Below are 105393 nucleotides of genomic sequence, written 5' to 3'. Positions count from 1 at the left end.
GAAACAGGTTTGGGTGCACCAGAGAGGTGGTTTAAGATTTTACCACCTTTCAGTGCTTGTCTTCTCACAGGCTATCAGATGTTCACCCCGTGTCATAACTGTAGCTGTTTCCTAACCTACCCTTATCAAAACGTTCTTTATACTTCAAGTAAGTTTCCCTTGAGTCTAATAATTTTGACAGAAGCTAATTTAAGGAGCAGTTAGATGAATAGTAAAACTAAAAGAGGTGGTAACTCCTGAAAGGAAACGTATGGCAGAGATAGCAGCTGAATGCAACAACCACATAAACAAGGTGTGCTGTTGACTGAATAGTTACACAGGCAGTACACTGATTCTTTTTTTTTGTTAGGTTTTTTTTGAGGGTTGTTTGTTATTTTTTCTTAGAACTGGCTCTTCGGGGTAAGGGTATGAGAAATTAACTAGATGTATGAACTACAGCCTTACTTTCACAGAACAGGAATTAACAAAGTGTGTGATGTACAGATGTGTTTGCAATACATAAATAAAGGAAAATGTTTCAAAAATGTCTTGGGTGTTCACTACTGTAATGTTAAATACGTGAAGAATTTTCAAACTCTCAAAATATGGACATGCACATAGCTTTAGAAGCAGACTTTTTTTTAAACTTCATAAAATAGTCTATAAAAGAGAGTGAATGAAAGGAAAAATGGAAAACGCTAAAGCCAAATATGAATGGCCTCAGTGTTTCCTGATGGGTAAGTTGAGGAAAGGTTTAGAAGGCAGGAGCTTTTGTCTCCTCTTTCTTCCTTGTTTCTGCCACCCAGAGAAGGTTTTGCAGAAGTTTTACTCTGAGCTCTGGTGGAGAGCAATCATGCTTGCTGTACAGCTCCACCATGCACACTCAGGTTGAGGAAAGCCATATTAAGATGGTGACAAATTTCACTGCGGTTTTTGCAATAATTTCAATGAAATGTAGAACTACAGTGTATGCCCTGAACTTATTTAATAAGCAAGACTGTATTAGATAATGCTGAAATCTGCTAAATTTATATACAGAGACGTATAAAGGAGCCTTAGTAAAAAGTGCTTTTTGGCCTTACCTATGACTGGAGAGAAATTAATAGAAGATGCCGGAGGTGAAAAAGATCAAAGAGAACTGAGATTACTTTACAAGTAAAGGTTAATAACTAGACTGGCAGCAAAGAAAATAATTATATCTATTTACCACACTGTGGTGAGCTGACCATGGATTGCAGCCAGATGATAAGCCAGTCACTCACTTTGCCCTCTTCCTCTATAGCAGGATGGGGAGAAAATGACATGAAAAAGCTCATAGGTCAAGATAAAGACAGAGAGATCACTTAACAATTACTGTCGTGGGCAAAACAGGGAAAATTTATCTAACTGCCAGTTAAAGTAGATGTGGATGGCGAGAAAGCCAAAAATTAAAATACCACCTTCTCTAGCTACCGCTTTCTGCCAAGTGTAGTTTTCACTCCCTCTCCCATCCAGCCCTCAGAGGATGGGGGGTTCCAAACGGCACACATCAGCTCCTGCTTGCCCTTCTGCTCCTCACGCCTGAGCTCTGCTCAGAGGGCTCCTCGCCTCATCGCGCAGTTCCTGCCGGGAGCGCGAGCTGCACCCAGGGCTCCTTTCCTCTCCCCATGGAGCGCGGCCTGCTCTCCTCAGGGCTCCTTTCCTCTCCCCATGGAGCGCGGCCTGCTTTCCTCAGGGCTTCTTTCCTCTCCCCATGGAGCGCGGCCTGCTTTCCTCAGGGCTTCTTTCCTCTCCCCATGGAGCGCGGCCTGCTTTCCTCAGGGCTCCTTTCCTCTCCCCATGGAGCGCGGCCTGCTTTCCTCAGGGCTCCTTTCCTCTCCCCATGGAGCGCGGCCTGCTCTCCTCAGGGCTCCTTTCCTCTCCCCATGGAGCGTGGGGTGGCCCGAGGGCGCCTCTCCTCAGGCCGCAGTTCCTCCCCGGAAAGACTGAACCGCTCCCAGCCTTAGCTGAGAAAGGAGTTTAGTGGCGGTCAGTTTCAAACGGGCCTTGGTAACAAGGTCGTTTTAGCTCCTCCCACGAAGTGGGATAGTTGCCTCAGAAGAAAAAATGTGCTACGGAGCTGCTATGCGAGAAGTGAAGAGACCCTGTGGAAATTATTCCCTTCCCAGGAGAACAGACTGAATTCCCGACAGAACAGAGGTGAGATGTGCCTACTTGCAGGGAGGGAAGGAGGCTCTAGGTGTGGAAAGAGAGAACCTCTATAATGAACGTGTGGGCTTCAAGAGGCCAAAGCTCTCTCTCTTGCCATGGTGGTGGCAGTAAAAGTACATAATGGACTAAGAGGGGGTCAAAACTCAGGGCATGCCAAGTAGTATAAAATACAAATAGGATTTGAGGTTATTCATGTGTTTTGAATGTTTGGGATAGACGGTATTGTAGAGCTCAGTTGTTTGGGGGTTTTTAAATTCTCATTTCAGCCGCTTAAAATTTTCTGGGAACTTTCAAGGTAAATTTTCAGAGCAGAGCCAATACCTAGTATGAAAGAAATCAACAATTACAAGTGACTGACAAGGTTTTAATAGAGCTGTTTGGTCTTGTTAAAGACACATTCAATTTATATCTCTCTTTTAAGTATTAGTAGATGATTTTTAAAGTATGAGTCCTCATGCCTTTCACTCGGGTTTGTACGTGGCTGGGCAGTGCTGAGGGAAGCTGCTGACCTCCATCAGGTGGGGGAGTTTGCCCTCATTTCTCCATGTTTGTCTCTCAGTAAAAATGAGTTTGCTGTCTGCTGTAGGTTTTGTAGACTGCAGAAAAATATCACTACATAAAATCAATAAGGTTGGGAAAGACCTCCAAGATTATCAAGTTCTACCTTTGACCTCATACCACAATGCCCTGTAGTGTAGAAACCTTCTTGTCAAAACTTGATCAAAAGTGGTCACAGTGTTACCCAGGCTGAAGAATTACGTTGCTTTTAATTCACACAAGTTCATATGTTATGTTCCTAAGTAACTTGTGGAGTTAGACTAGTGTTTTTTCCCTTAGTATTTAAAGGAATACCTTTTCCCCTCACTGAATATTGTCTCTTTCTTTTACCTTTACAAGCAGTGATATTCACCAAACGTGGCTACAGCCAACATAGTTTTTACTGCTTTTGTGTTAAAGTAGCATGCAAACAGGAAAGCCTGGTTGGTATTCATAGCTGCGTGGTAGAAGCAGCAGAGAAGCAGCTCAGGAACAGCAGCAGTCCCAGGTGTTGACCAGCAGTGCTTGTGTAAGTGGTATAGGATCTTGTCGTACAGGTTGTATTCTCCATCTCCTAATGAGTTGTACTTTGATTAGGAAGAAAAATTTAATAATGGTTTTAAAACCAGGTTTTAACTAGGCATATACCATAAAATAGGTCTAAATATTATTTGCAGATAATAACTAATAACCTTAATGCTTTTCAATAAATAGATAAATAAACAGAAAAACTCTGAAACAACAAATGGGAACAGCTTGAATCTCAGGTATTGGCTGAGCAGCTAGTACATTGTGACTTACTCTAAATTTTTTTTCATATAATTTGTGAAGACGTGGAGCAAAATTTTTGTTTTGAAGGAGTAGTCCTAGCTATAGATTAGTAAGAAAAAGCTGTGTAAGTAAATTTCAAATAGTAAACTGAGTATATACCTCTGTTTTAAGAGGTTAGCATTTTATAAGAGGTGATTACTGGGCTAACTCTGAAAATTTCTGTCTCTGGTGTTTAGCTTTGCTCAAATTCAGTTAACAGTAGGATTGAAATTGTGAGGACATTTTCATTTTTTGCTCTTTCTTTATGCTGCATTGAGACCATTTGTATCTGTAACTGAAACCAAGATGAAGTAAAGTAGGTGGGCTTTACAGAAGATGAATGCAGTGTGACTGAAACACATTGTCATACCAATTAGGTCTAAATCCTGTTTCTACCAGAAGGCCTCCAGTACCATCTTCTGATTTAATGCTCTTCCTTAGTTTGTCAGAGAACTGTTTAATAGGCAAGTGTCTGTTAAACAGTAACTAGAACTGCAAAGCTGGAATTAAAGAAGGTAAAAATTGTGTAAAGGAAAAGCCTGTAGAACTGCAGTTATGTTTTGCTCTTTTATTTTTCTACATTACTTAAACTAAAGTTTAATAGCACTGTATCCTATTTTTTACAACAAAGTATTTTCATGTAGTCATTTCCTGCTTCTAACTGAAAGCTTCATACAACAGTCACTAAATGTCAGCACCTAAATCTTCATAATACTGTCGTTCTGTAGTGCAGTTTTGTTTTGTTTCAGACCATGGCTAGAGATCTTGCTCTGTATTCAATGTTGTCTTATTTTTCTTGTCAGTGCAAAATGTTTTCAAGGGGGGGGTAAACATTTACAGTGTATTTGTAGCAAGGCCATGGCTCATACATGAAACAAAGAGTTAACATTGCTGTTCATCCATTAACTAAAGAATACAAAAGTTTTGTTTTTCTCATTCTTGGTTTCTGTTGGCACATGATAATATATTCTTAATGGAATGGTCAGACTCAGATGTATCAAAAAAACAAAAACAATGACATTTTTCATTTAGTGGTAGGTGTGTATTTTTTAAGCTTGTTTATCCAGGTGATAAACTGATCTACCTTACCATTTGGATATATATTATAGACCTTTAAAAATATGGACAATTCTAAAAAAGTTTGTTAGGGTCAAAAATTCAGATATCCATTAAGTTTCTTGAAGAAAGGGAAAAATGAAAGTAATAAAAATTCCCACCAATATAATCTAATGTAAGTAAATTCTTGAACATGTTTTTTTTATACAGAGATATATTTTAATCATAGATGTCATTCTATTCCTCAGTTAAATATTATGACTGAGGACAAAACCATTGTATTGCAATGATTAGAACATCACTTCTCAACTTTCTTTATAAAACCCCCCACCAAAAACACTAAAAAGCCCCACCCCAACAAAAAAACATCCCAAACCAAACAAACCTCCCCCCCCCCCCCCAACTCCAGAGATCTATATCCTCAGCTGGTGTAAAGCACCACAGCATCTTTGAAGTCATACAGACACAGCTGGCTGCTGAGAATCCAGCCCTGGAGATCGTAGTGCATGGCAGCAGTCTGACATAAGACAGGTGTAGCTACAGGAGTTCCAAACGACTCCAGCAGAACAGGTTCAGACAAGTGCATTTCAGCCCACCCAGCATATTTCAAATGCTGTGCTGGCTATATGGATTAAACTTTTGATGACATTTTTCATAACAAGAACAGCAGAAACAACAGGAATTTTGAAAATAAAGATACAGTATTTAAATAGATGATAAAAATCTTAACACTACTAGGGAGACAACTGTCTGTAGGTTTATAATAAATTAAAAATAACCTTTGGGTTTGAGTCTGAAATATTTAGAGAGAAGCATCTAGATCGGTAGAGCTACTGGAGTGCATTTCAAAGTACTGCAGTGATATGAAACTAAAACTTTAACATAAATTATACAGTGATTTGTGTAAAATTATAAATGGATAGTAAGTAATTATGTTGGATCATAGTCAGTGAAGTGTTGGTAGACCAGGTAAATTGAATGTATTGTTCATTCATTTTCTGTGGAAGCAATTTAGCATACGCAGGGCATAATTTCATGCTGGCACCTGTTAATGGATGAGTAATACATCAGGCCACAGAACTCCTTAGAAACATGAAGAAAATGAAGCTGTAGTTCAATAAAAATGATAAAGTGCTTTAAATGATCATTTGTTGTTTACTACATTGTTTCTCATGTCATGGTAGACATCAAAACCAATCCAATGAAATACAATAGTGCTCTAGAGTAAGTAAAACTGAGCCTGTTACTTACTGTTGTCAATATTTCCATGTATTTTCTGGTCTTGATGTAGGCTTAGTTTATTGTGGGATCAGAAGAGCAGCTTATAGTACAGGCTGAACTTGCACAGACATAAAGATCACCATAAATAATCTCTATCTTGAAATTTTCATTTGCAACAATGTGGATGTAAGAAGAATGAAGAAAAAGAGCAAGCTGGAAACAGTTCCAGTGAATCCAGTGTGTGTGGCCAGTGGGCCTGAAATACACTGTTCAGTTTTGTAAGTCAGAAGAGGGTTGCTGGAAATGTATAGAAATCTGAGAATTTATTCCAAGTTCATTGAGTGAAAGCTGCTATAATATGGATGCTTCTTCCATGGCTTCAATCCACCTAAAAAGTAGAGGAAAGAAAAATGGTACGTGTAAATTTTTTTTGCATTTTAAGAAAATAAGTATTTTAAGAACATAAAGCCTGAAGAACACTGTATTTTCCACCCCAGCTCTAATGAGGAACTATAGTTCTGTGATTAAAGCAGGGAGATGAGTACTGGGACTCTTGCTTTCTAGTGCAATCTTGACAGTAATTTATTGTAAAATCTCAAAGATAGTACAAGTGCTTTCTTAGAATAGGAAAGATGAATCTGGTGAAGTATGATTTAAAGCAACAAAACCTCCTATAAACACCCATTTCCTTTTCTGTGTGTCTTGGGGTGCTGGCATTTTTATTACAAATTTTGTGAGTATCTTATTATGTGAAAGCAGTAACATTAGAATGGGAAGTCAAAAAAATCATTTGTTGATGAGAAAACTAAGAAATGAGTAAATTGAACATATAAATTAGAAGTTTCTATACACTAATCACCTTTGATAGACTTTTAGCTATGACTCTTGAGGCTCAGTCTCTTCTTTACGTACAGAAGGGAGCAAATTCTCCTTCCTGAAGGAACTGAAAAGCACCAGCTAGATTTTTAATGTCAATCAGGCCAGTCACATGCAATCTGGCTTAATCAAAATTCTGAAAGTTGTTTGTTTCATCTGTTACAAAGGCATTCTGAAGTGAAGGAGGGGAAAATCCCTACATAAGTGCACTGACTAATGTGGAAGTGTATCCCCATACCTGTGTGCTGAATTGTTATCCTCTGCTCGGAAGCTATAAAAGAGAGTCTGTTTGTGGTAGAGATGAAAAACTGTATCCATACTTCCTTCCTCCTTTTCTGGGGCAATGGTGAAACCCAACAAAGGCAAACTTTCTGTAGCAACTTTGTCCTGAAAGCAAAGAAGAAGTGAATCAAAATTTAGAGAGAAGGCTTGTAACAGTTTGAGGGCCCTTTCTGAAAAGCAAAAATACAACCCTTCTGTGACAGTTCTGCAAAAGCAGTAGTGTGAATGTTCTGCTGGACTCATGGCTCTTAACCTAAACAGGAGCAGTGCCTGTGTACTGCACATTTTTTATCTAATCTGAGTCCTGAACACCACTTCTCAAAGTCCAGTTCTTCATGATCATCCACATGGCCATGAAGGTCAAATTAGCCGTTACTTTGATGGCTGTCTTTGACATTATGGTCCAGGAGGCAAACCTGAGATTACTGAGAGTACAGTAGCAATTCTGAAAGCCTGAGACTCACTTCCAGTCACGTTCCTTTTGATCATTTTTACTTGCTGGCTGCAAGCAGTAGTCCTTTTGGTGCCTTGTCATTGCCTTTGACAGCACTAGTGATTTTTTAGAAATCTGCTCTTTCTCAAGCAGCACACATGCTTTCCAAAAGGCTGCTTGGAAATTTCCTAGTTCGTAATGCAATTAATCATTCATTTACTCCCAAGAAACTTCCATGAGTTTAGTTTGGCAGACACAGCTCTGTACAAGTTAAAGAAAACAATAAGCCTTAATGAAGTTGCAGTTTAGCTGTTACTGATAGCTGTAGTTTTGGTCACTGTATTTAGGTAGATTATATGTGTATATTGCTTTTGCCTCTGCTTTTAGAAGGTAAATTGCAGACTAGGAATGTAAAGTAAACCATTTTTGCTTTTCCCCTATTGTTGAACCAGAAATGATCACTTTTAAGGTTAAAAGAGATAAGGTAAATGTGTTGCATACAGAATTTGATGCTAAAGGTCTGAACTGCTGGCCAAAACATGAATCCTTTTGTGACTCAACCTCCTCATCTCTTTAAAGGGGATAACGTTGCTTCATATAACCATCACAGGGGTGATGGTGATGCAATTTTAAATATCTGATGTTTGCAAAGTATTTTAAAGACTTAAAGTACCAAGTATTGCTTTGACAGGTTCTTGCATTCTATATTCTTTATTTGAGCAAAATGAATTTTTATGTTTTTGCTTATGAAATCTATCCTTTATAACCAAACTTTGTATCACACTTCAAGTTTATTTGTATTGCAGCTATTATAAAATAAGAAAAGGGACTGGGAAAAGACAAAATACATAAAAGTGATCTAGTTAATACTCAGCCTCCTTGGCTGTAAGGAAGAACTTACAGGCCAACACAGCTGGCATTATTTTCACTTCTGCAGACTGCCTCCTGTCTTTCCCTGTCAGTGCTAGTAGGACAAGCATGTCCTATTTACACTTGCCAAACTACAAGATTCTCCTCCCCACTAGGAATGGATCACTGTACTCTCTATCTACAAAAATACCTGGCAGTTACTAAGTGCACCAGAGAACACCAAAAGATCTTGAAATCTTTAGGTGTAAATATGTATGTTAAGGGTCACGGTGGTTGACAATTTATAACAGCATGAATAGTAAGAAATCAAATAATGAAGGGCAGCATGTGAGGGCTGCCAAGGTCCAGCTAGAACTGTGGCTGAGCCAGTCTGTTAGGGCCAGGTCTCAGAAGCAGGTAGTTGTAAGAACTACCATTTATACTTTTCCCATTTACTGGTCTCCTGCCTGTAGGGAGTAAAGAAGGGGTCTCAGATAGAAAACTATTTCAAGTCAGATTGCACAGTACCTCGTTTGCTATGTAGGTGTAGAGGACTTTGCCTTTGATAACAAACCAGCGTTTCTTCCAGTGTCTTTTGCCTCCCTTACATCTGCTGAGGTAACCACTGATGGTAGCTCCCTCTCCTGAGGCTGCCACCTGGAGCAGGGTAGGAGAAATCAGGATTTTTAACAGTAAAGGCTTTTCCCCTCCTGATTATGCATGTTTGCATTGCACCAACCACTAAGTGAAACCATAAAAATATTGATACAGAAAAAATATAAGCATGGTATTATGGTTCTTTTTATCTGTTTGAATATTTACAGTTAAACTTACTTCTCAGTAACTCTAATGGTAAATATGCAGTCGAGTTATTATTGAGGTCAGTAAGTTTACAGTTGTGTTCTGAAAAGCCAAACTTGTCCCTTTTCCCACATCTGGTGTTTTTTGGTGCTTTTTGTATTTTAAAAGTACATGCTTCCAGAAGTGAATTACAGTTTTGTGGTTGAACACTTTTGAGATGTGGGTATATTTAGGGCCTTGCTATGGTTTTACATTAATTTAGGTTAATCACTTGATAATGACTTGGTTTTATTTTTGAAATAATATTTCTGAGAAGACTTGCTCCTCTCATAGAAATATTTTGAGGTCTAAGTGCTTAATGTTCTTAAAAATCCAGATTTTGAGTAGATGGGGCTATACACATGCACACATGGAATAGAGTGTACATCATTAGTTACAGCAGTAAACTGTAATGGTATTGAATTTAGAAACAAAGGGCAGAGAGTCAAAATCAGCTTTTGTAACACTGACAGAAGAGATGACCGAGAATTAATATAGCAGTGTTTTGCAGCAGAACAGAAATGTTCCAGGACCAGGAGTAATGCTATTGAGAGATAGTTCATGTTAATAAAGATGTGCTGCTTCCCTGTGAATAGAAAGGTGATGGGTTTTTTTTCCTTATGGGGTTGAAATTCTGCCTGCTAGCTCTTTTAGTACTCAGTTTGTGTGTTTGTATTACATGCTTGTATCTTTGGCACAGTTTCACAAACAAACCTCAAGAAATTCCAGTGTCTCGACTGTAAAATGAGTTCAGCAAGATTTTTGCACCCTAGTCTCTTTAATACAATGATAAATGCCTGCAGGAAATGGGAGTACTTTACTGTGCTCAAGTTCAATGGGCAGCTTAGCTACCTAGAATCAATCATCAACATGATTGGCACCTTGTTCCTGGAAAGAAAACTAATATAATTGGAGAAATCATGGCCCCATTAAAATCGGTGGGAATTTTGTTTACATTGGTAGAATCAAGATTTTACCCATTTGATTTGAAATGGTTTTGTTTGAGCTGGAGGGAAAGTGCCTGATTAAACATGTATGCTCTTGAATTGATTGCCAAGGACTATTCACTAAGTAAGTCTATTTCCTAAGGCAGTGTCATTTTATTTCTCTTGAAATCAAAGTAAGATTCCGGAAGTAAGAGTCTTGTTAAGAAAGGTAACTGATGAACAGTGTATCATGCTCTGTTGATCTGCCCTCTTGTTCTATCTAGTACCTTAAAGGCGCTTTAGTTTTTTCAAGACTTCATAGACTGATGAGCAAATTAAAGTACCGTACTCTAACTGAGTTTCTCAGTGGGCTCAAGACACTTCTGTGATATCTTTAGAGCTCAGAGTATTTTTGTATTTTAAACACTACTGTGAAAAACAAAAAAAAAAAATTGCATGATGAAAGTAAACCAAGGCACGTGCTGAGCCCACTGCACACAGTATAAATTAAAAACAGAGCTGCTGAAATATGAGTACACAGTTTTCTATAGTTCCTTGCCTTTCTCAGGCAGCTTGGTCCTACCTCCATGAGAGCTGAAGGGATTCTCTTCTGTTTCTTAAAAGATGAATAATGAATATTGTGGAACACAGAGGAGAAGGCACTGCTTGAACACCTGGATGAAGTTGGAGGGAAGCTCACACTTAGTGGCCGCTCTGCAAGATGAAGAAAATTCAGATAGGGAAGGGGAAAATAGGTAAGTTGGTACATATCAGGCTAGGGGAGACACATGACACACTAATACAAATGACTAAGGAAAATGCAATGCCTCCTCTATACACAGCTTTTATTTTAGTCTTTCTTTCAAATCACCCCTCTAAGTCTGATGAGTGGATTCCATGGCACCCTTAGTAAATGGTAGTAACCTAAAGTTTCTTGAAAAGGCCTGCAAGAAAGCTGACAAAGCACAAAACACAGCTTGTTTTCTTCTTATTCAAAATGAGCGTTAAGCAAATGGCTTTGACATCTTTCTCCTCTATGTTCTGTAACACCTTTGCAGGATAGATTCACTAATGCAACTTTCTTTCTGTATGAACCATTAATTCTCTTTGAATTGTGCATGGGAGACCGTTATTCTGTTTCTGAAAATTTCCATTAAGCCCATGTCTGAGTTCATATCTTCATGATTTCACTTCTGGCAACACATTATTTGATAGCTCTTAGTAAAGCACAGCATTAGTTTAGCACAAAGCTGAGTTACTGCTTCTGGACACACAGTGGCTTGGGGATGCTTTTCTGGCTGCTGTGGCAACATCTGTTTATGTGTTTTCTTGACTAGTGTGAATTCCCTTAATCAGGATGGAAAAACTAAATCTCATCTGTCCACACCTTTTTTTTCTTGGCAATATAATAAACTTACTTTTAGAGACTGTCTACATGAGTAGTTGTGCAAGAAAATGATTTCCTGTTCACTTTCTGTTCATACATTTGTAACCCCTCTCCCCCTTTTGTCTTTGATTTGGATGTGTACTTAAATCAGAAAAGAGACTTATATAGTAGGATAATAATACAAAATTCTAGATAGGCAGTAGCTCTTCTGCTTTGAATTCACGTTTTCATCTGTAACTAGATTAACTTGCCCTGTAGAAAAGTTCTTAGTGACTCTGCGTTTAGCCTCAGTATTTATTTTTGTAAAAGCTACAACATGGATGAGGACAGTGAAGAACCATAAAGACATTGTTTTATTTTAATGTATAATTAATTAGAAATGACAGGGAAGAGTTATCACCTATAATTAATTAAAGAATAAAATAGTTGAGCTAGAAAGAACCTACAACAATCTAGTCCCACTGCTTCACCAATTAAGGGTTGCCCAAACATTAAAACATGCTATTAAGGACATTGTTTAAATGTCTCTTAAAAACTGAGAGGCATGGGCTATAGACCACCTCTCTAGAAAGCTTGTTCCAATGTTTGTCCACCCTCTTGGAAAAGAAGTGTTTCCTCATGTCAAGTCAGAATCTTCCCTGCTGAAGTGCTGAACCTTTCTCATGTTTCTTGTCTCTGGATCAGAGGGAGAAGAGATCAGCACCACTGTTTCCATGTCCCCTCCTCAGGAAACTGCAGAGAGCAATGAGGTCACCTCTCAGTCTCCTTATCTTCAAAGGAGATGAGCTCAGAGTCCTCAGCTGCTCCTTGTAGGACACAGTTTTAATCATTATTCTGGTTTATCAGAAAGCCAGGGGAGCTCTCAGAGAACCTGGCTCATAATTATAGAATCCCAGAATGGCTTGAGTTGGAAGAGACCTTAAACCTCATCTCGTTCCATCCCCCTGCCATAGGCGGGGACACCTTTCACTAGACTAGGTGGCTCCAAGTCCCATCCAACCTGGCCTGGAACACTTCCAGGGATGGGGCAGCTGCAGCTTCTCTGGGAAACCCATGCCAGGGCCTCATCACCCTCTGAGCAAAGAATTTCTTCTGTATATCTAACCTAAGTTTTCCTTCTTTCAGTTTGAAAAAACAGTTCGCTAAACTTGATTTTATGGCTCGGTAAGCAGTTTTAGCTGCCATACAGCCTGGCCCTCCTGGAACCTCAATACACATGCCTCAGGCTTGAAATGAGGAATACTATTTAACAAAACACTATATAGTAGGCAGGTTCTAAAGCCTCCCCATTATACAAGCAGGAAATCGATTTGTCAGTTATGCCAAGAGTGAAGGAATCTTACCTCTTTTCTTAAGTTCTGCATAGCAGCTATCACAGACTTTGGCTGCTTGATCTTTGAGGTACTTCATGGGGTACTTGTTTCTTGAACAATTTCGACATACAATCTGTTCCAGCAAGAAGAGATGCCCATAAATATGATTTAAATTTATAGATATGCATATACAAAACAAATCCCCTGAGCTGGCTGGGAGAGGAAGTTGGATAGTGGACCACGCACGACTCCCAAATCTGTGGCAGTCAGGAAAAGCCTGCTGATTGAAATGCGATTGCTGTAGGTTTACACTGTTGTAAGCCAAGCAGAATTGGTCACTGTATTTGGCTGCACACCACTGCTGTGTCCTTCTCCCCAGAAATTTACACCTTCCCTATCAATGAATCATAGAAAGACCACTTTAATACTACTGCAGTTTTTGTAGCTTTGTTAGTACCCTTGTTTTCTTAAACAAGCTTGCATGTTCCTCCAAACCCTGTGTAGGTACAGACTGATTTTCTCTGGGGAATTAGAAAAAAAGATTAAGTTAAATGCTTTTTTATCCTGTCAAAAATCTCTGATAGTTTTATTAAATTTTTTTTTTAAATCAGTTTAAAAGACATCCGTGGTTTAAAACAGGACTGCAGGTTTATGTATACAAGCAAATCTCTAGAGTAAGAGGTTAAGGGACAAAACCAAGAAAGCTTATAGATTGCCTGAACTTTAGGGCCAGAGGCAACAGCTCTTCAATGGAGTACAAAGGAAGCTTTCCCTTCAGTCACTGATCAAACAATGCTCTACTGCTCAGTTTCTTCACTTTCCTTGGAAGATAATTTTACCAGCTGTTATTAGGGACAGGACATGGAGTAGTTGTGCTACTGCTCTGGTCCAGAACAGAGCCTGTATTTTTAGTGTATTGCTTCATTGTCTCTAGAGCTAGCTGTGTGTCAGATATAAATAACAGCTGCACTCAACAACAATTACCCTGTCAGCCTTTAGCTACTAGCCTTTGGGAGCTAATTTGACCTTAAGGCAAGGTTACTGTTATGCCTTCTAGCGACATTAGAAACCTAAGCGCTCACTGGTTCTGTGAGAAGTCAAATTCTGTTCTTGATATTGCTACAAATTTTCAGGTTACAGCAGTGCCTGCCAGTGTCCTGGAGGTGTGAATAAAATTCCCCTGAGAAGCTTGCACAGCTCTTACCTTCCCGCAGGCATGGCAGTGATGTCGCCTCAAAGTGAGGGTAAAGTCACAGCCACAGTTCATGCACATCATGACATGGGACACAGGCACCAGCATAGGAGGCCTCTCACCCAAGGGTATTCCAAGCCTTTCCCTTAGCTTAAAATGAAAGAAGAATAAATGAAGAAGCATCCACACTTCCAAAGTTCACTGTCAGCCCTGTTCCATTACATACAATTCTCTCATTTCAGTCTACCTTCACCTGCTAAGATCCCCAATTTTTCTCATTTCTAATGCACTTATCTAAGTGACATACAGCTGCTTCAGCATTGAAAGACAGTACACACTGGTGTTAAAGCCAGAGCACAAAAAGTAAAAATCCACATAAATCTATTTTGGGTCAGGCTCTGACACTCTTGCACATCAGACCAGTATCTGACTAATTGCACATGAAAATTGCAGGCAGGAACATGAGTTAAAAGCATTTTTTTATTAGCAGCTTTTGAAATAATATCCATAAAAAGCTCTACAACCTTCAATCAAAAAAGCACCTGAGTTCTTTGTCATTACACGTTGGGATGGTTGTGTGATAAGGGAACAGAGAGTAAAGAAAACAGTAAAACCAAAGTGAATTTACTCCACTCCAGATCTGATCCGTGCTTTATGGTTGATCTCAGTATATGTAAGAAGCTTTAGAAAATGTTATCTGCTGTTCCTAGTTCTTGGAATGCACCACATGGCAGTGATGTTCAGGTGCCTTTGGTCCAAGCCCAGGGAGCCACGACCAGTGTGGAACTGAATGCAATCTAATAAGCCGTGCTGAGCCGTGCTACTTCAGGTTCAGCACCAAAGTATTATGGGTACCTCACTGTCAGTTCACAACAGCTCAGCATTTGGCACAAGCAGGACAAACTTTTTTGCTTTTGAAGGATTGTTTCCTATGTGGAAATTAGACTTCTGCAGACACATAGGATCTAAACACAGACAAATCAAATTCCTCTAAATTTCTCCACGTGTACATTCAAGCTTACACCAGAAGCAGAGCTGCAAGAGAAATTTTTTTTCATTTGTTGAAAAAGGATTTGGTTTAGATTACTAAGTTGATTAATTTCTAATTTTTTTCTGTTAAATATTTGAAAGTAGATTAGATACAGGCTAGAAAAAAAATCCTGTTTTGTTTTTGAGTTAATTTTTTACTTTCTGAGGTCTTCAAAAATTGATGTATAGAATGGTTGAGTCTGGAAAGGAACTCTGAAGGTCACCTGGTCCAACCACTCAGCTCAGGCAGAGCCACATAGCAGCAGTTGGCAAGAACTGTGTCCAGGTGTCTTCTGAACCTCTCCAAGGATGGTGGCTCCACAACCTCCTCGGGCAACCCTGGGTGCTAGTGTTCAGTCACCCTCAGAGTGAAAAAGTATTTGCTGCTGTTTGAAGGAATCTCCTGTGTTTCAGTTTGTGGCCACTGCCTCTGGTCCTGTCACTGGACACCACTGAGAAGAGCCTGGCTCCTTCTTCTTTGTACCCTCCAGGTATTCGTACAATAGATCCTCCCTGAGCCTTCTCTTCTCCTGGCTGAACAGTGCCAGCTTTCTCAGCCTTTCCTCCTATCTGAGGTGCTCCAGTCCCTTATCAGCTTTGCTGCCCTTTGTTGGACTCTTTCCAAGGTTTCCATGTGTCATACTGAGGAGACCAGCATTGGACACAGCACTCCAGGTGTGGCCTCACCAGCACTCTTTCTTATTTAGTAAAACTGGGGTTCTACATAATCTAAAATAGCATTTTTACTTTTTATCAGATGTGGGTTTTGCCTCCTTAACTGGGAGTAGTAGAACTGAAAATAATGAGATAATAATATACATAATTGCACTGGTGCAATTTCAATATTGCTGGTGGGGTTTGCACGGGTAGTGACTTTATTGTGTATATTAGTGTAACTAATGGGCAGCTTGGGGTTTTTTTTTAATCTATGAAGTTTGTAGCTATTTTTAATTAACCCAAAATAGCTACTAGTTTGTCCTTTAGGACAAAACAATCTTCCTCCAGAAGAACTAAGCAAAGGCCACAGAGTATGGAGTGTGATTAACATTTCAGAGGTAGCCCGTGAGCTGTGATGAGTTCCATCGTTCAAGCTTGGCATACTTGTTTAAATGAAAATAGAGTATCTGGCTACTAGGAACTCTGCATTGTATAACCTTCCTCCTTTCTCTCTCTTTCTCTCCCTTCCCTTTTCAAGCATTGAAACATTTGGCCTCCTTTTACCTCCACGCTGCTGTGGAAAGTCGAAGTCTTGTGAGCTTTGTAGTCATCTGGGATGTGTTTGCTGATGCAGCTGTACCAGTCATCCCTTTCTGAACAAGAGCTGGGGAATGAAATACAGCGGAGCAATTAATGGCATGCGCAGCAGGGACTGAAACAAGCTGATCAGAGGAGAAAAGTTTCACTTCATGAATGTTTGCTTTTCCCCTCTACTACACTACACTGAATAATTATCTGACCAGGAACAAAATTGACTGTTGGATGTATTCAGAGTGATGGTTAGTGTAGCTGCATGCTTAGGACTGTGACTGAGAAGGAACTAAATGTCCAGAAAAATTTTCAAAGTAGTCTCTGGCTTTGCTATAAGCTGCTCAATCCTAGATCACACAGGACAATATGAAGTGTCTCTTTTTGTCCCGTCTGCCCTATCTTTCAGGCACTCTAGTGCATAGAGTGTTGGCAGATATGGGTTGCTCAAAGTAAGTGTGTTTATGCTCATCTCTACAGTGGGATGCTTAGATGAATTGCGTGTTGGGAAATGCAGAAGTGTGTCACCCACGATAGAGATGTGAATGATTCATTTTTCCTTTAGCTTCTTCACAGACAACCTCCAGTCTCCTGGAACAGAAGAAGCCAGGACAGCAATTTGTGAAGGAAGCTGGGCGTTCCGTGGAGTTGCAGTTATGCGTGGAGGCCAGTAATTCTCCAGACTGGCCCCTAGGTGCCCCCTGTGCACAAGGCAAACCAGCGAGCACTTTGCACTTCCCTGCCAGTCCAGCTATCCCCAAAAAGCAGCAGGGTGCCTGTTATTTCACAGATGCATTTGCTCTGTTACACCCATGAGGTATCCTGCCTATTTTAGCTGTTTCTTCTGCTGTGACTTCAAACTGTGCACTTCCTGTTCATCTGAAACTCTGCACAGCTCTAGCGGTTTCTAGCCTCAGTCACAGGAGGGAATGCAACTCAGTGTGGTCTCCCCTCTCCAAATCATACCAGCCACTCACATTAAAGCTACCCACTAGACTTTGTTGTAAAAACTAGCAGTAGCATCATTGCCAGCTGCTGTTCAGCTGTGATTTCCTCACACTGTCCTCATGAAGACCACCAAACAAGACATCTGAGAACAATTTGTGTTTTGTGGTCTTAAAAAAATAAGAGCACAAAAAGAGAGGAAATGCCAGATTTTCTTGATGATCTTTGACTTGGCATCCCTCTGCACTGTGAGCATAAGCCCTTGTCTGAAAAACATGAGCCTGTGCAAAATTCAACAAGCCTGGAGCAGAAACTCTGAGCTAGTGTATGTACTACAAATTGGCTAGCCTCTGGAAGCCAAGGAGCTATGTGACAGGAGATCATCTCTGTCAAGAGCCACACTACTAGTCATAGAATCCCAGAATGGTTTGGGTTGAAAGGGACCTTAAAGATCGTCTCATTCCAACCCACTGCCATGGGCAGGGACACCTTTCACTAAACCAGGTTGCTCAGAGCTCTATTCAGCCTAGTCACTCCTTATAACTACCAAAGTTACCACGTGTCTAATTATGCTTTCTAAGAAATCTGGAGATGTCTGCATCTTCCAGACAAATCGTGTCCACTGCCTAGAAAACACTAAGGCCTGACTTTCCTGATTGAAATATTTCTCTTGCTAATTCTTTCATGGCAATTCTCTGCACTTGAGAATTAAGATATGATTAAAAATCACAAAGGAAATTATGGCCCATATAGTGATGGAAATTAAAGCCACTTTAGGGAAGACAGGTAAGAAGGACAACATGCTGTCAAAAGTCTCATATCTAACTGGCCCCTTTAGCCTCTTCTCCACTCAATTAAAGATCTCTAGGAAGTAATTGCAGGTTATTAGTGACTAAATGTGGGAATAACACCTGTCTGCTGATGAGTAAGATCAATTATGTCAATTTTCATAGGTCTGTTCTTAATTAGCTATTTGACTGGTTGCATAAAGGCTCAGAGGAGTTTCTGCTGAACCTCTGAGACTCAGAGAACCTCAGCCCTTGATTCACTATTGCCACATTTGGTCCTTGTGGGATTTTTGGGATGCATCTTCTGTGCTATCAGTTATTCACATTGGTTGATATAGTCATCATTAAGCAGAAAAAGGGGGTCAAGTTGTCACTGTATTTCACTAGACAGCAGGGGACCTTCACAGATCATAGAAATTGGACCAGGATAGGATTTTGTCACAGTGCTACCACTATCACTCTAAATTAGCCTTTTAGGAGGTAATATTGACTGTGTTCTTCTAGTATTTTCTCTGGTATTTTATATAAGCACCACAGAGTTATCCCTATGTACAAGACTAATATTTTTGAAATGCAAATAAAGATATAAGAGCATAAGAGCCTTCTCCATAAAGGTGCTGTGCTCCCTACAAAAACCAATAACATGGCTCTTCAGGTCAACAAGCCATTTTCAGCAGGAAATGGAAAGACTTTACAGTGCCATCTGCTCATATAGCCATGCTGACTTCTGAGCTTTGGTCATCCTTAGTCCACTGCCTTTAGTTCCTGGCACTCATGCTGTATTTCCTCAGTGCATTCACCTTGTCTCATACAAGTATAAAGGCTTTGAGGTTTGCCTTGTGGTTGTTAACAACTGGCCTTTAGTGCAGGCTTGCAGCACCTCAGTGTGAGCAGTAAAATATACAGTATTTAGGGACACTTGAGGCCTTTTCTGCACTTTTCTGTCTTTGGTGCTTCTTTTGGTGAGTGTAACAGGCCAAGGATGTTGTGCAGTGGAGTTAGGAGGGCATGCTGGCTTGCTGGCTCACTGGTATCTCATCAGCTCTGTCAGCCAGTGCAAAAAGGAGGAGGAAGAACTGTTCTTGGGTGACTTATGGCAGATTGTTCACTGAATGAGCAGCACAAGGAAAGGGAAGGGGCTCTATCCAGTCTCTGTCTGTCTGTTATCAGAAGGGTAACCTTAGTCTCAGGCCCTGGTTCTATCTACTACCAAATAAACACAGCTCACAGTGGCCTCACATACTTTGTTTATGCTAATTAAGCATGGACTTGATATGAGTACAGAAGGCAAAGAAACATCCTAATAATGCAAGCAGTGCATCCCAAGCTGCTCACTAGGGATGACAACTTCAGTTCCCCTAGGGAAAGGGGACGTGCAGCAGAATTTCCCCTCTACAATAGAGGAGGACTGTACACATCCTGCTTTTATAACTGGCAGGTAATTCAGAATTACTGTGAGTATATTTTGAGGATTGTGATGAGCGTGCAGGTCTAAGAAAATCTCAGATATGGTTATGGTTATAAAAGGAAATGGACCAAAAGGCTTTGACAGGTAGCTGAGCATTCCTCACAGATGCTAAGTGCTCTGGGAAGGATGAGAGCTCCAAATTCTGATTCTGAATAAGAAAGTGCCATCCCTGTCTTTCTCTTGCACTGTGTAATTTAGGAAGTCGGCTGTGTTTCTAGGCATTCTGTTGCACACTGTAGTTGCAGACTGATGGTGGGAAAGTCAGTACTTAAAAGCATTGAAGACCTTGCTATTTGGAAGACTTAATTTTAATACCACTGCTAGTGTGCTCTGTCTTTTGTAATAAACTACATGTGGAAAACAAGCCACCTACCTTTCTGCTATAGCTGTAGGTAAATTAGCGGGATAGTTTTGGGATAGAAGCATGAAAAATACAGTACATAGCTATCTTCTGATCAGAAACTGACCTACAATGTCTTTTTGGCACTAGCTTGGGATGCTAGAACAGAGATCTTGACTCTCAGTTGCTATAAATACTAGTCATACACAAACTCATTAGTGAAATTCCTTTTATTAGAAAAACCCATAAGGTTGCCAGTAAGGTTTAATTTTGACTTTGTCACTTAAGCACTATTAAATACTTTTATATCTGTTGTATGGTATTACCTAATTACTATTTTCTCCAGCAGCTTCACAGCCCTAGAGGTGTGAGGTAACAAGGGAACTTATAAAAGGGAGATATAACAGACTCCTAGTGTCACAGGGAAAGAATGTGAAAGATAACGGAAGGTACCCAGGCCGCTTCTTTCCTTTCTCTTTAAGATGTTATTAAGAGCCAACTTCTAGTCTTTAGGGAGTACATTAATTGAATTAGTTACAGTTTATAAGCCTTGCATTTATAATGAATGTTGATTGTGTAATCAAGTACTCAGCCATTGTCTGTCACCAGTAGCAAAAAAGAATGAGACACCATTTCAGTCTTGGGTATTGGTTGGACTAATCTAGAGGTACAGCTCTAGAATGTAACACCCTTTGCCATGGACATTTGGGACCAGTACCTTGCTGACAGAGTCAGGCAATGTTCATCGTATTCAATCTTCAGGATGTTTTGGGCTTTCTCTATCACTGGGCGACTGACCTAGAAACAAATACCATGAACATGAGTGTGGACATGAGTTAAACTGTCTATAACCAGTACACCATACGTGTCTCAATGCATATGATCTTTGATATCCCAACCATCTGTTTCATATTTCAATACAAAGAGATGGGCATTAGGGTTTTTTGTATTGCTGTTGTAATGAGAAATGATCTCTATTTCAATATGATGGTGTGCTGAAGGAAAAAAAAAATCACTTAATCCAGCCTATAAGGATAAAGTATCTATGAGGGTTTAATTTTTAATATGACAAGCTTAGGAGATGTTTAGTCTGACAAGCATCAGAGCATTTTGGTCTTTGCTTGTAATGAATAGAAATCACATTTTTTCTGACATGCAGGCATTATACAGTGAAACACTTCAGTTCAGTGAATGCCTGTCTGCAGCGAGGCTCTTTAAGAGCAAAAAAAAAAAAAACCAACTTAAAAGCTACAGCTTAGCTAAAATCTTTTCCCTACCATGGAGTATATTAGTAGCCTGCTAATAGCAACAGCCAGTGAGGAGAAACATATCTTCATAGTTTCATTTTTATTAGCAAGCATCATTACACTAGTGATTCAGTGTTTCAAATGTACTTCAGTAAGTACTTGCTCCTCAACTCCTTTTCGCTTAACAGCAGAATATTTTGGCAATTCCTAGGAATTTCTGGGATCCCTGAGTTAGTTTTAAACTCTCAGGTCCCTGGGATGATCAGCACCCCCACCTTTTCGCAACACCTTAACCTTCCTGTGTCATTCCACTGAAATTAATGATTAGTTATTCTCATCTTGTATGTTTTCTAGATCGTCAGACTCCTGACTTGTCACTTCAAATCCTCTTTCACATAAATTCAACTTGGATTATTAGCTATAGAACAGTTATGAAGGTCCAATAGAACTCTTTGGTCCAATATCTCCTGTTCCACAGGTGCTGGTTCCAATGAGTACATAGGGAAAGAGTGTAAGGACAGATTAATTGTGTTTGCAATTTATAAATTTATTGAAGAAACTGGTTTTGTATCACTGCATGAAATTACTCCCAATACACCTTTCCCCCATAAAGTTGGCTAATTGCTTTTTTAACCATTAATGCTTTTGATGAAAACAGTTAAAAGGCACATGAAAACCAGGCTTGTGTAAATTTTGAGTAGCAGGAGTTTTAAACCAGGCAGACTAAGCCCTAGTGAATACGTTGAAGGGAACAATAATGCATTGGCTGGAGACAAAATGGTATAATATATCTTTTCTGTTTCCTGTTTCATGATCAGAGGGTAACTGATTTTGGCTTGTATTACTTATGCAGCCTGAATAAGGCTGCCATACTAAGTCACAGACTTAGAGACAATATTTTTGTTTGTTTTATACCATTTTTCCTTCTGTCTCCTGTAAGAGACAAAGGAATACCCTGAGAACAGGTTCATCCCCTTTTTCCCCTTGCTGGATATGAGACATAAACCAGCAAAGCACCAGCAGCTCACTATAAAACTTTAATTCAAACTTTTAATACAGATGAAGCATTACCTTCATGCCTGACACAGCCAAGGTGTTTTTCAGTCGGTATTTGCCATCCTTCTGGGGATATGTGTACAGCAGAACATCATTCATCTATATGAAAAGAAAGACAAAATCAATGATTTGCAATATGGTTTGCAGGCCTGCCTGCCCATTCTCCTGGGGGGGATACACAGAACAAGCTGTAACTTGATGAACTGCTGGGACTGTTACTAAAGACAGGCCCAAGCAACACAGCTTGGATCAAAACATGCATTTCCACAAAACTCCAGGGAGTCTGCATGCAGAACTTTATTTCTTACCATTTCTGACTGTTGCTAATGCCTAAGCAAGTTAGTTAATCAGCTCTTTTTTATCCAGCACAGGTGAAACAGCTACTTGTTTTAAAGGCAATGACATGTTCAAGTTGGCAAGGCAGGTTCTGCATTTACTAGCTGGCAATACCTACTAACTGCGTGGTGCTGCAGGTCTGACTCCCTTGGGGATCCCTTAACAATGAAGCTGCAGTAAGGCTACACACAGGGCTGGCATTCACAGACTTCCATCTTCTGGGCAAGAAAAAGAGGTGGAGGTGAGGAGAGGTGCCACAGTCTGAAGGAATGATTCAGGGAGGAATGGTTTGGCTATTGGAGAGTAGTAACTGTACTTCACTACTAGTGAAATTCACCCAGACATCTCACAGCTTTGCTGGGTCTGTGGGCCACAGCAGAGATAATGGAAGGGCAAAAATGAGAAACTTCATTTTATGAGGAAAAGGAATCTGTACCTTAACACCCCAAATATTTCCATGGTTCTCATAGTTCCTTGTAGAATGCATGTTTTTCAAACAGCCTCATACTAAATGGGACCAGATCTTCCTCGCAGTGTGCATAACTTAATTCTAGGCATTATCACAGCCTTTTACCTTGATGCCAACAAACAAATTAATGAAGCAGTAGAACTGGACCTTGTGGGTCTTTCCGGACCTCTCCTGCCCTTACTACTAGAAGAAGTAGCAGTATTGGTGGCTCTAACACTGCCAAAGTAGCGTCTGCCTGCATGCATTCCTTGCTTTATTTGAGTGACCAGGTCATGCTCTCCTGCTGTCTTTCCCAGACCTCTCACATCAGTACCTATTTGCATACACTCAGTCAGACCCTTGACTACTGTACTGGGACACTATGAACAAAGATTGCAAGGCAATGTAAAACCAAGGAAACTGAAGAATGATTTGGCACTAAAATACTGTGTCCTGTGTATAGGATATACATCCTGTAGTGAATTACTGGGGTCTTGATAGTACTGCCTGACCACCTGAAAGTGCTGGTATAAAAGTTTCACTAATTTGCCTGAAAAAGAAAATGGAGAGTGGAGCCTTTTGGATGTTTTCTTAAAAGGTCATAGTTCAGCTTTCTTACAGAACAGGAACAATGGTTAAAGAAAAATTACATGGAATCAATAGGCATGGGATTAAATCCTTATCACCTCGGACTTAACAGCAAAACAGTTGTTGCCTTTATTAAGACATGAATTCACTCATGCACCAGTTCATTAAGTAGCTGTCTGAGTCACAGCAAAACAGGCTTATATGCTTTAGCTGTATGTCTTTAAAATGCATATTCTGGTTAAAATGAGGCAAAACATACTGAAGAGTGACTTCCCAAAACTTTTGCCTGAAATTTTATGACTTTTAAAAATCAAATTGAGTTTATTGAGTAGGACCAGACAATATTTTTATAGACATTACTGGAACAGTTCATTCTAGTATTTTAACAAAAAAACCCCTCCCATCCTTTCTTGCACTGGACACTCTACTGTGTATTTTTCCTTGTCCTTCTAATAAGTCTTAACTCCTTTAAATGTCTTTTAAGAAAGTTAAAGGGAGTCTTTTATGTAAGTTTCAAACTCTTGTCAGCTGAGGATATAAAGCCTACTATCAAGTCAGAATAGTAGTCTTATGTTCTCTTCTCTGTAGTCCAAAGTTGGAGCAACAACACAATAGAATTTCCTTAGAATAAGGTGACAGATTGCTTGTAACAGTTTTTCTGTGATGTACTTACTGTTCCATAAATTACTCTCCACTAATATTAATCTGATCAGCACAGTAGCACCTGCACAATACTGACCACATGACGATTCACACTTTAACCAGGACTATGCATAGCCAGTAAATTCCTCACAACCCACTGCATACTATCTAGGAGGCTAAGAGACAAAACTGAGAACGTTTTCAGTGGAAAGCAGATGACAGCTATTTTCACTTTCTATTACTAGTGGTAACTAGGATTCCACCAGCCAGGTGGGAAAAGGGTAAAAAAGGCAGGCAGAGTTTATTGCTAATATTAAGAAAATGTGAAATAAGAGAATACTACTGAAATCTTCTATTTGCCTGGTGATCCTGCTATCTCCTGCATGTTCAAAGGATTGTGTGGGAAAACTGGACTTCCTCTGCCGCTCATCAGTGCCAGTACTTAAGGCATTTCAAACTGCAAGAAAAGGTAACTATTTAGAATCATAGAATTGGAATATTCTGTGTTGGAAGGGACTCTCAAGGATCACTGATTCCACCTCCTGACCCTGCACAGGACACCCCATCATTCCCACCCTGTGCCTCAGAGCATTGTCCAAATACTCCTGGGAGCTCTGGCAGCCTTTGGGCCATAACCCCTGGGAGCCTGTTCAGTGCCCCACCACCCTCTGGGTGAAGAACCCTTTCCTAATATCCAGCCTAACCCTCTCTTGACAGCTTCATGCTGTTCCCTTGGATCCTGTCACAGAGAGCAGAGATTGGTGCTGCTTCTCTACTGCCCCTTGTGAGGGAGCTGCAGACCGTGATCAGGTCTAACCTCAGTCTCCTCCAGGCTGAACAATTCAAGAGGCCTCAGCCACTCATTGTATGGCTTCTCCTCCAGATCCTTCACCATCTCTGTGTTCCTCCTTTGGATGCTCTCTAACAGTTTTAGCTCCTTCTTACACTGTCATGCCCAAAACTGCACACAGTACTCAAGGTGAGGCTGCCCCAGTGCAGAGCAGAGCAGGACAACCCCCTCTGTCACCCAGACCGTGATGCTGACCCTGATGCCCTCCTGGGCACAGCTGGCCCTCTTGGCTGCCAGGGCACAGCTGACTCATATTCAATTTTTTGCAGACCAGGACCCCCAGGTCTCTTTTCATGGTGCTGCTCTCCAGCCCCTTGTTCCCTAGTCTACACACACAACCAGGGTTGCCCTATCCCAGCACTAGTCCTTGTTAAACTTCATATGATTGGTGATTGCTCATCTCTCTAATTTGTCGAGGTTTCTCTGCAAGGCCTCTCTGCCCTCGAGGAAGGTGACAGCTCCTCCCAGTTTAGCATGTTCGGCAAACTTACTTAGTATCCCTTCGAGTCCTGCGTCCCTGTCATTCATGATGTTAAAGAGCACTGGCCCTAAAATGGAGCACCATTTAGGGCACTAAGCCCAAGGAAGTGAACTCCTGAGAGAGATTTTCAGGATTCTGACATAATCTGCTATGAGGCTTCTTGAGTAGTAAACTCAATTTATTTTATGTATTTTAAAAGTTATATATTTCTTTTAAAAGCTGCTTATACTTTTATTACCGTTGATAAAGGATGACACCATGGTGCATACCATTATCATGACAACTCTGATTAATATCCTAAGATTTTACTAAACATGACTTTGCTTTATAATTGCCCACTGCCATTTTTTTCCTCCTTCTTTTTTTCTCCCCTACAGTATTTAGCAGTAGGCTGTGATTTGGAGGTCCCACTAGCCACAACTTGACACAGTGAAATTATGACAAATATTTCAAAGCTTGCGAAGCAAGGCACACATATTCATGAAGAAAGAAAGGGTTTGCACTCACTGCTGTCTCTTTTGCCACATGCACAGTAGAGACCTGAGTGCTGGCCATATGAATGGTATGGACAGAACTACCATCAGTACCAGTGGTTTCATGCATCATCCTGCTTCAACTGCCCACTGTTCCCTGAAGCAGTGAGGACTGACTGATGATAAAAGCTGGTCTTTAAGCCTCTCAGAAATCTGCAGTAGAAGAGATGAACTGCAAGAACCCTCAGGGAAGTTCCCACAAGTCCTTGGGCTTCAGACACACTTCTTGTTTGCCAGAATACTTTTGAATAATTGGGATTCCCAGACAGCTCAGAATTTGATATTGGAGCACATATCCTTATTCTTCATTGCTCCATGGATACACATGTTCCCCAAAACAACAGTTGGCAAAACAGAGAAAGAAGGATATGTCTCCTCTTTAATTCTTTTCTTCTCTGTTACTACTTTTCTTTCCCCTCCTTCTTTTTATAATTCCCTGTGTTGTGACAGGTACGCAGTGACATTAGAGTCAGTGCAAGTTTTCTAACGTATAGTGTTCAAACTGAGTGATCCAGACAAGTTTATGACCTGCTGAACTGCTGGCATCCATATGTAATATACTCTCTGTCTAAAAGTTTCTACCACATGTTTGGTTTTTTTTAATGTTTTAAAGGCTAGTTAATTATGAACCCTGTCTTCTTCTATTCAAGTCTGAGTTAAACATCCCCTGAGTGTCAGTGGAGCAGTCTGAATGTGTGCTGGAGCTGTGTTTTCCAAGCTGTGACTCTAAAAATCTATACTCCAATCCTGCCAGATAGAGCATTAAACAGTCTCCCGTTTGGTAGTAGCTTCCTGCAACCCATTTTCAACACAAGTGGCCTTTGTAAAGAAATTCTTAGAAGCGTGAGATAAGAGAGAGGCTCTGAGTTGCAAAGTCTCGTAGTTGGGGGGCAGTTAGGGGACCTGCCAGTTTCAGCAGCCCATACTGTGCTGCACAGAGGCCACAACATCCTTGTAAACAGAGACTGGACTCAGGAAACAGACACACAGCAAAAGTCACAAAACATCCTGCCAGGAAACACCAGATTCAACAATACCATCAGCCTGCACAAAACAGCCAGCTCAAGTAACATGATGATACACACAACATACACCTGCAGAAACATTTGAAATTTGTCTTTACACTGGCATGCCTATATGGGCTCTGCACAGATATACAGTGCTCCTTATAGGCAGATATATTTTCAGAGCACAAGCATGCACACCACTAAAGCATACCTCGAAAGCACAGGCCAAGCAGGAATCTGGCACACACTCAAGTTTTACAGCATATTCTAACTACAACTTTAGTTTGATTGGCTCATCTCCTGGGATGTATAGGGATTAAATTCTCAGGGTTATCCTCCAGTGTGTAGTCTTGCTCTGAAATTCTTTCCAGGTCCTGGTCTTGATTTAGCCTTCCATCAGAGTAAGTTCACTACTAAGAACTTCAGAAAATGCTGTTCATGTAAAAATCTGTTTTGGATAGTGAAGGTAAATAGACTTATTTCATCAAAGCTAAGCCAATACACCTATACATGCTGGGTTCTGGTGACCTTTTTGAGTTGCTACTGACATGTGAAGCATTAAAAAAAAAGTTCTGAAAGGTTTGGGTTTTTATTAATACACAAACCTGGGTTTTGCAAGTGGCTTCAAAGGATTATAATATGATCTTTAGAAGATAAATACTTTAAATAAATGTTGGTTTTAAGAGAAAATGCTTAGGAAATTATTCTAATCTTGGGGTTTGGGCATGGGTTTTTCTTCCACAGTGTCCCCAGGTATCAGAATCAAGACAGCACTGACAGTGGGAAGAATATTTTCATGCAGGCATGGCCTGTTAGTGAAAGGTGTTGGCAGTGATGGTTGGTAGGGCCTTAAGACCAATGCAATAAACGTGCTATATGCCAAGATAAAAATATGCTGATGTAGCTATGCAGTAGTTGTGTCTTGCTGTATCCACAGGCTAAATAGTCCTTTAAGCAATGCAGGAGTGGTAGTGGCATGTGCAGTGGTGGCACCACTGAGAATCCGTAGCAATAGTAGTGACAAGCAGATAATGCAAGACCATTCAGGTGTTAACGCAGGAGTTACCATATTCCACAGTAATTTTCCTGCAGTTTCACCGTACATGGAATTGCTTTGCAACCTGAGGAGCATTCATGTGGAGGAGACTGGAGTAAAAAAAAAAAATCGCTGAACCCAAAGGTAGATGTGTGCCAATAAGTTTCAAATAGTTTCAAAGACCCAATCACCCTCTCCCTGCCCCTACTGGATATCTAATACAGGAAGCCTGAAGTGATTGCAACTTCAGTGTGTTAGACCAGGAAAGAAGCCAGGTTTATGTGTCTCTTTGTTCTTGAAAGTGACCGTTATGACTAGCTCCACCCCATTCTTTGCATGACAGCACATTTGGTCACAATTTGCCTTGCTGACTGAAAGGAAGAAAAAACCACTTTTTCTGCAATACTGAGAGCATCTATTAACAAGACATTGGCTACTGTAATGTCTCCAGCTGTTGAGACATTTTTCTCTTTGCAGTTAACATCTGACTTTGAGCATCTGAACTTTCCCTAGGAATAGGGAAATGGTTCCTAAACTAGAGAGTGCCGGAAACTAATTTCTGTGCTTGCTTTGTTCCAGTAATGCTTTTGGCCTCTTGTGACCTGTGACCTTCAAGCTGATACAACCATTTCGGATGACTTGAAATTTATATAAGTTTATCCCAAGTTTAAATTACTTTCCTCTCAACATTTATTACTAACCTGATTTATGATCTTCCTTTAAAATTCTCTATATCAGTTACACTAGCTAAGTTTGTAACACTTCAGCATTTGCCATAGTAATGGGTTTATGATGGCAGTTTCAACAAAGACACTGGAAGACAAAAGGGTAGCAATGTCTTGGAATTTTGTCCCAGCTTTAGACACAATTCCAGAATAATTTTGAATACTAGCAAAGGCAAGTGTTTCAGAAGAGAGATCAGTAGGGATTTAATTATCATCTGTTATCAAGTGGTCATCAGTAGACTTCAGAGTTACTACTGCTGAGAACATTGTTTCTTAAGACCAGGTCCTAGAGTTTCTGGCTTAACCTTTTTCCCTTGAGTGCAACAAAGTAATGATTTTCACATTTATTGCAGTTGTTACAGTCCATTGATGCTGACTCAGTAAAACAGAACTGCAGCTATATCATATTTGAAGATTTGGGTGAAATCCATCTGATCTTTGATTATGACTGCAATATGTGATTGAGGAGGGAAAGAAGCTTGTGCATATGCTCATGCACAAATAGGAGTTAAAACTAAGAGGGAGAAATAAGAAGGATTAATGCAAAATATATGGCTTCTGTAATAAGCCATCTCTCCTCCTTACAATGATCCCATGGTGAAAAGCTGTCAGCACTTAAAGGTGACAGCAAATACGTATTCCAGGCATATAAGCCGTTTATTTAAAAATGAATTCTGCAAGCAATATTTTAATGTTAATAGCAGCAGTAATGCTCAGTTCTTTATGGCTTTTTTCTGGGAAGGAGCTCTAAAGAATTTTTCAAACATTAACAGGTAAGCAGGTGATAAAGTCCTAAGACACAGGCAAGTATCACATTCCCCTTCATATTGATAAGTGCATAAAAATATGTGTGGTTAAACAATAAGCTACCTGAAAAGTTGAGAACAGAGCTCAGGAGCCTGGAGTCTCAGATACTCTAACTACTTAATAGAGTGTGTAATGCAAAACCGAAAGCATGTGTGTTCATAATATGTCTCCAAAACAGTGGTGTTTCATCTGTTTTGTTTTGCAAATACTTGCAGTAGGGTTGTGGACCCTTGTAAAGGGTATTCCAGCCAAATGATGAAAGGTCCATTCTTCCTAATTATCCTAGAAGAATGTTGCAAACTGTCACTGAAAACTCTTGTTCTAATCCACAGTAAGCTGGAGGTGTGTGTTTAGAGGAACTAAACTGAGGCAATGCACAAAGTTATCAGGTAATTTACATATATGTGGACAGCAGGGGCTAAAACCCAGTCCTTCAGCTTCACATCCCTCCCAAGTGTGACCAAAGAAAGTGTTCAGCTACTTTAGCAGTAGGGTATTCTCTCTTGCTTCTGATTAAATATTCTAAGGTCTTAGGATTTTCAAGTGTGCAGCTTAATTCCTGAAGGTATTCAGGAGTTCTTGTCTTCCTGATTCCCTTGAAAACTTGCACTTCTTTGCAAAATTATGTCCTGGTGAAGGCTGTATGTAACTGTGGCACAACTAGACGGTTGCACAGCATGTGTTCCTGTATGTGGGGCCAGTGGGATGTAGGAAAGGACTACAGCCCTGTTAGCAACAGGAACTAACTCACCACATCACTGTTGATGGTTAAATGACTTGCAGCCTAAAATCCGCCAGGCTTAAGGGTTGCATAAATTCATGGAAAGATATGAGACAGACAGTAAAAATATTTAAAAAATCTTACCAAGAACAAATGCCGAGGATGCCTGTTTTTGCCAGAGACTTTCATCAGCGTTCCCTCTTTAACAAAGATCTGAAGGAGAAAACAGCAGATTTTAATTCTAAGACTTCATTCTGAATCTTACTGAGAAAAGAGAGTATTTCTCCTGGGGAGAGAGCTACTCCAATGCCATTCATCAGCACAAGAAGAGGTAGAGAACCTCAACACTTGTTTCTAGCCTTACTCCTTATGATCTGGCTTAGTCTTTGCCTGGGTTAGCTCTGCTGCCCTTTGTGGCTTGCATTTGTGTCAGTACAAAATGGGTTGGAAATGCACTTGTCCTCAGCCCACTGTTTCTGCACGGTGGACTATGCTCAGAGGTAACTGTTGCAGATTGCAAAGCTAACATGTAATGGGCTTTAGAAAAGAATTCTTGTCTTTAAAAGTCCTCTAAAATAGACCAAAAAAAAAAAAAAGCTGAAACCTTGGGCTTTAGTATGCTATGCTACACGAACTTAACTATACCCGCATATATAATTTGTATAATTTTGCAAGCACAGTACTTTTTCAGTCCATCTTGTTACTATGTATGTAGGTAGGAGTGCATATGTAAGCAGCTAAACCAGCACACTAGAACTTCATTGCACTAATGTTTGAAAAAGTCTGCCATAACTAAACTTCATCAGTGGATTAGCAATCATCTGCTCTTTTCAGATGGAGAACAAATCTGGTGTACTTTTCCACTCTAGAACAGTTTATCATCAAAGAGACAAATCCTGCATATTCTGTATGCTGGGCTTTGCAGAATTTGTTAAAGCATTACCTGGTAAGGGCAAGTGAAAATACTGATGTTAGAGAGAAAAACAAAAGTTGACTGCAGTATTTGGCTGATGAGTATTCTTATGTATGAGTATGCATGCTTTGAAAATTGCTTCATGAATTTTGTTAAAGATATTGGTGGACTGAAGGGAAATTCAGAGTTGCAGAACTCAAGAAAGAAATCTTTTGAAACGTAGAAGCAGGTTGGAGCTGAGGAGCCTGGACAGGTTTGAAATCCAGAAGTAGAAATTTGCTTTTGATATGGATAGCAAGACAGAGCTGTACAATCTTTCATGTTTCTGTTGATGTGTTGCTTAAAAACAGTGCCTTGTATAAAAAGCACCACGGGGGAATGGTGAAAATATAAATTTGAAAACAAATTAATTGTCCTGATTTAAGATTCTTACCCAGCTATATAAAGTGCAGAGCCTTTTCAGGCTGCAATCAATTCCTGCTAGAGTTGCAGCCTTTTGACAGGAGTATATAAGGAGGAAAGCAGTAGCTTCATCAAAATACACTATACTTGGGGTGGCTGAGGACAGCTGAAGTGAAAAGCCAAATGGCTGCTCTGTAAAAGCAGAGAAAATGCATGTCTTTCTCAGCATGACCTTCTTTTTGTGCACTGCCAGAGTGATGTTTTTTTACACAAACCAGTGCTCCAACTCGTATCACAATAGCTCAGTAAACATCATCTGTAGACGTCTGAAATGTGGCCATCCACACAGAGATATTGCTGGCCGGAAACAATGCCCTTACCAGCATAGGTCTGCCTGCAGCACTCACCCTTCCTGGCTGGAGGAGGCCGCTCTGCCCTCTCACACTGTGCTCAATGTGTACTAGCTTCTGCAAGTTTTCCTGGGAGAGAAAAACAGCATTTAGAAGACTGCATGGAAACTGGTTTTATACAAGCAAGCAAATCTTCCCTCACCCCTCCTCACCATTTTATTTCTTTAGAACTGATATTACAGAATGAGGTTTCAGAGAGAACTGGGACCAAGGATTTTACACCCAGAAAGTCTTCTTCCTGCCTTACAGATTTTACAGAACCTCATAATCTGCATTCACATCTATGACCTTCTACAGTTCTTTTACCTGTGATTCCCCAGTTCACCTTCCAAAGGACCTGCTAATTCCATATGTATTTATACATTGTCTTCTTTGCCGACTTTCTGGCTCTGGGAACTCATAAAACAGGGACAAAGTACAGTACCTGCTCCAAAGGCCTGTGCATTAGTGGCATGACACAAATAATCCAAAGCAGGCTTTGATACTTTAAGACTGTTGCTAGCATTATCTGAAGATTTACATTCTGTGATAATGGATAAATGCCTTTGCAATAGGGGATTTAAAAGGTGTACTAGTAAGCAGGCAATGAAGCTGCATTTCTTTTTTGATGCTTTGCAAAAACCAGGAAATTTATGATCAAACTCTGATACTATTAACTGTCTACCTGGCCTTAAAGCACAGTCAGTCAGTGAGTACTGGCACCAGGCATGAACTTATCTATGAAAATGGTAAATAAGATTAACCTAGATAAGCCTGTGCTCCCATAAAAAAAAAAAAATCAGGTGAGTAAGAAGGAAGAAGGGATGTCTGTACCTCTGCAATACTGCTAGTCTTTTCAAATCTCCTTCCATTTAGCAGGTGAGGCTGTTAAAACAGAGGCTTGTGCATAGAATTCAGCTGTGGTTTTTATCTGGTCAGAACAGTAGAATGAGCTGCCCAGCAGCAGTGAGTCATCGCTGGAATATGCCTAAAAATTAGGAGTCTCCTATCTAAGTTAGCCACTGTATCCTATATCCTCAGTTACACACTCAAATAAACTACAGACTAAGGACCATATTTGATACAGCTTCATGACCTAGCAGCCTTTGAGTACAGTTTTCTGCTACAACAGGCAATGGTCTGTTTACCTTTGCTCCATTGACTGGCATTAAGATACCCCTGGGATTAGTGAGACTTGATCAGATCATACATTGTATCTGCCTGATACAAATCAGTGATGTCTACAGAATCAGCTAATTAAGAAAGTTATCACAGATACCGGAAAGAGCACATCCAAGTCAACATGATGGTATGTCAAGGCTAATTTACCCTGGATTTCAGCTAACACAATTAATGTACCTATCTAGGCTTGCTTTTTGAGATAAACCTGAAATACCTCCTATCTTACTGCCCTAGTGAAATATTGCACTTGTTAGCATGACACTAAGTTTAGTTCTTAATCAGTAACTGCGTGTCAAATACATGGAAATACCTACAAGGCTTGACCAGCACAGGGCTGCACCGTGCCCATGCGATGTAATTGACAGTTGGCACATTTTCAAGAATTTGAGCTGTCAAATATCTCTTTTGCAATGCAGGAAGTAACAAATGGAATTTTATAGGTCACTTCTAAAATACTGTAGGCCAATAAAATGGAAAAAACATATCAAGCAATAGCACAGGAAATATGAGGGATCATGGGACAGCTGACTTTTGCAAAAGATATTTGCAAAGGACTTTCCCATCACTGAAGGGTATTTTAGCCTGGCAAGACTTGTCCAATTGACAGCTTCCACCATGAAAATGTGTTTTTCTTCTGCAGAAAAAGCAGTGTTCTCCTGTGAGTACATTCATGCCAGTGCTAGTACTACTCATCTGGGTTTCTACAACAGTGAGGGGAGAAGTTGCAGCAGCCCAGCTTTTCTCAGGACTGCTGGCAGAGGCGCCTGTTGAAATGCTGATGTTTGCAATATGGGCACATGTTCACCAGGAAACAGACAGAGAAGTATTGAACTCATTTCCTGAAGGAAGTCACATGTGAACAGCCATCACATGTGAAGGATAGTGGTTTATCTGGGAATGTGAGCAAATGAGGGGGAGTATAGTTTCCTTACAGTTCCCCAAGATTCCCTGTTTATTTAGCTTTCTTCATTGGTTTTAAAACTATCATCGTTTTTCTTTCAAAGATCCTTCACAATCCTACAATTAAGGAATAAAAGCAAAACTCCACCCAGATAGTACTGCAGATGTGGGTGTTAGAAATTCTGCTGTGGCCTTTTTAGCAGTGAACTGCAGTTTCCATAATTTTATAATGATGTCTATGCAGCAGGAACGCCTCCCCAAGGAATTCACCAGCTGTTAATAGCAACAGTGATTTATAGCTCTTAGCACCTCAGGGCCTCTAACAGATTGTAGACATTCAGAGAGCGATACAAACCCTGCTTAGTTCATCTCCTGGAATTACAGATAGACATAATACTCTGAGGTGATGGTGTGCCTTGTACTTCTTTTTGTACATCTGTAAATTGAAAGTAATATTTTCCTACCTGGTGAAAATGCTGTAGAGATAGTTATGGTCATAATATGCTTGAAAATCCAGGGTTAATAGTTCCCAGGAAAAACTGCTAGAGTCTTATTATCATAAAACAACAACAAAAAAAAAAGCTAATAATGGGTCACTGATAGTCTGTAGAAAATGTAGATCATAATTCAGTGCTCCTATGAGATTTTTGGAGTGTCGTTTGATGAGCTGGTATGTGGCAACAGAAATCTTCCTCCTTCCAGGTATATTATTTCTTAGAAATTCAGCCAGGTACATGACAATTTATTAACTCTCTAAAATAAGTGGCATTGTTCAGTTTCTTCTGTAATTAGAGTAATTATTTGCTTTTATGTTTTCTTTTTTTATAAACCGAGAGAAAGAAAAGAAGTGCTGGTCGTGGCTTTTGTGTCTGGGATATTAATTCAGGAGGATAACCTCTGATTTAGCAGAAAATTGAACTTTGTTTCTCATGAACCTGCACCTTCACAAAACCCCCTGCATTCACACAGAAGGGAAAGAAGGAAATTTTGTTTCATCTCTTCCATGCCACAGTTTTGAAAAAGAGCAGATGTGCTCTGATGATATGATAAAAAATAAGTGTAAAAATCTATTTGGAATTTGTGATTAAATTATTCCAAAACAGACACTATTAATAGCAGTTATTATACAGTCTGTGACATCTGTAAGACTCAGATGATACGATGATGTTCTTCATATTAAAGCATGGCTTAGTAGAGAGAAAATGATTTCATGGCAATGCAACACAGTGGATTTTGGGCACTTACATATACTTCTAACTTCAGAAAAGTATTCATAGAAATCTGCCATATATCTGAGTGAAAACTAAGGAAGCAGAGGTGCTAGAAAAAGAGTGTGACCTTGATCTGTTAGGAACTGAGCTCTTAAAGTTCTCAACCTCTAACACAGACATCCCTAAAGCTCTGAGCTTTTTCTGGAAGCTTTTCACAAGATCTCAGGTTTTTGATGAAATATTTATTTTGGTACAAAGACTGCTTAATAATGGAAAAATAAGATTATAAATTCTTTTTCTGAGGAGAAGAAAAATCAGAATCACACCAGTTGAAAACCTTGCTTAGTAAGTCTGTACTGTCAGACTCTAGTTTATAGAGGGGTCAGATTACATTCCTTTTTATGATAAAACTCTAGGCTTGTTAGACATCCACCCTGCAGTCTGCATCTATTCTTTCATCTTCATAACCGATTAGTGTGTTCTTCCCTAACAACGTGTATGTTCATTTCTTCAACCTTAAAATCCTACCTGAAAACAAGCTCTTACTAAGAAGATTGATATTTCATTCCTTCCCCTCATATGCATTGATGCGATGTTGCTACATGTGATGTTTTTCTCTTTGTCTCTTGAACTTCATGTTTTGATGCCTGAATGATTATTAACAACCCTCTCTCTGCTCAGGAAATAAAATAATAAAGAAGTGAGTTGAATGCCATCTGTAATTAACCAGGGGGGATGATGTTTGCAATGTCAGAGTTCTTTAATAGAGTAAAGGCACAGCAAAATTCTGATGCAGGATGTTAAATTCAGCAATATTCAAATGAGAAGTAAAATGTGAAAAGTACCCCAACATATGATACATTCCCAATAACTTGAAAAATCTGTGACCAAGTGTAATGATAAAATACTTTGCTTTGGAAAACTATATAACTTATTTAGATACATAAATCTGAATTCAGAAATGAGTTCTAACCTATGAAAGGTTTGGCCAGTCTGGTTGCGTGATCATTTGCAAGATTATAAACCATGACCTACTCTTCTGAAGTAAAATGGAATCCCAGAATTGTGGAAGAATTATGTAAATGAGCTCAGAATCTATCTTTGATATATTTGATAGTACCTTTGAATGTTTTGTATCTAAAAACATCCCAGTCTAGAAGTAGAACCATGAAAATTCCCACCTCTTCCTTCATTGCTCCACACAGCATTTCAGCAGCCCCAAGAGGGGAAAAAAACCTTTGTGCTACTGGCTATGGTGTCTTACATCTTGCACAGCTGCACTAAAGGGCATAGACCAACTCCATATCTGCAGTACTGTAAAGCAGATCTGTACAAGCCCTTGAGTCTCACCTTGGAGGAGGCTTCAGAATTTAGTAGACATATGTATTCACTTGAACAGATGTGCAGAAAACACACTATTGACCAGGAGAGCATGTGTCATGGTAGGACTCACCGCTTGGAGCATGCTGTCATTGGCTTGGTCTGTGATTTCAGAAATGATGAATAAGGCAGCTGAGGGATGAAGGAAAACAAACACCATATATCACACAAAGGAGTAGGAAAATAACTCAAATCACTCCTGTTTCCAAGGGCATCCTTTGGCTTCTTTGTCACTTTCATAATGCAACTGCCTAGCAACTGACATGTCACACAGTGCTGTCCCCCTTCCTCCCTTCATCATTCTCTTGTGTGAAACTGCATCATGCTTCTGCTGACCCAGAGAGCTTATGAGGTCCCTTTTAAGTACCTAGCATGGCACTAAATCTTTTGGTAATGTTTTCTAGTTGCAGACTTTCGTCAATGTCTTGTGTTATAGAGAGATGAATGTAACCCAACATTAGCCACCAAACAGCACGGCAGTCTAAGATGTACCTCTTACTGCTGAGGGAGAGGACATGTCATCCCTTTCCGACAGAAATGTGTATGAAGTGGTGACATGAATTAACTCCTGGATTCTCCTCTGGCAAATAACCTAGGCTAGGACATGTTTGCTGGTGCTGAGAGCCGTGGCATAACATGGCTTAGGTCCCTATTTCACATCCCTTCCCCTGTGGCACAGGGCTTCCTATCAGTTTCTGGCCATAACCTGGGAGCATGCTAGCCATCGCTGGCCAGGAATGGGACAAGCATCTGCTAACCACAAATGAGATAGGCAATTGTGGTCAGAGGGCTTGAGTGTCTGCCCTGCTATTGTTTAAATTACTCATATAGCTGTAGTTATACTGTCAGTGACTAGGGTCAGTGACTAGGGTCCAAAATTTGCATGAGTCTCTGCTCTTGGGCAGAACAGACTAACTTTCAGTCAACCACTGACTTTATTGCTATGAGTTGGTTTGGATTTGCAATCAGTGTAAGAGGGGTGAACTGATTTCTTTAATACAATGTTACTGCTGCTTACTCCAGCCTGGAAACTACTCCCACAAGATACCGCAACTAAACCTTGCTTTGATTTCAGTGGGAGTAAAAGACTTCTGCTTTATCTCATGTGTTGGAAAGGATGGTGTTAGCAGTGGATTTGTTCTTGATTTTGCAGAACTGCTTTTTATGCAATGTCTTTCAACTTTAGGTAGCCTTAAGGAATCCAGAATACAGATATGCAAGTCAAATCTCCTGGGTTTCTCCCAAGTTCACAGAGCACAGTAGGCATACCATAGATAATGGTACACAATCAGTCAGGGGGAGCCACCCGAACTGACTTTACAATGACCAGGCCAAATATTCACAAAGCCAAAGAGGACTAGGATTTCCTCCATGGCTGGGGCAAAACTACAGTGTCTGCACTATGCCTGTATAGATGATATTTTCTTCTTCTGTAAGTTTCATCACATCAAAACTATAGGAAGCCCATATGTTTCAATTTAAAAAAAAAAAGGATTCTCGTCCTAAATAATTTGTCTAAATTAGTAATCAGTTCTTATAGATTTTACATCTAGCCTATTAATGCAAAATCTTGAAAATAATCATCTTCCATATACTACCAGTATAGAGATCTTGCACCTCTTTAGAAGCAATGTTAGCAGAGCAGAATTTTTCTTCTACCAGTTTCATTTTACCTTGTGTGGCTTCATACTCTGTAGAATCAGGACAAAGATTATTCAAGTAATCTGTAGTAAATGACCAAACAAACACAGACATCCAACAATCAGAATACAGGTCGACATAATTTGTAGTATTGTTAGCTAAAACATTAAATCCTAATCACAAAATCAGACGCTGGTTAGGATTGGAAAGGCCATTAAGTATCATCTTGTTCAAATCCCTCTGCCATGGGCAGGAACACCTTCCAGCAGACCAGGTTGCTCAAAGCCCCATCCAACCTGGGCTTGAACACTTCCAGGAATGGGCCATCCACAGTAATGTCCCACAGCATTTTACTCCCAAATAGTTAAGTGTATATATAGCCACTTTCCAAAGCAAAACTCATCTTTGATGGTATTTTACTTTGAGAATCAATGCAAGAGCACTGATACAGATTTGAGCTCCTCACATAACTTGGCAGGTATAAATAAATAAACAGTGACAAAATTGTTTCTTGGTCAATTGTTTCTTGGTGCTGAGTAGCACCACTTTACAAATAACTGTTCTTCTGATGAATTCTGTTTTCCCATCTGAACAAACGTTGTTGGCTACATTTATAGTTAGTGTAAATGAATCATATGCTTTTTATGGGCATAGGAAGGAGACACGAGTTCTGTACAAGCAAGGTTCAAATAATTACTGCTGAACTTAATCATATTCTGAAAATAGGTTCTGTAAGATACCTACAATAGTGCTTAGTGTGACAGCGATTATACTTGCATTATATACAAACCTTTAACTAGTGTTTTTTCGGACTACTTTTCTTGGATCATCTGCTTATTCTTTGGGTCTTTATGCTTTTAAAGACTGTAGTACGTAAGTGCTACAGTTTTAAGAGCCTAGCCTGGAAATACTTCATTCTTATCTTGCTGGTTAGTCCAGGCTCCTAAATTCTGCATCCAAGAACTAGAGACCTCTGTGCTGAGATTGGTGCTGTGCATGGATGTCCGTTCCCTTGAATATTTTATCCATACACATTTCTCTTTCTAGTGCTGTGCCTTCTCTGGCATCCTGAATGCTACCTGGCTTTTACCTACATTCTGGGAAGCATCTGCCTGTACTCAGGCAGGCAGGAAGGGGTTGTGTGATGCCATCAGGCAATATTCAGTGTTCTTTTTCACTGCTGCAAGCTCTGTCCTGAGCTATGGACTGAGTGGACAAATCTTTTTGGTTGTGGTGCAGTAAGTGGTAACCAATATCCTCATAAATACCCTTCCTTATCTGGTAGAATCTGCCAGTTATCACACAAGTACGCCTGAGAATCTGAAAGACTGCACTGTTCCAGACTCATCCTGTCCTAGCAGGCAAAGAGGGGCTTGGTTTCTTGAGGTTAAGAACTAAAGTAGTAAACCTATTTTCTGTAATATCTTAATCCAGCAGACCTTATCTCACTGGACACAAAAGCTGTTGTTTTCCCAGTTTTCAGTACCTGGGACAAGGAGGAGCTCAAGTTGTTTCAAGCATAGATGGAATCCAGTCACTGGAGCTTCACTGAAGCCCTTCCAGCTTTGTCACAAAATACCATGATGCATGTTTGCAATTTATCTTGTGGACCACAGAAATGGGAAAACAGAGAACAGAAGGGCTATTTCTGACAGGGATATGCCAATTCCCTTTACATAAATGCAGTATTTGCGTGCATGCACCACAAACACTCTATGGATCATGTGAGACTGCTAAGTACTGCAAGCCACAAGTCTGGGAAGTTGCCCTTAATGTAGACACACCCAGAGAGGGAAGAAAGAAAGAAAGTCCTAGTATTGGCATCCAGTGTTCATTTCTATTGCTTGTACTGAAAAAGCAAATCCAGCTGTGAATAATGAGTTGCATCCTTGATCAAAACGTCTGGAGCAAGATGAAACTGCTGGTAATCTGTGCTGTTAATAAATTTTCCATATGGTCACTTTGTTCTGCTGCTTTTATAGAAGCCCCTTCTAGTACGCTGTGCCCTTCATCAGCTGTATGGGCAGGGTTTATGGCTATCTTGTTACTGTACCATGCATAACTAATCTTGCATCCCTGTCCACCCACACATATACATATGCCCAAAATATTTCTCTGTCTTTATGTGTATGGATCCTTGCTTTTTTGTGTTCTGGCTAAATTATTTGACAACACTGAGTTTCATTGTTACATTTCACCATTTCCTTCCCTAGCCAGTTCTAAACTTCCCAATTCTTTCTAGGGGCCACATCCTGCTTCAGAAAGCCTTCTCTCCTCACAGGCTCAGACTTGCTATATTTGGGGTGGCTTGCAGAGAAGGAACATAACACCCCCTCTGGAGAGACTCAGGTGGTAGTTATACATGTGGTCCTGAATGTAAAGGGAAGGTATAACTGTAAATGTAAAATCTGTAAGTGTACCATTAATTTAAATTTATATTGCTGCCTCCTATAATGCAGCAAGATTGGACTGGGTTTTTGACTAATCACTAGCTTTAGATGTACTGTGCATAGGACTTATGGTGCAGTACTGGGTACAACTGCTTTGTTGATAAGGATACAGGATGCAGTGCAAAGTCTCCTCTCTGAGGCCACCTGTCTTCTACTGTCTCTGGTAACTGCACTTGATATAATAAAAAATCAAACCTGTTTGTTGGCAGTGAGGCTGAACTCTGCCTCTCCTGATTCACAGAAGGAAAAAGCCAAGAAGGAATGGCTAAAAGGACCTGACTACACTTTTTTGTGACCTTTCAACGTGGCTGTCCTGTAGAAGTGCCTGCCTCTTCCCAGGCTGCCTGATGCTTCCTGAATCCTGTACTAAGCATATTGAAGTTCCCAGGAAATCCCATACTGCTTTAGCCCTATTTTAGCTGTTTTGGCATCAATATGTAGCAAAGTGGAGGCACAGAACATCATGGGAGTGTTTTTATTGGGTACTTTTGAGAGTGATTTTACTGACCTGTGAGCATCACACGATATTGGAAAACACGCTGCACCACTTTCAAAAGCTGGTGTTTCACACTGTAAGGGCTGTCACCAGAGCTCTGCTGTCCTCAGTGGAAGGGAAGAAACACAAAGATCAGGGGGGATGCGAGCTCAGCAACAAACTGCCATCTTAGTTATAATCTTAGTTGTTAACTCTAGCACATCCTCAAAGAGCTTGATAAGTCAATAAGTTACTGAGAACCACTCCACTATATTTCAGCAAAATATACTCACGGATCTGTAGATTCACCAACATACATTGTGTATGCACACAGGAGTGTGTGGGCAACAGAGATAGAAACAAACACATCATGCACAAGTGAATTTCTCACTTCAATTTTAGCACCAGGGCTATGAAGGCTATTCTTCCATTCTACCCTATGTATGAACACTGGTGGAGTTCCAGAAAAAAAAAAAAATCTTTGAGTAATCCCCATGGCAAAGCCATGCATCAGTGCACGTAAAAAACCATGTGAGCCTTACCTCAAACTCCTGAATCATGGTAGCCAGTTGCGAATATTTAAGGCACTTTTCATCTAGCAAAGCCAAATTCCTGTCAAACTGCATAATGTATGCTGTATGGTGATTCAGCCTTGATTTTCTGGAGAGAAAAACATCAGCAACTTTCTGGTGTTCCTCCCTAAGGCCACAGAAAGAAAAGAACTAGCAAATAAACAAACAAATAAATAAAAGTGAAGAAGCAGAGCCATACTTCTTGCTCATTGTATTAGACCCACAGTGGCTCGGGACACTGAGCACCTAAAGCCTTGGCTAAACGGAAGGAAAGAGGGAATGCTTCAGTGACAGACTGGACAACACCACTGGCTGCTGTAGAATGGGCACCATGCAGGGCTGGTCCTTTGGCTGAGCCTCTGCCAGAGCAGCACTGTGAGGCTCCTTTCAGGACATGGCTCCTGCTTCTGTAAACAGACCTTCCAAATGCTGCAGTGCTTGGAGCACTGTTTGTGGGGGAGAATATAACATCTGTTGTAGTATCAGATCTTCAGCTCTCCTTCAGTGCCTGCTTCTCAGCACTGCCTCACTGTCATCTGTCCCAGTATTCAGATGCACAGTATTGAAATATTTACAAAGCATGTACAAGGAGAGAACAGAATAAAATCTGAGTTTGCAAAAGAGGAATCATACTTAACAGAGGAATGTGAGTTCCTGGGGATGTCCAGAGCAACAGAGTGTCTGGGGGGGTGCAGGCATAGGGAAGGGCTTGCTTGAAGCTTCAGGTGTGCTAATGACCTGTGTGAACCTGTGTGAGTGCAGGTCTATAACATACGTATTTCTGTTGTGTTGGCAGCATTTACCATACAGTCCTCTTTTATCCCCAGTGCCACAGAGTAGTTCTGGACAGAACTCTTAGGGCATTTATGGTTGTGTTCATTTTTTCTTAGGGAACTGGCAGCTGTTAGAGTAGGGTTCTGGCTTCTTTAGTACCCAAGTCATTTTAGATCCCAGCTGGAAACACTACTTCTGTTTGTGTTCTAAGTGTATAAATCATAAATCATCAATGACACTTTTTAAGTCTTTCTGCCAACAGTCCCTTGGTGGACACAAACCAAAACATAGTTCCCTTTAGTCTCTCCTTGCCTTGTTGTGTGTTTTCACTGGGAAGCACAGGGCTGCAAGGAGACCTGTGCCCTGCGTTTAGCATTGTTACTGAAAAAATTCTCCTCATCTAATTGACTTCCTTAATTTTTCAGTGCAGAAATAGGATCATGCATTCTCAGTGACCACTGCCTCCTGGAGTCCAGCAGGCTGGAGGTGTGGGGCTTCACAGTCCATCATTCAATAGAACCTGGCAGCCTGGCTTAAGTCAGGGGTCTCCTCAACGGAATGAATTTTGGAGCTTTGTCTGTCCTAGTCATGGTCTTACTCTCTCGTGGAAAGAATTTGCCCTGTAAGGATGTTTGATGGAGTCCACTAACAGGCTGCCAGTGTCTGTTTGGCTTGGAAGCATAGGATAGCAGATTCCTGCCTTGGTGCTGGGAGAAAGGGGCTGACCCTTAACTGAGAGCTACACAGCTGCTATGTACATTTCTGTAAGCAAGTGATCTTTAGGATTGGTTCTGATATAAGTTGTTCCTGCTTCCCACAGCATGAGTCTGTGACCTTCAGGCCATGAGTGTGAAGCCACTTGGTGATGACTGAGAACTGGCAGGGGATAATGTATATGAAGCTGGCTGTTCTCCCACTGACTGACAGGGCCATTTCAGAGTCATGGGCTGTTCACTGGACACATACTTCAGTATTTGATTTCTTAGCCTGATAGCCTCTACATTTACTTCCTTCCTGTCTGTATGCAAAATCTGCCAACGTAGTTCAGGTTCTACTCTTCATTTCTGCTGGGATGGTCAAGGGAACACCAATGAGTTCACCCACCTGCTGTGGAGGGTATGTTAAGGCCATCAAACTATGCCATTCTGTACTTGCCATTTAAGGACTCTCTCTTCCAGTTCTTCTAGGATGTCTTGGTGTAATTCATAAATTTCAGGGAGTTCACTTAAACCCTGCTTGAGTTTAACTTGTTCTTGTTCATTTTCATCATCATCTCCAAGCACTTTCAAGATACCTTCATAGAAATCCTGTGAACAACAGCATTGAAATGAGGCAAACAGACTTAAAATATCTTTTCTGAAATTATTATTACTATTTCTTGACTCCTAAACTATGCTCTCTAGGAATTAAAAGGTATGCTATCAACAGCAATAGTGTTCAGTATGGCAAGGAGATCACAGAATATTTTTTCTTCCATCCATTAGTTCATACACAGTTTCAGCTGAATCCTACAATGCTATCAACCTAAAATTGAACAGTTCACCAGATTGATCCGTAAGACCCTTATGCATACAATGAATTTGGTATCTTTTTATTCACTTTGCCTTTTCACCCTGTTTTTCTGGGTGTGGTTTGTCTCATTTTTACAGTGCTTCTTAACCCAAAACATAATTTTTAAAAATGAAGGATGAGATTCTCACCTCATTGGGTCCAACAGCTTGACATGAAAAACATCAACAACTACATGCCTTGTGCTAGAATTTGAACTACCTACACTTCTGAACTTAAATTTAAGCTATGAAACAAATAATTTTCCCTATGAAACCTGAGTCCTTTCTTCCTCATCTTAGAAATGGTTTTCATCATGAAGTGTTTTATAAATTATGTTGGCATAGGAGTAATTTCCTCTATATTAAAATATAGCCAGCTCTGGTACATAATAGGGCACCCATTTAAGAATGCATAGCAAAATGCTTTCCCAGGTTTGAGCTGGAAGTGAGGAATAAGACCTGCATCTGAAACTGCAGTGATAATTTGTCTTAGATCCCCAGAAGTTAGAAAATCATCCCAACAGCAGCGAACAAATATTTTGTGTGCAAGACATTGCTTAATGTTTGCTTCATCCAGAGCTCTCAATGCTGAAATGGTTTCAGGTCAAAGCCCCATTCCTACAGAGTCCTTCTCTGATTCAGACTTGTAAAAGAGCTTTTGTCAGGGCCTGGATACGCTTTAGTGACTTTGGTCACTGTGCTGCCCTGGCCCTTTCCAGGTGCCTACCAGCCACTGCTGTTTCCCCTGTCTGCTGCTGCCACTCATGTTCCCTCTTCACAGGCAGTGGCTAGAGAAACTCAGGCATTTAAAGCTGCATGGGCTTTGGGGAGGTCTGAATCAAATTGTGGCAATGTGTGCAAGGTGATGCACAACACAGGGCAGGGAGGCTGAGGGTGTGCACAGGTATAGCTAACACTTTGCTGCTGAGCGACGTGAGGCAGGTTCCTAACCCGGGGGCTCTGGTTGCCTGTGCCAGGAGCTCAGGCACTGTAACTAGGTGGTTCATCATCTTAGCAGTATCTGGTGTTCAAAAGCATCAGCTTTCATTCAATAAAATTCAATAAAATTTAAAGGGTCTGATTTCAGGACTCACTTCTTCCATATTACTACAAAGTACAAGTGATAGAAGAGCAGTAATGCAGTATTCAGTGTTTGCCTGAGGATGGTCCTCTAGCAGAACTGTTAAAAGGCTTAATCCTCCTCTGTATTCCCTGTAAGGAGATGAGCCTGTGTGTTCCTCCATCTTGGTCAACCTGGGCTCTTACTGTTGAATTATCTGTTCCTTCTAGTCAGGTCTACATGGTTAAAGTATCTAAATCTCAGTTTTTCTATGAAAATAAGTGAACAATTAGAAACCTAAGTGCATCACAGTTTGTGATGAGAGCAGAAACTTGGCATTTATGTACAATTCCTCAGAAACTGATTCTGTGAGTCCTTTTTCCAGTCTTTTTCTGCATCCCAGTAAGTCATGATGGGCTTGGAGATTTTATTGCGCAGGATGAAGAAAAAAGTGTGAAAGTGAAAACTAAAGTAAATACTCAAAACAGGTCAGTAGAGAGACCACATTAACTGTGAAGCCTGAAAGCTCCTGATGACTTGTTTTGGTGCAGCAGCTGCAGACTAAGAGGTTGTGAAGCTTCCTTTCTTATAAAAATATGATCTTTCCTTACCTGACCTTCCTTTCCTTTTTTTTTTTTTTTGCTGTGTGTGAAGGTAAGGCTAGGGCATTGCAGCATTCTCTCTTATTGCTAGGCACCCTACACATGCTGTTTTTTTCCAGTAAGTACCTCAAGTTGGGTATTGTTTTCAAATTCAGCATTAAAATAATTGAACTGAGGGTTTGCAGCTGAATATACTTAGATTCACTGACTTTGAAGCCAGGAGGGGACCATATTGATATGATATGATCTAGTGTAGTCTAGTCAGTAGTCCAGACCACAAGACTTACTGGAATATAGCATTACTAGGAAAACAACCAGCTTTGATTTAAGACAGAGTCTACCACCTGTTATGGTTAGGCTAACACTGCATCCTGAGGAAAAAAACCAAGTCCCAATAGGGACTCTTGGTGATCTCATGAAGGGTCAGGTAGTTTATAACCACATACAAAGCCCAAGCATCTAGTCACAGCAGAGCTGGTTTTAAAGCCCTAGCTGCATCCCACAAACTAAGACCATCACATCAGCAGTTGTTTTTCCACCAGGTTTGCACTGCACTCTGCTTTAACCTGATGCAGATCTAGTGAGAAGGAAACCTCTGGTGTCTGATCAATCTGGCCAGATCCATTCTGTGAATCTATTTTTTCACATGCAGCTCTGCAACAGTGAGTTATTAGTAAATCAGATGTTTTTTTCAAAAATACACTAAAAACATTCTCTGTCTGCCCACAGATTTTTATCCAGTTCATTGGATGAAAAAAATGCAGCTGCTTTCACAATTGCTGGGAAGGTTATTTTGCTGGATGAGTTAATAGAAATGGCAGCTAGATTTTTCCAGTCAGAGACCATTTCCTGGCCTCCTACTCCACTGTGTGTTCTGGCCGAATGTGCTGTGAAAGAAAGGAGGGCCTTGATAAAAAGGAACCTCTAAGGTTGCACAGTTCATTGAAAGATGCCAAACTGTTTCTGTCCAGCCCTGAACCAGGGGGGAATAGGCTGTGTGTCTTCATTTGTCATGGTCTAGTGATGAAGGAACCTATTGCTCAGAAATAAAATTCTGTTCCCTGAACTTTTAGGGAAAATCTTATGAACTTCCCTGGGCCATACTGGGATTTACCATGGCATTTCTCATGACTCTGGCTTCTGTCTAGTTAAATTTTTTAAGTAGATAGGGTTATTAAGGAGGAGTCTAAAAAGATCTGACTTCCATAAAACTTGCTAATGTCCAGGTATGAGAAACTCATCAGAGTATGCTTCACTGTGAATCTATACTTTACATTAGATTGCCCACTTTGGATTGATTAAATCAAGGTTGCTGTATTGATTTCAGCATGGTGGGATTGGATTGGTATGACTGTGATCCTGCTGAAAATTTCTGTAAGAAGCAGGAGAGACTCTAGTCAAAGAACTTCACAATTCCTCTCTCACCAATAGGGACTGCCTCCAGGCAAAATCAGGTTTTAGTCTCCTCAGATTCATTCGTGGCTTTTCTGTTGTTACTGTCAACTGCAGTGAACACACTGGCTCTCCATGAACAGGGATGAGTGGATTATCTAATGGATACTAGCCAAGAGTCAAACATACACAGTGTTGGGGGTTTTTAGCAACTATAAGAGCTAAAACATTTGTTTTCTGAAAAGCCACTAGAACTAGGTAAAAAAAAGATCATGATGACAATTTTCTTTTTGATTAACTATATCCTGGATAAAACAATATCATAAAGATTTCTGAAAAAGTATAATTATGTTTCCTAATTATCTGGGTCTGATTTCCACAATATGTTCTGCCCCAGTACCATAAATAATCTCAATGTTGTGTTAATAAATTTCCAATTTTTCTGATGTGAATTAGCCTATCTAAGTTCATGTTTCAGCCAGTGTATAATCCAGAAGTTTTTCATCCAACTAAGACAATCAAGCTGTCTTCTGGATGCTTTTATTAACTCAAAGGAATCTGCAACCTTTCAAAGTCCTCAGTCATCATAATTAATCCAGACCAGGGAAAGGGAAAGAATCTAAAGGGTTTTTTCAGCTTATTGTGCCTGGACAAGTGAATAGCTGTAGTAAATTCACTACTGATGTGCTTAAGTAATCTATTATGTTACAAAGATGTCATCTTTTCCAAATTAACATCAAACAGCTCTGTATCTGTCCACTTTCCACCACAAGTGAGCAACAGGATTAACACTCCTTTCCCACAGCATCTCAGTGGATTTAATTAGTTATTAATTGTCTGTCCCCTTGATTATAATGAATTCTCAGACAAATAATTAAATTCCAGTTGTCTAGATAGCCAGCTTTCTAATGATTAATAAAAACCCTGTAGCATAACAGTAATCACTATAAACATCCATTAAAAAATAATTATGTCACTGTTGAAAATGCTGAGTGCCTGTGAAGCCATTAATCCGATGCAAAGTGCTTTTCCAGTCTCACTAACTGTAATCAGTCATGGCACCTGAAGGTCTCCAAGTCTGTCACAAAAGCCCAATGTCTAAGTGCAGGAGGTATTAAACACTGAGTCCATATAATTCCCTGATGGATCAAAGCTTTCTTAGAACAGCTTCATGAACTGAAGTTGTTTGGTTCAAGGCTCTGGTGTGATAGCTACAAAGCTCAATCTCATCCAGGGGTGGATGAGCCTACAGATCTCACACCAGTCTTTTGCCTATACCTGCATGTGCATGGGAAAGCAACACCCAAGCTGGCTAGGTGACATAGAAGGTTAGCAACTCAGCTATAAAAATACATTTCTGAAACATAAACATTTTCATTACATTTTGGGCACCCATAAATAAGCCCTTTATATCCATCCAATGTCCATACCCTTAACATCCCTGATATAAACCCTACAAATAATGAAGTGAAACAAAGAGGATCAAACCCCACAACCACAAAGGTTGTTGGATTTGGGGTTTTTTTCTTCTCTTGTTTGTGCACATCACTAATACACACAAGTTACAGTTTTTTTCCCTCCAGGAATGCCTCTGAAGAATTCTGTTCTCTGCTGTAAATGGGGACTGTAACCTGGAGCTTGTTATAAGAGTATGAGACAAGGAGGAATGCAGGGTTTCAACAAGATCTTATGGTTTATGTGGAGCTCTGCCTAATTGTCACCTGTTTGGCTCTTGGAAGAGAATCTGACACCCTCTGTGAGGTTATGAGCCTCACAGCCCGATGCTGGGAATGCTTGCTGATGCTAAGAGGAAACAGTGATTACACGTGAGGTTTGGGGGGAAAAAAATTATGTACGTGGCTCCAGGCTACAGAAAGGTAGCCGAATTTACCTGGAATCACCAACCTTGATACTTTTGTAGCAGGTAGTTATCTCCAGGTACTCTTTCAAAGAAGTCAGCAATGCCAGTGACCAGAGGTTTTTGGTAGAGCAATTACCAAGAAAGTTCTGTACAGGATTCAGTATCTATAGGAAATGTGATATTCTAATAGAAGCGCAAGAGGTGTAGTTAATGGGACAAGAGTTAGTTCTGGGTTTAGCTTCCAGGATTTTGTGAACAGATGCAGAAACAGTTAGTTTGTGTATCTTATCTCTCCAACAATGGGAGTGAATGGGCTTTAGAGTCCAGCTGCAAATTTCAACTGTAGCAATCTTGGATATGTGTCAACAGACATTTCGCAAGATGGATACATCCCATACATACTGTTATCCTTTCTGCAGTTCAGCCCTGCTGCTAGTTAGCCTTTATTAGCTAAATGAGTCAAATGAGAACCTTTAACCTTGCAGGACCCTAGTGAAAGGAAGGAAAGCCAGTCTCTTGTCAGCTAAACCACTGCTTCAGGCAAGTAGTTCACCCAGGAGAAAAAACTGCCTCTCTGTACATATATACATACATATATATGCTATGTTGGGTGATTCCTGTTCTTCAACTTCTACTTGAAAATAACTTGGAATGCAGTAATTCATTCTGGAGTCAGAATGTCGGTTTCCTTTTTCTGTATATAACAGAATAGGCCAAATTAGATCAATTCATCAAATGGGGATGAATGAATCCCTGGGAACTGTGGACTACTGCAACCAGTCTAGTAGAGGTAGTCAGGAGGTGATAGGACTGAAGTTAATTTCTATCTTTACTGTAAAAAGCCGATGGATCTGCCACCTGCAGTGGGTTGAAAGCAACTATTAGTATTAGAAAGGTGAGTACTCTGGAGAAGAGAAAATCGGGATTTTGACTTAAAGGTGTAGTTAAACAGATAGCTCTATTTGAAAGAAAACCTCTTAAAATTGTCCAAGAAATGCTTATCAGTTGCTAGATTTCCTTGGGTTTCTTATTTTTCATCTTCTAAAGCAGTAGTATAGACAATTCTAATCCAGTCATAATGGAAATCCTAGTTTTTGCATATTGACCACAATGGCAGGAGAACAGAAGGAGAAGGGGATACATCACCATTAATATTGGTTTTACCAATAGTAATTTTTAGTCCTGTGGTTTGAGCAGCAGTTGCTCTGCAGGTGGGAATTGAGGTTCCTTCTCACTGGCTCGCAGCATTGTGTTCCTAGCATCAGGCCTGCATTTGAGCTAGAAACTGTGACATTCTAGTAGAAAATGGTGATTGTAGAGCAAAGCCACTCTTTTAACAGGCCAAGAGAAATATCTGAAACAAATAGTATTTCTGTGAACAAAAAGTGCACATTAGACTAGAACGACAAAATTGCTAGATTGTGGCTGAATTAGAAAAGCTCTGAATGCCTGCAGTCTAAGGAATATGGGTGATCTTGCTTCCAGATCTTGAAAACAAAGTCTCAACCTGCTCTTTATTGTATTATCTCATTGGGAGGAACAAAGCTTCTACAAAGCAGAATAGAACTGAACTGCTTCCCAGATTTTGAATTAGCTTCATGTTGTTGGTAACAAGGTAAAGAAGTCTTAGCTCAAAAGTACCCGATGCAATGCTTTGAAGAAGTTAATCATCTGCTGTTCTTGCAGTTCCTTGCCAGAGAAAAATGATGTAAATTTATACCAGGCAGAGGTCTGACCTCTATTGCTGTCATGGCTGAATCAGCTTCTCTGCATGTATCTCTAGTCTGTATTAAGAAAAAGGGAAAGGTCTGATGCGTGAATAAATTCCCCTGGGATATTTCTACAATTTTCAAAATAGATGTGTGAGTTTCCATTAGGGAACAACACTGAAAAAAATTTAAAAGGTAGTGAATGTACAGAGCAGATGCATTAGAGGAAAACCATGGCCATTTTTCTGCCTTGGTCTTCCTGTGGGGATTCTAGCACTTCAGCTACAGAAATCTTATCTGCACACAGCATGTTTACCTTGTTCACACTACAACACCCACCTGGCATCCAGACTTTTATGCTTTTCAGCAAGGTACATACATATATTAACATACATGCATACAAAATAATTTCACATGTATATCTAGAATTGCAATTGCTTCCCTAGTCAGGCTGGTATTTTAATGGACTGATACTAATGGGAAGTGATCATATTTGACACTGTGTGAGAGGGCCAGGGAGGACAACAGGAAATCTTGTTGCAGCCCAAATTATACAAGTCTACACTAATTGCATAAAATGATGCAGAATTTTATAACCACTCTCACTTTTAGAACGAAGGTAGATTCAATAGATTCTGCATATTGCAGAATCCAAAGCTCTTTTGGACACCCAGGCATTATACCTGAGGGGAGGGTGAAGAGTTCAAAGGGAGAGAAGAGAGCTTCTATATTAAAGCCAAGTGCAGACATGAGGTGCTGTACAGTATCCTGTGAACCAACTCTGACTCATGGTAGCCCTTGGAGATATCTACATCACAGTCAGCAGCCCCTCTCCTAATGATGAAAGTGAAAGTGGCACTCCTGAATTAAAAAGTAGCACATCTCCTACAGCAGACTGAATGACCCCTGATCTGTATGAAGCAGTGATCTCAAATTTCTCACTACTGGACTCAGCAGAAACAACGCCAGATGAACAGCAGAAAATGCTACCACAGCAGCCACGTTAGTGTCTTACCCTGCCATGCAGGGTACAATCTAGGTCAGGAACCCTGACCTCAGCACACGCTCACATGCAACCAAATACACACATTCATCCAAAACACTGCAAATGAATTTCAGAACCAGCAGACTTTACAGTATGCACTGAGAATACTGTATCAGTGTGGCTTGCTACCAGGGAATTGTCCTGATGCCAGATGTGCTGGTGTGGCTTCCTTCTCCTTTTAAGAGATATACAGATTATCTGAAAGCTATTTTGGCTCAACATTCCCACTGTGGAAGCTCCCTGGCCAATACATAGTTATTTTCCCACTGCCGATGAACACAACAATGAATAAATAAATGAGAAAAAATTCAGCCTAGTGTAAGTGAGGGCAGGCTATTCTTTTGTAACAGTGTGTCCTTAGGCTTTTATAAGAGCTTCAGAGGGCCTAACAGCAAGCTAGCTCTTCGTTTAGCCAGCACATTGCATTCACTAAAACATTTAATTAGGAAAGTAATTACTTGATTGGTCCAGCAGAACTTTGAACATCATCCAAGATATTCACAGTAGTAAAAAAGGCTCAGCAAATCATTCACTCGAAGTGTAAATAATTAGAAAGATGGAATTCTGTTTTGTCTAACATGTAACAGTGGTTCCTAAATTGGGCAGTTATTTTTTGTTCTTGAGAATGTGCCGCCAACAAGAATTTTGAAACTAGAGTTTAATCAATGAGGTTTAATCTCAAGTTAGAGGCTTGAGCACTAAGATGATTTTGTTCTTTTTTACTTCCTAAGATTTATTTTTCAGTCATAAGCATTGGGATGTCCAGTGCATGGTTGAATTCCAAACTGCTCTGAAGGCTGGAGAACCAGCACACATCTGTTCTTATCATATTCATATCCATATCTCCAAATGCTTAGGAAGCATAAATCTGGGTCTCTTTGTTTCTAAGAGTTGTGGTCCATTGTTACGAGGAAAATGCAAACCAGGAAACAGGATCAACTTTCTTTTTAGAAGGAGGTGTTGTGGCTGATGTCTTTTCAGTGCAGAGTTGTACTTAATTCAATAAATGTCTTGGAGGAAAGTAATAACTACTTCAAAGGGGTTTATACACACACAAAGAAGATGATTTTATGTACAAAAGCCAAAGGTCCACTATCAAAAAGGAAAGGCAAAATAAACATGACCATGATACACTATCAAGCAAATGCTTGATCCCATACAGACGGGGATCCTGAAGCAGTCTGAGTCACACTTAAGTTTGATTCGTGTATATTTTGTAAAGCCATTTGAAATAGACTGGCTGAAAGGAAGCAAATAAACCATCTTGGTGATGTGGGAAATTTTAGGCTGAGAAAACCACCTGCAGCATTTTGTTCAGGAACAAGCACTAAGAAAAGGATGTCAAGTGCAGCCTGCATTGCTGGGAAAGAAAAATAGGAGACAGAATGACAAAGCTTGAAGATTAAATGATCCTGAAGGAAATTCAAAGACTAATCAACTTCAGAAAAACTGTGAGTAGCAAGAGATCATGGACTGGGACTAAAAGGCCCTGCCAGTTCCATCTGCTCAGACCAGAATGAGTTCTTAACTCACTGCTCCAGAGAATTGCATTACCTTTGAGTAGGGCAAGTAACAGCTAACCTTTTAGATTATTATCCCTACTACCTCACCAACTGATACCAAGTTTGTGAGCTAACACAATGTTTCCAGTCTTTCAGTTCAATAGCAGAGTGGGTGTGTGGAAATGTCATCATTTTGGCAATCAATCAGTTTATTAAAGTCTCCACTGAAAGGCCAAACAGATTCTGTTATGCTGAATGAACAGCAGCACGAGCCAAGCCTGGAAATGAGATGGGAAATTGCTCTTGCTGCATGCCTAAGAAAAGCCTTTTTTTCCTTTCTGAAAGCAGCTAGGGTGTGGTTTAGTTCTTTGCCTTTCTTACCAATATGTGGGTTTACATGAGAAGATGAAACTTGAGACTTGATGATAAGCATTTAGAAACTGTTTTCTTGAGAAAGTTGGTGATGGGAAACAGAGAGAAACGTATGCCTGCGTTGAGGAATGCTGTCAAGGAAGCCTTTGGGCCTAACTGGCCATGAGTGGTGTGTTGTACCTTGAGAGCAATTTGGTGGCTGTGGTCACTCGTGGTTGTTTCTGAAATCTGCCAGTGAAACTTGTGTCAACAGCAAGTGCACAGCAAAGCGTGGTTTTTTGCTGATGTGAGTATTCCTAAAACTACTCAAATATGGAAAAAGGAGCAGTTAGATTATTGTAACTTTTAGTGTTATGTATTGAAAATACTGCCTTGGTTAGGCAATATTACCCCTACATTCTAAGGGACTTACATGTTGTAAAATTGGTAATGGTTTCTCTGGTTATTCTGAACAATGCACTGGACAACAGGTGAATATAAAGATCCAACAGCAGTTGGGGTGGGAAAAGTGACACTGTTGTGGCTGTGGCTTTCTAGATTGAACATGACTGCAACAGAGAAACCTGCAGATTATTTCTGAATGCCACTGCAGTAGGTAGGTATCATACAGATGTCAGCCTATAGAAGTAGAGATGGGGTATGCCAGGGCAAAAGGCAATCAATGAAACACAGAAACATACCCTCTGAGCCTGTTCCCATAAAGATTTTTGACCTCTTCTAAACCAAGGAGTGACTGAACTAGAGACAAGTGTGAAAACAGGCTGCCTGTTTCTCTTTTCTCCTTCATTCTCTAACCCAGGTTCCATTCATACATCCTCACCAGTGAGAAAACCAACTCATACAAATAACTAAATATTATTTGAGAAACTTGCTTGTTGGCTATGCTGAAGAAAAGCCTCCTGTAGCCCCTACAGGAGTGTATGGGTCAAGAAGCATAAGAACTTTTCCACTGTATAAGGAAATCATTAATCAAAATTGTGATTTTGCCCTTCTTAAACTTCATGCATCTGATAGCTCCTCCCAATTCTAAAATTGATGAGATTTTATTAAACTTTCTAACCCAGGACAATGGGAATTGGGACAGGGAAAGTCACAGTGCATGATTACAGTTATTCTGACGTTTCACAACCTGTAAGTGGCTTAACTTGCATGCCAGTGCATTCATTCAACGGTTTACTTTAGGCCCATTTCTTACTTTCATTTGACATCTTAACTTCTCTTTTTTTTTCTCTTTCTCTTTTCCTTAATTACTTTCATAATTAGGGAAATAATGAGAACATGCAAAATATTCGTAAGATCCCTTTACTGCAGTGGGATGGGCAGACAGGGAAACAAATTTCACTACATGGGGTTTTACCAGAGGAAGCAGAAAAGGGAAGGGACGGGGCAAGTCCTGAAGCATTTCTTTCCTAACCCAGTAACAGCATAGGCAAGGCAGCCGTTTTTCCTGCGGTCTGCCGAGGGTGCCGTCTTGGGAGAGGGGTTATTCTGCCCTTTTGAGTTTATCTTTGTTCCCGGGGAGTCCCTGAGATTTCAGCAACTTTGTAACTAGTGAGTATTACTGTTATTTTTTGCCTGTTGATGTTTCATTTTTTTATAGACTGGTTTTTTTTCCCCTCACATCTACTCTTGTTCCTTTCTCCTTATTGGTGGAAAGGGATTTGTTAAAACTAATGTGGAGGTAACTAATTTTAGAGTGTCCGCCTCTTAAATTGTCTTAAACCAAGACACTGTGACACAGCGTGGATCTCCAGAGCACAGTGGCTATTGCCAATATTGCATTATCAAAAAACAAGAAGCTTAAATGGAAGCAGAGTGAGTCCATTGAAACCAAATCCCCATGCTTCATAGCTCTGTTCCCATCTGTCTCACTCTGAAGAGAGAGAGTTCACCCGTTTATCACCATCTCCTTTTCTGCACTAGGCTTGGTCTGCATCTTACACCAGTCTCAGCCCCAACAAGCACTGTTGGCCAACGCTTTTCCCTCTAGATGAGAAATGATAGATTTGATTGGTTCACAGTAAGCCATTCCTCCTCAAATTCACTTAAATCCCTTCAGTGCTTTTATGTCTTTTAAATTGCAGCTAAATAAAAGGGTATTTAGGTTTCAGTGATTAAAATTATTTACTTACCATACATAACAACTGGAGCATTTCCACATATCTGCGGAGAGAGACAAACTTTAATTAATTGCCATCAAATGAATACTGAAGGGTGGACTGCGCAGCTTCAATTTTAGAAGAGCAACAGGTAGGTTATAAAAACAAACTCACACTTTTTCTGAAGACATCAGCTCCTGGGCAATGAGGTAAACTCTGGACTGGCCTTCTTTCTGTCAACAGAAGAAGCCAGAGGCAATTAAGAGATGTCTCATTCCACAAAGTAAAGCACTGTTAGAGAGCACTTTGAACCGACATATTTCTATAGTAAATATAGTGACCAGACTTTTATTCTTTGTTGTTCAGTTTCTGGCATCCTGGACTTTCCATGACAGACTGTTTCCCCAATTCAAATACTAGTAATACAGTACAATATAATAGCTGCTAATACAGATGGCAAATTTGAAAAATGTCTTGTTATTGAAGGAGGAGTGAAATTTTTTCTGGATTTTTACAGGTCCAAAATTTGTCTAAGAAGCAGAAAGTGCTTAGCTTTGAACAGGCTAGCTTCACAGCTGTTGAGGATATTCTATGTGGAGAATGGAGTTTTTTATCAAAATGGGTCATATTCCAGACTGTTCTGACTGCTGTCAGTGAGACCTGTGGAAGCAAATGGGGCAAAGGGCTTTATTGTGCACTAAACAAAGTGTCTAAATTTAATGAGCTAAATATCTCCAGAATTAGTTCAGTACTTCAGCAGACAACATTGTTTCAAATCTCAGAGGCATCTACTTAACTGGCAGGCATCTTGGAAGACACAGATAACTGTGAAAGAAGCAAACTGCAGGCTCTGAGGTGCAAGTGGCTAATAGGGTATTTTGCTCCTACTTTGTGACTCGTCCTTACAGTAAGAGATGACCAAAGCATAGAAATATGTACTGAAAGGAATGTACTGGGAAAAGTTTGACTTTTTCAGCAGTGACGAAGTAGGGAGCTAAAATAGTGGTCTAGTAGTTAAAAAGAAAAGCAGTCCTCAGTGACCTAAAATGGACTCTGGGGAAATGAGCACAGTATCAAGTCTTTGTGCCATTGCTTGCCAGGCCAAGTTGCTAGTAAGAAGACTCAGTGAAGCACAAAGTCAAGGGTCCCTACATGGCTGCCATGGCCTCCATCTGCTAAGCAAAGGCTTGGAGCAAGGCCCGGAGGGCAGCTTCTGAAGAGGGAACTGGGAGAGAGCTATACTACAGGACTAGGCAGGTGAATGGCTGCAGGGAGTAAAGATTTCTAAAATGCTGGCAGCTTTGCAGTGTTATAATCATCACTTGAACTTTGTTTCAGAAAGTGAATAGCTGAGGGACCTGCACCCACTCTACTCCCTGTTCCCAGAAGTCTGTCTACACACACTGTTGTCTATCTCAGAGTTCATTTCCTGGTTAAACAAATAGCAGTTAAATAACACAAGACAGACAATGGCTAGAGACACTCTCAGACTTGCTCTAGACAGGCCATGGGACACTGAGGTCCCTGAATTTTGGCTAAGACATATTAATCATAAAGATTGATGGCACTTTGGCGACAGTGCCAGTCCCTCCCTTCTGAGCATAGTGCCAGCTCTCAGTTGTGCTGACCCAGCTGTTTGCATGACCTTGATCAGAACCAGACTGGTCTCCTGATCCAGCTTAAAAAAATTGTGGGGCTGGGGGCAAAGTTGCCCCCAGCAACTAGCATGGGTCTAGAATGGAGTTGTTTGGCCTAAGAGCAGCACAAGTAGATCACAGAACAATTTCCTAAACCAGAAGCATTAGTATTGTGCAAGTCGCTTCTCTGGAGTACTCTTTTGGAGTAAGTACCCTCTGGATTTCAAAGCAGGGCAACTAGTGAAGACATGGGAGCAGAAGCTCCATCACTGTGTGTGCCACTAACTTGCCATGCTAACGTGGACAAACTGCATCTCCTCATGCATTTTACTCTGTGTGTCATATTTCAGAGATAGCTCAGAGTAGGTGTATTGTAGCTTGATGGTACCCAGACAAGAGTGCTACTGTCACAATCAGAGGCTTATAGCAGTTTTATAAGCTTCAGTCTCTGAGTGACTTCATAATGCCCATTTTGTAATTATTATGCACTATGTAGCAGTTCCCAGTAGTGCCAATGGTAAACGGAAGCATTGCAAGAACAAATCACCTTTTCAGGTTAGCTCTGTGAATCAGTGAGAGAGAAGGAAAAGCAGTCCACATCTGTCTTCCAGATCCCATCCTTGAAGAGCTAGATTGCAGCTGTCCTGGAGGATCTGTGTAATTATATAAATCAAGAGCTGTCCCTTGAAAGGCATCTGAATTAGGTGCTTCCTCAAGGCACACAAATCTGTAATTCCCAACTCCAGCATATTTCAGTTTTGTGTCTGTGCACGAGTGCATATTTTAGTATGTTAAAGGTTTGCAAAACAGAATGATTGATTACTGGAATCTGGGCACCAAGCCCACCCAGTGGAAATGTGTAAGGAGCAGCAAAGGCATTCTTATGTACTGCTGCTGTTGAGTCAGTAGCTGCCCTGCTTGTGAGACCTTTGAGACTCTGCTTAGTGTTCCCTGTTTGTGTGCAGTGCAGCTCTTCTCCATCTGCCATATGGGGTGGCCGGCCCCCTTTTTGTCCACTGTCTTTTATTATGATACTTGGGAGAAGGGTGGAGCATCTTACCTCCAGTGCTGCCTTTTCATAGGAACAGCATTAGGGATTATGTCTGTAGGAAGTTCCCCTTCATTCTTCCAGCACACCACCAGTCTGGCTAGAATTAGATATGTTAAATCAGAAGTCCCAAGTGACTAACCCGAATGCTTTGGGTTTTCACTGGCATAAAATTCAGACACATCTGATCTGAATTCCCTCTCTATTACACCATTTTTCTCTGGCTACATGCTATTCACCTTGCTATAGACTTCCACATTTTGCAACCAGGGTAAGATCACATCCCTCATATGCTGTCTTCATACAGTTCCTTGTAACATATTACTGGTTTTAGACTAAACTCAATGGTATTTGCATACAGATTGGTTTACTTTTAGATTTTCCATACCGTTAACTGGCAAACAGATACGTGTTCTGGATGGAAGAAACGTCTTTATGTTCCAGCTATGGCTTTGTTACTTGTTCTAGGATTTTTATTAAATTTATTTCCTGACTACTTTAAAGACTATAATTCTTAGAGGTATTCACACAGATTAATCACATTCTTTTATTCTTATTATTCTTCTGAGATTCCGTTCAGCTCTAACTCCTTCCTGTGTTTACAGACCAGTTTAAGAGAACATTCTTAATTGTTCCTTTGCCTGGTGGCTTAATGTAGTTTGCTATATATCTTTAATACCATAACAGAGTTCTTAAAATAGCTGATGTTGCTTCAGTATTTCTAGCACCCATTTGTCCAACTACTGCTTTTTCCTTCCAAAGGCACCCTGTAAAGGGAGACAGCCTCTTATCGCCGTGGGGCAAATCGTGCAAATGATTGCAGTCTAAATGCCTTCCATTGACTACTGGGGTTATTTTTAAGCCTGTTGCTTTGTTTGATCAGCATATATCATACATCTTTAGCATTTGTGTGACACTGTCTGAATCAAGCAGCATGATGGAAATAGCTTCTGAAGCCCAGTCCACGGCATGATGCTTTATAGTGTCATTACAGGACCATATGTATGGGTCTCTGCAAGATGCTAGTAAAATGAATTCTTAAATTGGTAGGTGGGTTCCTGCCCCTTACCCATCCCCACTGATTCCCAACCTGTGCTTCATCTCTGTGTATTTCCTCAGAAACTGTTCAGACCACCCTGAGGCCTCTGCTGTCATTTGTCCCACATGTGTTTGCCCTTTCCCAACCCTAACCTACTTCCCCAGGTAGAGCTGTTAATGCAGTGGTAGTAGTAATGTAGTAGGAAGGCAGATGCATTCTCCATACTATCATCTCTGTGAATTCCTTTAAAGACTTGATTGTCCTACAGTGAACCTAAAGACAAGAACCTAGGTTTCTGCCTTGCCTGCAAGTTTGACCACTATTCTGCAAAAGATGGGTTTTTTCTCTTCTCTGGATGTATCATAAAATCACTCCTCCTTGCTGGGTCCTTATCTTCAGTAAGCCAAGGGTTAGAATTGTCTCAGGGATTCTGTCAGTTTTATAATAACTGGGGGTTTTATGAGGCTGGTGACAAAGGTTTATCAACTGCACAGGAGACTGAGTCCTAAAAAAGTACCTACAAGAAAGGAACTGTCTGAAGACTTTTGCTTGAAGATTCTGACAGTAAAGCGAGAGGCTGGAGATACGGCGGGGTAGCTGATTATCCAGCATATGCAGCATCTTCCTCAAACTACCAAGGCAATTCATAAACTCAGATCATAACTAGAAATAGATGAAACCTACCAGTATGTATTGATTTTAGTCCATTTCAAAGCATGGAGCTGTGCTTCTCCAAAGTACACTTTCAAGATTATATTGTCTCTATTTCTGATATTTTTTAAGCTGGAAATTCTGAGACTGCTACAAAAACTAAGTTCTGACAAAGGGAACTCTGTGTAAAGTCGGTGCCTAGTCAAATCCAAACTATTAAGCTCATTTACTCTATAATTCCTGTAACAGAGATGAAAGCCCCTCTGTTTGCTCCTTCAAAGAAAGCTGATAATGTAAAAAGATACCTCAAGAGGTATTATTGGCTATATTTCAGATTGTTTACAGTGCAGGGGTTCCAGCAGCCCCTGAAAATTTCTCCACATGTGTGTGAATCTGGTCCCTAGGAGAGCAGGAATTCAAAGGAGACAAGCTGTTGAAACAATACCAGGAATGTGTGTACAAAGCTAACTTTTGATATTATATTTACTTGTAAAAATGAGCCTTAAAAAGAAACATCAGAGGAAAAAATGTGCTTCAAACTGGAAGTTTTGTGAATCACCAGCAAACAAGCTGGGAGAAAGCAGGTGAGCAAAACCAAAAGATGCTGCTTGCATTTTGGTACAGGAATTCATTCACGTCAATGAAAGACAGCAGGTAGAATCCATCTCAGTGCAAAATGAAATTCATATATCTGGGCACAGGGAGGAAGTTTTATCATTTAGGCTGTTTCATGCCTTTATTTAAACCAAGTTTCCCTGAGTAGGAGAGAAAAGGAAATCAAACCAACAAACTCCAGAAGGTTTTTTTGGTTTGGTTTGGTATTTTTTTTTGTTTGTTTTTAGTGTATGCATGCGTGTCTTTTGGAAATCTAAATTCGGGTCTTAGCCAGCCCTAAATGGCTGTTTTGACAAGATTAGCTCATTTTGAAATCCATGGCACTATTTTTGCATCCAGACCAATATGTGTCTCCCAATTCTCTCCAAGTGACAGTGCATCTGAACTGTTTCATGTTGTATAGCTGCTCCATATTGTCCTGAAGATTTTTCTCCAAGGGATGTATCACTTCATGGGGGAGCTGGGCAAGTTCTGTACACTTTGTCATTATAGAGGCAGGTTTTTGTTAGGGTAGGCAGTGTTCCCTTGTCTCATGGAAGATTGGTGTGAGAAGATAATAAACAAAGACAGGAGCAGTAGAGTAGGAAAAACATTCCTCTGTAAGGATACCAGTGCGTTCTGAGACAAGATCACTCACTGGTTCATTAGTCAGCTTGGAAAGATGGCCTGTTGTCAAATGAAGCTGTTTTAAGGCAGCTCCCCAAGAGCTTGAGGAAGTCTGGCACTGGGTACTGTGACCCTTGCTGACTGTTTGCTTGAGAAGCAAAGGCCAACTAAGCAACCAGACCTGTTCTGATGTTCTCTGTCAGCCATGTGCAAGCATTTAGTTTGTGTTCTCCTCAAGAGTGGGAGGAATACCTCCAGTTAGACTCTGAAGCACATGGGTGTTCTCTCTAAATGCTGCCTTCTTTGCCAGCTATCCAGTGTGGTTACACCAGCACAGCAAAACACTTAAAATGAATGACATGTGATAAGGGAGACATTTAGAAAAGCATCATTTCCTAGTGTCTTGAGTAAAACCCTACAAAAATGGCATAAAATTGGTTTTAGCAGTCTTGAATTTGCTTCCAAGTGCACAATGATTGCATGTATTTCCCTCATGAACTCAAGTCACAATTGTGCTGTCACTTCGCAACTAGCATCACAACTAAGAGATGCTGAGAAACCTAACTGTCTTAGATAAGACACTAGGGTATGCTCTAGAAATGCTAGTGGTTTGTCAGCTAACTAGTAGGAAATTAACTGAAAGGCAAAAATGTTTTTCACTTAACAGGGAATATCAGAAATTTAAAGGCTTTTTCCTTTCCAAAACAACGTGCAAACAACAAACGACCAAACAAAAGGTCACAAATCTCAGAGGAAAGAGTATAAAGGTTAGTTGTGACTGTTTCACTTGTTTCATGTCATCTAGGAGAACAAACCACAGTCTTTTCCACTGGTACCAGAGGTAGCTCAGCACCCTGCAGGGCAGAGGTAAATGTGATACAGCATGAAGAGAAATCAAAGGAACCTGTTCCTGCTCTGAGATTAGAGCAACAGGAATTTCATTTGCCTTTCAATGTCATTCTGCATTGTTTCTTTTTGTGTTTCTCAAGAACTGGTGTCCTGGTAAGGGGGAAACTCTGCTCCCCTCTCTATAATTGCCCCTAAACAAAGCTTCACATTCTGGAAATGCCTGAAGAGATCTGTCTTCCTAGAATCAATCTACTTATGCTCCTCCTTGACAGAGCTGACTCTTACTTAGCCATTACCTGCGAGAGTCATCTGCACAGACTTTTTCAGGCTCTGACACATGCTCATGACCAAACAAAAGCCATCTACAATCAGGAAGCCATATAGCTGACACTGAGAGACCAGGTTGAAAGGAAAGGGCAGAGAGACGTGTAGGAAATCAGGCTTTGCTATTTTCATAGGCAGCCTTAATTCCTGGGGCTCAAATCGGAAAACTTTAGAAGAACATACCCATTTGTTGCATGCATACCTAATGAGCTATGCTCTGGATGCTTGCACAATCTCACCCAGGAGTAGATTGTTAGGCTCATATTACGTTTTAAGAACAGAGACACACACACATGTATGTGCACACATGCACGCACACACACCCTCCCGTGAAAAACAAAGGTAAATTTGTCTCTAAACCTGCTCGATACCATTTAACATCCGCACTTAGCTTACAGGAAGTAAGCACTGTATGGTGCCAAGCTATGGTTCCATTTCCATGGTCTTCTCCATAATTTGTTTAAGAGCTGTTTTATTAATCAGAAATCAGTACAATAAATACTAACACAAGTGCATTTTCCCTTGATGGGAGAATTTTGAGATGGGAGAGACCTATTAGACAGTTTACTCCAGCCAGTGTAGAACTGGTTCCAATAATGCCTTTGTCTTTTTTTATTCAATGTAATTTTAAATTCTCAAGATTGCAACTAAATGCTTTGGAGTGAGACATTTTTCCTGACATTCAAGTCAGGCCTTTCTTGCTGTTTATGTTGCCTCCACTGTCTATCTTCAGACTACATTCTTTGCGTTTGCCACGTGCTGTAGAGGCAAATTGTTCCTAGCGCAGTGGGGGAGTAAAGGACTGATGGCTCTGCCATTTCTAAATGAGCACCAGACAAAGAGCAGAGAAGAGCTGAGAATCCAGGTTCTTCTGCAAATTGCTTTTCCGTCTCCAGATTTCATGCATTAACCATTTTTAGGTTTTTTTACCTTGTTGGTGAGACTGGGATCACCAAGGCTGCTCTCATCATCTTCTGAACTCTTTTGTTCCTCATCTGATGTGACAACTTCCATTGGTGTTACAGAGACTGGGCACACCTTGTAGGGCTCAGTGTAGGCACTGCAGAAAAACAGAACAGACTAGCTCAATGGTGTTATTCCAAGACTCGCTGTTGCTCAGACATACAGAATCCCTGCAGAACTGCAAGGCTTGGAAAGCAAGATTTATCAAGCAGGGGTTTTTTTTGGCTGCTAGGTTCAAAGGCAACTGTTTAGGCAATCAGAAGACTCTGAAAGGAGCAATGGGAAGTTAACTGAACTCGTTCAAGCTTCCCCAAAAGATCAATGTTCTGGCCCAGTTTGGAGTAAAAACTTCATGCTTATCTGCAACCAAAACTGCTTTGTTTATCCCTAGTCAACCCCTCAAAATGGATGCAGTAAAATAATGCTAACATTTTAAAATGGAAGTTAGATATTGTGACAATGGGTTTTCTGTGAAAACATCAAAATGATGAGAAAAGTATAATGGTAATACCAATGGCATCAATTAAAGTACAAGATATACAAGATACTCAGATTCCAGAATCCTTGAGCTGTTTCAAGGGAATATGGATCCAGCTCCAGAAACCCAGAGAAAGCTGTGCAGTAAGAGTACTGGACCTGGTGTGCAACACAGGCCAGTGCAATACAGGCCGGTGGTTTCACAGCATTTTATTTAAAAAAAAAAACCTTCAATTAAAATTGCCAGTGTTCTCAAAACCTCCACAAAGCATGACTAAAGCTGATCTGTATATGCTTAGCTCCAAATTCCAGTTGCTGGATCTTGTTAAACCTGGTGGCAGTCTTCCAGATTTTGTTACTGTGTACTCACAAGCTGTATTCAAGTTGTCCCTTTATTCTGACTTCTATATGAAATAGGTGAAGATTTTGGTGTCATGCCGCCTATGATTTAATAATTCTAAAATCTCTGAACTTCATCCAATTATCCATTAGCATTATTCAATTTACCAACCATTTTAGCATCAGCTTTTGCTACTATCCATTTTTGATACTGCTCTTGGTACTGCAACACAAAACTCATTATTCCAGCACAGGCAAAAGATGTATACCAAGCCGTGTGTATCAGCTGTAACACCCATCTATTCCTACCTGACTTTACTGAGTTTTCACATTAAAGGATCATATTTGGTTTTTTGACTACAGTGTCATTCTGGGAGTTTATATACAGCTTATACACCACAGTGGCCCCAAGCCTTTTACATTTCCAGGGTAAGGTTCCAGTGTTCAGCCAACAGGGCAAGTCTTTTGTCTTGAGAAACAAAATCTGACATCTTCATGTTTTCCGGTAGACATGTTGGCCAGACAGGTCAGTCTGTAATGTGGGCCTGGATTACTCAGTTTATATTATTTTTATACTTCTCATTTCCTCTGACACATTAACTTCCTTTCACAGCTCTGCTTCATCTCTTTATTTTTCTTTAATCTTCCACTTGGAGATCCCAGATGTGAACAAACTCAAGGCTTCAAAGCCAATACTAGAGTGACAGAAGGCTGGGCAAAGATGGGCTAATGTAAGTAAGAGGACAGTGATGAGACTCCCAAGGTCACTGACCAGATTCTTATTTCCTTTCAGAAAGGGAACTCCCTACATATCTGCGTTTATTTCTAAGCTGCAAGCAGGTGTCTCCCATGCAAGTGTGCCTGTCAGCCTTTCTGTTATGCCTCCAGCTTTTCCCTCATGCGCAGAGTCCAGGAGTTCTCACGGGCCACCCAGTGCATTTGCCATGGCTGGGCAAAGGCTCAAGCAGTAACACTGTTCCTCATCATTGTCTACTCTGGCTTATTAGTACTATCTGCAGTTTTTCAGTGTGGGTGGCATCACCACACTCTTGAAAACCTGTCCAGCTTCAACAGCAAAGGGACCTCAGCACAAGAGCAAGGCAAATACAGGAACAGCTCAGGAGACTGATTAATAATTTAGCCAGTCTCAGTCCTTACTCACACAGTCCTTCTGCACTTTGTAGTTGTTTGTCCCAGAAGACATGAAATTAAGGTATTCCTTCCTTTTCTCTCTCTCTCTGATAAATGACTGCATTATGTTAATAAAAGAACACATAATTTGGGAAGAATAACTCAGTATATTAGTCTTGTAATCATTATGAATGGCATTATTAAAGGTTCATACAGTAGCAGAACTTGCAATATTGCTGAACTATTTCATGGGCTTTGTTTGCAGTAGACCTGTATCCCAGTGGCACCAGCTTGAGTTTAAAGAGAAGTCTCAAAATGTTATGGATCTCATTTGCACACGGGATAGGCACAGGTATATTTGCCACCATTTCCATTCTCCTCTTCTCTGACCACTCCAATAGCACTCAGGTCTTTACTTCTGCGACTGTTTTATTTTGTCACAGAAGCTCCTGGGTAGTGCACCTTTCCTGGTACCCAGCATGCACTTAATCCAATGAACTCACATGTCATCATCCATCTTTTATGTCTATGCTCCTGTGATCTCCTAGTGCTCCTACTTTTTGAAGGCTTGAACTGCGCCCAGGAATGACTAAATGATACTTTTCTTTAGCTCATTGAAAACACTGCTAACTGAGCTTACGGGAAGCAATAAACTTTAATGCAATGGAAGATGCAAATAAAAGTGTGGGTGTGAAGAATAAGGGAAGAAATAGTCCAAGAGTTTGCAGTATCTCAATAGACATGGTAATCCCCAATTAATTCTCTTCCTTGTAGCAGTGATTTGGCTGGATAAGAACAGATTGCTGGCACATTATCTGCTGCCCCTTCAGCAATTGCCTGTCATTTCAAGAGTGACCCATCACAACAAAGGAAGCAGTGGGCCTTCTGGGACAGTCTGACATTTAATTGACTGAGTAAATGCAGGAGGATGCGGTGCAGCAAAAGTCTTTTTAGTTAGCACCAGTTACATTATAATTAGCAGAGCTGCTGATAGGTACAGAGTAGGGAGAAGCTGTATGGATGCACCCTACTAGTTATTTGTGTACTTTTACCTCTGCACATGTATTGCTACATCTGAAAAAGTGTTCTGGAGTCTACAGACTCTCTGGTTATCCTGCCCCTATAGTATGCTTACATTTGACCTCAAGTGACCTCAGTGACTGAGGGGAGAGTGAAGCCATCAAGGAGAGGGAAGCTGAACTAATCATTGTACTAGCACTTTGTAAATAAAGTCTCTACTACCTTCGATCCCTGCAGAACACAGAGTGGGAAGTTTGTGCACAGATGGTACATGCATGAGAGAGCACTGTGGAGAAACACAACAGGTGTGAGAGCTCACAGAACATGATTTGCAAATTGACGAATACTGTATTTACTCTTGCTTGAATGTGCAATTCTTCTTTTATTTTCACATTTATCCTTCAAAATACCTTGCAAATTCTACCCCATTCCTCAGCAATGATCACATCAATTCTCTAAGATTTTTAGAAGTTATTCAGTCAGCATTAGTGATATGTAAGGATTTGTGTGGGTGATTTAACAGTGGCAAAAGTACCCAGCCAAGGTTATTGTAATAAAGGCCCATGAAGACCATGTATTTTTGTTTGCAAAACAATACAAATGCTCTTGGCTGTATGTTCATCTCTTGGCTACACACCCAAATGATTTCTTGTTTCTTCCTTTAGAGTCACCAACTGCATGAAAAAACAAAGCAAACAAACAGACAAACAAGGAAAACCAAACAAAAAAAAAAATCTGGGTTGGCGAAAACCTAAACTTTTGGGAAGGCCTGTGACTTCCACTGGTGTGATACAAGTCCTCTGTACCAGTAAGGATCAGATTGCTTGCAGTTTGCTTTCAATTAATTAATTCATGCATCCTAAAGAAAGGCTCATAAATCTCACCTTCTGCTTCATGGTCTATGCCCCAGCAGCAATAATGAGGGGAAGAGGGGAGTCCTCTTTCCTGCAAGGTACCACTCAGCTGTGCTTTGTGATACCTGTATTCATCCTTTCCACCAAGTGGCTCCTTATACATCTGAAGTGGAGCTGGTCAGGCTATTAAAATGTGCTGGCAATATCCCTTCAAATGCTAGTGCAGTAGATCCATCCCAGTGCCTATAAGGTATGTCCCATCATGTGTGTTGGGACCGAGTTACAGCATTTCTACCTTGCAACTGATTCTGCTGCTGACAGTGGAAGTGTGCTAGAAATTTGTTGGTCAGTCAAGAGCAATACAGCATCTCCTTGAAGCAGCAAGCATTTGTGTAGGGTTCAGATGTATGCAGTTTTAGTGCCACAGTGATCACAGAATCACAGAACAGAATTATAGGATGGTTTGGATTGGAAGGAACCTTAAATATCATCTCGTTCCATCCCCCTGTCACAGGTAGGGACATCTTCCACTAGACTAGGTTGCCCAGGGCCTCATCCAACCTGGCCTTGAGCTCTTCCAAGGATGGGACATTCACAGCTTCCCTGGGCAACCCACCACTCTCTAGATAAAGAATTTCTTCCTAATGTCTAATCTAAATCTCCCCTCTTTTAGTTTAAGATCATTAACCATTTCCCCTTGTCCTATCACTATCTGCCCATGTAAAAAGACACCCTCACTCTTTTTTAAAAGCCCCCTTTCATTATTGGAAGGCCACAATGAGATCTCCTCGGAGCCTTCTCTTCTCCAGACTGAACAACCCCAGCTCTCTCAGACTGTCTCCATAGTGGAGGTGCTCCAGCCTTCTGAGCATTTTTTTGCCCTCCTCTGGACCCACTTTTACAGGTACATGTCTTTCTTTTGCTGAGAACTCCAGACCTGGATACAGTACTCCAGGTGGAGTCTCAGGAGGGCAGAGTAGAGGGGGAGAGCCCTCCATGTTAATCATATAGGAGGGAGCAGGCCAGTGGGAGACTCCTGTGCCTGAATCCATCTCAGATGAAAACAAGTGTGATGTGGCCAGTGAGGACATCCAGATTACCCCATCCCAGCTCCTGAGCACCTCCATCATTCTCATGTGTCTGTCCAGAGACAGGGGACTTCTATAATTGGATTTCCATATTATAAAATGCAGTTTCTGGAGAAGGAGACTGGGTGGCTTATCATTAATCATTGTCACCAGTCAACCTGGATTAGTTTCCCTGGACTAAACTGATTTCTTTTGGAAGTAAGTTTCAATGTATTTCAGTCTAAAGAAGGGTATGAACAAGTGCAGCACTTAAGGAGCCTCTGCTGTGTTCATATTTGAAATGAATTAATAATTTGTCTCCATATGCTACATAAAGGATGATCCCAGCTAATAAAACTCAAGAGGTCAGAAAAGGACGCCTTGCTTAATGAGTTCCGAAACCAGTGTTCAGGGTGTGCTGATCTTTCAGCCATTGTGATGTCATTTGGTTAACAGGTATCTGTTCAGCATTCAGACACCTGGACTACCTGGATTACCTCCTTGCTGCCTCCCTGTGGTCTTTCACTCTATATCCCCAGTCAGTGTCAGGACAGAGAAAGAGAGAATAGTTATTTTCTTTGCACCTGTTGCAAACTACAAATTGGATTATGCAAATTAATTACCACCAATATAGTTGAAGGCCAGAGGGCCCCCTATATATTTTCTGAAAATTTCTTATTGTTTCAAAAGTGCCTGCAAGTGGAGATCATAGCAGTATTTGGCCAAAAATGTCACCACAAGATGAAGAAAGCAGTAGAAGAGGCTAGAAATCATGTCCTTGGTCCCATTCCTACAGTGGAACCAGGATATTAAAGGTGCTTTTGTCAGTAATTATCAACACACAGCTCACCATATTCACTGTTTCCACATAGTGGCAGTAGGAAGTAAGTGAACTGCCTGGGTTTCTGAGGTAAACGCTGACTTCTGCTCTGCCTCATGTGGGGTAACAGAATGTCTTTTTGTCTAGGGTGTTTCATCCATTCATTAACAAATCCATGTTTCTGGACTGCTAAAAGACAATCCTTTCAAATACTTGCTAAAGAGAGAATGGCTGTGGTGTTGAGTTCATTTAGACCTGGATCTACCAAAGCTCTGAGATAAATGACAGTTATGACCCTAAATATTTTTCTGTGTGTATTGGTGATTGCGCTAGCAATTATTTGACCTGAGTCAGCAAAGCAAGCTTATAGAAACTACCTCAGAAGGTAGAAACAACTATTCTTTCTCTGTAGGGTACATCCTCCACAAGTATATATTCCCTGGATCTAGCTGAGTGGTGATGAGCTTGACACATCAACTCAGATCACATATGCTGAATTTACAAATGACTACTAAATTGCTGCCATAACCTCCCCATCCACAGACCCTACCCTGTGTCCATTTTAACTCCTCTGTCACAGGAGTCTCAGCTCATAACTAGTTATAATGTATTGGATGCAAGACCAGAATCTCACCTGGACACAGCTGGGTATATGTGGCAAAACCCACATATATAAAATTCACACCATCCAGTGGGTAGGAAAAAAAATCGATACATGCAAAGACCCCAACCTTCCACTGCTGGGCCAAGAGGATTGAATACAGTTTTTTTCTGCATGCAGTATCCCTATCCCTGTCTTTATCTCAAATCCCAAGCCCAGTAGTTACTAGTTCAAACTCTCAGACAGTGACATTCTTACTGTAAAAAATTAAAATCATATTAACCCAATGCAGTGATAGTAATTTGGGAGATGCAATGGGGTGCTGAAGTACCCTGTTTTATTAAAATTGATTATTTATTTTATTGTATCCATTCGTGAATGATTGTTTTAATTCATTCTGCAAAAGGAAGGCTCATTACTAAAGGAAATTAAAGTCCAAATGCATTTAAAGCCAGTAAAAGGAGATGCCTATTAGTGCAGCATGTGTTTAGCCAGTCAGTTCCCTATTATGCCAGATCATCAAGGCAAATACTGTATCTGAAGTCTGGAAAGGGCAGGAAAGACATGATGTCTGCTAATAGCATACACAGCCTGTCAAAGCAAGGTAACACAGGGATAATCACATTTCATACTCTGAGGCATAAGCTGTTTGCCTGCCAAGGCCAGAAAGGTGCTCTTTCTAATTCCACAAGCATTTCAATTGGAATTTTGCTCTTGCATTGTTGGGGTGAAGAATATAAGAGAGGGGAAGAGGATTTTTGGTCAGGTGCATAAGGCTTTTGCTCTGTTCCAGACAACTTCAGGGACAAAACTCTCCCATCTTCAACCACTGGAGATGCTCACAGAACAACAGTGCTGGTGCAGGTCTAGTTTTGGAACGGAATGCAGGAAGTGAGGAACACGAAGGTGTTTGGGCTTCATTTCAGGGAATGTCCTCTGGCCCAGCCTGGGGCACTATGAGTAGAGAAGGGATAAGAGAAAGCCTGAGAGTGAGGTTTCAACTAGCCATGTCCCAGATGTGCTAGAATGGATGGCTTTGAGGCTTTTGCTTTGACACACCTGTGTAGCCAATCCACACTTTAGGCTCAGTGATGTACCTTGGGGTGCACTGCTGTCTGTGAGCACCCTTACCCTCCCCAGTCCTGTGCCTTTAAAACAATAGGTAAAACAAATCAGCAGTAAGAGCTGGACGTGCCTGAAAACAAAACACAGTGTCCTTGGGCCTCGGACAAGTGGTATGCCCCCTTCCTGCTCTCCCAGGCATGAGGGAGAGGCAGTGAGCTGTGGTGGCCTCAGCTTGTGCTCAGCCTGGCCCTCTGGCCCTTGTCCTGCATTTCCTGTAAACAGGGAACAGTTCCTCCCCAGAGATGACCTGGCAATGAACTAGTGAGGGCTGACGCTCAGCTGCACCACACCCAGCACCCCACCGTGCCAGAAGGTACAATGGGGCAGCTGATAATACATAATATGTTATTAAAGGCAGCTCTACCCTTTATTGACTCCTTTGAACATATTATTTACATCACATGTCAGCCACCACAGAGCTTTTACTTTCAATAAATCATTAGATTCACAGACACCCCGGAGCTTTTATATCCAACAGCCTTAGCAGAGGTTTTCCTTAAGATTCTTTTTATGCTTCTCTTTTCTTTCTTTCCCTTGCTAAATCACAGCCCTGTTGATCTCCATCACCCTATCATTCCCCATCTGTGGTAATCTTTTGCTGTGTTGAATCCTTGCAATGCAACGGAGATGGGCATAATGAAGACCTGAGTGCTTGGCAGTGACAAAAGTATTGTGCTGTGAAACTCTTCTTCCCTCCCAGACCATGCACACCATACATCTGCATTATGTTGAAATTCCATTCTGCATTGCTGTCAAGGGACAGAAGATAACAAGGAACACATCCAGTAATTATCAGGATGGGTTTAAAATAATTTGCTGAGTAACCCCTAGTCACAGTACAAATGGCCTCTGACTGTGAAACCTCCCAACACTTTTGCCCTATTCTCCTCTATAAAATGACTTATGTCAGTGACAGTCTGACTTTGGATACAATGATGTAAAACTGGGGAGGATTTACCCTAATTTCAGTGAAGTCACTTTATATTTATACTTGTGATCTTTGAGCAGAATAAGACCCTCTGATTTCACTCTGAACCCTCTGTAAGACTTATGCCTCTCTATAAATCAGTGATAGAATAAGCCAACGAGCTAGAACTTCATTAACAAAGAGAAGGAAAAGATATAAGTAAGCAGTGGCTTTCAGCTGGTCACCTGATGGTCATCTCAGAATATAAGAAGTACACCTCTCTGGGGAGACCACTGTCTGGGAAGCAAAGCTGATACTGCTGCTCTACTACAAATTCTTTGTTATGATCTTTGGCATGTTTCTTAACTTAGTGCTTTGGCAGTCAGTTGTGTAAGGTGGGTAATCCCAGACCAATGTCCTGTTTAAAATACAGGCTAGACTGAAGGCTTTGGACACTGTGAATGCCTACCAGGGTCTAAACCAGAACTGCTTTGTCCGTTTCCCTTGAGGCACAGTTTTACTTTTCTTCCTGTTTACTGCAAACTAAAAGGGATTTCACTTTGTCCTTAAGACAAAAAGTGATGGGTACCCCCAGGATTATGCCCATGCTTAAGACACAGAGTAATGTTTTCAGTTTTATGGCTAAGCTGAGATACAGAAATCTACCTGGAACTATTAACAGTCATGCTTGCTAGTATTGCTGTCGTCTGCTGGGGTGAGGGTTCTTGAGTTACAGGCCCTCAATGGCTTTCAGGCAGCCAAGTTGGTGATTTCTGCACAAAGACAGATACACACTAGAGAAGAACACTAATAATGAAAGATTTAAGCAGTGCTACTTGCCCAAGAATTAGAATTCATTCATAAAAACATTGCAGATAGACACTTCAGAAAAAGGTCTGCGTCAATCATTGTGTGGGAGTTTCACAAATGGAGCCAAGCAGAACCAAGGCATCTTTGTCACACACAGGGCTCCCCTGGAGATGTTCCGTGTTGGTGGATGGTTCTTCTGTCTTACAAGCATAATAAACAGCTTTAAAATTTTATATAGGTAAGAATCTGGTCCAGATGTGTTTCATAGCTGCACAAGGAGCTTATTGAGCTACACAGTGAGGTACACAGAACCAGAATATCTTTACAAGTCCTCTTCCTTAGTGTGTCTAGGTCTGTACACTACAGCAGTTGCTCTGTACTTTTGCACATATAGTCCTGAAACTCAAGAGTACAGCCAGAATTGCACTGTTGATTCTGGAATCTAGCTGGGATGAGATGTGATTAGGTGTCAGTTAGGCAAATGTGACCATCATAGCAGCAAATGGATCCAACTCATTATAATCCTTTCAGAATATCCAGTTTAACATAATCATAAGTGATAATAGTAGTGAAACCTCAAAGGAGGATGCCAGCTTGGAAATGGTGTCAGTGAAACACAAACACAAAACTTGAATCAATCATTATTTGCTGCAGCCAGAATTTTTAGTGATCTGCTTATTAATAGAAATCTGAATTCTTGGCACCTAATTCCAAAAGACATCAGAACTGGTGGAAGACAGAGGCTTTGGTTTTTGTAGTAGAGAACACTGCCCTTTTTTTTTAAGCTGTTCAGAGTTGTATTGGGAAAAGACTTAAAATTAGTATTCCTAAAGCCTTTTAGATGACAGAGAAAATGATACTTCCAATGCAGGTAGTGACAGTTCTGGGGTTTTTTTAAATTTCTTTTCAAAAAAAGCATATTTTGTTCTAAAATTAGGAAAAGTAGCAGTAACACAACACTAATGCTTTACAATGTCTGAGTCTGCTATGATAGACAAAATACTAATTTCTTGCAAATAGTACCTTTCTTAGAAGTGAAGTTACAAGCACCTTGCACAATAATGAGCCCTAATACGAGAATTATCTCTAAGCATTGTTGTAGTATTATTGATTTCAATTTCATTCATGCGTAAGTAGAACAACAGTTGGTTGCGTACATAGCAGAATAAGGGCAGAACATGGAACTTCAACACTGGTATTAGGAAAAGTAGGACACCCTTGGTTTGTAATTGCCATTTCTAAAATGGAAATGACACTTGTTATGTATGGCTTTAAGATACCACTTTCAGTTGCAGTAACAACATCAGTCTGTCAGATCCAGCAGTAGAAGAGTGCCCAAGTGTGCAGTGTGAGTGCCTTCAGTAGCAGCTGGCAAGGAGATCAGAGTGCTTTATAACTTTCTGTCCTGCAGTTAAAGAATCAATCTGGCAGTAACTTGGCATAAACCCTCCATTTGACATATGCCTCAGGCTGAGAACGGTACTGAAGTTAGAGGGGAGTTAAGGGAAAGGTATAGGACCAGTGGATGCTGATAAGGTGTCAAACAGCATCCCAGGCTACCAACACTGCAGAAGAAGAAAGAACAAACCAGTAGCTCCCACGTGGGGTTGCATGCATGTGTACTGGCTTCAATTTACAATAAATCAAAAAGATAATTTTGTTGGGCTAATGATATTAAGGTTCAGAATTATTAATGGATCACAAAAGCAAACCTCGTGCACCCCAAAGGTAAATTTCATGGGGAAAAAGCCATAATGAGGGGGTTTATAGGCTGAAGTCCAGGTGCTAATTTTCAACCAAAGAGTTTTCATTTGGATGTGGCCTCAGGGTGGTATTTACATTTCTGGGACAAAATATTGTAAACCTATCAGCCTATTCATTTCACATTCAAGCCCTTAGATCCATATTCTATATTTGCCTCAAAACAACTGAGTCCATCGAAGTTGCTAGAGCAAGGGGAGAAGGTAAAAATTACTGTTTTGGTCTGGATGCTTGCTTGACATCAGACTTTACAGGTATTGGGGAATTAAGTGGGGGCCTAGAACTTTCCTCTGCTGCATTTATTAAGGCAACAACCAAGTCTAAATATCTAGACAGACAATTTGTGGCACAGTTGCTGACTTATTAGGAAGAGGAGTAAAATATGCCTTATAAGCCATGAAGGAACAAAAAAAGATGAGAAATGAGTGCTGTTATGAGACAACACTCCATGCATGAGGATCAAGCCTCAGAAGTATTTTAAATGCAGCCTCCCTAATTCCTCAAGAGAGCTTGAGTGTTCCTCTGTACCCACCCCCAGACCAAATGACCCCATGCTTAAACCTCCCACACAGGCTAAAGAGCACTGATTCTTGCCATCATTCTTCAAGTGGCACCCTCATTGACTTTGCTGCTGTGGCACAGCTCGGCAAACGTGCCAGCATAGAAAATGCAGCCCAGCCTGCTCTGTGAGCACAGCCACACACAGAAGCAGAATCAGAACTGTCAGTCCAAGCAGTTTGTGCAATGATGTAGCCAGAAGCCATGGCCCAGTTTTAACAGGTTGAGCAGGAATACAAAGACAAGAGCTGGCCCTCATCAACCATTTTCTGTGGCTTAAACTTGTTTGTATCTCTGTAATAAAGTGTTCTGTGTGCAGGCAGATTAAGGATTTGCTCCACATCTACTGGTTTACTTTGCAGGGGGGCATAACTCTCCTTGTATGTATGTATTACAGTCAGAGATCTGGCAGTATAGCTGTAATATGGGGAGTCAGACTGTGCCTCCATTACCATTTGACTAACAGTATGCATGGCCTGGGTCCTCAACCTGAAGCTAGCTCAGCACCAGAAACATGAATAGGTTTTGCCCATTTAGCTGTCTGAATGGGGTCAGACAAGCTGCAGGAACATGCTGAGGAAGAGGACAAAGTGGCCTCCTTGGCCAGGGTCAAGGAGGAGGATGGGACTAGGCAGTAGTGGAATAGCTCAGCAAATTTTAACACTCGTCTGGACTTTAATGGGAACTGCACAAGGCCACGGGGGGTATACACACACCAATGTGTCTTGATGTGTGCATAGTCCTGCTTGTCTCTACAGTGTATTCTGCAACCACTTTATGCTGTTTGCTTTTCAGAGGACACCATGAAAAGGACACCCAGTGTATTATACAGAGGATCAGAAAGGAGACCTGTGCAAGGATCTCCTTGGCAGGTTCCATTTGAGCCGTGGAAAATGCAATGAAGCGGCCAACTGTGTGTATAGATTTGTAAGTATCCAGTATGCCCTGTTATGCCTATCTTATGCTGTGATTTTCTGCAGCTGCCTGCTGCAATAAAGTATGGCTGTTGGTTCTCTCCTTACTCTGGGAGTGGATGAACACAGGTAAAATAAGAGATGTGAGTGATTCACACTCTCCCAATGGGTTGGCTGCATGACTGATATGAGGAAATGGCTGGTTAACATGAAGACATTACTGATAAATATGCTCAACAACCCTTCAGCAGATAGACGCTGCTTTACAAACTGTGGCATTGAGGCCACTCGCAAATGATTGTGTGAAGTCAAGAGGTAACTCTGACCACTCTGAAAAGATCTTGTCTGGCCTTATACCATACGGTGTAGCATGAGGTTTTGCAGCAGGTACACTGTTAGGTTCTCTGCTCTAAACAACCTGTTCACTTACCACTGAATTGTAAATCAGTATCTTTACACAGGAGATGCTCCAAGACTTCCCAGCTACCCTGGCCTGTCACAGATTTCATGGTTCAAGTGGCGCCATGTCTACCTGTGTCAAAAGTCCTCAAATACCTTTTAAAATAGAATTGTGCCATAGTATTGCTCCTTTTTATGCCTTGAAGCTTTCTTGTTGAATTGTTATCCCATGCACCCAGTTTTTCCTCTGAGACACTTGATTTTACACATACTCGGAAAGTCAAACTCCTTCACATCTTAAAGCTGTGATGAAAAAGTATTCTATCTGCTATGTATAGAATGGAAAACTCTGATTACTGCAAAGTCTGGAGCGTTAGCTCAGTTTGTACAGGACTTGACCAGGAGATAACTGTTTTTCTTTGCTGCAACATCTGAGGTGTAGGAATTTATTTTTGAGCCTCAGACAACTGAAAAGAAATTATTTCAGATGTTCTAGAAATGAAAAAGGACTGTGTCCCTTTTCGGTTTTTGAGACCAGAATCTGTCGGTATTTCCTCCTCCCTGTGGCTGGTGTTTTAGGCACCCAGTTGTGAGAAACTCAGAATCTAATTACCAGTGCTGACTGATTCAAAGTGATCTGGAAAATCAGACCTGCAAGAAGCAGAGACTAGGTTTTCTATGTCTTAGGCTACGACTTATAGGAGTTGCTTTAAAGTCTGTCAAAACAGATGTACGGTTCATGTACAGTTCTTTTGTGAATGTTTCCCTTTTGGAAAATGTTTCAGCTCATTCTAGTTCCATGTTCTAGCATAAACCATCAAGGCAGTCAAATCATAAATTGCTGTTCACATCCTCAAAGGTACATATGTACCCCAAATGAGCATCTGGCATCGTATCATTTATCATCCAGATTCCACTTATAGTCACTTTTCTGACTATGACACATTTACTAATGTTCTTCTGACTATGAGTCCTGGATCCTCTTAGGAAAAGATGATACATTTCACAAAATGAAACTGTCTGATAACGTGGCACATATCACAGATTGGAGATTAGGGATATGTTCCTGATTATTATTACTTTGTTTATTTTTTGGCAGTGTAATTTAGTCACTAAAACTTGGAACCAGAGTCTTTATGTTCTATTTTCATTTTGTTACCAGTTCATTATTCCATACTTTCCATGGAAAATACACACAGTAAGTTCAACGTAATGAACGCCATGCTGCCCTGCAGGACTCTTAAGATGGAAGGCAAGTTGTTATTTCCCTGTACTACCAGGATCAATTGCTTTATCAACACCATGCAGCCAAATCTGGGGACAAACCAGGGGAAAAATGCAGTGAAGCTAGGATCAAGTGAACTTAGTTTTCTTGCATTTCAGAGATTCACCCAGTCGTTAAAGCAGAGTATTTCCAGAAGGAGAGAAACAGAGCTTAACTGCTAATCTGTAGGGCTGAAGGAAAGTGCTCTCCTCTGTCTTCTAAGAGGTCAGGTTCATTTCCCACATCAAAATTAGAGTTGGCTGTCCTTTTGTTTCGCTGAGGCGTTTTTAGTTGGAAAATCACGCTTGGAATGATTAAACATTACATAGATTTATAACATTTGGCTGGGATGAATCTATTAAATTATTCTGCCACTTCTCCCCAATAACTGTATAAAATCAAAAACCATCCTAATTCTGCGACTCTAAAATGGTTTAGTTCAGAATTTACTTCAGTATCTATTTTTTTTACTTGCAAATGAAACAGGAAAAATGTCATGAACCACAGAACTCCTTTATTTTGTTGGGGTTTTTTCCTTGGACTTTTCAATTAGGCACGCATATTTTATATCTCTTGTAGCCACTGAAGCAATGTTTTTTCTTAAAACTGCAATCGAATGGCAAGATAAATTACTTGTCCAGACAACTTAATGTATGTCACTCTCACAGTGGCTCTTTACTCTGGATGTATTCATTGTGATGTAGTTTTTCTCACTGCCACTGTCTGGATTTTTTAAGCCTGACAATGTGAAAGTAGAAAGTATAGAGGAAAGATTTTGAGGTGCCCAGTTTTACCTCACATACTGCCCTTTTCTATTTAAGGACCAGGAGATTTGACTTCAAAGATGTGTTGTACTGTATGCAGTCCATTACTTCTGTAGACATGTGTGCTAAGGAAGAGTCTTTTTTGAGTTCTTCTAGCCAAGTCTCAGAACTAAGAATGCAGACTGATACCTGAAATGTAAGAGGATAAGAAACTGTCATCAGAAACACCAAACTAGCTATCCTTGACGAGGTCCACCTGCCCAGAGGGCCCATCGGGGGGTGCAGTGGGTTAATATCCAAGTTTAGTAAATGTATTCAAGGCATAAGGACAAACTGCCAACAGACTGAAGAGGTATTTAATTTGGGACAGCTGAGGATGGCTGGATGGAGACTGTGGAGCAGACATATGCAACTATCCCTTGTCTCCGTTCCCCAGTACCTAGCTGTATTTCTTTTGAGAAAAAGAAGTTTGAGGACATCCCTGTGACACTCATAAAGCTGGTGTAGCATGAGTCAGACAGAGCACTGGAAGGTGCTCACTAATGATAGGTCTAAATCTGCTTGCTCTAGACCTTTGATGGATAGCATCTAATTAATCCAGTCAATTACTGGATCCTTTTATAGATCCTTTTATATTTTAAAGGAAAGAATCCTTTTATAAGCTCTTTAAGAGGGTTCTTGGCAAAACAAACAGTGCCTCTTAAATATGTTCTTCCATCCATTAACTCTAATTGGTTGATTAAAGTAAAATTAAGTGTTGTATGCCACTGAACACCAAATTTTTAGAGGGAGTTTTTACATTAACCCTTCTTTGGGTCCTGTGAAAGAAGAATTCTTGTAGGATAATTAAAAATGTGTTGTACACTATAAATAACTTTGCTGGGTGGCACAACAAACCATAAACTACTAGACTGGATTTGCATTTAAAATGCAATAGCATTCTGTTGCTTTTGTTACAAATCTAATCTAGAAATATACCCCATGTCATGGAGCAGTGGATTCTGGAAAGACTACAGCATTCTAATGTGCAATCTTTCCTTCAATAAATCTTCTCAGTAAGGCTTGTGGTGGGGGTGGGAGAGGAGAAAGGCATGCACAGAACATGGCATGCAATACCATGTCATGTTATTGACCGTAAAGGTCTGACCATTACAGACATTTCATCACCCTGTCTGCAGCACGTGCTTTTTTTCTGCATGGTGCTAGGAATGCTTAAATCACACCAGTATCACTTCTGTGCTCCATATTCATCATCCAGGGCAAATCTGCAATACACAGCAGACTCTCTCCTCTTGTGTAATCCCACTGAAATGTATTTCTGGTTCATATAATGAAAACAGGGAAGACAGAGAAGTCTACCCAGGCATAAAAGCCCTCAGGACATGAAGATGGTGATGTGTACACATTCCTTCTTTTCTGCTCTGTAATTTGATCATGGAAATAGCCATCACAATCAAGTCCATCTACTAATAAAGCCAACATCTGCTGAGGTCTTTGGACCATTTCCTGGGAGCTATATGAGACTGGGATTTCTCATAAACAAAGCCAGGGTGAGATGCAGCATGTTGTGTCTGAGCAGTGGCAGCCCTGTGAGGCTGTGCTGTGTATGCAGGATGGTGATGTGCAATGCAAAGCTGTGCCGGGGGAGCACATTGGCCTCCTCACTACCGATACTGTCCCCACACATCTGCATCTGCAGCATGAACCAAGACAAACAACTCCAAGGATATGAGGAAATGGGAGAGCAGTCATGGAGCTGCTGGAAAATTGATACCTGCGTGTGGGCAATGTATTAAAATCTTTCCTTCTTTGGTATTAATATGACATTACTGATAATGTCTGGAGACACTTCTCAAAGGTGCTTGTTAGAAAAACTCTGCCATCCAAGAGCACTTAATATCTTGTTTTTCTGTCTCTAATGCCTGACAATGCAAGGTGAAGCACGCCTTGTGCCCAGCTCTCAGCAGCAATGGGTTATCTCCCGCAGACTGCTCCCGGTCTATGAGCAGCTTGAAGTCCTGCATTAACTGCTATCATCTTCTAATTCCCAGTGGCAATTCAGACAATACTCAAGGAAACAGAAATAAAAACATGACTCATGTCAGAGCTGGCTGCAGCTGTTGTCAAGATTTTCAATAGGTTGTGCACGGCCTGAAGTCAAGTATAGTACCGGAATCCCTTACTCTGCAATGAGCTTACAAAGCTTTCTTTCAGGTTTATACTGCAAAATTCAGTAACTGGTGAAAGCTCATGAGATTTTTTTTTCCATCACGTTCACCAGATCACAAGTGACACTGTCTCTTTCCCTTGTCTCTAGGCTCAGTCCCTGATCCTCCTTCCCTCTGTGACAGCATTTTTATGGGACTTTCTCCCACCTACAGGATCTAGAGCACAGCACATTTCACACTGACATAAAGAAAAACTATGTATAGATTTATGTAAGTGATTTAAAAAATAATTACGTTTCTTTAAAAAGCCTCTCACAATGCTTATGATCACTTTGGTTCTCTTTGGCTGAATGATTGTCAGCAAAATTCCGTACAATTGACCCATACAGGTCTTTAAAGGAGCTAAGCCCCATTAGTAGACCACTTCTGTGCTACCTCCATAACTAACATTAACATATCACCAGCCCTGGGAAATGCTAGACCTACAAAACCGAAATTGTCTTGTAAAGCTTCTCATCAATGCTATGGGTGCATGCTAGCTTAGTGTAGTCACAGAGCAAGGATTTAAGAAGCAGAGAACTAAGAACTGAGTGGAATCAGCAGCTAGAATTTGTTTTCCTGAGAAAGCAAGAAAAGGAAAGGATGGGAAAATCTTTCCCAAAACAACTATCTAAAACCTATGCTGAATCTATAGCTCAGAGCCTGCTTTGCCTAGCTTTGTCTCCAGTATACATATAGCTTGCTTCTACTACAAATGCAGGGTAATGTAAGCAACATTGCTATTATCATACATAGCAGCGAGGCAAAAGACAGCTTGAATTGTGTTGAACATGCGTATCTTTTTTGGATATCCTCTGACATCCATGCCTGTACTGAGCCGCTCTAGCTAGGACTAGCAGAAAAACAAAGCATGAGCTGATTTTTTCTTCTTGACAAAGTTCTCCTTGAGTTTTACCATAAATAGGAATGTATGGTAACTGGACTGCTCATTGGGATGAGAATAGTCTTGATATGGTCAGCATATGGGCAAGTGTGGTACAGGTCAAAACCTGCTTTTCAGCTAACAAACTATGTGTCTTTTTTCTGCCCCTGTCTTCTACAAAATGTCAGAAACATCTGGAAATTTGGTGTTGCTTCTCCTTTCACAGCTACTTGTATATGAGGTTATGTTGATGATCTTTAGAATGCTTCCCCCTCATTTGCTCTTTGTTGGGACAGAAACAACTATAGCCTTATGGTTTTCTCTGGGCCACAGTTCACCTAAATTAATTGTCACTGGAATGGGCAGGTTGCACCTGTATAAAAAACAATCAGGTACTTTAGCTGTACCTATTGCTTCAGCTGCATTTTTTATCCAAGGAGTGAAAGGCTTCAGGAGTTTCTAATGGCCATTCTCCATGCCCATCTGATGCAATACCACAGCTGTATTTTTCACAGCTGATTAAAATCTTGGCACTGCTGTTAGGATTCTCCTGCCAGCTGCATAGCAGCATACTTCAAATGCTAAACGACTGTCATACCTACTTGTGCAACTTTCTTAGACTTTACCAAGGAGCCCTAATCTTTTTCTGACCAACAGTTACATTCTTTCCAAAATGATGATTCCTGCTTGGACCCACTCTACCAGCTTCTTCGCTTCCTCAGAAAGCCTAGCACTGTAGAACTGCTGCAGGAATCAGGCATCAGGAAGCAACCAGCCCTACACTGACAATAACCTGCCACAGCCTCGGGGAATGCTCCTGGGGAACTTCTGATTTGCAGTAGAAATGGTATATGGGATCAGTAAATGCACAGATTTAAGCACAACTCCTTCTCCGGGGTCTGAGTTCAATGAAAACAGTAAAACTGATGTGCAGCTACTGTCTTGGAAAGGCGCTTTGTTCCCTTTCCCCAGTGATCTGCCCAAAAGCTCAGTTGTATGCTGGGATCTGCAGTGTTAGTATCCCCAGAATGGCAGGGAAAACACAACTTGCAGCAAGAATTACTTGGGAAAGCAGCACAGTCAACTGCAAAGGGCACATCTACCTTCTCTCGTGCTGAAGACACTGGAAAGTCCTTATTGGTCAATGACCTTTGTTCCAATCACTGTATCGGTTCGACTTCTTGCCTTTTGCCTTAATGAATTCAGGTCTCAAATTGGGACTTCCCTTCCAAATGCAATATAAATCCTAACAGGTAAAGTAAGGGGAAGATGTTTTTGCATGTGGCAAGATTCATTCACTGAAACCTGTCAAAAAACTTGTTTCCGTGTTCCAGAGAGTTGCACACAGCGTTCCTGATCGAACCACAGGAAAATCTCCATGGCAGCGTCAGCTCCTCTGACTGTTCAAACTTGAAGGGCCTGTGGAAGAATGACTAGCTGGAGGGCCAAGCTCAGCTACTTATAATTAGGAGGACATCAGCATCTCCATGTGTTAATGATAGTAACTTTCCAAACAGACTGTGTTTTGTATTTAAGGACTTTTGACTGCTATGTACTACACTGGATATCATGAGCTCTATGATTAATTTTCAGATTATGTTCTCTGTGGTTTATGCACTTTCTCACCTGTTTTCTTATGTAAGCTTTTAAAAACACCTATCTGTGACTACAGCACGTGATCACTAGAAGGGAGGAAGATTTGGCCTACTTAACCTCTCATTAAAGGGTAAAAGTTTTTAAAGGAAAATAATGGTAATGACATTTATTATGAAAAAAGAAAAAGTGCTTTCTGCTTACAAGCAATAGAGCTCCCCAGGGCCAGACTATAATCTCAGACATCTTCTGTAAAATAATTTGAAAATTTTTTTGATTGTCTGATTAATATTTGAATGAAAGGGCTCTCTGGCCAATTGCAAAGACACTTCCTAAACCCTTCTAATATCCTTTACAGAAGCCCTTCCACTCTCTCATACTCTTGGAATGAGTTTAAGTGCGTGAATTTAAGTAGCACTAAAACAGACCACTGTTTTAGAAACAGTTCTGATTTCTTTTCTCGGTGGGTATTATTCGTTGACCTATTTTAGAAGTTTAGAAGTTAAATTCTTTCAAATGTCTTCACTAATTGAAAGAAAAAGAAAATGAAGGAAAGTGGGGAGAATATATTGATGAAGAAAATCTCATTTATTCAGAGAATTCAAAAAAATTAGGAGGTGGCATCTTCAGCTTCTCTCCATTGTAATGGTTGCAGTTGTGTGCAGGTTTAATTCAGCTCGCTCTGCTGGACTTCACAGAACAGTCCTGAACATTTGCTTCTGCCTTTGTATACATCAGACTGTCAAGTTGTGTCTGTTCTCAACCTTAAATAATAGCCTTGTAGGTTAATTGGCACCCTTACCGAGCCTCAGTTCACCAAGTACTTCTCTGATTTTTAAAAATATTGACAAACCTACCAGTATTGCTGTAACAGGAACCTTCTTTTTATTAGGAAACTTACTGGTCTTTCATGTAAATTAAAGCACCGTGAATTTCCTTGAGGTTATATAAATGACACAGATTTACAATTCAACAGGTCTCAATTCACAGTTTAACAAAAGATATATAATATTAATGTGTATTTATTTTACTGTGATAAACATGACAACACTGATTGTCCTTTCTTGATAATTGCTGTTGTCATGTATGAACTATTTATACTGAAGCTTCCATTTCATAATTATCTCTAGACTTTCACCTTATCCACCATATCCTGTTTTTAGATACTATACTGTGCTTCTCTAAGAGTTGGTGATATAATCTCACAAAACCTACATACTTCTCATTTGAAGGAACAGAGAGAACCCAGACTATGACATCTTGATTTCATTGGTTAAAAATATGTGCTATGTTGGAGGAAAGTCATTATTAATGATTTAAATTTCATCCTAAGCTAAAAGACATATAAATGTACAAGTAGGATGCTATTCAGACAATTTTTAGGCAGAGAAGTCATGTTCTAAGATGTTTCTTATGCTCAACTTTTGTTAGGCTGTTTTTTGTGTTTGCTACAAAAGGGTAATGGACCAATCATACAGACTGCTCAAGCTGCTAATCAGTGACTGATGACCTGCAGGGAGCAGAGAAGGTATAATCACTCTAAGTGTCATAATTTGAACATAGGGTGATGAATCCTGTGGTGAGGCAAGGGGACAGATAAGTATTCACTGGAGGGGGAACTAATTGCTTATCCACTGGATTTTTCTCCTTTTAAAGGAAGGGGGATTTGTGTCCCCCATGATCCATGAACCATAAACAGTGGTTCTCTTGCTGTCTAACTATAATATGATTTTGGTATACATTTTGGAATTGGTCTGTGCTGACATCATCCTTGTGATCTTGCATGTAGGCCTGACAGAAGCCCAGACTGACTCTGGCTATGCAGGAAGAGGATTGCTTACAAAACTCTGAACGGAGCTGCTTACCCATGAAGCATCCTCTCCAACACTAGCACTTCAGATGCTGGCACTGTTGTACCAGTCTCTAAGTACGTGTGTGTTCCTGCTTCAGACTGGTGAAATTAAAGAAAATGTATCACTTGCTTAACACATAGACTATGGTTTTTTTCTGACTTTCTACTAAATAAATTTTTTTCACTCTCTTCTTCTTGGAAGAAGCACATCCCTTGTGAATAAAACACATTTGCAAAGGAATGGTATATGGAAGAGGTGATCAGCTTTCTTGCTTGTACTCAGGCTGAGAAGCATCAGATAGATGACCTATGTCTTGAAAAGCAATGGAAGGTTGGAGCCCTGGGGATAATTTACAGGCATGAGATGGCAATTCTAGAGACCTGTTAGATATTACATAAGCCTTGGTGCAGTTGGACATAGCACTGCAATCCTCACACTGGCCCACAAAAATTCACTTGAGAGTCAAAGTCTGAGCAAGTCCTGCTGCTGGTTAAGTATGATGATCAGACTGAGGGTCTTCTAGTATGTATCAATGACCATTTTATGTAGAAGGATATAGGAATGTACAGGTTACAACACCACAGGTTTTCAGCTTATTTTCTATGAGTATTCAACATCACAGTGGGATTAGCTGTGGAACTGAAGGAATACTCCTTTTATTCCTCTCCCTATCTTCTTTTCTCTCTGGATTTTGAGCATCTTAGCAGAAAGAATGATTGAGACTTATAACCAGAAAGCAAAAAAGGGGGAATGAAATTCTGAAAACTTCCTGACCATCTTCCTGACCTTATCTAAATGCTGATAAAAGATTCTCTCTCTCTCTCCTAAACTATGAAATGAGTGTGTGAAGTACCCCTTTCCTAATACCCTGATGTTTATCACACTGCCATATGCATGGCTGATGCTTTGACAGTCAAACTAGGTTAGTGAAGCTATTCTTTATGGCATATGCAGAATACTTTATCTCTTAATGACTTCCATCTGATGCAATTTAAGCCAGTAACTATGATGAAATTGCTTTGGTTTGTGAAGGGTCAAGGCAATGCTGTAGTTACAGTGTACTGTCCCAGAGGTGGGGCACAGCTATCTTTTCTTTCAGCCTGAACAATTGGTTTGTGTTGCTTTGCACTCTATAGTGCAAATCTTCAGAGAAAAGGAGCTAGGAAGTGATTTTCAAAAACCAGTGAGTCAGAGAATCAGAGAATCATTAGTTTTGGAAGGGACCTCTGGAGACCGCCTAGTCCAACTTCCCTGGCAAGGCAAGGTCATTGTAGATTACACAGGAAAATGAAAACTGGGTCTGATTCAGGCCTTCAGACTATGTAGACTGGGTAAAGATTAGGGGAATTTTGTTCATTTCCTCTTAGGACCCCTTATTCTTACACCATACAGAAGGCTAATGATGATCTATGTTATCATACACCTGAATCAGAGTTTAATTATTAATACCAGATAACTAGATTTTGGGGATACACAATAACTGCTCTTCGGGGGGCAGTGTTGTCAGTTCTGTTCTGGCAATGGTACTTTTAAGTTAAGATTTATTTCTAGAATACTTCAGTTATCAGATGTAAAAACTTGATTGCTTCTAATTAGAAATTATTGGTTTAAATCTACTACACATGGTCTGTCCTTTTAAGCAAGAAAATGAAACAGCGAATCTTCTCATCTGACAGGTTCTGTGAACTCCCGTCCCAGCCCGCTGTTCCCCAGTCATACGCAGTAGTGAAGGTTCCTGGTTGATAATAATCTTTTATAACACTCTCACAATCAGTTCTTTGAAGTGTGATAAAGAATTGTACTTGGCCATTCATCAACAATGTAGCAATTCCATAAGGTATCACCAGATGCTAAATACAAGTGCTCTGCAGGTGAATACACCAAAAAGAGGTTCATGGGCTCAAATACCATCTATTGCAAGGGTTTAATCCAACACACTTGTACTCTCAAACAGTTGAAAATGGCCTCTGGACATGAGCAAGCTGCAGTTCAAAGTAATTTTTATCCCTGTGTGGTTGTGGCAGAGGTATGCTTGATAGGTATTCGTACTAGAAATCTTAAATCCATGGTGAGGTATTTTAGGCCAGACTGCTTTAGCAGTGAATAAAACATCCATATCTATACATCATGTATACATATGTAAATAAGTGCACCTGCTTGTACAATTTGCTTTGCTTTACAATTAGACCATATACTGGTTCTTCAAGTCTGTTATGCCACTGGATGTGCATTTACACGGGATGTGTATTTACATTTCATCAAAGATTTTCAGGCATGTCTTTGTCCAAAACGTGCTGACAAATACAGCAAATAATAGCTATCTCAGCGGTAATTATGTCTGCCTGGTGCTCTTCCCCTCCACCCTGGTTATCTTGATAAAGGGGCTGTACAGGAGCCTAGCCTTCATTTCACTCCCAATGGCAAAAACTGCATGCACAACAAGCAGCAGGCTGAAGAATTATGTTCATGCCTTGACCTCGAGACTTCCTGAACCAGTTTGGATTGGCTCTCCCTTTGAAACTACAGGTTTCCACAGGAAGTTCATAAATGGGCCCAAGTCACAGCAGTTGACGTAGTCCTAATATTTTTAACTTGGTTCTTCAAGAACTACCTAAAATGGGTGGCGTTTCACAGACACAAAGAACTGGCCGGTTTTTTCAAAAGCTAATGTCAGTGTGCTGGGTGAAATGCAAACTACTGAAAGCAAGTGAGCAATGTAGCTTTCGTTGTTCTGGGGATGTGGTGGTGTGTGTTGCGAAGCTGCACTGCACTCCACCATGTCTCTTGTGTCAGCATCACTGGAGCTCCCAACACTGCAGGCAGCCACCCGCTCCAGAGAGCTAGACCATAGGCCTGTGTTCCACATCCCTCCATTTCACATGCGTTTGAATCCACTGCTTAAGCCTTGATGCAATCTCTTTTCCCATGTCCTACTCACTACCCCACATCATTTGTGTCTTAGAAATGGTTTGCAAGACTCATTCAGAGGTGTTAAAGAAAAATTATTTTACTCCCTAAGTCTGAAATACCCTAAGAGGGGTGTGTGAAATGCCCATGGTTTGTTCCATCCACAATAACAAGAGAGAGGACCAGAAAAAATAAATGTTGCAAAGAAACACAAGTATTAAATCTTTTGGAGAATGATGGATGGAAATGGACATGAAAACCTTACTTCTAAGATTTTTATCTTTTTCACACAGCTCTAACAAAATGCAACTGCATTAAAGACATTCCTTTTCATTCATTTGCTTTGCACCTTGTTTTCTCATTACCTGCTAAACATGAACTTAATGGAAAACACACTTCTTATTTACATCTCTGCATTCCACTGATTGTATGCTATAATCTGACAACAGGTTCAAATTCAAAGGTGTTGAGTGCATTGCTCCTACATTCCTATGAAAAAGAAATTTTCTTGTTTGCAAATAACCTAATGGAATGGGATGAAAGATTGTTATTAATGTAAGCAGTGCATATGATTTCAGACCTATTTAATTCATTTATAAATTAGGAGCTCTGTCTAAAGGCCATGATAGACCTTAAAGCAACTTCTAAAATTAACTGTCTAATCTGATTAGTTCATTGGGGTTTTCTGGTTTATACTTAACTGATGTACTTTGAAACATAAATTATGTATATATTGTTTTTTTGGGAAATTGACAGGAATTAAAAAATTAAGCAGGACCCCTTCCAGCAAATAGGCTCTCTTTTCATTCAGTCAAGAAGTCAGAGACCTTTCTGACTGAAGAACAAAGCAAGCTCTCCCTCTTTCCCCTGCCAACCACAAAAATTAGATCCACTGGATAAACCAAATCATTTTGAATATTCTTTTTTTTCTGCCTGCAAATCATAGGATCCAGATCCAGTATTCATTTACAAGGTAAGGAGTTAATTTGAAGTCTTTTTTTTTTTCACTGATAGAGGCTTGTCTTGTATTCTTCCAATCTTTCTTGTAAGCATTTCCTGAGAGGGGTATAAGTCAACCAACATGGAGAATCTGCCTATGATACCTAGCCTTGTTTGGCCAAGGCTAGCAGGTCTTACATAATAATTTATTACAGTACCTTTCTGTTTCCTGGTCTGTGGTTTGCTGCTTGTTCTCAAAGCCAGTGAAGCTGCTCATATCCACATAGCCGTCGTTCTCATTAGCAGCAGATAATGCCCTGCTGGGGTCTTCAAAAAACTCGGTGAAAGTTCCTGCTCTCGTGGATCTTCGAGGAGGAATTTGTATGTTTTCATAGTCAGAGCTCATGGCAGGAATGTTCTCATAGTCAGATGTGTCGGCATTGGGAAAAGAAATAGACCTAGGTTTCGTTAATGGCAGTGGCATGAAAGGAGGTCTGGACCGGTCCTCAAAGGACTCCACCCTTGCCACGCTCCTACTGAAGGACTTGGGTGTTCCTTTTCTTTTACCATCCTTATAGAAAAGAACAGCTGAGGAAGACTCAGATGCACGGAGCTTCCCCACATGCGATTTTAGTTGAGGTGAGCTACTTAGGCTCCTCCTGTCCAGCTCCATCAGCCTTGGAGGCCCATGATAGCTGGACTCTGAAGAGGACCTTGAAGAAGAAACATTAACATCTACATGGACTTTATTTTCACTTTTCTTCTTGAACTTTAGAGTGAGAAACCTCTTAAAAGAAGATTTCTTTTTCTTGGAATGCTTATCAGGTGAGTCATTCTCTATCAAAAGTGAAGGTGAACTTTTAGTGATTGGCTTTTTGGTGATGTAGGCAAGTTCGAATGGAGGTGGTATATCAACAAGTGAGGATGGAGTAGATACGCCACATGATGAGAGATGATTTTGCTGGGAAAAACTACCTGAGGAACCATTGACACAAGGCAAAGACAGGTTGTCTTCTGTCCTTTTTATTCTAACACCATCCAGTACACAGACATCACTTTCTCTGTAAACAGAGATAGGTATCTCTCTCCCTTCAACAGAATAAGATCGAGGATATAAAATAAAGCGTCTTGACTTGGTTGGTAAAGCCCTGTTGGCTTCCACTGGTTTTCCTTCCAATGAAAAGGAATTATTGCTTAAGTCTTCTGTCCCAGAGCCATTTCGGGAAGAGAGTAAATCAGTTTCAGGTCCAGTTTCTTCTGGAACAGTTTCTGGGACATAGCCTGGCATTCTCCCAGACAGAGATCGTGTTCTAGTGACAGTACTTTTACGATCAGTGGGCAGCAAGTTGTTTTCCCCATCCATGCCTAATTCACCCCTTTTACCATGATCAGCTCCTAAATCAGTCTGCACATCATGGGCAATTTCATTTTCTTCAGGAAGCACATAAGGATCATCTAGGGAATCACTGCTAGTTTCTCTTTCCTCTGATTCATCAGTCACAATGACCACTTTAGGGACTGCTAGATTTTCATGCAAAACATATTTTGTCCCACATTCTACATTAATTTTGCCATGCTTACAGATTTCTAAGTCTTCCTCAAGTGGGACTTCTTGAGGTGAACTTGAGACACTTTTGCTGAGGCTGTTTGCTTCCACCTTATTGTCTTTGAGTTGCAACTCATCTGATTTAGAGGCTTCCACAGTATTTTCACTATGTTCTTCAACAGCCACGTTTTCTGGCTCTGGCTCCATCCCTGGACCACAAGGTAGACTATCAGAAATTATACCATCTTCATGCAAAGAGGCCCCTTCTGTTTGAAGATTCTCATCTGAATGTTCCATGGGTATTTCCTCACCACATTCATTCTCACAAGGTGCAATCGAACAGCCATCATCCATATTCTCTGCATTCACCGTTTCTTCTTCCCCTTTCCCAGAGTCTTTGCTTGCTTCACAGGCTACCTCTGATGTCTTCTCACTTCTCCTCTCAGTGATCTGGTAGCCATCACTGCCATTTCCTGTGTTTGTATTATTGTGCTCATCTGGGTCTACTTCCTCCTCTTCAGCTGCTGCCTGATGGATGAACTCTGCTAAACCATTTTTGGCACTGGGTTCATCTCCACACAGTTCTAAGCCAGGACCTGTTTCTTCACTGGCCTCCTCAGGCAGCATGTCAGGGCTTGCACAGACATCGTTCTCTAAGTCTCCTTCTATGTTCAAATCAAGCTCTGCATGCACACTGTGGTGATTATCATGTGCTAGACACCCATCTGCCATTTCTAAAACCTCAGGCAATTCCTCCTCCTCTTGCTCTGCCTTCTCACAAGCTGGGATTGATTCATCTGCAGGCAGTGGCATTGCAATGATATCTCTACAGTTATCACCCATTAGTTTCTCATCTCTATTCAAAATGTTCTCACCGTCAGTCTCACAATCACTACTGTTCTTGACCAGTTCCAGGTTGTAAGACATTTCCTGCCTGTTTTTGGCTTCAGTACAATCACCTACAACATCCTCATCTTCATCTACATTCTTGGTAGTATCATTATCCCCATCTGGGGCATCTAAGGACTCCTCACAAAGTTCTTTCGACTGGTCACAGTCTCTGGTTGACTCCTCAGAGTCTGGTTCCCCTGGTTCAGCAGTATCTGAAGAGTTACGGTGCTCATCTTCGATGACTTCTCGACTACTGGTATTCTCATCACTAGCAACGTTATCCTCTTCCTTCTCCACTTTTCCTGGAGTTTCTGAGACTTCATTTTCCACAGAGGAATCTAGGTTCTGATCATGCTCATGTTCCAAATCATTGCAGTCTTTTCTGGTCAGCTGAACTTCAGGAACTACAATGTATTCATTATCTGCCTCGGATTCTAGGCAATCAGCATTGCATCGGTTTCCTTCATACAGCTCTCCATCAAGACACACCAGTTTCCCATTCGCACATTTATTTAAATTATTGTTGGTAGAAACACTGGATTTGCCCTCAGTGTCAGCTGAGAATTTCGGCTTGGGAGCAATAGGCGGTTTGGGACCCCTAGACACAGAGTTCGGGTTATGAAGAATATCAGCCCTTGGCAGTGAAGGAGAAAATCTGGAGACAGGTGCTGGAGAAAGATGACCAATAATCTTTGGTTTCGGTGCTAATGGTGGTTTTGAGATTTCTGGAGAAAAGAGACAAAAGTCATATTAGTCATCTTGGTTTCTTATTAAAGCCTGCAGAATATAACCTACAATAGACTTTATCAATGACTTGTAATGCAGAAGTAGTCCAGCCAATAAAAGGCTGAGCTCTGAAAAGAGAACTGAAGGAGCAAAGCATATGGACTGTCCCTCCCTGTGGCACTGTAGCTATTTCAGCCAGCATAGTTTAAGGTCGAAACTGAATTGAACTAGATGCAGCCCCAACAGATTTGGGGAGAGAAAGATGTACGGCTGCAGAGCCAAGGGTGTATCACACAACAGGTGCCCACAGATGTGTAATACCTCCTGCATTCAGAAGTAATAATAATATTAAGGGACCTTTTGTTTCTGCCACAGAAATGTTTGCCAAATCATTAAATATGAACACTTTGATTTAATGATGCTTAAGTGTTTCACCAAAATGAAACTAATGGCTTTCAGGTATAGTAGCCATTCATGTAACACAGTACGAACACTTTGTAACAGTTATTTTAATTTCAAGAGGTAGTTTGCAGAATTTCAGCACTGAACAAAATTAGTTCTACCAACAGATTAAGGTTTAGCTCAACCTAACCAAAGTCTTGATGCCCAGACACACAATCTTCCCATCTGCCATTACCGTGGTAACAAAATAGGGAGTTATGTTTTCTTTGTCAAACATAATCATGAGGGATAAGATAGTTGGCTAAAAGCTCAGCTAATACTTTACACGGATTATGCAGCTGAGCTATAATGAACTGAATTAAATACTTCAATCCAAAACATGAAGAGAGTTACTGGTTTAAACTCAAGTTCTGTTTTCAGTGAACAGCTTCTTCAGCCATGTAGTCAAAAGATCCTCCATTCCTCCTGTAAATGCCATGATCCCTTGCAGGTACAATCTTCTCTAAATATCAAAATGTATTTAAAAAAGTTAATTATCTTGTAACATAACGCCAGCCGCGTATTTCTAGTGGTAGTGCTGACACATGCAGGGGAAATCAAGCAGACTGACAATAACCAAGATTGAAGCTACGTGGATTAAATCATGTATATATCTCCATTTTACTCACAGTAGTTTTCCTGCCACAGCCATTTCCAGCTGTCTTGGTCCTGAAATTAATATTCTTCAAAAACTAAATGAAATGCTGAAAGACTGCATAAATGGGCAGCAATAGGAATCCTCCCTTGTGAGATTTTTGATGAGATGAAATACGTAGTGTGAAGAAGCCAGCATAACAAATAGTTACAGATGGTAATAAGTAGGGAGACGTTGTTTCCTCCTGTTGCTGTTTCCCAGCCATCAATAGATAATTACGTGGTTAAGCAATCAGAAATCTCTAATTATTTTTATAATTTTAATTTGCACATTGTGGTGGAAAAAGGAAAGTTCTCCATTGTAAGGAAAAGCACAGGACAAACTATTTCATCATGACAGAGAAAGAAACAATTCTTTGAGCATAATCTTCATTCCCTACACACAAGAAATAAGGGAATAGCATCTCAAAAGAGAAAATTTGGGACACCATTCCTATGTGAGTTCCTATCCAAAATCATGGTATAAGTTTCAGAAAGTGTAGCTACTGTGCTGTTTTTATTTAGAGTATTTTGAAATGCAGACTTTAGATATGGGGAAGTGCAGACAGTTAGAACTGAGCTGTGCACTGTACTGAGAATAAAGGAATACTGAATGCAAACTGCTTGAAAAAGATTCACTGATTGTCCTGATATTTGGTGGCATGCCACTTTTCTTACTGTTATCTTAGTATAATTGGAGTAATTTGTAAGGAACTACACTGGCCTATTTATTTGGTTAGACTCTGGGAGACATAAAAGGCTGTTTCTTCTGATCTTCTTAACCTTCCTGAAATTTCTTCTGATACCCAGAAAAAAGCTGACAAAGAGTCATTCTGATGTAATCAGAAAACAGTCTTTCTAGAGTTATGAGACACCAGAGAGATTTCATCTAAGTTGAAAACTGAATCAGTGATCTCAGCTTAGCCCAGAAGGAATGAAAAATCTGTTCTAATCAGGTGGCTTATCGTGTATACCGCTTAAGAATTATTCTGTATCTGGAGTTTTATCCAATCCAGCTGCATGTGGGAGACTTAACTCATGGAAAAGGAGGGAGAGAGAGCTGTGTATTCACCAGTCTGCAGTTACTGTGGTGCTTCACAGTATCCACTGCTGCTGCTTTAGGCTGCTGGGTGTCTGTCTAATCACAGAATGGGTAACTCATATTTCCCTCCCCATTATGTCAGAAACTTTATGTGCCAAACACACCACCTTTGCTGAAGTAACATTGCTTCTTTTGCAGGCAGCAGTTGAAGGCTGCAGAGTACTGAAGATTCTTGCCAGTTAAAAACAGGGAGGCAACAGAAGTGGGTTTAGTATCTTGTAAGCCTGGCGCCCCAGCGAGATCTACCTTTTGCATTTTTAAATCAGTTATTGAAATCACTGAACATCCTAAACTAACTTTCTGTTAGTAAAATTAATGACATTTTTATTAGCTAAAACTGAGTCTTTACACCTTTACCATCATAATAAGACATTTTTAGGACTAACTCCAAGAAAAAAACATCACTTTGGAGGTACTACACCACTTTCTGCAGTGCCTGGCCTTTCCTAGGAATGTATATCCAAGAGTAGGATACAAATACACCTAGTCCATTCCTGGTTATGTGACAAGACTTGAAGTTTCTACGTTCTCATCCTTGTTCTCGTCAGAGAGTGTCTGTACTGAAACAGTGAATAAGGAAGAAAAGACTGAACTGTAGAGAACGCCAAGGCCTTCCTTTGTCTTATAAACAAATTTGAAGTAAAATAATGTCATTAATTCATTTCCTTTAAGTAAAATAACCATGGAGACATTCACTTAAAAGAAATACAGCTTAAACAGTTACCCACTTTCCCTCCAATGATAATTTTCTACAGCAAAAGGATCAAATAATCTTGAGTTTTCCTTCCGCTACCTTCAGTAAAACTGCTATTGGAAGAGAACTTACGGTAACGGACCCTGTTCACAGTCTGGTAACAGGCATTGTCATGTCCTTCTCTTACCCACTTGTGCCAGCTACTGGTCACTACTGTTTGCTTACACAGTTTTCTTCCTAACTGCTTTGTCCATTGATCTTGCCTTTCACAAGGCTCCTTAAACAATTTTCCTTTTTCTTTGCTGGGGGTGTGAGGGAGAGGCAGTGGGAGGAGTACAAGTGTTTGTTTAAAAAACTAACCCAAACAAAAGAAAGCACAGCTTCTTGCCTTTTATCACAACAATTTCATTCTGCTTCAGTTTCTGCCTCCTTTGCTGTCTGAGCCACTTGAAAGGTTCCGGCTGTGACTTCTAAATGGACACAATGTAACATTGCACCATAAGTAATGTGTATGTTCACAAATAATTGTGCATGTTTATTTTAGGATGTATTTTATGTTGAAGGGAGACACACCCACCCTGTGCTTAAAAGGAAACTCTTGGGGAATACAAATTCCTTTAGCCTGCTCCTCCCCTTATTGTTCGATGCTTCCTTGTACTGACAAGGACTGCTTCCTCTCCTTACCCACCTTCCTTCAGGCAACCCTGCATAGTTCCATTCCTGCCATGATCCGTGTGAAATTACATTACATTAGTCTCCTCCCGTCCAAGTTTCTAAGCAGTGAACAGTAGCCTACCAGCTCTCCTGGAATAGCAATCAACCCATGCAGCCTTTACTGTTCAAGTATTTCTTTGAAACAATAACATTTTGTAGTGCGGTATCACCAGAAATACTGCAACTACCCACTTTCAAATGTTTTCAAATTTAGGATTTCAAATTTAGCCTAGAATTTAATTAAGGCTTAGAAGGGACCATACTTACAAAGCACCACCACTGAGAACTAACTAAACACTGAGGTTTCACATTTGCCTGGATATATGCAGACACGTCCCAGGGCCATGCTCTTTGTGAGTGGCTCAAGAAAGTACGTAGTTCCACAGTGCAGATACTGGTTCCAGCCTTGACTGGTGCTGCAATCCAGTTCAGGCTTCTCTTAAGATGCTGAAAGTAGCTTTTTCTGACCAATGAACTTTTGTGGACTTGTGTTTCCTTCACGCCTTTGGCATTAATTCAACTCAGACATATGTTAAAATGGGAAAGGCATTGAGGACAGAGGGCAGAAATGCATTGTTCAGGGACTTGCAGAGCTTTTGGATGGAAGTGATAGGGCAGGTGAAGGGACAATATTGCAACAGCGGGGTGGGACTGCACCAAACCCAGAATCTCAGTAGAAACCAAGTCTTGTCTGCCACTGCTTCTGCCCAAGAAGAAGCGATTTAAATCCACAGATGGAAAGTAAGAGGAAACAGGAGGCAGAGAGAGAATATCCAGACAAGGACATCAGAAAGTCTTGTTCAGCTTTGATCAGGAGCTTTATAATTTCACATTGCTATATCAGAATGAAATTAAAACTGATTTTCTAGAAGGCTTTGGTCTAAAGTCAGCAAACGCTGGACTACATACCTTAGTACCACTGTCATTTTAATCCTGTAATTAATTGTTCATTTTAAAAATAAAGCCCTTATTTCCAGTTAGTGCTGCCTTGCTTCTATCTCCAGTTTGTATCTCCAGCATTTATTATTGTTTCTTCCATGGGGTTAAAGACTCTTGTGTTGTTCAGTCTTTCTCTAGGGAAGATACCTACTTCCCTACAGCTATGTCCTGGTACGTTCTTCTTTTTTTGTAAACTGAACAAATTAACTCATTAAATCTTTGCAGTTGGACAATTTTGCCCTTCCTGAAGCATCTTCTTTTGAATTTTCTCAGAACTTTTCCCAGTTTTCCAATAGCTGCTATAAAAGTACATGGGGCAGACCTATAAGAAGAATTCCACACTGCATACTGATAATGCTGTATACAGAGTTCAGTACTTTCCTAGGCCCAGTTCTCACAATTTTCCATTAGCTTGTTACTGTATCAGGTTGATCTGCTTGTCCATTGTGACCTCTAAATTGTTCCCAAGGCTGTTGATTGTCTCTAAATTCATTGCTTTGTAATATGTATTAAGTGTAATTTGTTTGAATGGATCGAACTTAATGATCCAGATCTGTTTATACAGCTGCCCTGCCTATTTTGTTAATTACCCTTTCACCAATCTTTGCATCGTAAAGTAAACTTTGTCATCCTATATGTTTTTGTTTGCTTTCCTACCAAGGAAAAGGATGTCCTGGTCCCACCACTATGCATACCACCATTTGATAATGTTACAGAGATAACTACTACAGATATTCGCTACTGACAGCTAGCCAGTCCTTAGCCTTTATTTCTGTTACATAAATGTTTTTCTCTTAAATCAGAATGTGCTACTAAAATACTACATAGATATGCATGTATGTCTTTGCATCTATATAGTTGCCATTATCAAGCAGATCTGTACGTTCTTCGAAAGACTGGGATCAAATTCCTCATTTGAAGCCAGCAAAGTACCACTACTGAGGAAGTGGGAATAAGCAACCTTAAGAATAGCAGTAAAAACAGAAATTTATTTTTGCTTGCAAAAACACTATTAGAGACAAAAATTATTTGGAGCAGGAAGGACAGAAGTTATTTCATGGTAGCATTTCTATTTTATGAACTAGATAACAACATAAAACAACAAAGAACTTATCCTATAGCAGCAGCCATCATGCTCAAGACTCCCTCTCATGTCAGAGAATGACAGTGCTAAGAGCTCATACTGTTGAGAAAAGCACCGTGTGCAAACTGCTGCACAAACCCAGAATCTCATGGAAACAGTGTGACTGCACGATATAGCTGTAAAGCAGAAAATTTTCACAGCTACCAAAACAACACCAAGTTCTTAACAAAATAGAAGAGAGAGGAAATGCTGTACCTGTGACTATTTCAGCTTGCATTTATCATTCGACCATAGTGCGTCCTCCTTAAAGAATAAATTGTTCTGACAGAATGGTAGACAGAGCTTCCTATCAAAATAACATGTAACTTCACTGTAAGTGAAATGGATAGCTCTTCTCTGGCAGATGAACAGCTGGGTTTGGACCTGGCCAGAAAATGGGCACAAAACACGATAGTAATGCTGCCAGGAATGTAAGGCAAGCCAAGTACCGTCTCCTAAAACTCATTTATTACATTTCCAGTATGTAAGGCTGTAGGTTCGAATATGTAATTACAACTCTGCCAGCTGTCCAAGTGAGACAGCAAGGGTGTGTTCAAGCTGCCTATGAAGATAAGCCATTTTAATGTCATCCTGAATTAAGTACCCAGCATAAGCTGTGTAACCTGCTTCAATGTGTTGGAGATTTAAATAGATGAGGTAGCATGGTTTACAAGGAAAGTATCATTCCTTTGAGGGGGTTCAACTTGTAAAACACCAGTGCTGTCACTGGTAGGATCCCAGGATGTACTGTAAATAAATGAGACATCATTAATTGTGCAATATTCGATGTAGAAATTGTTCTCTTTGGTTTACAGCATATAAGTGCATCACTTATTTCACACTAGAGAAAAGTCTGAGATTACAAAAGTTACATGAGAAGTGAAAATAGTTGCTTGGGAGTCACTTGAAATGGCAAAGGTACTCAGACTAGGAATTTCAAACCATGTAGGAGTGTAAGTCTTCCTTTCAAATGGGATTTCAGTCCAGATTTAGGTACCAGTTTGACTTGAACAGGTATTAGATACTTACATGGCTTACACGGCATGAGAATTTGGACTTTAGGAACTTGAAATACGAGGTCCCAATCAAAATCAGCAGGTCATTGGCCCCTAAATGCCTCAGATATTTACAAAATTGGTATTTCATGTTCTTCGTAAGTCTGATACTTTTGAGAAACATCTATCCTCTCTTATCAGTATATGTTCCTGTGATCAAAGGCACTCTGTATATAGCAAGAGGGCTCCACAGTGTGAAGACAGACCTATAGTCAGTAGTAACTATCCCAACAATTCCCATGGGAATTTTGTCTTCTTAAAAGTCATAACTGCAATATTAACAGCTGGGCTGTCAAAGCATATCCCACTCTGCAGAAATAAAATGTTGCTATGTACAGTTACAGGAGTGCATCCTCTATGATTAGATCAACGCATTATGACTCCGGGATATCAGATCAATACCTTACAAATTTCTGTTACTATATAGCTTTACTGCAGTCATCTGTAAATACAATACAACAGCATAACATCCCATAGTGAAACACTGTTGGAGAAGGGGAAAAAAATCAAAAGGCAATATAATCAGGATGTTTCAATACCAAAAACATCTTGATCCTGAAAATTCTTCAGTGTTTTCACTGTCTCTAGCAGACTGTACATACATATCTTGCTGGTGGGCTCAGCTATGAAAAATCACAGGTACATGACAAATAATCTTGGTACTAAACTACTACCATATATTTCTTTTTCATGTAATTGTGTTTGTGCCGTCACCAGTTTGGCTCCGTTTTCACAACAGTAACTTAACACTGAGGTAGGCAACCTGTTGTTTCATACATTGCTTCTTAGGTGCCAAAGATGGCTAAAATTCTCTGACAGGTCCATACAGCATCTTTTCCTATATCACTTTTAGTAGCAGCTGAAAGAATATACAGTCTGCTTATATATCTGAACAATCTGGAGTCTAACGTCTGTACGTTTTTCCTATGGGCAGCATCATTTCAGCACCTGGCAAAAAAATTACTAGAGGCTGGAAGGTCCTATATATAAGGCTGGTCTGGTCTCTTGTCTCTTACCACAGATTTCCTGTGGCCTTGGGTGGATTGCTTTATCTTTCTTTTCATATCAGTTCTGCATCTCTGAGGATAATCCATATCTCCCTTCCAGTTTTCTGTCTGTCATTATTTTAACTTCTGTGGGATCAAGGCTGACATATATGCCTCCACATATGACTCTACTTACTGCTGCTATGTATTACTTACTATAATACAAAGATAGCTAATGCTGGTGCCCAAGTTGTACCAGTTAATAAATACCCCTCGATTCAGTAGGAAGTTCTGCTTTGCACTGATGGGGGAGACATTCCTTGCATTGTGCGAACATACAAAACAAAGGCTGAGAAGGGATATGAGCACTCTATAAATACAACCTGGAGGTAAACACCAGAAGAGGAAAAGAACTATTTTTAAGCAAAAGGACAATGTAATCACACGAATAAATGGTGTTGAATCTGGTCTGGAAACCAGGAGTAGCAGGAGAGCTGAAACCTGAAAGGTTTTTGTTTAAGATATAATTGGAGGAATTAATAAAAGGAGTAGTAACAACGGGTACTGCTTTTGGTAATGAAGATAGTCCCATTCGGTCCTACATTCCTGAAAAATAAAAACTGCTAATAAAGTTTAGGTCTTTACGAATGGATACATCTGATATTCCTTACCCTGCACTTCCACTGACAACAGGAGTAGATTAGAGCTGGTCTGTTTTAAATAATGGAGAAATGAAGAAAGAGAGGTAGGAGCATCATTGCTAAAGCAATTTTTGCCTGGCTTCATTTTCAAATGAGTTTGTCTCCTGGGAGGGACAGAATCCAGTCCAGACCAGGATCAGAAAATAGAATGGAAATATCACCAGATTTTAGGAAAGTGTCTCACTCCCTACTCCAAGAGGAAAGAGAACCTTTTGCTTTAAACTCAGAGCAGTGGTATAACACACTGATAGAACAGTGGAGTGCTGGGCTTGACCTAAAAGAGCTTTTCCAATCCTATGTTCCTATGCTTTGGCAAACAATGATTCAACAGAACAGTTGTAGGGCAAGGTATCTAGCGGTAAAATCTCTGGGCTTCAGGATGTACCCATTCATTGCAAGTGAGGTGCCCAGAAATATTCACCTGGAACAAGAAAACAATGGAAAATTTTAGGGCTAACAAGAAAGAGCTGTTGCTCTTCATCTTTAATTCTGGAAGCAGCATTAAATTTTTCTAAATGACTCCAGTTACCCATAATTGTTTCTTGGATTGTTATGTTTTTCACACACATGCCTCGCCCCTGAAAATCAGAAAGTCTGGGTGAACAGTTTAAAGTTTGCCCCCATTTTCCAGTGGCATCTTTTAATATTTTAACTGTTGAATGACTTGTTCCCTTATGCTATGTCTTTCACCTTCCCAGTTTCCAAGGAAAAATTCTGAGAAGTTAACAGAAAGGAGGAGAAAAGGCTTGGGTTTGCCTTAGAGAGCAAATTCTGCAAAAAACATTACCTCCCCCCAAAAATATACTTTTGGAAAGAAAGTGACAGCAAATTCCCTAGGAACTTCGTGAAGGGTTGAGTGTATCCGAGGGAGTAGTGGGCGCACAGCCGCATTCCTTAGCAGGCGCAGCCTTGCCGGTCTGCCAATCTGGTTGTCCCCGGAACACCTCACCTCGCCCGCCCTTGATCCCTTACGGGCTGGGCAAGCAATGGGGCACTCACAGCCTCGGGGAGCCATTGAGCACCTGCTGGATCGCAGGGGAAAGGAGGGCCGGCCCTGGACGGAGAGTGCCCGAAGGAGAGGTGCCAGCCCCAGCGGCACGGCCCCGAACCCGCCGGCCCCGAAGGATGTCGGGGAGAAGGGGGATGCAAGCCCCGGAGGAGCTGTGCCCGGGGGTGCCATCCTTGGCGATGGGATGTGCCGGCCCGAGGGAAGGAGGGTGCCGGAGGAAGGAAGCCCGCCCGGCGTTCGCCGGCCCCGGGGAAAAGATGTCTAGAAGCAGAGACCCTTCCCGGCGGGCCCGCGCACTTACCGGCGTTGTTCATCTTCCACCCCAACTTCGCTCGCCGGCTGCTCCGGGCGCTCAGCGCATGGTCCCGGGGGCCCCGCCGCCCTCGCCCCTCGAGGCCGCGCCCGGCCCTACAGCCCCTGCGGGGGCACGGGAGCGCAGCGGGACAGCCGGACGCGGACGGCGGGCTGGGCGGGTGGCGGTGCCGGCCGGGGGCGGTCAGCGCCGCGCGCCTCCGCCCTGCCCCGCGCGCGGCCCGTCGGGGGGCGGTGGCGGCGCCGGGGCCCCGCACGGCCGGCGGCGCGCGGGGCCGGACCGGGCGGGGCAGGACCGACTCCGTGCAGGCAGCGCCCGCCGCGGGGCGAGCCCGGGGGTCCCCGTGGGGAGTGCAGGGCATGGATGCGGCACGGATGCCCGGGCGCGCGAATATTTAAAGGCGCGGCGGGGTCCTTTGGCCTCCTTTTCGCGTGCCCCCCCTTCGTGTCCCCACTCCCTTTCCACCGCCCTTGGACCCCTTTTTGTGCCCTACTTGGTCTCCTTCATGCGCTTCTTCATCCCCTCTCCCGCCTTCTCCTCTCCCTCCATATCGTCTCGACCCTCCCCCGCCCCCCATCCTTTTCCCTCTCTTCATCCTTTTCCCCCTGCCCATTCTTCCCTTCTCTCCATAATTTCCCCCCTTCCATCCATCCTCCTCAATCTATTCATTCACACACACACACCCGCTCCATTCCCCCGAGGGACACGACCGCCCCAGCCTAGAACCTCGTAGGGAACGAAGCTCGGGGAGGCCCCCGCCCCGCCCCGGGCGTTTTTCCCTAACCGGGAGCATCCCTGCAGAGCCGACAGCACCTGCTGCTGGAAGCGGGATCAGAGTGCAGAGGAGCCAGGCACGGTCCCTCGCATACAAACCACGCTTGCTCAGAGCAGTTTCAGCCAAGCTGCAGGTTGCTGTCTGCAGCCCTCTCCCATAAGCCAGCATCTGGCTCAACGAGATTAGTGCAGGCACCTAGTTTTCGGGCTGGTAGCAGCACTAACACCCAAACAAAATTGGATCGCCCCCTTCCTCTCAATGGAGGCATAATATAGCCCTTCTACGTTTCCCAGTGGGGCTGGTATTGCTCACGCAAGTAAGCACAACTTGGCAAATTTCCCTCCCCTGGCAAAGAAATCTCAGGAGGGCTGAGCTGACCTCAAGATTCACTTCCCTTAGTCGGGGAGGGACCCTTCCTTCCCAGAGCAGGGCGGTTGTTTGCAGCAACCCCAGAGTCCTGCAGGCCAGAAGGCTGGGTATGGGGAGAAGTAGCACATTGTACCTGTGCCCGGTGTCCAAGCAGGGGTGTGAAGCTGTCATGTCTTGCGTTGACATTTTGGATCTCCTAGGAATCACAACAATTGCTAACACCATCCAGAGCAACCTCATTTTAAATGCCGTTCTGTTTTTGCAAAGGGCCTAATAACTAATATCATCCTGCTGGCAGGTGCTCTGTAGTATAGGCAAAGCTCTTTTTCTTGACCTTTCAGTGCTGTATCATTGTAACTGATGGGGTGCAGGGTGCCTTGCACTGTAGTGCACTGACCTCTCAAGAGAGAAAGCCAGCAGTGAGGGAAATGGGAATTAAACCCTTCTTTCTGTGGACTTGAGTGTCTCCCAGTGAGGCTGGTATCCAGGAATGCTGGGTTCTGGTTCTCTAGAGGGCTCTGGTTGTATCACTACAGCTCTAAGCATGCATTTGCAATCCTGTATGGTTTTGGAGATGGATAAATTCACAGTAACAGCTCTTTCATTACTACTCTGACTGACATAAAGGCCTATATATTCCCTCATAGCATAATGTGTCTGGTCTGTGCCCTGGTGCAGGGAATGTAATGGGTTTCCCTGGTCCACCTATGACCAGCAGTCATGCAGCCGTCTCCCATCTTCATGTATTGGTCCCTGATTTTATTTTTGCCACCTGCAGCCTTGATGTCTGTGTCAAGTAACATAAATAACATGTCAATAGAAAGCATCATGTGAAATAGCTTCAAGAATACAGATTTAGGATCTTACAGAAGGTGGGAAAAAGATTATGGCGCACAATGGAAAAAGAATGCACAATTTTAAAAAAGCAAGCACAGTACAAGTGATTTGGAAAAATATTCCTTAAATGTGTTTTCCAGGGGAATAACTTTTTGGTTAAACAGCTGCAAAAAAAGTAGGGAAAGGGGCAGCAGGAAGTGTTTTCATAGAAGAACTGAGAATGTGGGCTGCAGAATTTGGGGGTATTTCCTAATAAACTGAAAAACATAGTCTAGATTGCAAAGTCTTCTCATACCTAGATACATAATGAAAGAATGGTTAAATATGCTACTATCAAAACAAAGCCATTGTAAAAGAGATTTTGCAAATAGACTAGATGGTCTTGTAATTAATGTACTATTTCTATAGTGCCCTTCACACAAAATCTTTTTTGGTCTGCTGTAGGACAATGAACCATGACATTTCATAGGTTTTGATCCAAACAATCGATTTGTGAAAAGTTTCACGTTTTCTGTGGAAGTAGCTGAACACTCCAGCGGAACCCTATATTTAGGATCAAGGAGACAGCTCCTGCTCCTAACATCATGCCATTAGCTCAAAGCCTGGCTAAGGGGCAGGCATTGCCCGTGATTAATTTTGTGACCTAGCTCTGCAAAGGCTGAGTGCTTCTCACAAGTTTCTGACTGCCTGTGCTCAAATCTGCTTCCTAATGTGAAGGGCAGGGTGCCAGGGTACCTCCAGGAGTTGCTGACTCCTTTCTTTCATCAGATCTTATTGGTTTGGACTTTGAACTGGTTTGCAGTGGGTAAAAAGGTAACCAATGCACTACTAGGAGGTATTATACTCTTCACCAATGACTGTGTTCTTGAGCAGTTCAGACGAATTTTTGGACTCCCAAGAACTGCTGCATGGGCAATTAGACTACAATTCAGGTTTAACAGGGAAAACCCCCGAAAAGCTGTGCAACTAAAGTATATTTAGTAAGCAAAAGCCTTATATTCTTTTTATTATTAGTCTAAAAGACAATCCAGGGTATAATTTCCTGTACTGAAATGATGAAAAGTTGTGAGAACTTTATAGCTAAATGCAAATAAGAACCATAAAATAACTGCTTGAAATTTATCCGTTTACTCTGTAATCCCCTTGAAAAATAATGGGAAATTATCTGTATTACAAGTGGAAGAACGGGAAGGTGAATGGATGTGAACATGTTCAGGAGATGCTTAAGGGTCAAATCAAATTTTTGCAGCCAGAAGAGGAATCTCTGCTTTTGCAAGCATATCCTGCAATTAAGGTTTTAAAGGGTGGAGTCCACACCACATAACACATTCCTTGAAGGAAGCAGAGTTCAGATCAGAAAAATCATTTTCCCCAGGGAGAACCCATGACTTAATTGACAAAAGGTGAAATCAACACATCTAATTTCTTAAGTCATCTATTGCAATAAATGAGGCATATATTTAAAAAATATTTTTGACTAATTTTTAATAATGAGACGTCTTGTAACAAAGGATTACATAACATAATATTGATTAACATAACCCAACTACCCATTTGACAAATTTTTGAAATTTTAAACTCAGATGAATGCCCTAGGTTTATAGGTCCCCATCCAGCAGATGTTTTAAGTACATGTTTAAATCTAAGCAAGTGTGTAATCTGTTGTAAGTAGGGTTACTCCATATACTTAAGTGCCTTGTTAGAGCTATCTAGCATGCTGGAGTCTTATTTTTTTATCATTGTCATGTAAGCTAGCACTCTTTTTGCCATTTTAATAGAGCTCTACAGACTCCGTCTATCATCATACACTACCTATGCATCCTAATTGTTATTCTTAAGCCTCTTTATGTTATTCCATAGAGGTGTTTGCCAGGATGAGGTCTGTTCCGTTATAAGCAGTCTTCCAGGGCATTTTTCATGAACTTTCACCCTCCTATCTCTTCTTCTTTA

At 40.9% G+C, this 105393-nt stretch overlaps 1 protein-coding gene and 1 long non-coding RNA gene across 6 annotated transcripts; one reads left to right on the top strand and one right to left on the bottom strand.

Moving 5' to 3' along the window:
* Positions 1-2608: 2608 nt before the first annotated feature.
* FGD5 (FYVE, RhoGEF and PH domain containing 5) lies at positions 2609-101623 on the bottom strand. 5 transcript variants are annotated; one of them, XR_007206057.1, is made up of 22 exons: positions 101451-101622; positions 88808-91751; positions 63364-63493; positions 55839-55897; positions 55698-55728; positions 43628-43779; positions 41669-41825; positions 41160-41247; positions 38234-38284; positions 36634-36692; positions 31906-31977; positions 30328-30396; positions 22025-22108; positions 20425-20504; positions 16142-16241; positions 13904-14041; positions 12730-12832; positions 10583-10713; positions 8762-8890; positions 6908-7056; positions 5824-6181; positions 2609-3293 (listed from the first exon to the last, which is right to left on the bottom strand). XR_007206057.1 is itself a non-coding variant. In XM_048315406.1 (21 exons), the coding sequence occupies exons 1-21, from the start codon at positions 101461-101463 to the stop codon at positions 6145-6147; spliced, it is 4773 nt and encodes a 1590-aa protein (XP_048171363.1). In that variant the 5' UTR covers positions 101464-101623; the 3' UTR covers positions 4070-6144. The 5 variants fall into 5 exon arrangements, 4 of the variants coding, with proteins under 4 accessions (XP_048171363.1, XP_048171362.1, XP_048171365.1 ...); XM_048315406.1 differs by lacking the exon at positions 2609-3293 and having other exon boundaries at positions 4070-6181; positions 41160-41244; positions 101451-101623; XM_048315405.1 differs by lacking the exon at positions 2609-3293 and having other exon boundaries at positions 4070-6181.
* Positions 55022-84946, top strand: LOC125331436. Its single transcript, XR_007206058.1, has 3 exons — positions 55022-55116; positions 75662-75793; positions 84680-84946. It is a non-coding gene; the product is annotated as an uncharacterized LOC125331436 (long non-coding RNA).
* Positions 101624-105393: the final 3770 nt, after the last annotated feature.

The sequence above is a fragment of the Corvus hawaiiensis genome, chromosome 11, assembly GCF_020740725.1.
Source record: "Corvus hawaiiensis isolate bCorHaw1 chromosome 11, bCorHaw1.pri.cur, whole genome shotgun sequence".
In the NCBI taxonomy this organism is placed as follows: Eukaryota; Metazoa; Chordata; class Aves; order Passeriformes; family Corvidae; genus Corvus; species Corvus hawaiiensis.
The sequence above is the reverse complement of the archived record's forward strand: the minus strand, read 5'-3'. Positions and strand labels throughout refer to the sequence as shown.

Excerpts from the sequence above, each read along its gene's own strand:
- FGD5 (XM_048315405.1), bottom strand. Across the intron at positions 16,242-20,424 it reads TGCCTGACTCTGTCAGCAAG|CTCTTGTTCAGAAAGGGATG; the intron begins GTACTGGTCCCA and ends TTCATTCCCCAG. Across the intron at positions 12,833-13,903 it reads ACTGCCATGCCTGCGGGAAG|ATTGTATGTCGAAATTGTTC; the intron begins GTAAGAGCTGTG and ends TTGCTGGAACAG.